This window comes from Crinia signifera, chromosome 6 (assembly GCF_055691185.1).
Source record: "Crinia signifera chromosome 6, ASM5569118v1, whole genome shotgun sequence".
Classification (NCBI taxonomy): domain Eukaryota; kingdom Metazoa; phylum Chordata; class Amphibia; order Anura; family Myobatrachidae; genus Crinia; species Crinia signifera.
In genome coordinates this window covers 43,866,646-43,990,487 of record NC_139222.1, presented here as the reverse complement: position 1 = coordinate 43,990,487, position 123,842 = coordinate 43,866,646, and the positions used below count along the sequence as shown (strand labels likewise).

Genomic DNA, 123,842 nt, shown 5'->3' with positions numbered 1-123,842 from the left:
ATGTGCAGACCCCCTGTGCAGACGACTTTGGGGAATATCACACTCGCCAAAGCATTTGCAGTGGCAGGGTTGCGGCATCAGGGAAACGCCTCGTTTTTTTATGGGGGTCCCCATAAAATACTGGGTGATACCCTGGGAGCACAGGAGTGGCTCACCTTGGCACCAGCACCCGCCCCGTATTCGGCAATCAGCGGCGGAAGTAAAAGGCAGTTTAGACCGATTTTTATTTCCAAAGGGGAGAAAAATTATTTGATGGTCAGTGAACATCGATTGATTTCTCTTGCCTTTGGCCAAATGCGAGGGGATGTGTTCTCGGTGGGGCGGTGCTGGTCTGAATCAGTCCCTTAGGGTGGAATGTAACAGCCTGCACAATGGCAATCGTTTTGTCACTTTAAAACACTGGCTAAATTGGATCGATTTATAGGGAAATGTTCTACAGACTATTTTATAGAGGACATCTCTCCTCCAAGCCTTGTCACCTTGTGGGCTTTAGCAAAATCCTCAGCATGTCCAAAACGTGATTCATTTTAGATCATTAGATTATTGTTTGTGAGATTTCAATGTTATCAAGCAATTTTGGATTGAGGTTTAAGTGCATTGCAGTAGATGAACTACTATAGCCTACCTCCCAACTTTTCAGACAAGGGAAGAAGGGCAGCCGAGTTTGTTAAAGGGGGCTTGGCAGAAGTTGAGTGGAGGAAGAGGAAAATAAGTCTAGCTGCACAGTTGAGAACAGATGGGAACATGGGGGACCAGTGAAGAGAATGCGATGGCCAGTAAGTAGATTATTATTATCCTTTATTATGTGGTGCCAGAAGGGATCCGCATCACCCAATTTTAGAGTACATAAACAAATAGGCAAAATAAAGTGTTACAGTACAAGACAATAGGACAGGTACGGGGTATCAGCTACATAAGCATATTACACTAAAATAAGTTTCAGGGAGGCAGAAAACCAAAGGATTAAATGTCTTCAAAGGGAGTATGAAATAGAAGATAGTTTAAGTAAGAGTTGGTAAAGCACATGAGGAAAGAGGGCCCTGCTCACTAGAGTGGATAATTAGTTTAGATGCACTCTGGAAGAGAAACTGCCAGATGAAAGCAATGTTGCGTAGCCGGAACCATCAGAATTGAGTCACCGAAGTGAAAGGCAAAGGAGTGGTAGGAGTCAAGAGTGACAACCAAGCAGAGTAGTTGGCGAACAGTGGAGATGATAGTGTTGGTGGGTGTGTGTGTGTGGGGGGGGGGGGTGGAGATTATAGATGGTGGAAAATAATGAGTTCAAGTTTTGTCCATGTTGAGCTTGAGGGAGCACTCAGACATCCAGGGGGAGATGGTAGAGAGTCAGCTGGATACCTAAGAGAGGACAGAGGGAAGAGGAGAGGTATAGCTGTGTGTCTTCAAAATAGAGTTAGTATTAAATGTCAAAGACACTGATGAGGGCAGCAAGGGAAGAGGTGTACAGGGAGAAGAGAAGAAGCTCTAGGACAAAACAAGCAGTTAGTGAGGTAAGATGTGAGCCAGGGTAGAACAGTGCTAGAGAGGCCAATGATCTGAAGGTGTGGAAGAGTAGAATAGGATGATCCAGATTGTCAGATTTTGGCCAGGGCAGTTCCAGTGGAGTGGAGTGGAGTGGGTGAAAGCCAGATTGAAGAGGATAAAGAATTTAGTTGTCAGAGAGGTTTATACAAGTTGCTCAAGTAGTTTTTAGGCAAAAGGGAGAAGAAAGATGAGGCAGTAGCTAGGGGGTGAGGAAGGGTCAGGGCTCATTTAAAAAAAAAAAGCTGACACAAGAGCATATTTGAATGGCAAGGGAAAGATGCTGCAAAGTAGTGAAAGGTTGAAGAGCTGAGCAAGGTTCTCGAAAGCAGGCAGAGGGAGTGGAGCAGGTGGGATGGAAAGGGGTCCAGGTGGAGGGGGGAGGAGAAGATGAGGGAGTAAACTTCCTTGTCTGTGGAGGGGTGGAAGAAGCACAAGGTGTGAAGGCTGGAGGGAGGCGGGAGACATTTTCGTGTAAAATTGCCTCAATTTTGTAGGAGAAGAAATAGGCAAAGTCAGTGTCAATGAGAATGGATGGAAAGGGAATTGGGAGGGTGGCGAAGGAGAGTGTTGACAGTATCAAAGAAGCAGAGGAGACTGGAGGACTGATAAGAGATGAGTGATTGGAAAAAGTATAGCTTTGCACAGGAGAGAGCAGAGCTGTAGGGAAAGAAAATAAACTTGAAATGTTCTGCCAGAAAGCTAGATTTCCTTTAGAGGAGCTCAGTTATAAGTAAGCGTTTTTGCAGGAACTTTGACAGTTTTGAAGTTTTGGAGTTTAGAACCAGGGTTGATACAGAACGAGAGCAGGGGTGAGGGTGAAATGAGGCCATCTGGCCAGGGCCGCCAATAGGAGGCTGCTGTGCTGTGGGTACAGCTCTCCCAGGCCCCAGCCTCTGGAAGGGCCCGGGCAGCTCATTTAGCCCACTGCAACCCCCTGACTGCCATGGCTGCGCTCAGTGCATTGAACAAAGCAGGTCCCAGAGAGCAGGCTTATTTAACCAAGGATGCTGGTGGGCAATTAAAATGCTGCACCGGCTTTTGAGCCAATCAGAGCTCGCGTACTGGCAGCCAATCCAAGCGGGTGCCGGTACGTGAGCTCTGATTGGTTCACCAGCTGGTGCTGCATTTTAATTGGCCACCAGCATCCTGAGTTGAAGTACCTTTGCTGTGGGACCTCAGTGCAAGAGGAGATGGGGAGCAGGAGCTGAGTTACGGTAAATCAAGTGAGGAGGGGGGGACCTGTGGTCCAGACTGGAAATGAGTCCCGGGCCCCAAAATTCCTGATGCCAGCCCTGCATCTGGTTGGGGCAGCCAATGGCGGATAAAGGAAAAAGGAGAGTATCAAGTGAGGATAGGAAAGTAGGGTCAAGAGACATGAGATTGCATCAGGTGAGGACAAGTCTTAGTGTGGGGAGGAGAGGAGGAGAATGAAAGAATGAAAGAGAGTAGATGGTGAACAGAGAGGACGAAGGGAGAAGTTGTCGGAGTAAGATTTATCATACCGGTGGTTGAAGACAAGTTCAAGGGAGTGGCTGAGACATTCAATAGAGATAGATGTCCATTAAGAAAGGCCAATGGAGGAGAAGGTGAGAAGATTAATGGAAGCTGGGTTTGTGATGTCAATAAGGATAGGGTTAAAGTCATCAAGGATGTTAGAGGGGAGGTCAGAGGCAAGGAAGTGGGGAAACCAGGCAGCGCAGTTGTCAAGGAATGTGGAGGAACGGCTGGAGGGGGGAACAAAATCAGGGGCGCACTAGTATACAAGGGAAAGCCTGAAAGTAGTATTTGAATATCACTGCAACATAACTAGATGTTAGAGCAGACACAGCAGTGCTCACCTCTGAATCAGACCCTGTAAGTATATGTGCACCTGAAATCCAGGCCATCCTTACTCTATGCTTCTGACTTGGCCAGTGTCTGTGTGCTGAAATGATGAAACCATGGCATTTTATCGATGTATCTCACCCCTGAACAGTATCTGCTCTTGTTGTCTCTGTAAACAGATGCACCACAGCCCAAATATCCTGTCACTTGTCTGCTCTCGGGCGTGGTGTCAAGACGAAAAAACCCACAGGAAGTATATTAAAAAATATGAGCGTAGGAAGTATCTCACAGAGAAGAAACGAGAGAGCTGGAGGGATATTAGCCATTCTATGTGACTGGTCAGTACCTTGCCCTCTTCCTTATATGGTCTCTATCACATTGCTGTCTTATATCTGACCTCCTGTAGCAGTCGGCTTCTCTGAGCATTGTGCTATTACAGTACTTTATCTCTTCTTTTTACTATGCTATCTGTTCATCTCTTATGCAGATTCCAGTGTGTTCTGAAAGGGATCACATGCAAGGGTGTAACTACCATAGGTGCAGGGGATGCAGCTGCTATGGGGCCCAGAGCTGTGAGGGGCCCACTTTACCTGTCAAAGTATCATGTGCTGTATACATTTTTCAGCATTAGGTGATAAATAGGGGCCCTTACAAACTTTTGCTATGGGGCCCACATGTATTTAGTTGCGCCACGGATCACATGGCAATCTGGGTCACTGGTCTGTTTGTGTGCAAGCATTGTGTATGTATGCAACAGACTATTTGATGTGCTTTCATAATGGTATGAAGTATGTACAGTATATGTGGATGTGGAATACCGGGCAGAGGTGCAAATGTCTCTGCCATGTGTACCCTTAGATATCAGTTAGTGGGTATTCATGCCACTCATGTGACATATCTATGGGCATCTATGGAAGTGTTGCGGTGTTGCTAGGCATGTATATTGGTAACTAGGTAGCTTTCTAGATTAATCATGTTATGGTCGACCAACCTTAGTCGAACCTCGCACGGATCGCTGCAAAATGTGTAATGTCCACGATCGCAAAGCCGGATCCTTGTTTTTCGGCACTGTTGGGTACATGGCCAGTTCTGTGTGAGCTGCTGGCCATGCCCCCATTCCCTCTGTCTCCCTGAATAGACACTTTGCGCACAGCATCTTTTCCCCGCTGTTCTGCTGACAGGGGGGCTCCCAACTGCCCCCCACCATGGGACACTGCCGGCCACGGACCCCCCCCCCCCCCCCCCCCCCCCCCAAAAAAAAAAAATAGGGACAGATGGGAGGTATGCATTTATCATGTATATTGTGCCGGGTGAGAATAAAAGAAATATCACAGTCAGAGCCAGATTTCCCACAAGAAAACCAGCCCCAGGCTCAAGGGCCAGGGCTGGTTCCCAAAATACGGGGGACAAAATGAGTAGGGGTCCCCCCCATTTTAAGAACCTGCCCCAGGCACAACCAGCCAGCAGGGTAATGCCACAGCCGGGGGACACTTATTATATAAGGTCCCGCGGCCAAAGCATTAACCCTACCGACCAGTCAGCCTGGCCAGGGGTCCTGGGGGAATGGGGACCCCCCCAATAAAGGGGTCCCCCCCTCCAGGACTTACCTGACCAGGCTGAAGCCTGGTGCTGTCCCTGGTGGCCCTGTGCGGTGGCCACCGGGTTGATCTTGGTGTAAAAAAATAGATGAAAAAACTATTTTTTTAAACTGTGGAACTATGAGTCCCAGCAAGCCTCCCCCGCAAGCTGGGACTTGGAGAACCACAAGTCCCAGCCTGCGGGGCATTAAAGGGCCCGCTGGGTCTTTTAGTTCCACAGTAAAAAAATTGTTAAACAAACACACTGACAAGCCAGAAAAATAAAAGTTTAATACATACATTACACAAACACACTGATACTTACCTATCTTAATCCCGTAGGTAGTTCCCAGGGTCCGGTCCGGTGGCTTGGTTCCGGGGCCTTGGTCAGGGCCGTAACTAGGGGGGGCTGGGGGGGCACGTGCACCGGGCGCTGGAGGGGGGGGGGGCGCTGGGGACTGATGTAGCACTCACTACACTGCCTGCTTGAGGTGTTGAACTTGTGACAGGGCCGCCGTCTGCCGCTGCCCGTGCGCTTGCTGATCACAGGCGAGTCAGCGCGGGCGCGGCCATGACACTGTGTCTGTCAGTGTCATAAAAAAAAAAACATTGTCCAATGGGAGGGAGGGAATGCGAGCGGGCTGTCCAATGGGACGGCGGGTGGGGGCGTGGCCTCGGATGAACGTGTCAGAGGAGGCAGGGGAAGTAGGGTTACCACCCGTCCGGGATTACTCCGGACAGTCCGGTAATACAGACCGGCGTCCGGAGTCCGGAAGGGTGGCTGTCCCGGACTATAGTTTGTCCGGTAATTGATCCCCCCGCGGCTGCCTGCCGGTGCCCGGTGACAAGTTGACAGTCAGCTACATACCCGGCAGCGGGGCAGCCCGTAACCCACGTGAGGAATCCGGGGGAGGGAGAGAGTAGGACCGTCCTCCTACTCCTCCTCCTTCAGTGTCACTGTCTCTGTTGTTGCTGAGTGACACACACTCCGCTGCGGCGCTGCGCTGGCTGGCTGGGAGAAGAAGGGAGGAGGCGGGACACAGAGTCAGAGTGACAGTATGAGTGTCACTCGTCCGGCTCCTCCTGCAGGCTACGGCGATGTGACCTGTGACCTGTGAGACACACAGGTGACGCGAGTACTCACTCAGCATCTCTGGTAGGCGCACGGTGCAGTGTGAGTTTGTGGTGTAATTGTCCAGTGGTACACACAGCCTACCTAGCTACCTACAGCAGCAGCGCAGCCAATCACCAGGGCAGCCAGGGTTGTAACTTGCCAGGCAGTCCCCCTTCTGCACACCCAGCCCAGGTCACCTGCTGGGCAATGTGCCTGGCCCAGCCCAGGCCCCAGCCAACCTCCCCAGGCCCAGCCAGCCCAGCACCTTTAAAATAAATATCAGCTAACTTAAGCTTTATTAATATTCTAAATATACTGGGGTATATTATAATCTATGCTGGGGGCAAGCTCAGCTGTCTGGATTCAATGGACCGACGAACCCCTCCCCCCCCTGCATATGCCGATTCCCTAGGGTTACCACCCATCCGGGATTACTCCGGACGCGGACAGTCCGGTAATTAAACCCGGAGTCCGGATGGGTGGTGTTCCAGTCCAGCGGGTGTGGGGGGGGGGGGATTAGCCACGCCACCACTGCTGCTCCTGATTGGTTGCCCGGATGCGAGCTCCTATTGGCGGGGGGCGCAAAATTTGAAATGCCAGGACTGACAAGCAGGTCTTGCGCCACGGCTATCTCTCCTGGACAGTGAAGTTACCCCTGTTCGGCGCCCTCCAATGCTCTCACTTGCCTGCCCTACTCCAGAACATGCATGCAGAGGAGCATGCATGGAGCACCTGGTAAGGATAGAGGGTCTGTATTGTTGCTGTCACCTGGGTGGGGGTGTGGAGGTTCGGGTTCTCTGCAGGCTGCGACATGCTAGGGAGTTTTTGTAAGCTTTGCCCCTCTGTCACGCAGTATATATATGTGAACCTATCCCTCTCTCTTACTACTGTCCCTTTATCTGTCACCCTGTGTGTGCCCCCTATCACCCTGTGTGTGCCCCCTATCACCCTGTGTGTGCCCCCGTCACCCTGTGTATGCAGCTCTGTCACCCCATGTGTGTGTGGGCATCACAGTGTGTCGCATAATGTGTAATGGGCATTACAGTATGTGTGATGTAATGGGCATCATGTGAGGCGTAACATGTAATGGGCATCACGGTGTGTGGTGTAATGTGCAATGGGCATTACGGTGTTTGGAATAACGTGTAATGGGCATTATGGTGTTTAATATAATGTGTAATTGGCATTACGGTGTTTGGTATAACATATAATGGCATTACGGTGTTTGGTATAATGTGTAATGGGCATTATGGTGTTTGGTATAACATTTAATAGGCATTACGATGTGTGGCATAACATGTAATTGACATTATGGCATTTGGTATACTATGTAATGGGTGTGTGATGTGTAATCGGCGTTACAGTGTCCATGTTGTCCCTATTTTACTGGCATAACAAGTAATAAGCATAATATGTAATGGGCATCATGGTGTGGCATAACATGTAATGGGCATTATGACATGTGGTATACTATGGCATTTTGTATACTATGTAATGGGTGTGTGACATGTAATCGGCATTATGTTGAAAATTTTTGCACTGTCCATACTATTCCTCCTTTACAAAAAAACGTTTTGAGTCCTGGCATAACATATAATGGGCATTGTGGTGAATGGCGTAACATGTAATGGGCATCACGGTGTGTGGCATAACGTGTAATGGGCATTACTGTGTGTGATGTAACATGTAACTGGCATTATGGTAGGCAAAATCAAGAATGAAAGTGAAGCAAAGGGTAAAAAAAAAAATCAACAAAAGGCGGGTCAAAGGGCGGGGCTGGGGGCGGGGCAGTGGGTGTGTCAAGGGGCGGGCCAATGTCCGGGAATCTCTCAACAAAAAGGTGGTAACCCTAAGGGGAAGGAAGCAGCAATGTCTACTCTACAGGTACAAGCCAGGCACAAGCCAGGCACAAGCCAGGCACAGTCTCCAAGTTTAGTGTGCCAGATATATCATATACTGTAAGCAGTGCTCCTTTGCCTTCTGACTGCTCCTGTGCTCCCCAGTCCAGCTACTTGTTAGGACTCACAAGGCAGGCACGGCAGCTCAGCAAAGAGGTATTTTTCTTTTGGAGGGAGAGGGAATGCACACCCCTGGTCTATAATATATGCGTGTGCCCATGCAATGTGTTTGTCAATGTGCCCATGCAATATGTGTCTGTATGCCCCTGCAGTGTATGTTTGTGTGTGTCAGTATGCCCATGCAATGTGTGTGTGTCCGTGTGCCCATGCAATGTATGTGTGTGTCAGTGTGCCCATGCAATGTTTGTGTGTGTCAGTGTGCCCCTGGTGCCCATGCAATGTGTGTGTTTGTGTGTGTCAGTATGCCAATGCAATGTGTGTGTGTCAGTATGCTCCTGGTGCCTATACAATGTGTGTGTGTGCCCCTGGTGCCCATGCAATGTGTGTGTCTCTGTGTCCCTGGTGCCCATGCAATGTGTGGGTCAGTGTGCCCCTGGTGCGTATACAATGTGTGTTTGTGTGTCAGTGTGGCCCCTGGTGACTAACTGCAGTGCCATGATGCATGCAGTGAAGTGCTATGGGGACCATAAAGCTCCAGGTGTGGGGCATATGTATAATGGAGCATCACGGTGCGGATCATATTTATAATGGGCATCACAGTATGCGGCATAGGTATAATGGGCATCACGGACTGCACTTTTGGGGTCATGTGTATCTGGAACTGCACTATTGGGGGCACCCCATGTGGCTACAGCTCTTAGAGAGCTGACCATGCCCTCATAGTGGAAAAAATGGGGGATGTAGCCTCGCAGGAGTTCCACGGTAGTAGGTGAACCCTCTAATTTTTGGCGCGTGCCGAAGGCACGCGCAGATGTCTCCTCTCCTCTGCCTCCAGTGTTGGGATGTATGTTTGTGGCATATTGTGTATCATTCAGGGACAGTGTTCTATCCAGTGGCAGCAGCAATTAACCATTGCTTATAATGTGTACTGGGGGGCATAACGGTGTGTGCTATAATGTGTACTGGGCATTACGGTTTGTGGTGTAATGTGCTCTGGGCTTTACGGTGTGTGCTGGAATGTGTACTGGGCATAACGGTGTGTGCTGTAATGTGTACTGGGCATTACGGTGTGTGCTATAATGTGAATTGATACTACTATGTGACCACACCACTTCTCCTCCCCCCCCCCCCCCCCCCCAAAAAAAAAACATGCCCTAAATTTTTACTGCGCGCCTTTGACGCGCACTATCCCTGTTTTGCGGTTCATATAGTTTCTAGTATATATGTATTTTTATGCAAGTGGACCAGTTGAGGGATAATTTATAAATATATATTTCATTTCAGAAAACAGTGTATATATAATAATATATTATATATTGTCTTGTTTGTTGGTTTAATATAACCCTTCTGTTGTCTGTAAGCACATAAATATATATATATATAATTATTTTTTTTTGGGGGGGGGGGGGCACTAAATGAATGTCTTGCCCCGGGCACCAGAAACCCTAGTTTCGGCCCTGCCTTGGTTCCGGGGCTGGTTCGAGTTCGGGGCTCCAGGGCTGAAGAGTCCGGGGTCCTGGATCCGTAGTAATCCAAAGGGTTACCTGGGGAAGGAAATCCTACTCACCTGTCCTCTGGCGTCCACCCCGGCATCTTCACTTCAAGTCGCGCTGCTCCCGGCTGCTGGCACCCGCTCCGCTGGACACTGGAGAGACGCAGAGATCCTTCATCCTCGGCGTCTCTACTCAGAATGAATTCATTCTGAGTAGAGACGCCGAGGATGAAGGATCTCTGCGTCTCTAGTGTACAGCGGAGCGGGTACCACTGCAGCCGGGAGCAGCGAGACTTGAAGTGAAGATGCCGGGGTGGACGCCAGAGGACAGGTGAGTAGGATTTCTCTCCCCAGGTAACCCTTTGGATTACTACGGATCCAGGACCCCAGACTCTTCAGCCCTGGAGCCCCGGACCAGCCCCGGAACCAAGCCACCGGACCCTGGGACCTACCTACGGGATCAAGATAGGTAAGTATCAGTGTGTTTGTGTAATGTATGTATTAAACTTTTATTCTTCTAGCTTGTCAGTGTGTTTATTTAACTATTTTTTTTACTGTGTAACTACTAGACCCAGCGGGCCCTTTAATGCCCCGCAGGCTGGGGCTTGTGGTTCTTCAAGTCCCAGCTTGTGGGGGAGGCTTGCTGGGACTCATAGTTCCACAGTTTAAAACAATAGTTTTTTCATCAATTTTTTTACACAAAGATCAGCTCGATGCCCACCGCCCAGGGGCATCGAGGACAGCACCAGGCTTCAGCCCGGTCAGGTAAGTCCTGGAGGGGGGGACCCCTTAATTGGGGGGGTCCCCACTCCCCCAGGACCCCTGGCCAGGCTGACTGGTCGGTAGGGTTAATGCTTTGGCCGCGGGACCTTATATAATAAGTGTCCCCGGGCTGTGGCATTACCCTGCTGGCTGGTTGTGCCTGGGGCTGGTTCTTAAAATACGGGGGACCCCTACTCATTTTGTCCCCCGTATTTTGGGAACCAGCCCTGGCCCTTGAGTCTGGGGCTGGTCTTAAAAAATCAGCGAAGCCCTATTTGCCGGGTTTCCTGATTTTTTTTATATCAGCCCCGGCTCTTTCAGCTTGGTGCTGGTTATGGCAGTGGGGGGGACCCCACGCCGATTTTTTTATTTTTACTAAATACCGTTTCAGAGGCATTCCCACTGCCTTAAAAACGGTATTTAAACGTGTAGGACTCTGCTTTTAAAACGGGTTGAAATACCGGTTAACTTTAACCGGTATTTCAACTCTGGCGCTTTCCCACTGCAGCCTTAAACGGTAAATTGTGGGGAAAAAACAGCAATATACCGTTTAAGAGCTGCAGTGGCAAAGGGGCATAAACTTCCCAAAATATATTGCTACTAATGTTTATATTGACATTTCGTACAACAACAAGCTTTTAAGCATAGACTCACCATATGCGAGTCGCATCATACTGTTATCCCCCTGATTCTTGTTTTCAGAAGTACTCTAGTTTGATTTTATTTGGTTCCCCTTTTCCTCACTGCTGGTTGCCGCAGATGTGGCCATAGGCAGACCATATCACCGCTCCTAGCAATATGCTAGGAGAAGAGATGTGGTCTGCCAATGGTTCCCTCCACTGAGTTCTTATTTTCATTGTGAATCGTCAGCAAATATGACGCTTTCCGATGCTGATACATGGGGGGGATGTGGCTGCTGGCGGAGTGTTGGCCATAGGTGTGGTTGGCTGTGTGTGTTTGTGTGTGTGTGTGTTTAGTTATGCTGTGCCATCAATAAAGTGAAACCAGACAGTTTATCACTTCACTGAGCTTAATAAATCTACGAATCAGCTTTATTGGCCATGTATACTTTTGTATACTAGGAATTGTTTTCCGGTTACAACGCAACTGCCAGGAGACAACACAACAAGGGGAGGTATACAGTATACATAGATAGCATATTGCATGGATTAATTAATTATCACTTGTCAAGTTGAATCATTTGTTAATCAGGTCATCGCCCTTTGTAGGGAGGGTGGGGATACATTGTATTTATATTTATATATAAGCTTGCGAAAAAAAAAGAAAAAAGGAAAACAGACACCACTACTAAGGATGTCTTGGTTTTTGTGGAGTTTTGCACACTTAATAAAGAACCAACGGAAATAAGTTTGGCGCTAGTAATAATTAATACAATTTTTTTTAAATATATGTATGGATTAATATGTACAGCTGCAGTTGACTAATGTGTTGTGCACATTTGTCAAAATAATTTTTCACAGTACTGTGTTCTATAGTATAATCTGTGGTAACTGTATGATGACAAGAGAGTTGGTCCCGTAACACTTATTGAAGAGTTGCAGAAGATGGGTCAGAACAATTGTTATAGGAATTATACAACTATAAAGTGTTACTCAGATGTACAAATAGAATTAATTGAAAATCAGATAGTGTACAGAGATTGGTGTGCAACGGTGTTGTCACTAAGTATATATTTGCAACAAAATTATTGTGTGTCGTTCATGTGTCACTTTACTTCTGTAACTGGCAACAAAAATATCTTATTTGAGAGCCAGGGTAATAGTTGCAGCAGATTTTGTAAACAGTCTAATAAGTTCTTTGTATAGGTAATGACACTATTCTAGTGGCATTCTAATACCCCTTTCAGACAGAAAAAGACCCAGGAATTACCGTGGTCCAGAAGGGTAGACCCGGGTTTTTTTTTCTGTCTGAAAGGTTGAACCTGGGTCTGAATTCCAATAACCCAGGTCAACAGCTGTCTGAAAGGGTGCGACCCAGGTTTTGGGGATTATTACACATTGTTAGGCACTGATTGGCTCTCCTGGTGGGTTGCTGGCTGATTGGTTGTGAGGATGGGCCTCTCTGATTGGCTGGGAGGGCATGGCATTGGGGCTGGCCTCTGAGAGGGAGCTGAAGAAAGGACAGCATGGCCCACTGGAAGAAGCAAGAGGTGAGAGCTGCTGGCAGTGAGAGGAGAGGAGATCGGCAAACAAATTACTGGGACAGTCAAAGATGCCACAGTGTACTCAAACATTACAAATATACTGACAACCATGTGAGGTAACATGTACCTTCCAGTATATAAAAACAATAAAACTTGTTTACAACTTATCCTTGTGTCATGCCATGGTTAATGCAATGCAGTGAGCAGTCACCACCCACTTTTCATGACTTCATCTCGGCGTGCCTTTAAAACTGTCCTTTTCTAATGACACACAGTATATTGCAAAAAAAAAATCACGCTTCTGTGTGAAAGGGGTCGGCAGGGGAAATACCTGCGTTTTTTGTGCTGTGTGAAAGTGGGTCAGAGCTTTTAGCTTAGTCTTATACCACTTTCTCATTGCCGCCCCTGCAAAATCCCGTGTTTTGGCGGGGCACAGAGCATCTCAGCTTTACAGACCCCATTCATACTGCACCTTAGACCCGGGAAATTCCCGTGTCTGCCCCGTTCACACTGCTTCCCCTGGTATGCCTGCCATCAAGTGTGTGGCATCTAAGAGCTTCTTTGATTGGCTGTTTAAAAAGCAGCTTCGAGCAATGCAATGAACTTGCTTTTTTTGCATTTTGTGAGAAAAACCCGGTTCTAACCTGTTCAAACTGCCACACACCCGTGTATTACCCAGGATAAAACCTGCAAAAAAACCTGTGTGTAATTCCCGGGGCATAACACCCGGGAATTTCACAAAAGACCCTTTCACACAGAGACGCGACACAGGAAATTTCCGCTTTCCCCGGAAAATACCCGGGTTTTTGCGGCAATGAGAACGGGGTATCTCTCGGGTTAAAGTATCCAGGAAATACCTGGGTTTTTAAGATTTTTCTGTCTGAAAGGGGTATTAGGGGGTCATTCTAAGTGACTTGGTAAGCTGCGAAGCTCGGAGCATACTGAGTCCCTGTGACGCCCCCGCAGTATCTGCCTGCAACCATGCGAGGGGATGTGTTACAAAGACACACCCCCTCACATGTCGGTGACCAGCCAATGATTTCTCCTGCCTTCACAAATATAAGTCAGTGGAGACTGACTTATATTTGCGGCACATCTGGGATGAAGACAGCGCTGGCAGCTGACATCATGTGACATCAGCCGCCTGCCCCCAGCAGTCATCGGTCTGCCCACATACCCATGGGAATGCCCAGCATTTTAATGGGGGACGACCATGAAACGCTGGGCGTTCCCATGTCCCAGCACCGCCACTGCCCCTGTCCACTCCCTCCCCGCCGCGAACAGTTCGGGGACACTGTAAATCACCAAGGCCATTCTCAGTCTGGGTTTGCACGTGTTCGCTACCGTAACCATCGAGGCAGGGGCCGAATTCAGATCGCTGCGAGTGATCCTGAATTGGCCTCTTATTTTGCTTTTACCTCCCAACATTGTTGGTAGTGGAGGAGGGACATTTGCATGAGCTGAAGGTGCGTGCCCGCCCCGTCTTCGTCCCGGCACTCATTTGAGACTGGCTTTTATTTGCGAAGGCAGGACAAATCAATCAATTCTCCTGCTAGCAGCTCATGCGAGGAGGTGTGTTCCATACTCTTGCATGTTTCCAAAGGGGAGTCGTCTGTGGGGGCGGATCTTCGGCTGGGCGGTGTCTCACTTGCTCGGTAAGCTGCAATGTTCTGAGCAAACCTGAATCAGGGCCTATCTGCATTGCATGTGACTCAGAATCAGGCCCTAGCTGTGCATTAATTCTCTATCTGGAAACATTGGTCCCCTCATGTAAATATTCAGAAACAGGATGTGGTTAGCTAGTCATAGATAAGGGGAACATATCAAACTAACATGCGTATAGAAAATGTTCAAAATAAATGTGTTCACACGTATGGACTCCACAAAACAGATCTCCTTATATATTCACAACTTTATACATAAAACATTGTACAAGTGGATCTAATTTTACAGACCCCCTGAAACAGTTGCTCTATCCGTCCATAAGAGTCCAGGGTTGTTCTGTCCATGTTGTGTCCATACAGGGGTTGCCACGTCCTCCGGGGGTTCTCTGACCCTCCATAAGGGGGTTGCTGTTTTATCCAGGGGTGCTCTGTCCCAGTTTAAACACAATAAAAGCTAAATATGTGATTTTAAAAATCCGAACAATTTCTGCACCACTGGGGGTCAGACATGTATTGTAACACTGGGGGTCAGACATGTATTGTAACACTGGGGGTCAGACATGTATTGTAACACTGGGGGTCAGACATGTATTGTAACACTGGGGGTCAGACATGTATTGTAACACTGCTGGTCAGACATGTATTGTAACACTGCTGGTCAGACATGTATTGTAACACTGCTGGTCAGACATGTATTGTAACACTGCGGGTCAGACATGTATTGTAACACTGGGGGTCAGACATGTATTGTAACACTGGGGGACAGACATGTATTGTAACACTGGGGGTCAGACATGTATTGTAACACTGGGGGTCAGACATGTATTGTAACACTGGGGGTCAGACATGTATTGTAACACTGCTGGTCAGACATGTATTGTAACACTGGGGGTCAGACATGTATTGTAACACTGGGGGTCAGACATGTATTGAAACACTGCTGGTCAGACATGTATTGTAACACTGGGGGGTCAGACATGTATTGTAACACTGCTGGTCAGACATGTATTGTAACACTGCTGGTCAGACATGTATTGTAACACTGGGGGTCAGACATGTATTGTAACACTGTGCTGGTCAGACATGTATTGTAACACTGGGGGTCAGACATGTATTGTAACACTGCTGGTCAGACATGTATTGTAACACTGCTGGTCAGACATGTATTGTAACACTGGGGGTCAGACATGTATTGTAACACTAGGGGTCAGACATGTATTGTAACACTGGGGGTCAGACATGTATTGTAACACTGGGGGTCAGACATGTATTGTAACACTGGGGGTCAGACATGTATTGTAACACTGGGGGTCAGACATGTATTGTAACACTGGGGGTCAGACATGTATTGTGACACTGGGGGTCAGACATGTATTGTAACACTGCTGGTCAGACATGTATTGTAACACTGCTGGTCAGACATGTATTGTAACACTGGGGGTCAGACATGTATTGTAACACTGGGGGTCAGACATGTATTGTAACACTGGGGGTCAGACATGTATTGTAACACTGGGGGTCAGACATGTATTGTAACACTGGGGGTCAGACATGTATTATAACACTGCTGGTCAGACATGTATTGTAACACTGCTGGTCAGACATGTATTGTAACACTGCTGGTCAGACATGTATTGTAACACTGGGGGTCAGACATGTATTGTAACAGTCAGACATGTATTGTAACACTGCTGGTCAGACATGTATTGTAACAGTCAGACATGTATTGTAACACTGCTGGTCAGATATGTATTGTAACACTGCTGGTCAGACATGTATTGTAACACTGGGGGTCAGACATGTATTGTAACACTGCTGGTCAGACATGTATTGTAACACTGCTGGTCAGACATGTATTGTAACACTGGGGGTCAGACATGTATTGTAACACTAGGGGTCAGACATGTATTGTAACACTGGGGGTCAGACATGTATTGTAACACTGGGGGTCAGACATGTATTGTAACACTGGGGGTCAGACATGTATTGTAACACTGCTGGTCAGACATGTATTGTAATACTGCTGGTCAGACATGTATTGTAATACTGGGGGTCAGACATGTATTGTAATACTGCTGGTCAGACATGTATTGTAACACTGGGGGTCAGACATCTATTGTAATACTGCTGGTCAGACATGTATTGTAACACTGGGGGGTCAGACATGTATTGTAACACTGGGGGTCAGACATGTATTGTAACACTGCTGGTCAGACATGTATTGTAACACTGCTGGTCAGACATGTATTGTAACACTGGGGGTCAGACATGTATTGTAACACTGGGGGTCAGACATGTATTGTAACACTGCGGGTCAGACATGTATTGTAACACTGGGGGTCAGACATGTATTGTAACACTGGGGGACAGACATGTATTGTAACACTGGGGGTCAGACATGTATTGTAACACTGGGGGTCAGACATGTATTGTAACACTGGGGGTCAGACATGTATTGTAACACTGGGGGTCAGACATGTATTGTAACACTGCTGGTCAGACATGTATTGTAACACTGGGGGTCAGACATGTATTGTAACACTGGGGGTCAGACATGTATTGAAACACTGCTGGTCAGACATGTATTGTAACACTGGGGGGTCAGACATGTATTGTAACACTGCTGGTCAGACATGTATTGTAACACTGGGGGTCAGACATGTATTGTAACAGTCAGACATGTATTGTAACACTGCTGGTCAGACATGTATTGTAACAGTCAGACATGTATTGTAACACTGCTGGTCAGATATGTATTGTAACACTGCTGGTCAGACATGTATTGTAACACTGGGGGTCAGACATGTATTGTAACACTGTGCTGGTCAGACATGTATTGTAACACTGGGGGTCAGACATGTATTGTAACACTGCTGGTCAGACATGTATTGTAACACTGCTGGTCAGACATGTATTGTAACACTGGGGGTCAGACATGTATTGTAACACTGCTGGTCAGACATGTATTGTAACACTGGGGGTCAGACATGTATTGTAACACTGGGGGTCAGACATGTATTGTAACACTGGGGGTCAGACATGTATTGTAACACTGGGGATCAGACATGTATTGTAACACTGGGGGTCAGACATGTATTGTAACACTGGGGGTCAGACATGTATTGTAACACTGCTGGTCAGACATGTATTGTAACACTGCTGGTCAGACATATATTGTAACACTGGGGGTCAGACATGTATTGTAACACTGGGGGTCAGACATGTATTGTAACACTGGGGGTCAGACATGTATTGTAACACTGGGGGTCAGACATGTATTGTAACACTGGGGGTCAGACATGTATTATAACACTGGGGGTCAGACATGTATTGTAACACTGCTGGTCAGACATGTATTGTAACACTGCTGGTCAGACATGTATTGTAACACTGGGGGTCAGACATGTATTGTAACAGTCAGACATTTATTGTAACACTGCTGGTCAGACATGTATTGTAACAGTCAGACATGTATTGTAACACTGCTGGTCAGATATGTATTGTAACACTGCTGGTCAGACATGTATTGTAACACTGGGGGTCAGACATGTATTGTAACACTGCTGGTCAGACATGTATTGTAACACTGCTGGTCAGACATGTATTGTAACACTGGGGGTCAGACATGTATTGTAACACTAGGGGTCAGACATGTATTGTAACACTGGGGGTCAGACATGTATTGTAACACTGGGGGTCAGACATGTATTGTAACACTGGGGGTCAGACATGTATTGTAACACTGCTGGTCAGACATGTATTGTAATACTGCTGGTCAGACATGTATTGTAATACTGGGGGTCAGACATGTATTGTAATACTGCTGGTCAGACATGTATTGTAACACTGGGGGTCAGACATCTATTGTAATACTGCTGGTCAGACATGTATTGTAACACTGGGGGGTCAGACATGTATTGTAACACTGGGGGTCAGACATGTATTGTAACACTGCTGGTCAGACATGTATTGTAACACTGCTGGTCAGACATGTATTGTAACACTGGGGGTCAGACATGTATTGTAACACTGGGGGTCAGACATGTATTGTAACACTGGGGGTCAGACATGTATTGTAACACTGGGGGTCTGACATGTATTGTAACACTGGGGGTCAGACATGTATTGTAACACTGGGGGTCAGACATGTATTGTAACACTGCTGGTCAGACATGTATTGTAACACTGCTGGTCAGACATGTATTGTAACACTGGGGGTCAGACATGTATTGTAACACTGGGGGTCAGACATGTATTGTAACACTGGGGGTCAGACATGTATTGTAACACTGGGGGTCAGACATGTATTGTAACACTGGGGGTCAGACATGTATTGTAACACTGGGGGTCAGACATATATTGTAACACTGCGGGTCAGACATGTATTGTAACACTGCTGATCAGACATGTATTGTAACACTGGGGGTCAGACATGTATTGTAACACTGCTGGTCAGATATGTATTGTAACACTGGGGGTCAGACATGTATTGTAACACTGGGGGTCAGACATGTATTGTAACACTGGGGGTCAGACATGTATTGTAACACTGCTGGTCAGACATGTATTGTAACACTGGGGGTCAGACATGTATTGTAACACTGGGGTTCAGACATGTATTGTAACACTGCTGGTCAGACACGAATTGTAACACTGGGGGTCAGACACGTATTGTAACACTGGGGTTCAGACATGTATTGTAACACTGGGGGTCAGACATGTATTGTAACACTGCTGGTCAGACATGTATTGTAACACTGCTGGTCAGACATGTATTGTAACACTGGGGGTCAGACATGTATTGTAACACTGCTGGTCAGACATGTATTGTAACACTGCTGGTCAGACATGTATTGTAACATTGGGGGTCAGACATGTATTGTAACACTGCTGGTCAGACATGTATTGTAACACTACTGGTCAGACATGTATTGTAACACTGGGGGTCAGACATGTATTGTAACACTGGGGGTCAGACATGTATTGTAACACTGGGGGTCAGACATGTATTGTAACACTGCTGGTCAGACATGTATTGTAACACTGCTGGTCAGACATGTATTGTAACACTGGGGGTCAGACATGTATTGTAACACTGGGGGTCAGACATGTATTGTAACACTGGGGGTCAGACATGTATTGTAACACTGGGGGTCAGACATGTATTGTAACACTGCTGGTCAGACATGTATTGTAACACTGGGGGTCAGACATGTATTGTAACACTGGGGTTCAGACATGTATTGTTACACTGCTGGTCAGACATGTATTGTTACACTGCTGGTCAGACATGTATTGTAACACTGGGGGTCAGACATGTATTGTAACACTGGGGTTCAGACATGTATTGTAACACTGCTGGTCAGACATGTATTGTAACACTGGGGGTCAGACATGTATTGTAACACTGCTGGTCAGACATGTATTGTAACACTGGGGGTCAGACATGTATTGTAACACTGGGGGTCAGACATGTATTGTAACACTGCGGGTCAGACATGTATTGTAACACTGCTGGTCAGACATGTATTGTAACACTGCGGGTCAGACAAGTATTGTAACACTGCTGGTCAGACATGTATTGTAACACTGCTGGTCAGACATGTATTGTAACACTGGGGGTCAGACATGTATTGTAACACTGCGGGTCAGACATGTATTGTAACACTGCTGGTCAGACATGTATTGTAACACTGCTGGTCAGACATGTATTGTAACACTGTGGGTCAGACATGTATTGTAACACTGGGGGTCAGACATGTATTGTAACACTGGGGGTCAGACATGTATTGTAACACTGGGGGTCAGACATGTATTGTAACACTGGGGGTCAGACATGTATTGTAACACTGCTGGTCAGACATGTATTGTAACACTGGGGGTCAGACATGTACTGTAACACTGCTGGTCAGACATGTATTGTAACACTGGGGGTCAGACATGTATTGTAACACTGTGGGTCAGACATGTATTTTAACACTGCTGGTCAGACATGTATTGTAACACTGGGGGTCAGGGGCGAATTTAGGGGTCAGGCCGCCCCTAGGCACAACATTTTTGGCCGCCCCCCCCCCTATTTTATATATATATATATATATATATATATATATATATATATATATATATATATATATATATATATATATACACACACACACACATAAACATATGTATATAAATATATATATATATATAATATATACACATGTATATGTGTATATATATATATATATATATTTATATATACACAAACATTATATATATATATATATATATATATATATATATATATATATATATATATATATATATATATATACTTCATTCAAATGTAACTGTAGCCCACCTCATAACGTGGAGTATTAACTGTATGTGCTATGACTGTCTCAGTCAGTCTCTCACTCAGACACTGACTGAGAGCAGCGCAAGATGAGCTCAGCTCAGCTGCTTTCCACGCCCATTGGATACACAGCAGCCAATAGACTGTGTGTATACAGTAGCCAATGGGCGCTGGAGGCAGTGAGCCTGAGCAAATCAGCTCAATCGACGAAGACGCAGCCTGGGGGGAACCATGGATACACATACACAGCCTGGCAGTGACAGCAGCGAGCCGCCGCCGGTGATGTACATACTACTGTGTGCATGGCAGAGCGGGAGGGTAGCGGCGGGTAACGAGCGTCGCTGCCGCTGACATATGATGATGAATCATGTCAGCGGCGGCGCCGCTTGTCACTTGCCGCTTCCCACCCGCTCTGCCATGCTGCTATTTAAAAGCATGGCAGTCCGCAAGTGCCGCCCTAGATTAGTGCCGCCCTGAGGCCCGTGCCTCACGGGCCTAGGCACAAATCCGCCTCTGCTGGGGGTCAGACATGTATTGTAACACTGCTGGTCAGACATGTATTGTAACACTGCTGGTCAGACATGTATTGTAACACTGCTGGTCAGACATGTATTGTAACACTGCTGGTCAGACATGTATTGTAACACTGGGGGTCAGACATGTATTGTAACACTGGGGGTCAGACATGTATTGTAACACTGGGGGTCAGACATGTATTGTAACACTGGGGGTCAGACATGTATTGTAACACTGCGGGTCAGACATGTATTGTAACACTGCTGGTCAGACATGTATTGTAACACTGGGGGTCAGACATGTATTGTAACACTGGGGGTCAGACATGTATTGTAACACTGGGGGTCAGACATGTATTGTAACACTGGGGGTCAGACATGTATTGTAACACTGGGGGTCAGACATGTATTGTAACACTGGGGGTCAGACATGTATTGTAACACTGGGGGTCAGACATGTATTGTAACACTGCGGGTCAGACATGTATTGTAACACTGCTGGTCAGACATGTATTGTAACACTGGGGGTCAGACATGTATTGTAACACTGCGGGTCAGACATGTATTGTAACACTGGGGGTCAGACATGTATTGTAACACTGGGGGCCAGACATGTATTGTAACACTGGGGGTCAGACATGTATTGTAACACTGGGGGTCAGACATGTATTGTAACACTGGGGGTCAGACATGTATTGTAACAGTGGGGGCCAGACATGTATTGTAACACTGCTGGTCAGACATGTATTGTAACACTGGGGGTCAGACATGTATTGTAACACTACGGGTCAGACATGTATTGTAACACTGGGGTTCAGACATGTATTGTAACACTGGGGGTCAGACAAGTATTGTAACACTTGGGGTCAGACTTGTATTGTAACACTGGGGGTCAGACATGTATTTTAACACTGCGGGTCAGACATGTATTGTAACACTGCGGGTCAGACATGTATTGTAACACTGGGGGTCAGACATGTATTGTAACACTGCGGGTCAGACATGTATTGTAACACTGCGGGTCAGACATGTATTGTAACACTGCGGGTCAGACATGTATTGTAACACTGGGGGTCAGACATGTATTGTAACAGTGGGGGCCAGACATGTATTTTAACACTGCGGGTCAGACATGTATTGTAACACTGCGGGTCAGACATGTATTGTAACACTGGGGGTCAGACATGTATTTTAACACTGCGGGTCAGACATGTATTGTAACACTGCTGGTCAGACATGTATTGTAACACTGGGGGTCAGACATGTATTGTAACATTGCTGGTCAGACATGTATTGTAACACTGCTGGTCAAACATGTATTGTAACACTGGGGGTCAGACATGTATTGTAACACTGCGGGTCAGACATGTATTGTAACACTGGGGGTCAGACATGTATTGTAACACTGGGGGTGGTCTATCCCCAGGCTCTGAAGCTGGATTCCAGCGGGGATGAATTAATAGTGTGTGAAGAGGATGTAACTCACTGATGGGGTGAGGAATTGGATGATGATGATGACATCTTGTCTATGTAGACCCAGTTTGTGCATATGGGTAGGAGGTTTATAAAAATGCCACCCTGTCTGTCACTACAGTGCCATTCTTTTAACTAGATGTGATGTGCCATGTTGGATAATTACGTGCCACATATTTTTGCTACTCACTGCTGTCGCTTACCTTATACCCCATTCACACCAGCCTTTTTTTCCCGGGATGGGACCGGGAACAACCCTGGTGTAGTGCTGGTGTGAATGGGTCCCGGGCCAAAATCTCGGGAGCCATGCCCCGGCATTTCAACCCTGGTAGCTACCAGGGTTGCTCCTGGGATCTTCCCGAGGTATGGCGCAGTGTGAACAAGTAACTCAGGTCGAGCAACCCGGGTCCCATTCAAAGTATGGAGGAGACAGCGCTGTCAGCTCCAAGCGCTGCCTCCTCCCGGCCCCTCGACTATGCACCGGCGCCCTGCCCCGCTCCCATGTGACGTCAACGCAATAAGTTTGGCGCTTCTGGAATGGACCCATGTCCTTGTCCCAGGAGTGACCCCGGCATTTGCGGTATGAATTGGGTATTAGACACCCAGCTACCTCGGTGCAACCTTTTGGCCTAAACTGGATGAAAACAATATTGTTGTGAGGTGGTCAAAAGTGAAATGAGTGGAAATGAATGTTATTGAGGTTAATAATACTGTAGGAACAAAAAAAGGCCACCATTTTAGCCTTTAAAAAAAAAAAAAAAGAACCAAAACCAAAACCCACAAGGGAGGTTTTGGCAAAACCAAATACAGATGCAAAACACAAAGGAGACCTAGAACCCATGACGCAGGCCGGCGTACATCTGTAGTAAAAATAAATAAAAATCTTCAAAGGCTTTGGGTCGGGTGCCGGACGGCTCCCCGACAGTCGGGATTCCGACAGTCAATACTCCGACGTCGAAATCCCGACTGCTCCCTCGTGGGGGTCCACGACCCCCATAGAGGGAGAATAAGATAGGAGGCGAGCGCAGCTCGCCACCATGCCCGCAGCGGGGCAAGAGCAGCGAGCCCGCAAGGGGCTTCATTGCGCTCCCCCCGCTGTGCAGTCGGGATTCCGACGTCTGAGTAATGACTGGCGGAATCCCGACTGTCGGGTAATTATACCACACCCTTTGGGTCTGGGTACATTTTGTACAACCAATCCTCTCTTCGATTATTACAGTTCAGAGGCACGCTGTTTCCTAAATCCTATAGGACGATATACTTATTAGATAGATGGCTATCGGTGCAGATGCCATCAATGGCAGTTCTGCCTTCAGCCATCTATAGTGGTAAACTATTTGTTGCCTTTCCATCGATAGTTTTAGCTATTGATGGTGATCCATTATATTTAACTGAATGTCCTGTGAGCCAATCAGAACTTGGGGGTGGGACTTCTGGGTGTTGGTAGGCGGAGCTATGCTCCATGTCCCGGCACCTTGAAAAAAAAAAAAGAAGGAAACATTGGTTCTCCTTTGCCATCCATGCCTTCCATGTAGGGAAACCATCTGATTCTCCTACATGGATGGTAAAAGTATTCGACATTGGCCATAAACCATCGATGATTTCAAATCATCGATGGTCGATGGCCATCCCTAATTAGATGTATACTACAAATGTTCATGAAAAATGATGTTGCCCTCTATTATTGCTCCTGACCAAACTAGTTTTATTTGGGGTCACCATTCCACTCTGTAAATATACATAAGGTGCTCCAGGTTTTACAGTCGCCTGTTTTATTTTCTAACAGGCTATTATTTCCATGGATGCCAAGAAGGCATGGGACCATCTTTACCACAATTTAGTACAATTTGGCTTTCCAGCTAAATCTATTTCCTTTTTGTCTACTCTAACATGTCAAAGTTGGAGATGACTGCAAGTACATAGCAGCCTCTCAAACAGAAAGAGAAAATGACCTGTGCAAATCTGCAAGTGAATTGCGAAAATAGATCACTATCATACATTTTCAATTTCAGAACCATCAAAAGGATATTCTAGTCTGTGTAAATGTAAGACTGACCAATCCACAACTCTGCAACAGAGTCAGGTTGATCAAGGCCGGAGCTGACGTCACAGCCCCTCCCTTCAAACACCTGGGCACACCTGCATTTTTTTCTGACCCTCCCAGATAACGGCCGGTTACCAACCTCAAACAATAGCTTCCTGTCTGTCACATTGGAACCCCTGGCAGCTACCCTCCTGGTCTCAGCTGATTATAAAGGCATTATTATTGGAGCTGTTGAACTTAAGTGATCCCTATTTGCAGGTCTCTGACCTCAAACCATCAGTTCTAGCCATAATGACTAGGTTTAGCTCCTTTGCGGGATATAAAATCAATCTACACAAGTCGGAGCTGGTCGTTGTTGTTCCTGTTATTCACCACGGATTTTGGTCCCTTTCGTGTGAATACTAGTCATTTGAAATATTTAGGTGTGAATATTTCTGTAACATTAACGTCTCTGTTGTCTTCATTTTTGCCAGGTATTTCTCAGATGACCAAAGTGCTGGATGCCTGGATACTGCTTTGGTCACTTTACTACGTTAAAGTCAATTGTGTTTTTTTGGTACTTTGGTTTTAAGAGCTGCACTGTACAATTGTAATATTGCGTCGCATCGCATGCCATTGTAAGCGCTCGCCATCGCTGCGCTCGCCACGCTTCGTGCTCGGTGGCTCGCTGCGCTCGCCACACTATATAAAATCGACTCCACGCCGGGTTGGCATTGATAGTGGGGGTGGCGTGGAGTTGCATTTAACATTGCAAGCACCCATTAGGGTGGCTGTACAATTAAAAATCGGGTCTGGGGGTGCATTTAACATATTAATCACCCATCAGGGTGGCTGTACAATAAAAAATCTAGAGAGAGCTGTCTGGCTGGCTTTAAGAGATAGAGCTGTATGGCCAAGTCAGTGGCTTCCCACACGTTGCTCACTGGTTACAATACTGTTGTCTGATGGGCATGGATGCCTGTTCAATATGCAATGCAGGGTTATGAAGGAAGGGTATTTGCCCTGCTAGGGGGATGGGGGTATGTGCCAGGCTGAGGCTGGGTGTGTGCAATCCTGGGGGGTGAAAGGAGGCTGGTGGTATTATGTGCCATTATGGGGCTTGGGTATGTGCCAATTTGGGGGAAGGAGGCTGGGTATGTGCCATGCTGGGGGTTGGGGGAAGTAGGCTGGCATAACGTTCTTAGCTATTCACTAAACAGGAAATCCAATATACAGTATATGCTGATTTGGGGGCATCTTCCAGATGCCAGTGAGCACCCAGGCTTACAGCTTTTGCCATTAGCAATCATCTGCATGAGTGCCAGCCAACACTGTACACTCTAATATAATTCCCTATATTAAGGTTGCATTGATGTCCAGTAGGTGGTGACAGACACTCCCAGTAGGCGGTGATAGATACGCCCAGTAGGTGGTGACAGACACGCCCCTACAATGATGCACCCCCTAATAAAATGGGCTGCGCACACCTATGCATATATATATATATATTTGTGTGTGTGTGTGCTGTGTATATGTGCAATGTTTAAGTGTGTGTTTTTGCATATCTATGCAACGTTTAAGTGTGTGTGTACTGTGTGTTTGTGTGTGTAGTACTGTTTTTGGGTGTGTGTTGTAGTGTATGTGGGTGTGTGTTGTACTGCATGTGGTGTGTTATGTGTGTTGTGTGTATCTGTCCACTGTGTAAGTGTGTGAGGTGCACTATGTATATATGTGTGTAGTGTGCGTCTGCGGTGTACTGTGTGTGATGTGTGGTATATGTACAGTTGTGCTCAGAGACATCAAATGATTTTTCTCCGCTACGGCTGCATGAGGGGGATGTGTTCTTGAACACATGCCCTGGCATGGAACCAAGGGGATTCAACAGGGGAAAAGTCGAACTTATTAGCGAGCCTTACTGAATCAGGCCCTTTATTAAGATAGACAAGTAATTTCCCAGCCAATGAGACTGGGGTTGCTTCCTTTTACAGGAAGTGGGGCGCCTACATTGAGTCACTTGAGCCAAAAATCTTACTACTTATATTGGTCTCTGACATGAGTTCTTAAAACTCTCGCCTGGTACCGGTCGTTTTTATTATTTCATGGAAAATAGGATGTTAGTCCTACTCTAGGTCTTGATTTTACCACAACCTGCATGTTTTTCACCAATACTATGACCTAATAGCACTGCAGTGCTCCTATTGGATGCCCACTAGCCCCCTTTGATTGCTCTTCAGCATTATACATCCCTGTTGTGGGTTAGTGTTTAGAATGGTACTTTATGTTGTTGCTCCCCAATGTTGTATTTTATGATATATTTGATCGTTTTTATGCTCCATTTTTTTGGACATTCTCTCTTTTATGCTTGTAATTTATTCTGTATGGAATTCTTACTGAATTGTATATTTATTATTTCTGTATTTATTGTTTGTTGTCATTGATGCTGTAACCTATATCTGCCCTAATTGATATATTAAAATATATATTTTTAAAGTATATATACATATATATATATATATATATATATATATATATAGAGATATATATATATATAGATATATATATATATATATATAGACTAGGTGATTCATCGCGCCCTACGGGCGCTCTTCACACCGTCGTAAGGGGCTGCGCCCCCTTAATTTGTGAACGTTTGTATATGAGAAATATGGTTAGAATTGTATGAAAGATGCCCTGTATTGCAACTTAGGTGTCCGCGAATTGCGGGAGGGGGGGTCGCGGAGGGTGCCGCGAATTGCAGGAGGGGGGGTCGCGGGGGGTGCCGCGAATTGCAGGAGGGGGGGTTGTGGGGGGGTGGATGCTGCGAATCGCGGGAGGGGAGGGATTGCAGAGAATCGCGGGAGGGGGGTCGCGGGGTGGGTTGCCGCAAATCGCGGGAGGGGGGTTACGGGGGCGGGGGTTGCGGCGAATCATGGTAGGGGGGGTCGCGGGGGGTGTGCCGTGAATCACGGGAGGGGGGGTCACGGGGTGGGGTGCCGAGAATCGCGGGGGGGTGTGTGTGTGCCGTGAATCGCGGGAGTGGGGGTTGCGGGGGGGGTGGGGGGGGTGTGACGCGAATCACCACAAGAAAAAATCCACACAGAAAGGTCAACACATGTAAATGTTGACATAAGTGTGGCACTTCATTGGTGTCCATGTCGACACATGAGAATGAATATGAAAACATTCAAAAAATGAAAAAAAAAAACTTCAAAAACTCATGTCAACCTTTTTCATTGTCGACCATAGCCATGTCAGTGTTTTCCATGTGCAATTTAATTCTGGAGCTGCCGCGAATCGCGGGGGGGTGCCGCGAATTGCGGGAGGGGGGGTCGCGGGGGTGGGTGCCGCGAATCGCGGGAGGGGGGGTTACGGGGCGGGGGTTGCGGCGAATCATGGGAGGGGGGGTCGCGGGGGTGTGCCGTGAATCACGGGAGGGGGGGTCACGGGGTGGGGTGCCGAGAATCGCGGGGGAGGTTGTGTGTGTGTGCCGTGAATCGCGGGAGTGGGGGTTGTGGGAGGGGGGGTTACGGGGGGTTTGTGACGCAAATCGCCACAAGAAAAAATCAACACAGAAAGGTCAACATATGTAAATGTTGACATAAGTGTGGCACTTCATTGGTGTCCATGTCGACACATGAGAATGAATATGAAAATATTCAAAAAATGAAAAAACAAACTTCAAAAACTCATGTCAACCTTTTTCATTGTCGACCATAGCCATGTCAGTGTTTTCCATGTGCAATTTAATTCTGGAGCTGCCGCTAATCACGGGGGGTGCCGCGAATTGCGGGAGGGGGGGTTTGCGGGGTTGGGTGCCGCGAATCGCGGGAGGGCGGGGTTCACAGGGGTTCCGGTGGGGGGTTGCCGCGAATTGCGGGAGGTGGGGGGTCACGGGGGGGTGCCGGGAATCGCCGGAGGGGGGGTTGCGGGGGGTGTGACGCGAATCGCCACAAGAAAAAAATCAACACAGAAAGGTCAACACATGTAAATGTTGACATAAGTGTGGCACTTCATTGGTGTTCATGTCGACACATGAGAATGAATATGAAAATATTCAAAAAATGACAAAAAAACTTCAAAAACTCATGTCAACCTTTTTCATTGTCGACCATAGCCATGTCAGTGTTTTCCATGTGCAATTTAATTCTGGAGCTGCAGCGAATCACGGGGGGGTGCCGCGAATTGCGGGAGGGAGGGTCGCGGGGGTGGGTGCCGCGAATCGCGGGAGGACGGGGTTCACAGGGGTTCCGGTGGGGGGTTGCCGCGAATTGCGGGAGGTGGGGGGTCACGGGGGGTGCCGCGAATCGCGGGAGGGGGGGTTGCGGGGGGTGTGACGCGAATCGCCACAAGAAAAAATCAACACAGAAAGGTCAACACATGTAAATGTTAACATAAGTGTGCCACTTCATTGGTGTCCATGTCGACACATGACAATGAATATGAAAAAATTAAAAAAATTAAAAATAAATCTTCAAAAAACTCATGTCAACCTTTTTCATTGTCGACCATAGCCATTTCAGTGTTTTGCATGTGCCATTTAATCCTGGGGCTGCTGCGAATTGCGGGGGGGGGTGCCGCGAATCGCGGGAGGGGGGTCGCAGGGTGGTGCCGCCAATCGTGCAAGGGGGGGTCGCGGGGGGGTTCTTTTTGCCGCGAATCGCGGGAGGGAGGTCGCGGGGAGGGGGGTTTTTCCGCGAATCGGGGGGGGGGGGTCACGGGGGAGGGTTTGCCGCGGGAGGGGGGGTCGCGGGGTGGTGGTTATGCCGCGAATTGCGGGAGGGGTCGTGGGGGGGGTTCTTTTTGCAGCGAATCGCGGGAGGGGGGGTCGCGGGGGAGCGGGTGTTTTTGCCGCGAATCGCGGGAGGGGGGGGCGCGCGGGGGGGGGGGGGTTTGCCGCAAATCGCGGGAGGGGGGCGCTCACCTGGTGGCTGTGGAGTAGCAGTGCTGGGCAACATGGGAAGGCAGTGGGTGTCTGGCACTGTCTGTGGGCTCACTGGGCTGGTTCTCTGTCACATACCTCCCAACATGACCCTCTCCAGGAGGGACACAATGCTCTGTTTCTAGACTTCCCCTTAAAGTATGATTGCCATCACCTGTTTTAAACAGGTTAATTTCTCAGAAAGGTGTTCAGCACAGATGAAGGCAATCACACATTAAGAGGAAAGTCCAGGAACAGAGCGTTATAGACACAGACACCCACTTTGAGTGACAGATGTAGCCAAATATATAGGAGATAATTACATATAATATAATATCTATATCGATATATATATATATATATATATATATATATATGTATCTATACTGTATATAATATCTATCTATCTATCTATCTATCTATCTAGAAAATGAAAAAGGAAATACTATATGGTGCCCATAAAACTATACTAGGATACGGCAGCACTCGAATAAATAACAAACACCAGTGGTGATTGTACAAGCACTTCGCTGTTATGTTACATCTTTGTCATTTGTAAAATATATATTTTTTTTTTATGTGTAATTTACAGCCTCTATCGCATACTCCTAATGCTGCCATTGTACACTGTAACCATGTAAATTGCTTCAATCTGTATAAACAGGAAACAATAAAGAAAACGGATCCGGCAAGGTGCACAGTACATCCAGGAATATGGTAAGGCACGCTGCAATAATAGTGTGATTGTGTGCATTAAACTAAGGGGTAATTCAGATCTGGTCGCACGGCCACAAATTCACCAGCTTTTTTCTTAGCGCTCCCACTTAAAGGCCGGTTTCCACCACCAGACTTCCTGTCATCACCTTGGGAATGGTGTGCGAATAGAAAAAGTAGCTGGACTTACTCACAGGGCGGCCTTGCGTATGTGTCATATGGGCCATATGCATGTGTAGTTTATCGATAATCGGCCACAGTGCGAATTTGCAGCCGCACGATCAGGTCTGATTTACGGGCTAAATCTCTTCTCAGCGGAGAGATTCACAGATTTCTCGTACGAATGTAATGTGATATGTTTTCTTGCAATGTGTTTAAATATGTATAAGTAAGGTACACGATGTATAACACCGTAAGGTACATTTCTTATAATATTTTATATTATATTTAACGTTACTCTTTACCTAGAAGGGCGGGCATCGCATGTACCAAAAAATTGCATGCGATGCGACCGACGCGATTACCGCGATTTCCCATAGGGAACAATGTTAAATGTCCCAATTGACCCGATTTTCCATAGGGAACAATGTTAAAAGGCCCACAGAGGCCAAATAGGCACCCTGAAGTGTGAAATGGCCCCCCCAATTGTTAACGCCACCCCACGATCAACGTGAACCCGAAGCGTTGCGAGCGCAGCGAGCCCGCAAGGGGCGGCGGTACGCGTCCTACGACCTTTTCATACCCCCACTATCCACGTCGGCGTGGAGTTGAGAATAGAAAGTGTGGCGAGCGCAGCTTGCCACCGAGCCCGAAGCGTGGCGAGCGCAGCGAGCCCCGCGGACACCTGTGAAGCCCGCGAGGGGACGCGTATACCTGTGAAGGTGTTCGCCTGTGCTCGCCACGCTTCGGGCTCGGTGGCTCGCTGCACTCACCACACTTTCTATTCTCAACTCCACGCCGACATGGATAGTGGGGGTATGAAAAGGTTGTGGGACGCGTACCGCCGCCCCTCGCGGGCTCACGTTGACCGTGGGGTGGCGTTAACAATTGGGGGGGCCATTTCACACTTCAGGGTGCCTATTTGGCCCCTGTGGGCCATTTAACATTGTTCCCTATGGAAAATTGGGTCAATTGGGACATTTAACATCGTTCCCTATGGGAAATCGTGGTAATCGCGCCGGTCACATCGCATGCGATTTTTTGGTCGCATGCGATGCGACCGACGCGATTTTTTTACCTTACGATGCCCAAGATCAAAAACGTGGGCGCCCTTCTAGGTAAAGAGTACCTATTTAACTTTTATTTGGTTTTAATAAAAATTTAGTTCCTTCCTTTATTGGGGCAAAAGGGGGAACGTCGTAGGGGTGAAATATAAGAGGTTACAATTACAGACAATACAACATAAGTTGTGCTCAAAAAGAATGACAGTGTTTATAGTGTTTCAAAATCACTGAGATTTGAGCCTGCCTGTGCCACTGATCATGTATCGTTTTATTTGGAGGAGAATAGACGCTGGTATCTCTGCAGGCTTGCTGAATTGCAACTTATTATTTCATTTAAGGATCTTTGGCATTTTGCCCAGATGACTTTCTGCAAGGAATTGTGTTATTTGTTTCAATTGTTTCCTTTCTTGAAGAACAAGAGTGATACAATATTGAAACAGTATTTTCAAAAACTTATTCTCATGATAGATACATTTGAAGGGGGAAGACTTGCAGTTTTAGCTGAACATGAGCAAGAGAATTGGTGGTGGGGGACAGTGACCATTTCTGTATTAGCCTAGGGTGGCTGGAACCCTTAATCATAGCAACCAATCAAATTGTAGCTATCATTTCTCTATTTGAACCCTAGAAAATGGCAGACAGAATCTGATTGGTTGCGATGGGCAACATCCCTATTTTTTAAAGCCTTATTAAACTTACCCCTTAGTGTCTGTCATTACTGTGAAAAACCACTCTGATTGGTTAGTAGTAACTACTTACCACAGGGTTCAACCACAAGGTTCAACACTTAACACAGGGTTGCCAACCCTCCTGGCTTTCCCCCCCCCCCCCCCCCCGGAAAGGTGGGCAAAACTACGGTGTATACCAGCAGCCCTCCCCTGCGGCAGCATTATTTTCCCACGGTTCACAACTTTTCGGGAGGGAGGGGTGGGGCTAAAGATGCAAATTGCATCATTTAGCCCCACTCTCTGTTTGAAGACCTGCGGATTGCGGGATTTGTGCATTCGGGCTTGATGGTGTCTACATCAGGCCACATCCCCCAAAGTCCTGCTGACAGTAGCTTCTATCGGAGAGGGGACTTTAAATGTAGGCAACCCTGCACTAACATTGAACAATTCCCGTGTAAGTATAGCCATGGCTGTCAAACTTAATGGTGGTAGCCCACACTTTTGTGAGGGGTAACCCACATTTTTTGCAATACCCCCACTAGAAGTGGTTGTTCTATATAAAGAATATTGTTGATCAGATCCCGGGGGTGCATCTCTCTGCTTCAACACAAGTTGCATGCAATCACAGATGTGCATCCAGTTAGGAAACATTTTGCTACCTAGGCAGAGTTGGTTGCAACTTGGGTAGTTGTGTAGTTTCACGGTGCCCGATATATCGGATGCGATATAGGCCGATATATCGATGCAATCCTATGCGATTTTTTATCTGTTCACAACCCCACTATCCACTACGCATGGAGTTGATTTTATATAGTGTGGCGAGCCCGAAGCGTGGCGAGCCCCGCGAGGGGACACAGATTACTGCGCTTGCCACACTATATAAAATCAACTCCATGCGTAGTGGATAGTGGGGTTATGAACAGGTAAAAAATTGGGTGCTTGTTTCCTAGAACGGCCACACCGATCATGATCGTGGGCATCGTTAGTAAAAATCGCGGGCATCGTATGCACTAAAAAAATCGGGTGCGATGGTACCGACGCGATGCCCGCGATTTCCCATAGGGAACAATGTTAAATGCCTCAATTTACTCAAATCATCATAGGGAACAATGGTAAATGGTCCAGAACCCCCCAAAAACACCCCTGAACAGTGAAATGGCCCCCCCAAAATTAGTTTACGCCACCCCACGATCAACGTGAACCCGAAGCGTGGCGAGCGCAGCGAGCCCGCGAGGGGCGGCGGTACGCGTCCTCCGACCTTTTCATACCCCCACTATCCACGTCGGCGTGGAGTTGAGAATAGAATAGTGTGGCGAACGCAGCGAGCCACCGAGCCCCGCGAGGGGACGCGGATACCTGTGAAGCCCGCGAAGGGACGCGTTTACCTGTGAAGGTATCCGCATCCCCTCGCCACGCTTCGGGCTCGGTGGCTCGCTGCGCTCGCCACACTATTCTATTCTCAACTCCACGCCGACGTGGATAGTGGGGGTATGAAAAGGTCGGAGGACGCGTACCGCCGCCCCTCGCGGGCTCGCTGCGCTCGCCACGCTTCGGGTTCACGTTGATCGTGGGGTGGCGTAAACTAATTTTTGGGGGGCCATTTCACTGTTCAGGGGTGTTTTGGAGGGTTTCTGGCCCATTTACCATTGTTCCCTTTGATGATTTGGGTAAATTGAGGCATTTAACATTGTTCCCTATGGGAAATCGGGGGCATTTAAGCCTATGGGAAATCGGGGGCATCGCGTCTGGACCATTTAAGCCTTTTTTAGCTGCCTGCGATGCGACCGACCCGATTTTGACTTTTTTCAATGCATTTCAATGGGAAATCGGGGGCATCGCGTCGGTCGCGTCGCAGACCACTAAAAATTACACCCGATGCCCGCGATTGTGGCCGTGCTAGGAAACAAGTACCAAAAATTGCATAGGATTGCATCGATATATCGGCCAATATCGCATCCGATATATCGGCCGATATCACATGCGATATATCGGGCGCCGTGAAACTACACAAGTACCGCATCTTGTGTAGTCAACTTCACTGAAGCTGCAGAATTAATTTTTTTTGGGGGGGGGGGGGGGGGGGGGTGGTGGAATGCATTTTACATTAGAATTAACCACAATTTTTTGCCCGACTATGCAAAAGGCCCAGTGTCAGAAAAAGTCTGATTTCCAAACTGTTCCAAACTGTTCTAAAACTATTCTCATCAATCTAATGGCTGAAAGGACAGATGGTGCACACACAACCTGACGCTTGGATTACTAAATGAGCTTAAGAACTGGCAATAGTGGGAAGTAAATTCTCAATCCCAATCGAGTGTCACCCAAGTGCATTGTGGGCTGGCATGTTCTGGGCCTTGGCCTTTGGTCATTACAAAATCCCAGAATAGATGCACAAGTCACAACACATTTATCAGCAGTAGTCTGGCAGGATCTCCACATACAGTACTCACATTGGACTCATGTATTACTAAATTCATTTCACTCTGAAGTCATGACTCCGACCCGTGTCAGACCCGGGATAGTAAATATGAGTCTGAGCAAGAAGTTCAGCTGTACTTACCGCTTTCACACTGCCACCTGGACCTGGGTCATAGCCACTCACAATAGGATGTTTGGAGATGACATAATCTCCAAGAACTCCTGAGCCAACCCTTTGGCAAGCCTTTTAGACATGACCTGAATCCTAAATAATTCAGGTTCACCTTTCACACTGCAGCTGACGCAGGTCGGACCCGGGAATAACCTTGGTGCCTGACCTAAGATGCAAGAACCGTGTCGACCCTTTCACACAGAGTCTTGACCTGGGTTGCATCGGTTCGGCCAAACAGTAACCCGGGCTCTAGGCTCTGTGTGAAGGGGCATGACATGAACCCAACTCTGAAAGGCTAGATTTAAACAAGTTATTCTCGGGAACGTTCTCTCCCAATACTAACCCACAAGACTACCGTGATCTATTGTGATTCCCAAATTTCATTAGGTATCGCGGTTTTATGGTACGCCCTGATAACAAAATACTTTTTTGTATAAGAAATCAAATAAAATTATTAAAATTCTCATTCAACTTGTATTCTAGGCTTAATAACTCATTCACTCCCAGCTGTACTGAAGAACCATCAGTAGTGGATTTAGTAGAGTTGTGGCGGTTGCTGTGATTACTCTTATCCGGTCTCTTTCTCCTCAGATGCCCCCATTTGTGAGATCTTCTTCTATCCTGCTGCTGTTCCTTCAGGCCACACTCGCCTCATCCAATAGTAAGGAGAGCAGTGACAGCACCCTGACGGTTGTCTTTCTTGTACTGCTGCTGGTTGTACTCTGTGTTACCCTCATCTTGGCATGGAAAAGACTCATCCACATTGACGGCGGTGAAGACTACCACCCACAGAAGCTGTGGGGAAGGGCACAGGAAATGTCACAGAATGTAAAGAACCGATGGTACAACGAGGAAGAACAAGAGGAAGAGGAGGGAAGCATAGCAGGCTATAGGGAAAATGAAGCAGCTGAGTCAGTGCCGCATGAGGAGGAACCGGATATCACAGCTTTATAGCATGGCGGAGTGGACAAGAAGCTTACAGCATTGTGGGAGGAGCCTTAGATTGTGTCTACATGCAGATAGAAAATCAGAATATAATGAAATTAGCATGGAATTACTCTGGTAGTTTTGAATTGTTCAAGTATATTTTTCAGTTTCTATTTAAAATATATATATATATTTTTAAAGTTTGTTAGTCTATTAGATTCAAAATAACAGTTTTAGCTGTAAAAATGCCACACCTGCTTCTAATAGTTATAGCCAATGTATTTCCTATACCTTGTGTTCTTCTGAAGTAGGCATACTCTTAATTCAATCTTAAAAAAAAAAAGCCTGAAGTGAATGTTTTAAGATGTCAGATTTTCTTTTGTTTTGATATTTTGACACATAAAAGTGAAACCCCAATCTACCCCATACAGTGGAGCAATGGTGCGATCCCCAAGTCAGTCATGCCGGGGAATCAGATATTAAACATGGTTAAAAATCACGATCCCAACCGTTTTCTGCTTGAATCGTGGAATCACAAATTTTCTAAAATCCCCAATTGATCACCGATCATTGATGCCTCAGGTCAACTTGTCTGGCCAGCATATCGTCCTTTAGGGGAACCGGACTTAAAAGTGCCCATATATCAGGCAGAAGACCTGGGTAGAAGAATGTGAGGAATTAGTTGGCAGAGGGAATTGAGTTCCTCCACCTCTCCAGGACCACTTTAAGCCCTGGTGCCATTGCAACGGTGGCAGGCTGTGTGTCGTGATTTCTTCCTCTAAACAACGCTGTGCGGGCACAATTAAGAGTATTATCCAATTAGTGCCATTGGAGGATAGTTTGCTGTCCAACCTGTCTGCATGGACATCAGCAAGAGAGGTAAATTAGGCACATATTTAGCATAAAGGGCAAATAGAGGTGTGTGAGAACACCCTTAGAGTTGTGGAGGAGTGTGATGGTACAGCAAGGGCAGGTGGAGATATAAAGGAATGAATGTAAGATCTTCTTGAGAACTGGAAAACTTTGCTAAAGTCCTGCCAGGATGAAATGCATTCAAGTCCCTGCATCTGACTGTGGACCTTATTCTGGTCCATTCGCACGGGTACACAATGTTTTACAAGTGCGCATGGGCATTTTTGCACATGTGCATGCGCTGTGTGCAAGTGGCCTTGGCAAACAGAATGTTCGCCGGGCGCTTGCACACAACACTGTGGGGGGGGGGGGGGGGGGAGCATGGGAGGCATGCCAGCGTTTCATGGGCATTCCCATGGTAATAATCCCGTGACACAGGTGCAGGCAGCTGACATCACCGGATGTCAGCTGCTCCGCCATGTTCCCCTGCAAAACACACGCAAACCAACAACACCTGAGAGTGTCTAAAGGTGCCCATACACGTTACAATTATTGTATACAATATCGCATCTCATTGCATATCGGTTTTGCGATGAGATCTAGTTCAAAAAGTATGTGCAGCACACACTTTTTGTACTAGATCTCAGCTCATCGCAAAACCGAGATGCGATGAGATGCGATATTGTATACTATAATTGTAACGTGTATGGGCACCTTTAGTTTTGCATGTACCTTCCACATTATTTGATGGGCATGACCATCAAGTGATGTGGGTTTGGCCCTGTAGGCTGAGAATGAAAGTTTATGCAAAACATCCATTCGGGGATACCTACATGTGAGGGGGGGGGGGGGTGTGGAGGGGGGCGGCACAGAATTTCTGCTAGCAGGATTTAAAAGACATGCAGCGCTGCGTGTCAACCAGAACCACCCCCTGTGTTTCCATGCTCTACCACAAGTCCTGGCCTACCTTGGAATGTCTGCAAGGCTTTAGGAAAAACATCTACCAGTTTCCAGCATTGCTCAGATAAGCCTATTTTATTATTGCCTATATGAGGCACATCTTTTTATGAAATAAATCTTTTGTTGTATTATAACAACATGTACTACAGTATCTATTAGTTGGAGGTAAAAATATTAGGTAGGTTATTGCTTGCGAGTCCAACTAGACTCCCATGAAAGTGTTAATCAGATAAACAAAGACAGAATATGATGGTCTTTGTGGTGCACCAAGAGGGAATACAATAAAAATTAACTTTTATTCAAAATTAGTTAAAAAGAGTGACATATAAAACCAATAACATATAGGGGTGAAAACATCTCTTAATACTGTCCTGCAATGGGACTATATATTCAATAGGTTAGATCTAAGATAGCCTGCTTAAGCTGTCTTAGAGGTACAACCTGTGTGAAAACTATCAACCATGTTTTGTGCATGGATTTTGTGTCCATTCTCAATAACTGGTTGCGCCAAATATTGGGGCAAATTCCACTATTCCTATGTGGTAAACAAGGGTTTTAAATTAATGCAGCAGATAATTTGACTTGCTGTCCACTTATAGAGTACAAGGGAAAACTAGAAGTCATGGAATAAAGTGAAAAGCCCTAAGTATTTATTCAGCAATGTGGGTGCTTCAACATGAGAGATGAGAGTACTACCTTCCTGTATAATGGAAGGTTATAGCACCAATCAAAGATTCAATTCTGCGTGTCTACCTGCACGGGGTTAATATCAAATTGTGGCTGTACAATGACAGTGGTAAGCGGCTGAAGACATGCTCCCGGCAGGTCCACAAAGAGACAATGTTTTTCTGTCTTTGTTTACTACTTGCCTATTGTCTAGTGGTAGCACACGTCCATGATACAATTATACCACAGAATATAAATCTGTTTCTAAGGGGGTTATAAAAATAAAAAAACAACATTACCCATCCAGTGCGACCAGCAAAACCTTGTTTTGTCTTAATGAAATAAGATATTTTTGTAAAAAAAGGACTGGAGTTTATCAAGTATAACTTTTCATGAACAAAGCTTACATTTACCTTGAAGCAATGTAGAGGTTGAGTGGTGCAGACGGAGGTCTCACCAGGTGTTCAACAATTTCCGATGGCAGCCCTGCCTGGACCGTATATGGTCACTAGGTCAACCAAAGGAAGGTTGACATACCTTATGTGGTACTTGTGTAGTTTCACGGCCACAGCTTACACTATGTTTGAAGCTACGTTATTAGCGTAGCCCAACGGTTGCATTGACTTGTGTAGTTCACGGCGGCAGCCTTATTAGCGTAGCCCAACGGCTGCCTAGCGTAGTCAGCATAGTACCTCCACGGCAACCATGCGTATTCAGCGTAGTGCCCCGTGAGGCAGCTACTCACCGCACTGTTGACGGGAACTGCATCTCTGTTCCCGGTGTCACTGGCAAGCCTAGTGAGCGTCTCACAGCGCCAGCGCCCGCATGATCCCCTCTCCGGCATTTTTTCTTCATCTATCTCATGCAGGGGAAGAAAAACATCTCAGATGACAGTCCGCATCGGGGACAAGTAAAGAGCCCAAGGGGTGGGTGCAATTAGCTGCAGTGAATTAAACACCCCCCCCCCCTTCTAGCTTACATTCAAATACAGCATCTAGAAACAAAATGTGGTACTTATCACGGCGCCCACGATGTTCCTCGTACTGCATCGCATGCAATATAGCGGCATGCAATGCAATTTTTAATTGTACAAGCACCCTGATGGGTGCTTACAATGTTAAATGCACCCCCATTGTCAACGCCACCCCCACTATCAACGCCAACCCGAAGCATGGCGGCGGTACGCATCCTCTGACCATTTCATACCCCCACTATCCACGTCCGCGTGGAGTTGATTTTAGATAGTGTGGTGAGCGCAGCGAGCAACCCATAAGGGTGCTTGTACAATTAAAAAAATCACATTGCATGCCATATTTAATTGTACATTCCGGGTCCATACCATCGCATTCCTTATTTACTGGTATGCGATGGGCGCCGTGATAATACACAAGTACCCAAAATGTTCCAAAAGCAGCAATATAGGGAAGCGGATCTACAACTACAGCCATTGTCAGCAACGGAGAAGCAGGAAATGGGTATATGGCGCATACAAATCCTAAACATAGAAAACAAACCAAACAAAAAACAGGATATTATAACAACAACAACAACAACAACAAAAATACACACAGTAGACATGTTCTGCTACAGAATATTTTATTAGAGATCTTAGCAATTCACATTGAGCTGTATTATTTCCTGGCTGTATACACGACAAATCTTCATGTTAGCTCCTAGCAATAATGAACCTGCAACACGGTTATATGTTCATGACAAATCTCATATATATGTGACTTATTGGCATACAATTGTAGTAGGTTTAGATTTTTTGGTGTTCAGTCCCACTAAAGTTAGTTGTCTTTAATACTTACAGCGTTGCAATAAAGGACTTGTACTGCTCCCATGGGATTGTGGGAGTAGAACTTTGTAGGTAGGATTAAAGCTGTTGCTTTAAAAACTTATCCTGAGAAGTGGTTTATAGGCAAACCCCAAGAACCTAGGGATAGGACTATGGTTTTAGAATACTGGAAAATAGGCAATATAAACTCTCAAATAAATATTTCATGCAAAATAGAAATGTTTTCCCAACCAAGGGCCAGATTCAGCAAAGGAAAAAAAAAAAGCACACAACTGGGCAAAAGAAATCCGCAGCGGTGTGCGTCTTTTTGCTTCACTAACCAAGGGCCTGATTCAGACCTGCGTGTGTCCGTAGACTAGAGAACAGGTAAACTGCCTGTCCCAACTCTTGTCTTCCCCCACGCCGCACGAATCCCCTCTCCAACACGCAATGTGAGGTGTTTGGCAACACATTCCCTCGCATGTGGGCGAATGGGAGAGAAATAATTTGATGGTCGCAACATCAAATGATTTTTCTCCCCTTCAGTAATAACCGTCAGTCTAGAGAGACTTATTTCGGCTGCTGTCGGGGTGGGCACTGGCGTCATGTGATGTCAGCCGCCCCCACACCAAGCAGGTATTGCCACGCCTGCGTTCCTAGGTGGAGCGCCAAGAGTTTTTATGGGGACGTCCATAAAACACTGGGCGTTCCCTTGCTGCCGCCCCCCGGCCCTCCCATTCGCTCCCAAAGTTTGTACATGAGCATAATCGTGCATGCGCAAACCCAGAACAAAATCGGGGACGAATTCGGACTCAAATCCCCTAAGCTGAGTCAGTCAATGTTTTTCTACATGTCCGCTCATTCATTACACTCCTGCCATGTTATATGGCTCATACAGCACCTTTTATGAAATTGGAGTATTATATAGGGGACAGGTCGACTTAATGGTCAACAGTCATTAGGTCCACCATTGGGTCGACATACAGCAAGGTCGACAGGTGTCTAGGTTGACATGGCTCAAGGTAGACAGGGGTCTAGGTCGACATGCGTTAGGTCGACAGTCAAAAAGTTGACATGGGATTTTTCACTGTTTTTGAGCCGACGTGCCGACAGGCGGTATTTTTTGCCCTACCATCCACTAGGGCATGGTGGGAGAATAAAATAGTGTGCCAATCGTTGCAAGGCACCGTGCCTGAAGCATGGCTCGCTGCGCTCGCCATGGGAGTGGACACGGTGCACTCAAAATGGCGCCCATGTCGACTGTTGAGTTAAAAAAAACGGTGAAAAACCCCATGTCGATAGTTTGACAGTGGAACTAACCCATGTTTTGACCTAGACACGTGTCAACCTACATACCTGTCAACCTTGCCATATGTCGACCCAACGGTGTCGACCATCATTTGGTCGGCCCAATGATCTCAACGCTTATATAGTGGAAAGGGCAAGGTGACTTTAGAGGTTAAATCTATGGTGCTTTTCCCCATACACATGCCATAGTAAAAAGCTACCCAATAACATAACACTTTCTGAATAAGTAGATCTGTGCAAATGGCCAAGGCTTTTTCATATCCAATAAAATTGCAAGAAACATGCACTGGGCAATACAGATAATCATGGTGCATAGTTCTACTAAAATACATTTCCCATTTATTTAAATAACCCATTCCCCACTATAATCTAGGGATCAGATCGGCCTCGTTATTACTTCCTGTCGCACACCTGTGCAAAAAAAAAAAAGGTTACAAAATAAAATTGGAATGGAAATAAATACATTTATATCGCCTCCCGCTCCATCTGAAATGACTGTACAGTGACCAGACCCCTAGTGACAGAGGGAGATGCTGGTGACAGGTTCGTGCCACCTGAGAGAGTTTACTACTGCACGTACATTCGTGTGACACATACCACATAATTCTGTGACACAGAAATATGTCCCAATACTTGACATGTATTTCCATTATTTAAATAGAGAAATAAAAAATATATATATATAGTTCCATTTTAGAAATAGGTTGTAATGTCGATCAGGACATTGATCAATGTTCGACATTTCTCTGGCCTTTAGTAATCTGTATAAAGAGACCCAGCCTGTGAGTTCATCAATATAGTTTCTTTGTTACTTTATATACATCCTCATTATCTGCAGTAAAAGATTCTTCAGCTTCATGTAGAAAAGAAACATAGCTCACGTCTTAAACAGGAGGAGGCTTGTCCATCCTGGTTCGTCCACCTCTCCTCTTTGTCCCCATGTAGCAAGTTGATGAGAGTCTGGTCCTAGTACACCCCGCCCACTATCCCAGGAGGACTGACGAGGTTTCCAAACGCTGGCACGATCACAATTTCATGGACACCCATGCCCCAACCGTAGATGTTAGAACCTGCTGCTGTATAAATTTGTCCAAGGTAGAACTTCAAAAAGTAGTATGACAAAAGTCAGACGTTCATAGCTACATTTTCATGAGAGAATCTGGAGATCTTCTATATCTTCCTTTAATAGCACACTGGATTGGGCAGTGACTGAGAGATGCCCAGAAGTCCCTTACTTTTACCAAAGTAGGACTTGATTGGTTAATTCAGAAACTTACATAGAAGCACTCAAAAGCAATATGGCATCGTTGCAGAAGATTTCCACACAAGGCTCAGGCCTACTTAAGTAAACACATACCAGCTGAGTGAACGCCATGTCCCAAATACTGGGGCAGTAACTTGGCACAGTTTCTCCTTTCCCGTGGGCTCAGCACAACGTGGCAGTAATGTGTTCTGCTGCTGTTAGTTCCAACGTCAAGGTGTCCATCTTGTTAAGGCATAGAGCACTATACATTTCTATACTCAAGCAAGTTGTAGGGAGAACGCATGGTTGAGTGAAAACGAGGTAAATACATTACTCTGCTGAAGAGGTTTGTGAATATAGAGCAGGCCACTTCCCATAATGCATTTCATTAGAGTATTAATATTTTGTAGTGAAGCAGATTTCCCTGAGTGCGCTCACTGAAAGCTTGGAGCCACCTCAGGCGGCATGTATATAGACAGTCATCTTACTGGTCGCCGACTGATTTCAGTGTCTTGTGAATGATCTTGTAGCAGTCCGTTTCTCTCACACTCCCCGCTTTCCCTTCTTTTTCTTGCTTTTTGCTGTTATTGTGAGCGGTTCAGAGGCTTTCTGGGTCTTTATTTCATCCGACGGGACATGAGAAACGCTTCCAGGACTAACAAAAATAAAAGAGGGAATTTTAATGTCACACATTTGTTTGAGGCAGAAAACAAGTGGCAATAAGTTTGGTCAGTGGTGGAACTTCACCAAAATTTCTATCTTATATTGCTTGACATTCCAAAAGTCAGGGCAAATACATAAAGACCTCTGTGTTTCGGTGTATAATGTATATTTTAGTCTTAATACCTGAAAATATCCTTTGCAGGGATCCCAAAATCACCGTCATTCCTGCATAGCCCCATCCTTTATACGTTTCTATAGGGGAATGCAATGCTGAAAAATTTACCAACTGAAGTTGTAACCTATGGCCTACACATGTGGATATAGTTCCGGAGGATTCCCCCAGAACCCTTGGCACTGTGCATTAGTGTTCATTCTAGCACCCGCCAGCTTTGAAAACCCATGCAGTTCCTGTTCCCTGCCTGGGGTGTCGCTGTCTGCTGTGGTGTTTCTAGCACAGGTCTGTGCTGATATACAGACCACACTGTTCTAGAAACACTACAGCAGACAGTGACACCCCAGGCAGGGAACAGGAACTGCATGGGGTTTCAGTCGGCAAGTGCTAGAATAAACACTAGTGCATGTGAGGTCAGTTGGGCTGCTGATGTGGAGAAGCACTGGCAGCCCTTACAGCACACTGCAGGGATGAGCACCCTGTTCCTGCAGGTTATTACATTTGTAGTTGCATAATGCGATGCGATCCTGGGCGCTAATAATCACACCCAGATCCCTTTGAATATGCGATGATAAATGGGTCTCAATCCTTCAATCAAATTTTTCCACAACCTCGAGCCCCCACAGTGTGGCTTCAGCCTCACGTCCTAGTGCAGGCAGTGCTGATTCAGTGTGTGGGTGTTGGGGCTGCACTCTATGTAGGTCTGTCTATACTGAGAGCTTAGAGGGAACTTCCCCTCATCTCTACTGCACAGCTGTGGTGACGGCATGAGCAAATTGCTCTAAATGCTTTGATGATCCAATGATAAAGGTCGTTCCTTAAAGACCACAAATTTATAGATCATTTATAGATAATCCAAAGGTCATCGGTAGGGGCTAAGCGGGACGACCCTGGTGGATTAGACACCTGTACCACCGTTTGCAGGCCAATCATACTGCAACCAGGACGACATATTTGCCCTCGATCACAAGGCTAGGAACATGAAGCAGTTGCGCTGTGAAGTATTGCTCTCTACACTGTATCTGAAGATTTGCATTGGGATGGTGAGACTCTTCGGGTATGGGTCATTGGGTAGACCGCAACTAGGTCGACATGGGGTTTGTTCTCTTTTTTGGTCCAGAATGTCGACATAGACACTGAAACGTAGCGCCGCTGCGCTCACCATGCGTCGGGCACACTATTTTATTCTCCCACCGCGCCTTAGTGGATGGTAGGGCATGAAATACCGCCTGTCGACCAACCGACCGTATCCCATTTCAGCCACCCTAATGCATTTACTCTGGAACGGGGAAAATCACAGAGTACATTTACCACAGAGCATAAAGTTAGGATTTCAGTAGCTGCAGGAGCAATGTATAATAAAACAAGTGAGATCTACAAATCACTAAAAACAACTGACATTTGACTTTGCTTAGCAAAACCACAGAGCAGGAAGTAATGCAGCCAACCACAGGAACAGGTAGAGAACAAGACCGTGCAGGAAGCCAGATCTTTACCACATGCACAGGTTCCAGCAGCTACCAGCATTGTGCAGCGAACCGGCTGGGTCATAAAGAGGGGTTTGCAAATGCACCCAGGAGATAAAATAGATTATTTTTGCTGTAAAGAAGAGATCAGCCGACTGACAGAAATGTAATATATATTCCACTCTCCCCAGCAATAGATTACCCTTCTTTTTCACCACCACTTCCCTGGCGTCTCCCACTAATTTTGCCCTTACAGCACCCTGACACACAGGGCTTATTAAATGTTTATACGCAATGGCCAATTTTCACACAACAGTGAGTATCGGCAAACTGGGCACGTGCTACAATTACGGCATTTCCTGAGCGTGGCCGGGCCAAGAACTGCGCTGCTGGACAGTTTCCTTGGCCTCACAAGCCAGACTGCGACAGGCAGCCTGAGTAAGGTTAGATTTACTGAGGATGCAGTCACAGAGGGACACCACAAGCCATGAATGCAATGTTCGATGTGATCACAAATGCAGACAGAGGGTGGTATGCACCTACTCCTGCATTTGCATTGCTTAATGGGAAGGTCGACAGTAAAAAGGTCGACACTAGTAATTCCCCTTTTTTTGAGCCGACAGGCGGTAGTTCATGCCCAACCATCCACTACGGCGTGGCGGGAGAGTAAAATAGTGTGCCGCGAAGCATGGCGAGCGCAGTGAGCGATGCGAGGAGATTTGGTATACATTAGACCCTGTCCATGTTGACTATGTTGTCATTTGGGACAAAAAATAAAACGTAAAAACTCACGTCGACCTAAATGCATGTCAACTTAAATTGGGTCGACCAAAACCAGGTTCTCTTAATTCTTATATATTTGAATGAGTGAAAAGCACTGACCTTGGTGGCTGGAAGTTAGTCTGATGCCAAGACTGGAAGCTGAAGACCTTGCGCAGACCTTCCAATACTGAAGGCGCTATGTAAGTGAAGCCCTAAAACAACAGTAATAAGATGAGAATGAGAATTTCTGGTAACAGCTGATGTTCGATAGAGAACCACTAATTATAGGCCACGGACATTAGTCGCCACTTACCAAAAATGCCTGGTTTGCGCTCTCACTGATTGCATTATCAGGACTGTCTATAGGTGCCTGCCGGGTGAAGTGGACACCAAAGTGGCTCGTATCGTCTTCCGAGATCTAAGAGTCCATAGGAAGAACATCAAAGACCGAAAGGTTTCAAATTAGTAGTGTCTGCATAAAGCTGTGTACACACGGGGCGATTTCAGCACATATCTCTGGCAATATGGTGGCTGAGCGACCATAGTGCCAGTGACTTCATGTGCTGAGGGAGATAAATCACCAGGAGCGCGCTCCAGCTGCCAGCCCTGCATAATCGCTGGTCGCAGGAGCATGCTCCTCAGATTATGGCTAAAAATCGCTGGAGATTTCTAGTCAAAATGAGGTAGAGACAGAACAGCTTGCAATTTTCAGCCAAAATCGCTGGTCGCTGATGAAAACGGTACACGGAGCAATATATTGCAGAGCGATTTTAAGCCAAAATCGCACAGCGACCAAATCGCACAGTATGTGTACACAGCTTAAGTCCATCTACAAATTCCATCTATAGGATTTCTAATAATGACAGATATTGCCTTTGGGTGCCAGATGAAATCCCGACAGTCGGGATTCTGACTGTCAGTACACAGACATTGGAATCCCGACTGTAAAATGCTTGTCAGTCGGGATCCCACAACCCCCACAAGGGAGACTAGAACCTGTGGCGAGCCAGTGAGCCCGCAAGGGGCTTCTCTGCACTCGCCCCCTGTCAGAGTACCGGCGGTCGGATTCAGACATCGGTATAACGACTGTCGGAGCCACACACATTGCCTTTATAAGCTATACTCTTTACACTCTATTTTTTTTTTTTATTAACTGCAAACCCCAGCAACCCCCACTGGGCCCTAAAACTAGCTGGTCAGGAAGTAGTATTCTTTTTTATTGCGATGGACTTTTGCCCTCAGTGTTTAGTTCCCCCGTTGAGCTGAAGTCAGCTCCAGGAAGTCCTAGGCCAGATCCTGGTGGCATAAACCAGCAGACCGCACTCCGCTTTACAGATTGCCATGTACATAGAACTAGCTTACTTACGTTACATTTCTGTTGCCACTTCGTAGTGGTGCACTTTACACATTTGTTTCAGAAAACACATTTGACAATATGCGGTAAATTGACTACAGTGTGAGGTTTTTCTGAGTGAGAGATATTGCTGACAGCAACCAGATTTTAGCGATTATCCTTAAGAACCGTGGTTCCCAACCCCTGGGGGTACTCTGCAGACCAGTTGGAGGTTACTGAAAATAATATTGGTAATGGCAGAAGAGGAAGAAGTCTCCCATTGCAATGAAGATGAACCATGTGGAGTCCCTTCCGGTTCCGTCTGCAGCACAATCAGCATCTGCTCGTGCTGTTTTGCAGCCAGCAATTCACTGGAGCAAGGTGCGCTGCCCTCAGACGTAAGCGAGTCGACATGGGTTGCGGAAGCAGCAGAATTAATCTTACAAGCGTTAGCGGGAACCCTGTAGACAGCACACATCCAGACAGAGGGACCCGATTCCTGACTGCACACTACTCCGCTACACCTTTATATAAGGACACCCATCCCACTCCACTCATAAGCACTGCGGATATTTCAAATTGGGTGGAAGAGGTACTCACAAATGAAAAGCCTAATCAAGGGGTACGGGGGAGTGAAAAGGTTTGGAACCGCTGCTCTAGGTGCTACTAATTTTCTTAACGGTCAAAGAACTACAGTACTAATCTACAAGTCCACCTCCTCTAATCACTGCCCTATTCATGAACTTACCAAGTTGGGTTTGTATGGCGGCTCTATCTTACACTGCAGAAGATCCTCCCAGTGGATTTGTCTGAAGAACGGGTGTTTCTGTGCATTAATGAGAAAAGAAAGTGAGGGTCGACCGGAAAATAAACTACAAGATATGTAATGTCTCTGAGGGCAGAGATCATGCTACAATGAATGCACAGGAAGCATGACAAACCATGCAGAAATACAAGGCAGTAAACCACAACTAACTACAATAAGACGGTTTAAAAAAAAAAAAAAAACACCAAACACACACAAAATACTACAACTAAACAGGTTGAGATGAAAAATGTAATGGAACCTGTAAATCTGCCACATCAGCCTCTCCGGACCCCAGCCTCTGAGCTGGGTTTTTCTTCAACAGCTGAAGGAGGTAAAATGAAGAATTAATTGCATAAGAAACAAAAACAAAATGGCTGCTCACATGTAATGCACTTCAGTCAGTTACCTTTTTCAGAAGGTCACAGGCATCCGGTGTTAGATATGGCGGGAAAGATGGTTTTCCTTTTAGAATCCTGTCAGTTACTTTCTTCCTGTTGTTTCCCGTGAAGGGAGGCTGATTATGTATATAGAGGATAATGACAAGAGATGATGGAGAGAAGATAGAAAAAAAAAAAAAGTGAATACACCTAATATGCATACATAGTCTACCAAGAACATATTCGTCTTCTAATCACATAATCCAGAATACACAGATTTTGATTGGACTATAAATTTGTGGAACTGGACCAGCAAGCAGTAGCAGTATATCATTGTAAATTATGACTAAGTCCTAAATATAGGGGGTCATTCAGACTTGATTACTTTTGTGGTGATTTGCACAGCATCCGATTCTAAAATGACTGCACATGCGTACGGACCACAATTAGCATGTGTGACACCAGATAGCAACAAGAAAACAGCAATTTTTTTTAAACCACAAGCCGGCCGCTGTTTGACTGACAGGAAGCCGGCGTTTGTGTGTGGTAACCGTCCATCATTCCTGAGTGTCAGGGAAAACGTTGGTGTGCCGATACCTTTTCAGTGAGGGTGTGTGACATCAGCTCCGGCCTGTCAGCCTGTTTCGATCGCGCAGGCGGAGTTGGTTCTGGGTCACGCACACACTGCGTTATTATTCTGGTTGATTTGCTCAGATGTGAATTCGCATCTTTGTGAGTTAAACAGATCCCGCCTTGAGAATGGCGATACGCCGGCCCACCATTTGCACGGGCGATTCACTCACAGGGCCTGCAAATGGATGTTACACAGTACATCCAGTCGCAGTCTTGTGGGATCACCCCACATCATTCGATGGTCGACGACCAACGAATGACGGCGAAGGCGCACGCATATAAAAGTGCCTCTGAAGTAACTTATATATGCGTGGAAGATTTGGGGGGGGGGGGGGGGGGGGGAGTGGGCGGGCAGCTGACATCTGGTGATGCCACCCTCAGCATAGAACGCCCATGAAACACTAGGCATTCCCATATGCTAATGGACCGGCCCACCACCCCTTTCCGTCCCCCAAACATCCTGTTCACCGTGGATGCACGCACCCATGTGCAGAAATTACCTGCGCCGAACATTGGACCCCTTGCAAACGAAGGGGTTCGAGCAAACAGACCTGAATAAGGTCCTAAGTGTACACACTTTACAAAAAAGTACAAGATACAACACAGAAGGGCCCTTCTGAGACAGATCTTTTACTTTCTCATCTAGGGCCAGATTCTCTAAGCTTAAAAAGTGATAAAATGGAGAGTGATAAACAGCAAGCCAATCAGCTCCTACCTATCATGTCACAGACTGTGTTTGAAAAATGTCACACATGAGCTGATTGGCTGGCTGTTTATCACTCTCCATTTTATCCCTTTTGAAGCTTAGAGAATATGGCCTATTGTGTGTATGAGGCTTAAGCTCTCACAATTTCACTTGTTCTATTCTCTCAACTAGTCAATCATGGCCGCTCATGTTCTGAAGTACATGATTCCCTTCTCTCTCTCACACTCGCGACTTTGGCAGGTATGGTCATTTTGATTCTTGGCCAATTGCGGCATCATGGAAAGCAAATGACGGGGCTACCGGGGGGACTCCTCAGTTCTCCCCTGCTTGTGTATGCTGGTAGATCTAATGCCTGTTTCCAGATTAAAATAATCTACCAATGATGGAGCTAGGGCAGACCAAAAACAGGACTTCTAGTCGGAGGCAAAAAAACTTATGATAGGATTTAGTTTTAGGGCCTAAAACCATATGGTGCAGAGAAGCCTTACACCGGCCCTGTTTGCTGGAATTCTCACCAGACTCAGACAAAACAGCCCTCACACAGATGTACAAGTGTTGCATAGCAAAATAATCAGTGCAGTCTTGTCATGCATTTTTGTCACATCAGTTTTACAACTAAAAATGCACATCCAAGCAGAGTTGCATGGGACCTAGATTTTTATATACATTGCATTTTATACTTTTTATGGTACAAAGTAAATGTATGAACTCTCACTACCAAATAAAAATCCCTCTAGAACCGACATATAGCCAAAAAAGGAAATTCAATGGTGTCTGGTTACAACGGTATACGATTCAAAGTCTATTGTTTAAGTAAGCCTAGATTTAAGGGGGTATTCATTATGGGATTCTGACAGTCTAAATCCCGGGCCGTTTTCTTTTCTTCCAACAGTAACTCAGTCAGAATTCAATGTTGCGGTGGTCGAGTGTTGGAAACCCTGTGGATCGGTGAAAACAGCCACAGATTAACCTCTTCCAGGGGAGCAGGGGCTGCTGGAGAAGACCAGCGGCTGCACCTTGAATGGAGAGATTTTCTGGGGCAGGACAAACCCACCACTCATGGAGTTAATGAAAAAACAGACGTGAATTCGACAATCAGCGGCCATTTCCTACAAAAGCAAATCCGCCTTTAAAAAAAAAAAAAAAGTTGGACACCCTTCAATGTTGGTCGTTAACGGCAGCATTGAATAGCCATAGCTCCTATAAGATTGCTTTGTGGATGGAATAATAATGCAAGGTGTATGGTATAAAAGTGTTGTTTAAAACTAATAAACAGAAGCATCCCTTTATACAGCTCCTGCTATAAGTAGCATGAGACGCAGTCACCACAGTACACACCGAGCCAGTAAGCATGTCATATAGCAGAATCCCCAAACTCCACCAGTCCACTGCTCGGTTGTGGCCTTTGTGCAACAGAACTTCAGGAGCCCTAAGACAAGAGAACAATTATTAGCATACAGTTTATTTAACAGACATACCCGTAACCAGACTGATGGTCCGAGGGAAGGTGGCCGCTCCTACACCCATTCGGTCTGCTGTCAGCAATGTTCTAACTCAGTGGTTCCCAACCCTGGTCCTCAAGTACCCCCCAACAGTGCACGTTTTCCAGGTCACCCGGCAGGTGCACTCATTATTCAGGCACATTTAAAAAAAAAAAAATCACAGGTGGAGCTAATTATGTCACCTGTGATTCTGTGTGGAGACCTGCAAAACATGCACTGTTGGGGGTACTTGAGGACCAGCGTTGGGAACCACTGTTCTAACTAAATAAAAGTCCATACGGTTTTATAAATCGAACAATCACATATCTACTTAATCTGTGAATGCTAACTGCTGACATCATTAATCAAAGAAAAAAAGAGAATATTTCCTGTACAGAATGTTTTTTTTTTTTAAACCAATGGCCCTCCAGCTGTTGTGAAACTACAAGTCCCATCATGCCTTGACACAGTTTTGCTATTAGGGAATGCTAAAATTATGGCAAAGCATGCTGGGATGTGTAGTCCCACAACAGCTGGAGGGCCACAGTTTGGACATGCCTGGCCTAACCTAAAGCTAGGTCCACACTATTCTTGGACTGATTAGCTAATAGATCATTGGTCACCGCAGCTTATCGTTTAGTGTGTATGAAGGATTGAGGTTTTGCTGATAAACCCAAGAAAACATGTCCACAATAGGCACGCCTTCATTTATTCCTCAGCCAAGATGTCAAATCTTTTCCTCAATCTCCTGATATCATGCAACAGGTGGGCTCTCAATGATCAGAGCTCGGGGGAGGACGGCTGACATCACATGACATCAGCACCCACCCAATCTCCGAAATAAGTCACTTCTGACAGACATTACCAAAGGGGAGGTGTTCTCGTGCACATCCCCTCGCATGCTAGTGAGGTGATGCAGGCGACAGGGCGAGTGTACGCAGCCTAGCAAACAGGTCTGAACTAGTCCTTTTATTGCGGGCATAATTTGATGGACAAAGTACTCCTAATCTGGCGCAGATGTCAAGTGCTAATTAAATAGCAAGCAGCTGGTTTGATTCAGGGGACCATCCACTTCCCCAACTCAGGAACCGTAAGACAAGAAAAAAATGTGTGAATGAAACCAGCGCTGTGATGAGCTTCAATGGGAGTATTCTGTGGAAATGGCAAACCGCATGAATCCTACTTTAAGAACGTCCCAATGATGTTTATGCAGGTACAGTAACTTGTAAAGCAGTTGGGATCAGGAATGTCCCCTATCGGCAGACACTTACTTTCAAGTTCTAACCCGCATACACGTAACAGTATCTTTGTATCTTCTATAAATCCCCACGTCTGTACATAAGCAAATGGAATTGAGCTTACTAATTGTTTCTGTCACGAGTGCACATAACAGGTTCTTTAAGCCAAACACCCCACTCCTCTGAGGGTAAAAACGATTTATTCTCCAGACACACGGTAAGACAGGGGAAATGTACACGGGAACAAGTTGAATGAATAGAAGGACGCGGCGAGGCGAATGTCAAGTGAGCCGGTCAGCAGCGCTGCAGACGCTGTGGTTTCCGTCTGATCTGCGCCCCTGTCCTTCTTTCAGTAATTTCGGCATCAACGCGTTTCGGAAGATGTTTTCCTTTGTCAAGATATGCCGCTTTCCTTCCAAGGGAGGCTTGTTGGTCATGTGATGTTTGCCTACCAATAAGCGATACCTAGCCCGGCTTGTATTGTTAAACATATCTACCTACTTTTTAACACACTTGGTACGATTTATATAGGCAGGTTATATTAATACAATGATAAAAAGATGTCTAAAAACATTATTTTAATACATGTTATAAAAAAAAATCCTAAAAACATACTAAAAACAAAGTGTCAGATAAAACTTCATTACATCTCGCCTAATTCTCTACAAGCCGGTGTTTGCATAAAATTGCCGGGCATTGGAGATAGAGAAGACAAAGACAGAAAAAGGGGGACATAGTTAGTATAAAGCTATAAAATAGACATTCCAAAAACCATTTACATTCAAAGTCTAAATTAAGACCGCTAGGGGAGAGTGTTCTGAGATCAAAAATAGTTCTCATCTCCAATCTTGCCAGATCGCTCTCCGCGTTGCGTGTCCTCCAATTTTTGTTGCACAGTTTTATACCGCAGAAAGAATTGAGATGTTTTATATCACAAGCGTGTTTCTCCTTGAAATGCAGCGACACGCTGTGAAGATCATACCCTTTTTTTATATCACGGGTATGCTCTGCTAGTCTCTCCTTTAACATGCGGCCAGTGCGACCTACATATTGTAGCCCGCATACACACTCCAGAAGGTAGACTACATTTTTAGACCCACAAGTAATGAAATCTTTGATCTCATATTCCATATCAGTAACCCTGGATTTGTACCTGGTTATTTTACTTTCGGTTTTGCAGGCTTTGCAGATATTGCATTGCCCGCATCGGTAAAATCCCTTGGAGGTGATGCGGGAGGGCCTTTTGTCTATGGGTATTGCACTTTTGACAAGTAGGCTTTTTAAATTGTCTGCTCTTTTGTATACAAATCTTGGTTTTTCACCCAAAAAATCTTTTAGGACAGGGTCTCTAATGAGAATTCCCCAATGTTTCTTAATAATTTTTTATACTGTGTGATGTTGAGACGAGCATTTTGTAATAAATAGGATTTCCTCATTTACTTTTTTGTTAGTGGGTTCTTTGTTCTTTAGTGTCTCTGCTCTATCTAATTTGGTACATTTTTCCAAAGACCTATTGACAGCATGAAGATCATAGCCCTTCTCTATGAAATCCTTTTTCATTTCCAGCGCTTGTGCTTCAAAGATGTCTAAGTCACTGCAGTTCCTCCTTAGCCTCTGGAACTGGCTATTAGGGATACTGCGGATCCAATTGGAGTGGTGATTGCTCTCAAACCCTATGTAAGCATTACAATCACCACTCCAATTGGATCCGCAGTATCCCTAATAGCCAGTTCCAGAGGCTAAGGAGGAACTGCAGTGACTTAGACATCTTTGAAGCACAAGCGCTGGAAATAAAAAAAAGGATTTCATAGAGAAGGGCTATGATCTTCATGCTGTCAATAGGTCTTTGGAAAAATGTACCAAATTAGATAGAGCAGAGACACTAAAGAACAAAGAACCCACTAACAAAAAAGTAAATGAGGAAATCCTATTTATTACAAAATGCTCGTCTCAACATCACACAGTATAAAAAATTATTAAGAAACATTGGGGAATTCTCATTAGAGACCCTGTCCTAAAAGATTTTTTGGGTGAAAAACCAAGATTTGTATACAAAAGAGCAGACAATTTAAAAAGCCTACTTGTCAAAAGTGCAATACCCATAGACAAAAGGCCCTCCCGCATCACCTCCAAGGGATTTTACCGATGCGGGCAATGCAATATCTGCAAAGCCTGCAAAACCGAAAGTAAAATAACCAGGTACAAATCCAGGGTTACTGATATGGAATATGAGATCAAAGATTTCATTACTTGTGGGTCTAAAAATGTAGTCTACCTTCTGGAGTGTGTATGCGGGCTACAATATGTAGGTCGCACTGGCCGCATGTTAAAGGAGAGACTAGCAGAGCATACCCGTGATATAAAAAAAGGGTATGATCTTCACAGCGTGTCGCTGCATTTCAAGGAGAAACACGCTTGTGATATAAAACATCTCAATTCTTTCTGCGGTATAAAACTGTGCAACAAAAATTGGAGGACACGCAACGCGGAGAGCGATCTGGCAAGATTGGAGATGAGAACTATTTTTGATCTCAGAACACTCTCCCCTAGCGGTCTTAATTTAGACTTTGAATGTAAATGGTTTTTGGAATGTCTATTTTATAGCTTTATACTAACTATGTCCCCCTTTTTCTGTCTTTGTCTTCTCTATCTCCAATGCCCGGCAATTTTATGCAAACACCGGCTTGTAGAGAGTTAGGCGAGATGTAATGAAGTTTTATCTGATACTTTGTTTTTAGTATGTTTTAGGATTTTTTTTTATAACATGTATTAAAATAATGTTTTTAGACATCTTTTTATCATTGTATTAATATCACCTGCCTATATAAATCGTACCAAGTGTGTTAAAAAGTAGGTAGATATGTTTAACAATACAAGCCGGGCTAGGTATCGCTTATTGGTAGGCAAACATCACATGACCAACAAGCCTCCCTTTAAAAGAAGCCCGGGAAGGAAGGAAAGCGGCATATCTTGACAAAGGAAAACATCTTCCGAAACGCGTTAATGCCGACATTACTGAAAGAAGGACAGGGGCGCAGATCAGAAGACGGAAACCACAGCGTCTGCAGCGCTGCTGACCGGCTCACTTGACATTCGCCTCGCCGCGTCCTTCTATTCATTCAACTTGTTCCCGTGTACATTTCCCCTGTCTTACCGTGTGTCTGGAGAATAAATCGTTTTTACCCTCAGAGGAGTGGGGCGTTTGGCTTAAAGAACCTGTTACGTGCACTCGTGACAGAAACAATTAGTAAGCTCAATTCCATTTGCTTATGTACAGACGTGGGGATTTATAGAAGATACAAAGATACTGTTACGTGTATGCGGGTCAGAACTTGAAAGTAAGTGTCTGCCGATAGGGGACATTCCTAATCCCAACTGCTTTACAAGTTACTGTACCTGCATAAACATCATTGGGACGTTCTTAAAGTAGGATTCATGCTGTTTGCCATTTCCACAGAATACTCCCATTGAAGCTTATCACAGCGCTGGTTTCATTCACACATTTTTTTCTTGTCTTAAAATTTGATGGAATTGGTCGTCTCACACAAATGTAATGGTGTTTTTACAGACCCTATAGGAGATAAAAGGTAAAAGATACAACTGATAAAGGGGCGCGCCGCTATAATACTTCCTGCTTCACTTCATAAACGAGGGGGAAGCAGGAGGGGAGACCGACAAGATGTACTATCATCTTGCCCGCCGAAGCGGGGGAGCGTAAACTCACCCCTCCGGCGATGTCCCCCTCCTGGAAACAGTTCACACTGATGCGCGGTCTCTGCCTGCCCGGGCGGCTCACTGCACATACGCGAGATCTCGCCATAGCCTGGCCCCAGCAGCAGAGCTAGCGTTGTCCCTGCAGTGGGGATTGGACAACGTTAGCCCTGGGCTGGCGAAGCGGCAGGGGCAATTTAAAACCTTGAAGGCTGTTAATACATCATCCTGCCCGCTACCTGCTGGGGGATTGCAGGGGACAGCCCCGCTGAGCTTTACTTATAATACATATAAAAAACATAACCCCCCCCCAGTTAACTAGCGTTAAGTGCAGATATGCACTAGTTCATACATATGCCCCCTAGTCACTGATATAAAAAGGTTTTGAATATACAATTTATTTTCTTAAAAATCCTACTGGTGGGTAGGAAGGAATAGTGGCCGCACAATTTTGGATGTTAATATACAGGTTCTAGCAATGTACATACATGTACTCCACAGTTCCGCAGAAGGTGTGTGTCACGCTATCTCCGTGAATGGACTCCTTGCACATTCCAAAGTCTGTGAGCTTAATGTGACCTAAAGAGACACAAGAATGGACAGCTGGTACACGCTAATGAGGGATTAGCAAGCTAAAGGATAGCTAAAAATAAAATACAAGTGGATCTAATATATAAAAAAGGCATTTTCTAGTGTTCATGGTTCCAGCTCTCAGTTCCTGACAGAGCGATGCTTACCCCTAAAAGTAGGTTTCCATCAGGTTTAAAGTCTTCAGCATACCAGGCAGCCCATGAGAGATAGGCAGCACAGAGAAAAGAGAAAAAAGGGGGGGAACCCTGACAAGATTTACGTGTGATAGATAAAGAAAAGGACACAGAAAAGCTGCTTACACAGTTATATAAAAGGGTCTGCGTGCTACCTTAACGTCTGAGCAGGTCGTCCAGGAAGGGAACCGGGCGGTAGCGCAACAATGTCTAGTTCAATAGGTCATCCTGCATGACAGAGCACCCCCCTTTGGTTTTCTTTCTTTTTCTTATCAACCTTTAGCTTGTGTCGACTTAATGCATGCTGACCTGTTTGACTGTCAACCTAGACAATGCCAACCTAACAACCCATACCCTAACTGGAGGGCCACATGCTCCGGTGTCGCCATTGGCACCAAAATAAGTGAAAAACTCCCGTCAACCTAATATATCACACCCATCCAGGAGCACAAGTGTTCTAGAAACTATCAAAAGGGCTCCAAACACCACTATAGAATGACGCTTCTATTGTGGGCTTGTGAGGGAGTAGAGAGGCCGTCAGGTGACACTCATGGCTCATCCCAGAACAAGGGCACTGGTTTTTGAATGGATTGAACATAAGGTCCGATTCATAGATGTAAGCAATGCCGATATTTATGGAGTTGAACGTTTATCGGCCATCTGCGCATGTGTCACATACGCACGAGCCAAGGATTTATATGCAGAGGGAGAGACAATGAGGGAGAGTTTGTGGGAGGTAACCATAGCAACAACGCAGGCATGCTACAATCCTGTCTCAGCCTACAACTATGATCACATATGCCCAAAACATGGTGCCAGCATCTCAATTCCCACACCCATTGTGCACGATCATAGGGATACTTGGGTAGTCAATTATCCGGGTGCAGGACGGGATCCGGACGTCAGGATCCCGACTGTTAAAACACAGACAGACAGGTTCCCGACGGCCACCGGCCATTCTCCCTCATGGGGGTCCACGACCCCCATAGAGAGACTACAATAGGTGGTGAGCTCAGCGAGTCACCGTGCCCGCACATGGCGAGCGCAGCGAGCCCCGCAAGGGGCTTTGTTGCGCTCGCCATGCTGTCTGAGTCTGCCCAGTCGGGATCCCAACATCGGGCTAATGACTGTTGGGATCCCCACTGTTGGAACCCTATACCACACCCAATTATCCAAGGATCCGCAATGCTGCCTCAATATATTTTTGGGTGGCTACAGCATTAGCAGCTGCAAAGGAATTGCATGGCTGGGAATTCCCATGGGGGGCGATTATCAAACCCTGGGCATGCATTCGGTTCGCAGAACACATGTGCAAGGCCATGCTGCAATGAAATCCTACTAACATTTCTAGTTGTACGCAGATTGCAAGGTTACAGACAGGAAGTAGGCGCCTGGGGGTGGAAACCAGCCATTTAGTGGGATTGCTAAAAACACTGCTGGGAGTGTCTGAGAAATGGCTAGGTGTGCCTGAGCAGTTTAAGGGAGCGACGTCAGCTCCAGCCTGGATATGCCTTTTTTCATTGCACCGCTAAGTAAGATTCTGGCTACTCTGAGCCTGCGATGACTGGTGCCCAGTGTAAAAATCATTCTATGGTAAGCCGGTTAGATTGGGTTTAGGACATATTTACAAGGCTGTGAAAGGATGTGTATGCGGGATTCCACTGTAGCGGGATGGCGTCTTAACTGAGCACTGGCTGTGCGATCAGGTCTGAACCTGGGCCACACTTCATACCACAGGAGGAAAAGCACCACACCCCAAGACCGAACACATTCCTCGGTACTTATGTATTATCTGGGCGCCCGATTTTCTCATCGCATCACATGCAATATAGTGGCATACAATTCATGCGATGCGATTTTTCATTGTAAAGACCCGATTTTTAATTGTATAGTCACCCATGGGTGATTTCATACCCCCACTATCCAACTACGCATGGAGTTGATTTTATATAGTGAGGCGAGCGCAGCGAGCCCGAAGCGTGGCGAGCGCAGCAGCCCTGCGAGGGGACGCAGAATACATGTAAAGTAATCCGCTGCGCTCACCACGCTTCGGGCTCGGTGGCTCGCTGCACTCGCCACACTATATAAAATCAACTCCATGTGTAGTTGGATAGTGGGGGTATGAAATCACCCATGGTTGACTACTACACAATTAAAAATCGGGTCTTTACAATGAAAAATAAAAATCGCATCGCATGCCTTAAGTAGTGGCATGCAATGAAAAAATCGGGCGCCCAGATAATACATAAGTACCCATTCCTCTAATCTACCATATACCAATGGACAGTACTTAACCAACTTCAACCACCTGGAGACTTAGGGCCGGATGTAATGCTGCCAGAGTTTGGCAGTCATGCGGGATACCAGGCTGAACGCTGACTTTTTTTTTTTTTAAAGGGGCAATCCCTTATAAGACATGGTTCTGCCTTGTAAGTGATTGCCCCTTTCGATAACATGTCCGAGTTCCGCTGGTATCCTGCAGGACCGCTGATCTCTGGCGGCATTACATCCTGCCCATGGTAATAGAAAACGTTATAAAGAAGCCCGTGGCAATGAGGCTATAGCTGCTCTGCATTAAACAAGACATGCATTGCTGCTCACATGTATATTTACTATGGCCATCTCTTTAGTTCACAGGTTCTCAAACTCGGTCCTAAGGACCCCACACAGTGAGGGTTTTGCAGGTCTCCTCTCAGAATCACAAGTGAAATAATTAGCTCCACCTGTGGATCTTTTAGAATGCGGGTCAATGATTAATGAGGGCACCTGTCAGGTGACCTTGAAAACGTGAACTATTGGGGGTCCTGAGGACAGAGTTTGAGAACCCCTGCTCTAGTTAAAGTGTTCTCACTCCAGCTCACTGAATTCAAGTAGTGTTATGTTATGTGATGTAAACCCACAACAGCCAAGTACAGTGTGCCCGGATTTCCCCCTCTGAGCCCAATATACACTGTACAAGAAATAGTACAGTATTTACGACCTTCTATGGCAGTGGTTCCGTACCTTGCCCCCAACAGTTCAAGTTTTCCAGGTCACTCGGCAGGTGCACTCATTAGTCACTGACACATTTTAAAAGAAATCAACAGGTGGAGCTAATGACTTCACTTGTAATTTTGTGTGCAGACATGGAAAACAAACCGTTGGGGGTACTTGTGGACCGAGGTTGGGAACCACTGTTCTATGGCATAAGGTCGATTGACAGTTCTTAACCCTTTGAGTACCAACTTTGCAGCGAGACGTGAAAAGCATCTGCTGAAGATGCCAGCCTTGCTCATATCGACTGTTAAATAATTCAATTAATTGACTGCGGATCATGTGCCGGCAATAACAAAAGTGATCCACATTCCTCGACTTTGACTCTGGCCTTTTTGGCACATCTCACAGCATCGTTGGCACTGAAAGGGTTAAACATACATGAGGTGCGACCTTAGAGCATTTTAAACCATTTATTGGCTAATGGACCTGCATACGCACCTACAGTATATCACCACGAACCTGTTCACCAGATATAGGACGATCAGGCCATGGATTGTAGAAGTATGTACCCAGCTTAAGTCTTGTCTGCTAACCATATCCGTTTCTTTGTGCTTAATATTTACAGTACCATACCCCTTCCAACCACACAGCAGCCCTGATCAGCCAACACACACAGGAAGAGTTCTAGAATACCCCTTTTACTTCACACAAATAACCTGGGTCAGACCCAGGTTGGTAATGTGTCAACCAACGGGTCGAGGTGCACATGCCAAAAACTGGGTCGACCAACCCGGCATTTCAACCAGGGTTATAACCTTCTTCATAACGGGCAAGCAGTGTTTAATGTGAATATGCCGGACCCGGGATTGCAATCTGAAAAGGGGTGTAACCCAATAACCCATGGGGACAGCCAAAGTGCATCTGTGTAATATTTTAAAAGCAGTTTCTGGCTATAATTCTCCGATGATGTAACCAGAAAGAAATCCTTCTCCCAGTACCGTAATACATCGTATTCCGGGTGACACTAGAACATTTAATACCAAACAAGTATCAATCATTGCTTACATTGGAACATTATCATGTATGTTACGTTGTAACAGGCATGACCAGGTAAGAAGCATGTGCTATATAATGTAGGATAGGAATCATGCAGGTTAACACTATGTAAAACTGGAAAATACAGAGGATACCGATGCGGAAATTAGAGACAAAATAGTGTATGGGAGCCTGATGTATAATGTATATAACTGGAAGTGTTGGTTCTAGATCATTTATTTCTATTCAAAATGGCGTCAGGTTCCATTTTTATCATTAATACGGCAAATGAACCATACACGGTGTCACAATAATAAGTTACCAGGAAAGTGAGATCATCATTAGTTCTGATCTATGCAAATAAACAGGTGTTCACCTACCGAGGGCGCTCAGCATCACGTTCTCCGGTTTCAGGTCCCTGTATATGATCCCCAGGGAGTGCAGGTGTCCCAGAGCAAGTGTGATCTCAGCCAAGTAGAAACTAGGTGACAAACAAAACACTGTCACTCTGTAAGACAAACCCCGACCCAACAACTCACAGGCACGGCGGCCACGGGAAGTTCTACCCACCAGGCTGTGTCCTCCATGAAGATCCCTTCACGTTCCAAGTGCAAGAACAGCTCCCCGCCTGTAGCAAATGCATATATGTTATATAATGGGGGAATCTGCCATCACTTCTGCAGGTTACGATGGACATGACTAATGCATATGTACTCATGAGGTGAAGTACCGCCACTGACAACTAGAGGCCACTAGACAGACCAAATTACTTCTTTGTGTGCTAAAAGAGGTCATAACAGAAAGTGAAAGCAATTTTTGCAGGGACATGGGTCGGTTTCAAACTTACTGGATATGGAGAGAGAGGGAGCGGAGAAAACAGACGATAGGGACTGGGGGAGGGGTGGAGAGTTGGTGGGCTTAAAACGGTCATAGCTCAAAGTGAAAGTATATTGCAGAAGCCAACATTCTCAAAGGAAGTTAACTGACAATTTTAGCTTCTGGACAACATTCTGGGCCTAATTCAGCTTTATTTGTACATTAACAAAAAGTGCTATTTTTTTTTTTGCATGCCATTTGACGTTCCACGACGCGATAAAGAAGGAGGGCCTGTACCTGGCTTCAGAGCCAGAAGGCTACAACTGCCATGACATCACCTCTTCATTCTGTAGCAAAGTGCTCGCATAATAGCGATGCAGTTGTAAAATTTTACCAGCTAACGAGGTTGACCACAAAGTCAATCAGGTTTAACCACAATCTTGACTTTGCGGCCAGACTCATTTGCCGGTTCCCACCATAAACTGCCATGTTAAATCGTTAAAATTGCACCCTATGGTGAGAACCGCTCATAGACACCCATGTTAGAAAGTCATAACATGTGCGTCTATGGAGTTGCCAATCAGGTGCGGAGCTCTCGCCTGATTGAGAAATTCCCCATGACTGAAGTCACAAGGACTTCCCTCTGTCTCATGGAGGGGCTGCTTGTGTAAACAAACAGCCCCTCAATGTCTGCTGGATTCAAGTAACTTTGCATTTTTTTTTTTTTTACCTGTGGATTGTTTACATGGACAGAAAAGGACGCGATCTATGCCGGAGGGGTGGTGAGTATGGTTTATTTTCATAGGTACCCTATTGATTCTGCATGGAGAAGAGGATGGCTCTACGGTGGACCCTATAGGTGAATGTGTGTATGGGGTATGTAATAAAGTTATACTAGATTACGGTAGGTTTGTGTTTTATTTAGGTATTGGTACTGTTGTGGAACTACAAGAACCAGTGGGCCCAAGAATGCCCCGCATGCTGGTTCTCAAAGTCCCTGCATGAGGAGGTGGCTTGCTGGGACTTTGTTCCACAACAGAACCCAATACTTTATTCTATTTTTTACACAGCCCTTGGCCTTCAGGCCAGGGTTGCCCTGGAGGAGGGGAAACCCCTCTCCTACAGGGCTGACCGGCCACAAGTTGATGCTTTGGTGGGGGGGGAGCTTGTGTAAAAAGTCTCCCCCAGCTGTGGAATTAGCCTGCTGGCAGTTTGAGCCCGGTGCTGGCTGCCGAAATACTGGGGGACCTCTAGTCCCCTGTATTTTGGGAACTAGGGCTGGGCCATGCGCCCGGTGATGGTTTAAGAAATACAGAGGGACCCAAGCTTTTTTGCCCCCTGTATGTCTGTAACCGGGATCGATCGGCTCTAAGAGGCCGGGGCTGGTTATAGCCGGCAGGGGGACCACTCATTTTTTTTTTAAACTTCCTATCTCGAGGAAGTCTCGAGGGATCCGATGGATCGCTGCAGGCTTCAGCAATATGCATCGTATTTTCCATGTGTATTTTGAGCTGCATTCTTAGCCATTCAGCATACGAATGGATAGTGAGTTTGCCAATCACACATATGGCCGAGTTCTATTGATGGTGTATTCATGTTAACAGCCAGATCCTTATAAGCAAATCATACGAATTAGGCTGATAGTAAATTTGCCAATGGGTATTTTACATCGAATGGGTACAAATGGCTGCATTTGTACCCAGTCGATCTTAGTTAAATTTCCCCCTTCAGGTCCTGTAATAAGCATTTGAATCCTGTTGCACCTTCCTACAAACATCACATGAATGCAGAACATGCAAGTAGAATAAGCTTTGGGAGACAAAATGAATGGAAGAATAGTTACCGCTGAGACACTCCAGGATTAGGTACAGTTTCCCATACGTTTGGAAGGCATACACTAAATCCACAATGAAGGGATGTCTCACAGATTCCAGGACACTACGCTCTGCTGTTGCATGTTCCGTGTCTTTAGCATGAATAATCAGCCGTGCCTGAGTAAATAATAATACATGTAACTGTAGACAACATTCTATGTTCTCTGTACCTATTCACACTTACAGCATAGAGCAGTCCTGGCCAACCTGAAGCTTTCCAGCTGTTGTGAAACTATCAGCCAATAAAGCATGCTGTTTTAGTTCAACAGCTGAATAGCCACAGGTATAGCGGGACAATGATTGGTTGATTAATCATACAGCTAACATAACTAATAATGTTATTTCCCTTATTGTATTTACTTCTATCTTCTCAGCTAGAACGTTACTGAAAGAATTACCTTACAAGAACATGGGGGGGTCAATATAATGAGGTGTAAGTTGCAGAATGTGAGGTGCAATCCAGTTAGAAACTCGTACTGAAGCAGTCACAGTAAACTCACACTTGTCTGTTTGCACCTCACTGGGGGGGTAGATGTATGAAGCAGTGATAAGGGAGAAGAAGTGAGCCAGAGGGGAAGTGGACCATAGCAACCAACCAGCACTGAAGTAACATCTATAATTTGGACATTATAAAAAAATTATACAAAGCAGCTGATTGGTTGCCATGGGCCACGTCTCCATACATCTACAACACGGAGGCAGACGGCAGAGAAATTCCTTATATTACCAGTTAATGTCAGAACACCAGGCAGAACTCCTTGGACACTCACCCCTCCCCCTAATGGCTACTCAGGGGGTGTTAAAAAAAAAAAAAAAAAAAAACTGTCTCAATTGACCGCAAAAATAAACTGCAGTGTTTCTTCATGCACCCCAAATTTTTTATTTTTCTGAAAAATTGTTTTGTTTTTTTTCTTTTTACATTTTTATTTAATTTTTTTTTAAATGCACAATCAGCAATTAAACAGTTTAAAAACTCTAATACTTTACTTATGGATGGGTTAGGTAGAATTCTACAAAAGAAAATGGTGGTAAGGAAATTTCCTCAACTTTTTATAGATTAATTTAGTTTCTTATATAGCGCAGCATGTTCCATTGCGCTATACAATTGGAACAACAGTCATTAAAAAAAGTGGGTAGTAACAGACCGATGGGAAGCAGGGCACTGCTCGCAAGCTTACAATTTTTCTTGCACTTCTCACATTGCATTTTGCAGAAAATTTGCAAAACCTGGCCGCGGGTACCATGAAAAGGCATTTTTAATTGGATTGGAGAATTCTTGAAATGACTCGCAACTCACTGGATTGACCACATGGATGAGATAATTGGAGTAAAGTAAGCATTCCAGATTCTAGAGTAGGACATAACAGGCTTACCTTTTGCAGCACCTTCATAGCAAAAATTCTGCCAGAATTGGAACCGGTCACCTTCCGCACCTGAAACACCTAAGAGGGTGTTGGTGGAGCATTAGAATAGGTAAACTCGCACGGAATTATAATTAACTCACAAGGGGGCGATGTAGCAAATCTTTGAGAGTGACAAAGTGAAGAAGTAGCTGATCAGCTTTTATACATTATGTATCTAGCATAAAGGCCCCTGTACACTACGCGATTTTGGCCTGACTTCACTGGATTCCAACAGATCGGTCTCAAATCGCATGTGTACGACATCCCATCGGGTCCGATGTGCATCGGACCGGAGTTCGGACCTGCTGCCCATCCATCTCGGACCCCCTCCCGGCAGTGGGGTTGCATGTGAAAGGACTTCAAGGGGGATGGGATGGCCATATACTGCTGTGAGACATTGCATTAGTATATGGCCACCTTAAGTCTATAAAAGGATAGCTGATTGGTTGCCATGGGCAACCTCTACACTTAGTCTTTCCCAAAATATTGATACATTTCCCCCATAGTCACTGAAATCTAAAAGCAGGATATTGACAGCACTCAGAATTTTAAAATTGCTATTTTTTTATTGTATACTAAAAAGGTGTATTTCCACAGAGATTGTATTCTTAAAAAAGTTGGGATGGTATAAACTGGTGCGAGTACTGGCTTATCAGGGATTTTGTGTCACTTACATCAGGCAGGCAAAGCAAAATCCCTGAAGGATGCCCCGGTTTCCAGTGAAAACACACAGGTTTCACCGAATCTGTGGGTTTCAGGAGGAAATTAATTGAGGGGTGACCAAAAAGAAATTCATTTATAATCTGGCACTCTGGATAATTTACTGAATCACCGGAGTGCATTTCTCGTAAAGATGCTGATACACATTTCTTAGGCTGGACTCAGATTTCAAAAAGTATAGTGTATGACTCACACAGTGACTAAACAGCCATACATGAGATGTCATCAATGTTTCAAGGCCGCAGCCTTTTTATCAGTAAGGATGGCAAAAACAATTCTAATGGAAAATACGTTGCACTTTATTGCCAATGTGTGTGTGTAATATATTATACACACGCATGCATTTACACACATAAGGTTAAAAAAAAAAAAACATTATTCGCCACCAATAATCCATTATGATATTTGTCACACATTTTGACACTGCAGAATATCCCGTTTTATCTGCCTGCACTGTGAAACATACAAAACCATTGTGCGAGTACAGTACACCACCCTATATTTTATAGATAAAAGGTGGAGGATGTAATCACTGGTGCAGAGTATTTGACACTCCCTGCACATTAAGGGAGGACACCATCCATTCTGAAAACGTATTACACCATTGTCTAATGTGTGTTTATTTTATGTATCGGGAGAACCATTGCAGAAGACGGCTATAGAGAGGACACATCTTCATCTACCTTCTCACAAGGAATAAAGAACATTGACTTTTATGAACTACTGGTTAAAAGCCCGTCAAAATGATGGCTTAGTCCCCATCTTCTCCTTCCTCCACTCTGTTTTCACAGTTCCCTCTCTCCATATCCAGGACGTTTGTTTACTTGCTACTAGTGTATAGAGCAAGGCATTAGAAGATATTTACCTTTCCATAGCTTCCATTACCAAGCACACGTAGGATGTGAAAGCACTGAGGAGAGAGGGTCTCCTGGCTGGGACAGATGCTGCTGTCTGATAGATCATACTCCGTACAAGGTGTGTCTGACCTAGAGGGAAAACACCAGGTCAAGTAAGCATTTAGTGAACGGTTCAGAAACTCTTTAATAGCAGGTTTTAAAGAACCAAGTAACAATTTCACTTCATACAGATTATTTGGAACTTATATGTTAGTTGGGCGCCCACTATAGTTACTACGCTCATACCCCCACTATCCATGTCGGCATGGAGTTGATTTTATATAGTGTGGCGAGCGTAGCGAGCCACCGAGCCCGAAGCGTGGCAAGCCCCACGAGGGGATGTGGAAAACTAAGCAAATAGCTTAGTGGGCGCCCAACTAACATATAAGTACCAATTAATTTTAAAACAATAGTTAGAACAAAATCGTACTTACACATCACAAAATCCTATTAGGTCCGAGTCATCATCCTGGAACAAAAGGAAAAATATTTAGAGAGAATACCCTATGTTACATAAAGGGGAATACAGAGTCATATTGCTGCAGCTGTTACAGGCAATGGGAGCAGCACAGCCAATCGGTGAACACCGCAGAATATGGCCGACCAGTAGCAATAAAGGGAAATGATTGAGCAGGAAGTACTAATGGGGTTATATATATTATACCAGTTCTGCGTAGCCCTTGAAACACAACAGGTGGCACGGTCGCACCGATAAAATGTTTGACTTAGAACTACCACAGCGTAGGGTGCCCAGAGTTAGAGAACATCTCAGAGTTAATATGACAAAGCATTAGTAGTGGACCTCCGCCAAACCAGCTACAACATCCCCACGTCATAACGCCACTACCTCCATGCTTGATATGGTCACTAGGGGCCTTATTTTGGTTCATTCTTTCTGACAAAATCCTTCTTAGATGGGCAAAACCATGTGCACTGCAGGTGGGGCAGATGTAACATGTGCAAAGAGAATTAGATTTGGGTGGGGTTTTACTTTAAAGTGAGATCTATATTGCAGTGTAAAAATAAAGCAGTCAGTATTTTCCCTGCACAGAAACAAAATTACACACCCAAATCTAATGCTCTCTGCACATGTTACATCTGCCCCCCCTGCAGTGCACATGGTTTTGTCCATCTAAGAAGGATTTTGTCAGAAAGAATGAACCAAAATAAGGCCCTAGGTCTAGAGCAACTAGGTCGACAAGCATTGGGTTGACACCACTAGGTCGACAGGCAACAAGGTCGACATGTGTCTAGGTCGACACAAGCATTAGGTCGACATGGGGTTTTCCACTGTTTTTTGAGCCGAAAGGCAGCATTTCATGCCCTACCATCCACTAGGGCATGGTGGGAGAATAAAACGCACCGTGTCCGAAGCATTGCGAGCGATGCGGTGCACTTCAAACTGTGTCCATGTTGACTGTGTTGACAATCGGGTCCAAAAACTGAAAAACCCCATGTCCACCTTTTGATTGTACTTCAACTTAGTACAAGTACAATTATTGGGGAGTCCAGTTGAAGTGGCAAAACATTTTACAAGGACTCATCTCATATAGTGGGGTTACAGCGCCTATGATCACCTGTTGTTTTTTCTTACACTGATCAGTAAATTTGGGTGAAATCCAGATTTACCTTACAGATGGTTATCCATCAATCGTACCATCGATGGTTAATCCAGCGATGTCCATCCCTAAGTAAACGTTATTCTTGCAAATTAAAATATACTCGCAGCCTAGCCAACAGATCCGCGCCGCCCTGTCCCCTCCCCAGCTCATTAGTGATGGGAAATCTAGTTCGTTTTGGTGACTAGTTCATTATGATCTAGTTCACCCAAAAGATTAGATCAGAAGATTAGTTCATCTAGTTCATTTAGTTCATTATTCCAGCACTGACTCAGAGACTGAGAGGAGTGCATGGAGCTAGATGAACTAGACTAGATTATGACACACAGAGCAGGCATTGTAATACTAGCTCATTGTAGGAGTTTAGTCTTGTTAGAGTGATCATATACTGTATGTTTAATAAATCAGATTATTTTCTAGTTTAGAAAAGCAATAAATTATGCAGCACCTTCTAGTGACATGCTTATTGTTTAGCTCTGCAATATTAATCCCATTGTGGTTATTATTTTACATTCCATAATATGCAAGTAAAATACCCAAATTCAGAGTAATTTAATAAGTCAATTTTTTTCTGCTTTTAAAATACAGTAATTAGAAAAAAAACATGTCTCATTGCCCCAATGTAACTGACCTTAGAGAGATAAAGTAGAGACTTTGCAAAGTAACCAGTTGCTGATTGGTTGCTAGGGGCAACTGCTCCACTGTATGCATCATGAAGGTTCATACATATCCATCTCTGACTGTAATGTGGAGTAAACAGAGCTACTACAGTATACTGTATAACATGCAGCAGCCAGCACTGTGTCTGTGGCTGCATACACACAATACCTGTGCCTAAGCACAGCAGTGCCACACATGGTAGCTCACAGGTACTGTACAGTCTCATTATGGTGTATAGTCAGAGATTAGTTCAGGGATCTGTATGATCCGTGAACTAATTGAACTACTGAACTATTTGCAGGACTCATGAGTCATCAGGACAATGTAGTTCATTTGGATCCGCAGAGTCCAGACCATGTCTGAGCTCAGCACTGCCATCTTTGGCAGCTACCATGTACTGCCTCCTGTGTATTGCATGAGAGCTGATAACATGGCTGCTGCAGAAGCTCCTACACAGATCCCAGCAGAAGATTTAGCACAGCAGTATGCTCAGGACCCAGTACCAGAAGCAGCACCAAGTGTTTGGACATCTGAACTAATCATATAATGATAGCATCACATAAAGGTGAGCAGCATGAGCACACATTCTCACTCAGACACACCACACAACTTTGTCTAGGCAGTTCATATTTATATTTTATTAGATCTGTATTTGCTGGGCTTTGTTGTACTTTTAACTTTAGATTCAGGAAGTAAAGATCCAGTAAATGAGCCTTATGGAGCTGCTGGGCTCTGTCTGTCTGTGTTACACCTCCCACTTGCTTTACTTCCTGGTGAACTAAATGAACTAATCTTTGCCAGAGCAGTGATCTGAACGATTTAGTTCACTTTGAAGATTAGTTCATTTTGATCTAATCATTCACGAACTACCCATCACTACAGCTCATCCCCTTGGTAAAAAGCGAGGGGATGTGTACGAGAACACATCCCTTCGCATGCAGCCGGAGTGAAATCATTCAATGGTCGCCGACTGATGTCAGTTACCATCGCATCGAAAGATTCAATGGCGGAAGCCCAGCCATCATTTGATGGTGCTCTTCCGATGTTCATCCTTAGGACTTACACCATGTTAGGTGTAAAAAATCCGTCACACGTAGGTTTAAAAAATAAAATCAAGAAAAATTCAAGTCAACCTTTTCAAAGGTCAAACTTTGCCATGTCAACCTTTTGTTTGTGTCAATATTTTGTCAATGGTGACCTATTGCATGTCGACCTTTTTTCATGTGTCAATAGTGGATGACCGAGACACTGTCGACCCATCAATCGGAACCAGTTCAATTGCGTGGACACCTCCCAGGTGCTGGTCAGAAATGTAAAATTTACAGATACTGTGTTCCATTGACTAACGGAAAAATTTGCAGTCGCTCGTCCGTATTGTGACTCATGCACGCTAGACAACACCATTTGCAAGTATCATCAATGATTTCCTTTGAACTACCAGGTGAATGTTACAGTGAATGATATTATTTAGTGATGTCACCCAGTCCCCGCTCCGTACATGCAGTTGTTGACTAGTCAAAACGCAGCTGTATGTACAGACGAAGGTGGACATCGTGAACGATATTGATCGCACACACTAATCAATATTACAAAACGATATTGCTCAGGAGGCCCAAAAATAAGTGATATAGTTTGTAATAGTGCTTCAGCTGGCCATAAACCAGAGCGATATTGTGTACAAATGCACAATTTTGACAGGTCATGCCATCGATTGTGTGCACATTGTGAAGTATAATATAGGTATGACGCACAGTCCCGCGGGTCGAGAGGTCGCACTTCAGATCATACGCACTGCATGTATGATCTGTCTTCTCTTTGCTTGCGCAAGTAAGCAGATTGTACTTTTTAAGCATGTATCCTAAGGATAAGATGAAATACAGACTAGGTTTACATCAATGATTGCTTTGCATATTTAGATTGCGGGCCTGGTTATTTGTTTTATTCCAAGGTAACCTACTGTAGCTCTCGTTTAGCTTCCTGTGTGGCATACTGTCTGCATTATCCCTCCCTCTGCCCCACTATGGTCACTGTGTTTGGTGAATTCACTAAGGACAGAAGTTATACTGAGCCCAGGGCCCCAGGAAGTCTACACACAACACAATACCCCCTCATACCAGCCAGCTCACAGCACCCATTTACTAAGCTCCACCCACTTTAGGCTCCACCCACATTCTCGGGGTACAGTGAGTCCCTCCCCCATTCTCCCCAGCAACTCTCACGGGGTCATTGTCTTCGCTCTTCTCCTCCGTCTCCAGGTCCAGATCAAAGACAGCTGCCATTGCTGCCTTATACCGGAACAAAAGGAGCGCGCTATTTCCGGGTCCATGTTCTTATAGTTACTGCGCCAGCCGTAATGAGTGACAAATGCATGCTAATGACTTCCTGTCTCCAGTCTTACGTAGACTTAACATATGATTGGGCTTCGGCAAAATGGCCGCCAACGTTGCCAACGTGCATCAGCAGTGCAGACACTTTCAGAATTTAACTACTCGGGTTTAGTGACGGGGCAAAAGATAACCGCTCCTGTTGTCTTCGTTTGATATTGCATCATATGAGCGAGGTCTCCGGAATCATGTCCTCTTGCATCCATTCTTCAGCACTGCAGTTGGTGCTCCGAGTGTCAATGCGCGACCTAGCTGTGGTCAGGCAAACCTTTTAGATTACTGCCATCTACTGGATGTAGGGAGAACTGCATGTTTCATTACAGTGATTCAGATGACCTGCAGAGCATTTATCATTTCATTTGAGGCAAATTCCCCAAAAACAAGCCACAAATATTAATTATTCCCCGAATTTAAGAATCTCTGATCCCTGCTGCGATCCGTCCTATGCCTAGGGTTCAGGGCCGGCGCCACCACTAGGCAGCTCTAGACATTTGCCTAGGGCGCCGGCACCTGGAGGGCGGCAGTTCGCCCCTCACCCCCAGTATGGAGGGTTAGCGAACTGTGTAAAAAACTTGCGGTGCCGGCGTCCCTGCAGTGCTGGAGCGGGCAGGGGTGTCCGTGCCGCGGGGGTACCTGCGGCGCTGTCATTGTGTACAAAGCTGGCGGCGGCCGGCGGGGTCCCTGCAGTGGATAGAAAATAACTAGAGACACCCGCTCTGGGAGAGAGAAGACTCAGTTGCATCTCTCCCCCGCTCAGAATACGGCACTTATCAGCGTGTGCTGAGCTGAGGAGAGAGTCTGTGCTGCAGCAGCAGCCTGTCCTCTACTCCCACTGCCTGGCTTCCTGTAGCGGTGGAGGGGGGCGCAGGTCCCGGGGCCCCTCCATCAGACCTCTCCATCAGACCCAGGCACTTGATGTGCCAAGTTTTGCAAATGATACATCGCATGCGATGTATCATTTGCAACTCCCGGGGAGCTGCAATGTGGAGCGAGCAGGGGGGCCGGGGACATCGAGGTGGCGGGCGGGGGATGCTGCAAGGCGGCTGGGGGGACAGACGCAAGCTGCTAGTAGTGGGGGACACAGGCGGCAGTAACATAGAGCCGGGCGGGGGGAGCGCTCTCTCAGCCAATTGCTGACAGGCTGAGAGAGCGCTCAGCCAATCACAGGCTGCCCATTCATTGTATGGGTTTTTTTTTTTTCAGTGCTGACAGCTCCCGGCTCCCCCCGCCCGGCTCTATGTCACTGCCGCCTGTGTCCCCCGCAGCGTCCGCACTCCTAGCACCGTGTCCCCCCGCCCCTACCCGGACGGAGCATGACAGCTCCCTGCTACGGCTCCCCCTGCCGCCCCCCCTCCCTCGCCGGCGTCTCCCGCCCCCCTCCCTCGCCGGCGTCCTCAGAGTCCCCACGGCTGCACATAAGATTTATCTTATGTGCAGCCGGTCCGACGTCCCGACTCTGACCCGATGCGCACGGGACCGCGCATCGGGTCGGACCGGGTGTCAAAACCTGCGATTTGGTCCGATTTCACTGCCCGATCCATCTGGATCGGGTGAAATCGGGGCCAAATCGCATAGTGTATGGCGGCCTTAACGCTGTGTACACACGGTGAGATTCCCTTGCTATTCGACTTTAAGATTCGAGTGCTATGCAATCTTTGCTAACTGTACTATTTACATACAAAATCATACAATCCGCATTCGATTTGCACTATATAGTTATTGCTGCCCTGTCTATCGGGGTTTCGATTTGTGCTGTCACGCGATGGCAAGGTAAAAAAAACCTGTGCGATCTGCATATGATCTGCATGCGATATTGACTATATAGTCAAAATCTAATGTCAAATCTCACCGTGTGTACACAGCATAAGACTCTCTACCTTGTACTCTGCTACCTTGTATGGGAAGAGGGCGCCCCCGGCACCCAGGGCCGGTGCTAGGCACCGGAGCGCCCCAGGCAGGGAGGGGGGGCGCCCCGGTGCTCAATCACTTACCCGTGCGATGCTGGCCGCCGCGGCGACACTCCCCAGGGAGGGGGGGGGCTTGCCGGGTTCAGCGATGCGGCGAGTGGCGCCGTGACATTCCGGGGGGGGGGCGCTTGCTGTGCAATTCGGCGCTAGCCGCCACAACGCTGCCCAGGGAGGGGAGGGGAGGGGAGGGGGGCTTGCTGGGTCCGGTCCGGTGCTGTGACTTTCCAGGTGGGGGGGGGAGCTTGCCGGGTGATACAGGTCGCCATGCCATGACGCTCCCCGGGGATGGGACTGCTTGCTGGGTGATGGGGATGGGGGGGGGGCAGCTCCAAACTGCCGCCCTCCAGCGGCCGGCGCCCTAGGCAAATGCCTAAGGCTGCCTAGTGGTGGCGCCGGCCCTGCCGGCACCCACGTCATCGCTGAATTACCATGGGTATGGGAAGGCGAATAACCAATTCGCCGTGCCCACTTGCACCAAGCATCTCCACATGCACAGAAATGCGCAGAAGCTAAACATCCCCCCTGTACCAACGCACGGGGGAGCAATCAAATTAGAATGACCACCATGGTGTAGACACATGTACATACCAGCAGATGGCAGCACATAATGTAATATGCTGTTTACTTGTGGTTAAAAATGTGGCTAATAACAAGTGCTATGGTAACTAAATAGGAAGTTTCAGAGAATTATATAAATTAACATTTATTCCAGCCCCAATTGCAGATTTTTTTTTTTACATTATTTAGTCAGATACAAAAACATTAAGCTGCACGGGGCACTGCCCCTGCCACCACGTGGCACAACTTGTCTGCCAGCTCCCCCATGACCCACTGTAGAAGCCAGAGCGCCATGTCATCACAGCGGAGGAAGGCGCTCGCCTCCGCTGGCTATTCTCTGCCCCCCACTTGCTCCTGGCAGCGGGGAGCTCCTGGCAGCTGCGATCCTCGGCTAGTTTTATTGATCCTAGCCAATAACCTCCTGGGCAATTAAATCCCCAGTGGCAATGAGCATGTAATCACCCTATGGCAACAAGCAGGAAATCCCCTGTGGCAACAAGCATGTAATCACGGACAAACAGAAATGATTCCCGCTCCAGGTTTCTAGTATTATACTAGTAATCAGACTCTCTTTTCTCCTCTAATACAAATATTTACAGGGAATAGTATCCCACAGATTGGGAAATAGGAGGTGCTACCTACTACTTAATTATAGACATATATCAGGAACAAGAAAAGGTAAGTATAATGTAGGTGCACTGAAAATCTAATAATAACTCATAAAATATAGCTTTTAATGTTTTTCAATAAAATCGGTGAAATATTCAAATTTAATAGAATGGAAAATATAGAATAGAAAATATTAGATTTAAAACAAAAATGACCACAGCTCAACTATGTCCTGAATTTGCCGGGATAAATTATCCCTGTATGTTTTCAATGGTGTTGCAGTAAGATGCTTGCTTTCTGAATATTGTATCACAAAAAATAAATGTTACTTTTCTTGCATTTTTTGTTACAAGAAAAGAAGGTAATAGTATCCTTTTATTCAAGATCACTATCACTTGGGCTGGATGGCACTTAAATGCTTTTAATATGTACTAAATAGATCGGAGCTTATCTTGCTTGATACATATATTTTGTGGGGAAACGGTCATTGTGAGCGAAGCGAGCGATGCGAGGGGCTGCGGTGCGACTCCAACTGTGTCCATGTCGACTGTGTCGACATTCGGGTCAAAAAAACAGTGAAAAACTCATGTCAACCTAATGACTGTCGACCTAAAACCATGTCGACCTTAAGTCATGTCGACCTTGAGCCATGTCGACCTTTAACCCTGTCGACCTTGGGGACAGTCGACCTTCCGGGGTCGACCTAATGACTGTAGACCTAAGTTTGTTCTGACAGATGTACCGCTTCCCCATGAATAGGTTCACAGATACGCTCATATATATTCACTAGTTCTTGATTCCAGCAGTAATAGTGTTTTTTTTTATAAACAGTGGTAAATTGGTGATAATCAGGAAAAAACTCTCACTGTATCAGCATATTGATTCCACAGCATGTGTTATCTCTGGTTGCCGAACGGGGTACCGACAGTCCGGATCCCGACAGGCATTTACCCGACGTCGGGATCCCGACTGTCAAAACACCGACAGCCGGGTTCCCGACGACCACCGGCTATTTTCCCTCATGGGGGTCCACGACCCCCATAGAGTGAGAACAGAATAGGTGGCTCACGTAGCGAGCCACTGTGCCCGCAAGGGGCTTAGTTGCACTCACCATGCTGTCTGGGTCCTGCCAGTCAGGATCCGGACATGGGCTAATGATTGTCGGACCCCTGTACCACACCTGTTATCTCTATACCCCACTGACCTAATGCAGTAACAGGCAGTTATACTGCAGAGTGTCTCTGACAGTAAATGGTTACTGAGCTGTGTAAAGTAACAAGGTTTAATCTGTGCAGTTCTTATAGCAGCCTGTAAATGCAAGTGTCACTGATATAGTTTCGTTTATCCTCATATAATACATATTTTTTGCAGCTGCCGTATGCCGCTATAAGATCTCGGCAGTGTAACTGCCACTTGCCGGGTGCTTAGCTTACTGCCCGTGTATCACGGACTAATCGCGGCTCATATGAGCCGCTCTATCTGCTGCTTAGGCGGCTCTATGAGATTCGGGTGTCGAATCGGGTGTTTGAATGTAACGCCCGTGTACCACAGGCGTAGTCCGGTTGTGAGTCGGCTAAGATTAAGCTCACGTCGTCACTCTGCTTGCTGCCTGTCTGCAACTATTAACTCTAGGAATTAGTTAACACATCTAAGCTCTTAACATATATTCACACACATTTTTAAAACTTAAGCTGTGTACACACGGGGGCGATAGGGGCTGAAATCGCTGGGAATATGGTCGCTGGCGACCATATTGCCAGTGATGGGAGCGTGCCCTGGCGATAAATCGCCGGGTGCGCACTCCCGTTTTCAGCCCCATTCTAATTGCTGGTCCCAGGAGCTTGCTCCTTCGACCAGCTGTTTACCTCTGTGGCACCACCCGGCAGAGGTTCCTTCTCATCAGCGACCATCTCTGGTCACTGATGAAAAGGAGAAATTGAGCAATATATTACTGAGCAATATATCTCCCCTGTGTGTACGGGGCTATAGACATAGGAGCTTCCTCAGGGCATTAATCATCCCATGGCAACAAGCAGAAAATCCCTCTTAGCAACGAGCATGTAGTCACTCCATGGCCACAAGCAGGAAATCCCCCATGGCAAGGAGCATGTAACTCCTGGCAACCACCATGTAGGTAAGTGGCACTTATGTGACATAATGTATAATGGCCATTATGGCGTGGGGCATATTGTGTAATGAGTATTACGCTGTGAGGCATAATGTGTAATCGGCATAATGCTGTGGGGCATAATATGTAATGGGCATCACCATGTGGGGCATAATATGTAATTGGCATCACGTGTCAGGCGTCATGTGCAATTGGCATCACCTGTGGGGTGTATTGTGTAATTGGCATTACGCTGTGGGGCATAATGTGTAATGGGAATTACGCTGTGGGGCATAATGTGTATTGGGCATTATTTTGTGGGCATAATGTGTAATAAGCAATATGGTGTGGGGCATATTGTGTAATGGGCATCATGGTGTGGGGCATAATTATGGTGTGGGCATAATGTGTAATGGGCATCATGGTGTGGGGTGTAATTCGCATTATGGATAAACAGTGTATAATGATTTAAGTAGCCTGGCATTGTTAAGGCTTGATTTGTGATGCGTGCTAGGGGCAGGATGTAATATCACTAAAATGCAGTAAAAACCCTGTTGTACCGCATTTTGGTATGCAGGAAAACCAGCACACTGTGTTAATGCTGCAGGAGGTACCGCCAATGAGCTTTGAAGTGCATCCTCCACCGCCCTGCACGGATCCCCACAGCTCCCCCCCTCACCTGTGTCCGGACAGCCTTCTGGTGTGCTGCCCGGACCAGTGACCTTTTTCTCCCTAGTCCCGTACATTCCCCATTCTGGGTGAAGGGAGTAGGAGGAGAGTCGCATTAGAAGCCAGGCAGGAGAAGGGAGAAGAGCTGCCGGGGCCCTGCTCACCCCCTGCAGGCTGCTTCGCAAAAAAAAAAATTGGTACTTGTTTCCTAGAACGGCGCCCACTAATCAATTTGCTTAGTGGTCTATTCTGTGTAGGGAAATCGCATCGCATTGCATCGCATGGGCCATTTTAGGGCCATGCGATGCGCGATGCAATTTTCCTATGTAATTTATTCACTGCTCTCTCAGACCCCAGCCATCGCATCGCATCTGCCACAAAACGCATGCGATCGCATGCGATTTTATAGGGTGTGCGATGCCATGACATTAGGTATACAATCATATGATTGTATGTCCCAAAAATAGGTTTAACGCACCCCCCACTATCCACGCCACCCCGAAGAGTGGCGAGCGCAGCTTGCTGCAGGGCTTGCTCATTACCCCACTATCCACTATCCATTTATTTAAAAGTGACATGGTTCATAGAATATGCCTAATATATTATATATACAGCGCAAAGCGCAGACAAAAAGTCAGTATCCATCTTATATGGAATGGTAAAAAATGATGTGCAGCCAAATACTGAGACCGGCATTACATCTGTCCTGACAAGAGACAGCCCCAGTATAGTAAACCATACACTGAACCATATCAGCAGCCATTGCCATTAAAACAGGTTTTTGGGTTAATGATGAACACCAGTTTTCAACATTGCATCAAGCTATCAGTCCAAATGTACTAAGCTTTGAAAAGTGATAAAATGGAGAGTGTTAAATGACCAACCAATCAGCTCACAACTGTCATTTTTGAAAATACAGCATGTGAAATGGCAGTTAGGAGCTGACTGGCTGGCACTTTATCTCTCTCCACTTTATCACTTTTCAAGGCTTAAGGGGTTATTCAGAGTTGATCGCCGAGGTGAGAATGCACAATCCTTGTGATTATCAATGGCATAGCGATTGTTGCATGCATAGTACTGACAGAAACAGTGAATAGATCTAATCGCGGTGGTGACCGCCCATTTTCTGAGCAGAGGATATTAGTTGCAGTCATCTGCAACTTTGCAGAGGACATATATATTGGCAGATGCTCAATTAGTTTAGTGATAAGGTGCTCGCAAGGGAGGGGTAATGCTGAGTAAGGAAGACACAGTTTGTGTTCCCCCAGCACCCTGAATGATACCAGTAACAAGATATAAATCCTATATGGTAACAGAATTCAGAGATCTTGGTTAAATATATTTTAATATATTTAAATATATGTGCAAATTTATTTGTAAGCCCCCAAGCCGTCGTCAAGGCTTCTCTGTGTATTAGGGGTCCCTAGTGCTATATCTAGGTGCAGGGTGCGGCAACCCAAAAAACAGCATAAGCCAGAAAGCCCAGGGTAGCGCATCAGTGATAATACTATAGTGTTAATATATATTAGTGTCATGCTGTGTACACACGGTACAATCCAGCATGAGATTTTGACTATATAGTCAAAATCGCATGCAGATCGTATGCAGATCGCACAGGTTTTTTATCCTTGCGATCCCGATGCGCGCTCCTGAGACAGCACAAATCGAAGCCAGATAGACAGGGCAGCAATGACTATATAGTGCAGATTGTATGAATTGTATGTAAAAAGATTGTATAGCACTCGGGAATCTCACCGTGTGTACACACCATTAGGAAGCCGAAGCCATATTCAGAAAGTGATAATAAGTGTTAAGTGTTAATAGAATGTAATGTTCTGCCACACTAAAGCCATCCAGGCCAACCACACCCCACACCTCCCGTGACTATCCCATTTCGGCGGATAGCGGGTATCTGAAAGGTAAATATAGGCTAGAGAAATCAATCCTTGATATGTGTTAGTCTTTCACATTACTTCACTGTCTTGAGTGTGACTTATAAAAGTAGCCAGGGGCGCCACTAGAAATGTTGGGGCCTGGGACTGACCTACAGTCCGGGACCCCAGCGGCACAGCGCCAAAACTCCAGCCGCCCCCCCCCCCCCCGCGCGCGTGCATTCCCCATTACGATTACTTACAATCACCCGCATTGCAGCATCTTCCTCCGCCTCCTTCAGCCTCCACGGTCAGGTCCGGAGCGCACACTGAACAGTGCAGCCTGCAGAGCGCCGAGCCCCTCTGTGTCCTAAGCCTCGGGTGGGGGAGGCGGTGCGTGGGGGGCTGTGGGGCTCCAGAGGCCGGGGCCCGGGACAGCTGTACCCAGGGCACCCCCCTATCGGCGGCCCTGAAAGTAGCATTATTCTGGCACCAGTTTGGGTAGGAGGTGCTACCATTCTGAATGAGCCACGGGCAATCTAAGCTAGTAACTTGCTTACTGTATAAGGAACCAATTATGACAGTTGGAAAAAAAACACATTATATACAACCTAGGGCCTGATTCAGAGTTGATCGCAAATGTGAAATCTTTCTCAAATGAGCAAAACCATGCTGCACTGCAGATGGAGCAGATGTAACATGTGCAGAGAGTTAGATTTGGGTGGATGTGTTCAAACTGAAATCTAAATTGCTGTGTAAAGCATCCAATATTTACCCTCCACAGAACAAAATAACTCACCGAAATCTAACTCTCTCTGCGCCTGTTACATCTGCCCCACCTGCAGTGGTTTTGTCCATTTGAGAAATATTTAACATTTGAGATCAACTCTGAATCAGGCTGTTATACCTAGAGCATGAGTAATAAAAGTTTCAGTTGGTGGATGAGGGTAGGGCTGGACCCTCGCAGTGTCTGAACTTACTTTTTTTTTCTCCAGTGTGTTATAGTACAGTGACGTCTCCCTCTCCCTATCTAATGGCTTGTTCTGTAGGTCTTGATGGGTTGCCATGGATACTCCAGTGGTATATAGAGCCCGATTCTGAATCGGACGCAGTTGCATCTGACATATTATGGTAATGCTGCTGCAAACCCCAGAGGCGGATTTAGAGGGCTATTCAATCTCAGCCGCTATATACGCCAAGGGAAATAGCGGCCCTCGTCTATTCAATGCTGACATTTTTCCGGCAGAATTGAAAGCAGTTTCCGACAAAACAGTTCCAACTTTAAAACAAGTTGGATCTGTTTTGTCGGAAACGGCCATGGATTGCTCCAATCCGCTCCCATTTTCGCTGATCCACTGAGTTTCCGACACTCGACAGCTGGAATATTGAATTTCAGCTGTCGAGTTACAATCAAACAAAACCACCCAGGATTCCATCTGTCGGGATGTTCCCCTCTTAGACCTCATGGGGCCCTAGGCAAAGATATTGGCCCTCCTTGCTCAAACAATCCATAGCACTACAGATGTAGCCTTTTTCAACTAGCCTTCTCTGGAGAGCAATGGCGAGCCAAGGTTTATTATCATCTATTGTTATCAGCTGCAATACAACACATAGAACAATACAGTAGGGGATTAGCAGAGCATTAAGTCAGACGGCTCACTTAATCCTATTAAAGGGATAGATGAGAGTGGCTCATCTGTGTATTGTTGCTGCTGATTGTAGTCAACATCGATAGAGTACCCTGGCACATTCACAAGCTACCGATAAATGGTCAAGGGCCAGATTCTCTAAGCTTCAAAAGTGATAAAATGGAGAGTGATAAACAGCCAGCAAATCAAATCCTGCCTGACATTTTTCAAACCCAGTCTGTGACACGGCAGGTGGGAGCTGATTGGCTGGCTGTTTATCACTCTCCATTTCATCACTTTTGAAGCTTAGAGAATCCGGCCCAATATGTGTAAACATCGGCATTTCCTGCAAATCTGAATTAGGATCTAGGTCAGGCTTGACCAACCTGTGGCTCTCCAGCTGCTGTGAAACTACACATCCCAGCATGCATTGCCACCGTTTAAGCACTCTCTAATTTGGAGCATGCCCAGGTCTGATTGATGCCATGACATCATGCAGTAGTAGTTCTAAGCTCCTCTGGGAAAGTTTTGGGTAGCCAGGATATCTTTAAGGGGCCCTTTTTGACCTGCTGGCCCTTAGGCAGGCACCTATGTTGGCTTGTGGAAAGTCCTCCTCTTCTCTGGTGTACATTCACACATCTGTCAGATGCTGTATTACAGTCTGGTGCTTTAGACGCACCATCAAATTCAGTATGGATCATTAATCCGGATGCTGTGTAACACGCGATCTCCAGCATGAATGCGCTAATGAAAGCATGGACCAAAATATATATGTTTGTTTGTATATACTGTGGCAGGGACAACATACCTCCACATGAAGGTAATGTAGAGGACCTGGTCCAGGTTTTAAAGCAGCAGCAGTAAAATGATGCGATCAGAGTTGGGCTGATTAGCAGCACCTGTGCTTTCCTGATATAAGTGTTTCCAGGGCAGAGGGTCAATGTTCCTGATGGTGGAACAGCTGCCCAGGTGATAGGCCTGGGCTGTGGGCTATGGTAGGGACCACTGGAACATACTGAAGAGTTTGTACTATGCTGTGACACCTGTATGCTGCAATGCTGTAACCATACTTGCCTAAGCTGTTTACCTGGTATGCTGTTTACCTGCTATAAAATAAAGACCAAGACTTTCCATCTTATCCAGTTCATGCGATTCCTTGTTACAATACATAAATGTATGTGTATATGTGTGTGTGTGTATGTATGTATGTATGTATGTATGCACTGTGTATATATGCAGCTTCTATTTCAAAGCTCCTCTTATACCCCTTTCAGACATACGCGAAAATCCCGGGTTTTTTCACATGAACGTGCCCAAACCCGGGACTAGCTTATGTCTGAAAAGGTATACCCGGGATTTCACTCCCGGATACTGAGCACCTGCAATTGACCAGGGTTTTTCCCGGTATTTAACTCCCGGGTATAGTACCCGGCTTATGTCTGAATGGGTTTACCCGGGTTTTTCAGTTTTAAACATGTGATGTTGCTTTTTTTTGCTGCTGGGGCGTCTCCCATTTTAATGACGAAACACTGAAATGCTTGAAAGCCTGGCTTATGTGTGAAAGGGGTATACCCGGGTATTTCCCAGATTTGAGGTGTAGTGTGAAAGGGGGTCTGTTACTAAAATCCTGGGAGTGACCTGGGTTGAAAATCCCGGGTAAACCTGGCCAAAATCCCGGGTAGTATGTCTAAAAGGGGTATAAAGGCCCCCATACACTAGCCGATTTTGGTCAGATTTCAGCCAGATCAGTCGGATCTGGCCGAAATCGGACCAAAATCGGCTAGTTTTGATGTCCCCTCAGATCCGATGCGCGGTCGCGTGCGCATCGGATCTGCGTCGGGTGGTCGGACCTGCTGCACGTCCGACCACCCGACTTGGGACCTAGTGGGGCGGGGCGGCGCGGCGGTGGAGGGAGCAGGGGGGGCTGGGGACGCTGCGGGGGACACAGGCGGCATAGAGCCGGGCAGGGGGAGCCGGCCGGGAGCTGTCAGTAATGAATAAAAAAAAAAAAAGCCCATACAATGAATGGGCGGCCTGTGATTGGCTGAGCGCTCTCTCAGCCAGTCAGCAATTGGCTAAGAGAGCGCTCAGCAGCCAATCACAGGCTGCCCATTCATTGTATGGGCTTTTTTTTTTTTATTCATTACTGACAGCTCCCGGCCGGCTCCCCCTGCCCGGCTCTTTGCCGCCTGTGTCCCCCGCAGCGTCCCCAGCCCCCCTGCTCCCTCTACCGCCTCGCACAGACGCTGTCCCCCGCAGCGTCCCCAGCAGCGGGGGACACAGACGTGTCCCCCGCAGCGTCCCCAGCCCCCCCTGCTGCCTCTACCGCCTCGCACCGACGCTGTCCCCAGCAGCGGGGGACACAGACGTGTCCCCCGCCCCCCTGCTCCCACCAGCTCCCACCTCTGTAGCCCCCCCCGCTGCTCCCCGGGTTTTTTACATGTGATAAATCGAGACGATTTATCACATGTAAAAAATGGCACATCAAGTGCCAATCTAATCAAGCTCCCCCGGGGAGCAGCCGGGGAAGCTCAGGGGGAAGTCGGGGCGACTTGTCCTAAGGACAAGTCGCCCTAGTGTATGGGGGCCTTTACTTTGAGAAGCATCATCACGGATGATGTGGGAAAACCATTTATCACGCTCACATGCATAGACAGAGATTTATGAAAAGTTATTTTATTTCATGGATTTAAAAAGTAGGGATCACTGATTACAGAAGTATACAGCATCATTTTGAATGAAATCACAAAAATGGACACAGCTGTTGTGTACTTTCTATACGTGCTGGGCTGTATTCAAGGTTAGCATTAAGTGCATGTGCCCTACATTAGTAACTCTGCGTCCCACCGGGTAATTTGCACTGGGTATACCGGACAGAGGGATAACCAGTACAAAGTAATAAAAGAAACAGATGCAGTGACATAGAAAATTCAGTGTTAAATACAGTATAAATTAAACATAAAACAATCTCTATGTTGCCCTATAACCTGTGCTGGGTTGGATATATATATATATATATATATATATATATATATATATATATATATATATATATGGTAAATACGGCCTTAAGTCATATTTCCCAGCATGCATTTTTGTGTTTGCAAGCTGCAGCAATGGCGAAGATCAGCAATATATAAGTGTGTATCAATTGCCCCTGGTGAAGTGTTCCGGTGCGGCTAGCATTCATTCAATTGGAATTAAAGGATTACAATCCTAGACCCACATTGCCCCAAGCTTTAAACATATACATCTGCAAAGCTGACAACGAGAGCTCACTATACATTACTTATTACGCTAGGAACATAATGGCGTACGGCATACCGATTTCGAACACATTTAGTCCATAATGCATACAAATGCATGTAGTAGATGGGTGAGATCATCTTTGATTTGATACCCCCTCAAAAATGGTCAACTCATTTCAGTGGGGTCAGCAGTGATAAGCTCTAATGTAGTAATCATGCACAGGTTAAGAGACTTTCACACAGATTCTATACAATTAGACTTTATTAAAATGACTACCCCCCCCCCCCCCCCCCCCCCCTCCCAATCAGTCAGGGCACTAGGTCGCACATTCAGTGTACTGCAATAATAAGTGTCAGTGAGGTTAGTGGGGTATTGAGGTGTTGGCATTTTCTAATTTGTTCATTCCCCTCATATTATTTACCCCACATCTCTCTCACATCTTAATCACCTCCACCTCCAACACGCTTCCCTGAGTCTTTCCCTCACTGGAACTCTCCAGTCAGATAATGAACCGGATATGCCTCTAAATCGAGACCAAGCACAGAGCACACTCCCAGAAGCCTTTCCCTGGCCTCCTTCTGGCTCTGTCCCTGACAGGCCACATTTCCATACGGTTCCTGATCTGGACCATGTACTGCACTGCCCTCCAGGCGGTTAAATCTAATGTGTCCCGCATTGTGCAACTCTGCCAATCTCTGCGGCTTTGCTGTGCTATTTAGGGCCTCCTCGTGAGACTCTCCAGTGCACATGACCCCGACTAGCACAGCACCTTCCTGGGCACCTCTTCCTGGCAATGCTGGCTCCAGCCCGCAAGAGAGTGCCAAAGCCACAAGCACCAGGTCAGTGCCATAGATATGGCGGATCCAGTCACGCAGATAAAATCCACCCATCCGAGGATTGATCTCCAGCAACCTTGGGCCAGATTCAATCAGTTTGAGCTCCACATTAAAGACTCCGGGATAGAGGCCTAGGGCTTTACAACTGCGACTGGCGGCCTGAACTAACTGGCAGCGGCGTTCTGGGCTAAGACGGGACGGGAGGGCAGCTGCGGTTTCCGTAAACCCAGGGAGTAACGTTGGCCCATTATCTGACACATATGCCGCTAAAAGGCGACCTCTGGGACCCAACACCAGATCCACGTCATGCTCAGTGCCGGTGATGTACTCTGCTAGAAGTGACCGGGGTGGCGTCGGAGATACGCCTCTTATTGTGTCATCACTTTCTCCGTTCTCTAATACTATCTCGGCCACTGCTGGTTCACAATTCATCCCATTTATTAGTTTACAATCGTTTTCTGTACAGCAGATTCCACCCACATCTGACGCGGATGGTCTATCACTACTTGGTTTACCAGCTTCTGGCTCCAACCCCATATTTTTAACTAATCTTCTACACTCTTCGGCGTTCTGGACTAGCCTCACTCCAACTGCTCCTGCTCCAGACTCTGGTTTAATAACCAGTGGGTAGGAGAGAATGGACTCTGCTTCCGCCACACCTCCTGTTCCCGGACCTAATGGATAGCAGGGCACAGCAAATGCTCCAGCATAGGGAAATGGTGGAGTTGGAGATGTCATGTTGAGGAGACTCAGTTGTGTTTGTGTCTTGCGCTTGGCCAACCTCACAGCACTGGGGGGTGGGCCGGGAAGCCCTAGTAAGCGACTCAATATAGCAGCGAGTATAGTGCACTCATCCCAGAATGCCATACAGCCAGAAAACTGTAGCCCTTTACCCCTGACTATGGCTAAGATCTTCTGAGCGTGTTCTTCATCATCACAAGACCGATCCTCATAATCATAGTGGATGAATGAAGTCACAAGAGAGGAAGCAAAGTGTCCAGGATTCGACTCCACCATATGTATCTAAGGGAAAGATAGGTCCAATATTAGGTAAAAAAAAGGAAAAGGTGACCCTAGGGTCGCACAGGAGCGCAAGTGTATCTACACAATTTCAAATTCCCTTACATATGTATTTACCAAACTGTTAATTAAAAAAAAATATATATATTATTATTCCCTTTGGGTATAACTGCAGCCCCCTGTCAGAGGTATTGTGTTCCTCTGCTGAAAGAACAATATTGGGAGTGATAGAAAACTATCACAAGGTGGCGCTGTTTTACCACAAAGTACAGTTACACATTATTTGTGATTTTCACTTATTTAATAAAAAAGACATATTAAAATACAATTCATGAACACTCAAATATACATACAAGACAAGCAACATATAACACATAAGGCATATATTAACTATGCAAAGCGAGGTAATATTTCAATTAGAGGCTTATATGATATTCAAATGTATTCCTGAGGCTTTTAGACAATAGTTACCAGTCCCTTAATGATGTTCCTTATAATTGCGGTGATTTTTTGGAGGTTGTGTCCACTTTTTCCTATATCCGAGCAATTCACATGGGTCCTAATGTTATTGGACCGGCTCCAGGTTTAAGTGTCCAGAAAATACTCTCCTTTAGGCTTTGTGGCCAATTGTGCTCACCAGATGTCAGTGATGGATTTGCTGATAATTGCAGCGTAACAGGGTACTGGTACCGGGCTTCCAAGACGCGTTTCTCCGCCTTAGTAACGCTCGGCGGCTTCCTCAGCTGAGAAAGCCGCCGAGCGTTACTAAGGCGGAGAAACGATATCAGCCTTCCAGCAGCTGGTTACTGCTCCAGCTCCACACACCTGGTATGTAGTTTTATATTCTCGTTGGCAGATTGCTCTGCCTCCTGAAATTTGATCCCCTAGTCCCCAATACCATTTGGTAGGTGGGATTCTCTAGTTTTTAATTCCATTAAAATCTAAGAAATTTATTTCCGGGAACTGGAGATATCTGCAGTCAAGCAAGCTGTCCTCCCACCAGAAAATTATGAATAATAAGCCCACTCCACTATACACCCCTCCTCTGCGTATTAAACATCCTCTACCACCCTGGAAGTTATGTATCAGGGCCCCTTCATTCAGCCCAATGCCCCCTTCTCCCACCCCATCTCCCACCATCTGTGCAGTAAAGTGGTAATTAGTGGAAATGACTGATCCAGGCCCTACATGCTGAGCGGTTGATATAATACCCCCTACTACCCGCGGGACATCAAAGCTTTCCCCACCCCTACCGCTGGAGGATCGGTAGGGGCCCCAATACAATGCTATGCCCAGGGGTCTACACTGCTGTTGACGCCCCTGTATGTATGTATGTATATATATATATATATATATATATATATATATGTATGTATGTGTATATATATATATATATATATATATTTTTTTTTTATTATTATTATTATTATTATTTATGTACATTTGATCTATCTATAATACTTTAACTGACCCGGCATATACTGGGTCACCTAAGTGTCCATTTCCATGCTTTGCTCCTCCCCTCTGGAAACCCCCTTCTGAAAATCCTGAGTTTGCCACTGGGGGCTGCAGTGCTATAGTTACACCCCGCCGCCCCGCCGGCATCCCCTGCAGTCTTTACCTGTCTTCAGTACGCGGCGCTGGTCCCGGCTCCCTTCTTCTGCTATGAGGACCAGCACAAAATGTCCGCCCCCATTTAGCGGACAGTTCTCTGAAACTGTCTGCTGTACGGGGGCGGACATTTTGTGGTAGTCCTAGCAGAAGAAGGGAGCCGGGACCAGCGCCGCGTACTGAACGTAGGTAAGACTGCGGGGGATGGCGGGGTTGATGCGGCGGGGTTGATGCGGCGGGGTGAGCGGGCGCCCTCCCTTTAACGGCGGGGGGGCGGCCAAAATGTAGTTACGCCCCTGCCTGCAGATGTGTTTCCTCCTATATATCGGAGACTGTGTAGATGAAACTGTTTTGATGATAAAAGACCCTACACATCAGTGACAGATTAAGCCTTCGGGGGGCCCCACTTTAGACAGGAGGGCCCCCTTGTACTTGTCATTACTGGCCGCAAACTGCATGGGAGAATATTACACTGTCAAAACACAAGTAAAGGCAGTATAAACTTGGTCAATGGTAACTGCAGGGGGGATATACATACATACATACATACATACATACATACATACATACCACATGAAAAGCCTGTGTTTGTCCCTCTGTACCTTACTCTGTAGGACTGTAGGAGACCTCACGGGCTCAGTGCTGCCTCTGATTAAAAACCCTCTCATGACTGGGCTGCTGCTGCTGTTCTCCATGGGCTTGAGAAACATGTAATGAACTCCACCAATCAGAGCTCAGCACAAACCTCTCAGCCTCTGCCCTCTTGTGCAAAGTGTCATGGGACTTAGTCAACTCCCAGTAATGCACTTGAGCAGTCAGTGTGCCTTGGCACCCGATGCTCAGCACCATCAGTCATTGTCACATTGGCAGATACAGTACGTGAAGCTGCAGCACTACCCCACTCCCATGCACAAACCCTTTTTGCAAAAAAAATAAAAAATACATGCCAACCACAGGGGGCCCCTAGCTAAAGAGGGGCCCAGGGGTACTGACCCCCTTTGCCGCCCCTTTAATCCGGCCTTGCTACACATATTATACCAGATACCACTGGGTAGTATATAGCTGAGCCACTACTACCATGAGTACTGTCCTGTGCCAAATGTTCCTGCCCGCCTCTTGTACTGTACATACCTGCTGTTTATACCTGTATTAACCCTTGTGTTACCTGCATCCTGTTCCTGATGGTCAGTAAATGTCAACCCTGGTTAAATTGTTCAATTTGTGAATTAGTCTACATCACACCCCACTGACAACTACAGTAATATCCATGGGTTCTTTCTAAACTCTTGACAGTAAATTGTTGATTGTGTAAGATCTGTGTAATCTAATATGACCTCACTAGGCTGATATAATCTAATGACTCCTGATATGGGGGAGATTAAATCTGGTCAAAGATTATATGGAAAGAGACAAAGGGAAATATTGATCAAAGCTTGGAGAGAGAGAGAGAAAAAGTGGGTAACAGAGAGTAGCTGCTGGCAACCAGTACATGTACAAGCCATAAAAGGCATCAAAAGATAATCATTATACATTACAGGTGTAATACAGAGTTTACTATTGGTCAAACATATCAAACAATATCAAACCCCACCCATGTGCATCTTATTGGGAAAAACATTGATGCACCTGTCTGTATACCCTGTACTTGTCCTACATGGGCCCCTGTACCATATGATTGCATATGCAATGCGATGTGGGTGGGATCTACCGCTCATGATCGCATTGCAATATGTGAACCTACCGTCTGGATGTAATACTGGCCAGACGCAAGGACAGAGGTTCCAAAAGTAGCCAGTCCCTGCAAACTGCTCTGCCCGGGTGCACAGTTCTGACCTCCGGCTGACCCATGCTGAGCGCCGTGTGCGCTCTGTTGCCCATAGGCTTCAATAGATTACCGCCGTCTCAGAATGGGGGCAGCCCTGGCACCCCGTACGATGGGCAGCATCACATCACCCATAGAAACCTATGGAGGATGCAGTTGCGAGAGGAGAGGGCGGGATTGCAGCAGGGATGGGAGTTTCCTGATGCATTCCCTCCTACATATACCTAATATTTGTGGCTAATCATCAAAAACACCAACTATGAGCCACAAATATGCGTAAATGTGCCCCACGGTGTCTTGTACTGTAAGGCTATACTGTACTGTTTCTTGTTTTGCTTATTTGTTTATGTACTTTGTAACTGGGTGCTGCAGATCCATGTGGCACTATATAAATAAAGGATGATAATAATAATAATAGTAATAATAATAATAATAATAAAAATAACTACCTAGAATAACTGCACATGTCGCAACTGTCCTGATTTTCACCATAAGTATTGACCGTTGACCTAGACATTATCCATGCATCATCTAGATGGGTGCCGGATGGGATCCTGACAGTCGGGATCCCGACAGTCATTAACCCGACGTCGGGATCCCGACTGTTAAAACACAGACGGCCGGGTTCCCGACGGCCACCGGCTATTCTCCCTTGTGGGGATCCACGACTCCCATAAAGGGAGAATAGAATAGGTGGCTTTGTCACGCTGGCCATGCTGTCTGAGTATGGGCAGTCGGGATCCCAACATCGGGCTAATGACTGTCGGAACGGCATACCACACCCCCATACCTCCCAACTTTCTTGTCCCCGGACCCGGGACACTGCTGATGCGCGCCTAAGGCGCGCCGGAAATTTCGGGGGGCCTGGCTTAATTCCGGGGGCGTGGCCTATACTCGCGGCTCTCCCGTGAGGCCACGCCCCCATTTTGCCGCTATGGGGGCATGACCCAGAGGCTCTGTGAGCCTCTAGCCATGCCCCCAGCCCCCTGGCTGCGGGAATAGATGCTGTGCGCATGCGCACAGCGTTTATTCCCCGCTGCTTAGGAGCCGACAGGGGGGACTCCCAACAGCCCCCCCACACCGCGGGACACTGCCGCCCGCGGGAGGGACAGAGGGACAGGCCCTGATAATCGGGACTGTCCTGCTAAAATAGGGACTGTTGGGATGTATGCACCCCATCCAGATACCTGAGAAATGGGTGTATATAAGCTTTTGGTGTATATTATGACCTTAGTAAAGATCTGGGGAATAAATATGTTTGCTCCAGAAGGAAGCTTTCATCGTGTGCTGCGCAGATGAATAAGGTAGTGCTGAGCTGCAATCTATCTGTAGGTCTATAAATACACCTCTGGTATTTATTGCTGTCATCAGAATGAAAGAGGAGGAAGCCAGTAAAATTATACTTTCAAAAATGTTACAAGATAACTGGAGTTTATAATCCCTTTTATTGAGGTTGATCGGTATGCCGTCTGATCACAAGTAACACAACACAACATACTATTGTCCAGACAAATGCATACTACTGTATTGTTGTGCATTCCTAAAAAAATATGGATCCTGATTCAGACCTACTCGATTACCTGCGTTCTTTTGCTGCTTATCGAGCCGGTAAGCGTCGGCGTGCCAAAAGCCCGGACACATCGACACCATTAATTAATGGTCTGACATTCCTGCCTAATTATTCTACTTTTTTAAGGCAAGGGGTACAAGATGAACTGAAGGATTGGATGAGACTGAAGCAGGTTCAATAGCACGGCTCAAGGTGCGATTATGTGCCAGTCATTTTATGTGGTTAGCCTATGGTGATTAGATGTGGTTCTATGGTAAATTATTTACATGGTCTCATGTCAGGAAACCGATTTGGTGTTTTCGCACCTCCCCTACACCTTTGTTGTTCTTGTTGGTATTCTATAGTATCAATCATGTTGGCTATTTTGTGTACACAATGGTATCATTTTTGATGGGTAGCTGGCAGTGCCAACAACATCAATCTAACAAGTGGGTAGTCAAGCACCCGTGTAATGAATCTGGCAGGCACTGGGACCGGCTGCAGACCACTGGAGCCACACAGAGGCGGGCTGGGCTGGGAGCAGGATGCGATGTGCCCAACCGGCCAGTACATTTGTGCAGCACTAGGGCCGTGTGCAGGGCCTGATTCTAGGTGCCTTAGGATAATACACATGTAGCGCCCCATCACATGCTGCTAACACACATGTTGAGTGCTCAGGGACTTGCCAGCCATAATGCCCATGTGCACGTAATGGAGGTTATACAACTGGCATGTAGGATCTAATGCTTGCGGCGTGGTGAAAGAGGCTTTGGTTTTAGGCTGCCCAGTTTGTAATGCAGCCTAATCTACATAAAGTAATGGTTCCATCAGTTACACAACCATCTGGCAGTCACCTAACAAACTTTACCCTCCACAGTACATTGGGATGGGTGATATCTAACGAACATTGAATAAAGTATGCAATGATTTTATTCCTTGGGGTGCCACTTGCAAGGCGCCAAGCCAACCCCCCCACCAATCCTGGTGCCCCATCCTGCAGCCTTATCAGCCTATTGGTTAAACAGGCACTGGCCGCTTGTGCATAATAAACTCTATGTGTTTAGTAGAACAAAGCTTTCCTCACTTTGGGGTCAGATGCACTAAGCTTCTAACGTGATAAAATGGAGAGAGATAAACAGCCAGCCAATCAGCTCCTAGCTGCCATGTCACAGGCTGTGTTTGAAAAATGTCAGGCAGGAGCTGATTGGCTGGCTGTTTATCACTCTCCTTTTTATCACTTTTGAAGCTTAGTGCATCTGGCCCTGTGTCCTTAGTGCTGATCATTTATCATGAATATTTATATTATAAACATATATGGCCTTCATCATGGATCTACAATTGTCATGAGAGCCTGGTTTTAGCTGTAAAAGGTGAAGAACTACAGTACGTTCTATATAAGGAAGTGTCTTACACAGAACATTATGTGGTGCCTTAGGTATATATATAGGAATGTGCCTACCTTTATTCCGTAATCCCGGGCTGCCTGCCAGATGAATTTCTTACTGATGCCACCGGCACCGATCACAAGAACTTCTTTCCCTTCCATGACGTATGTCATAGAGCGTCTCAGCATTGTCTCAATAAGAGGTTCCGATGCCGAATCGACATTGATGGATTTTCCAGCTGCCAGGCTTCCAAGCATGCATTCGTGGACCCCACAATTCTCCAAACATAGGCCGGTGGTCAGTCCCAGAACGACTGGGGTCACCATGTAGTCGGCACTGGTAAGCAGTAAGTCAACTCCTAAGAATCAGAGGGAAAAAGAGCTTATGTAAAAAAAATGTCACTCCCATGTGCCTGGTCTAAGCCACCTTCTTATCACTGCCCAGGAATGCCCTATACATTTTCAACACATTTCCAAGACTGAGAGTCTCCTGTGAAAACAGTAGTCACAAGGGTGGTACAGGCAGCACCTGAGTGTAACCCTCAGAGGGGTAACAGTAGATTGCCAGCTCCTCCGCAGTAACAGGAGTCAGGTGCTTCAGTCTGACATTATCCTGCAGCAACTGGCTCCTGTTACTAAGAAGGAACTGGCATTGCAGGCACAAGTCTCTGGTGGCAGCTCAGCGTCTCTGGACCAATCCCCCTCCATGGTGGCAGCAGTTAACTCCCGCAAAGGCCAAGACCCTTTCTTGACCGCACCACACCAAAGGCATGCAAGGAGGTGCTGTTGGCTGCAACTGGTGTTAGCGACTCTGGTGCCACCACTGACTGGGGGCCTCAACTACAACTCAGCCTCTGCTTACAAGCTATCTGGACATGTTCCCTGTGCAACTAAGACTGAGGGGGAGATTCGCTAAACTAAAAATGCGGTAAAAACCCCGTTATCAGGGTTTTTACCACATTTTGGGATGCTCTAAGCATTCCCCGCTGGGTTACGGCGGCGGGGGGCATCGACCAGAAAAATCTGGTGATGCCCCATAGACGCCTATGGGCTTCTAACGCGACCCCCCGCTGCCCCGCACCGACCCCCCCTCACCTGTGTCCGAGCATGTGCTGCCCGGACCTGTGACCTCCTTCTCCCTGCACTGTGATCCTCTTCCGGGTGCAGGTAGGAGGAGAGCCAGCCCCCCCGCCGCCGCAGCACCAGCATTAGCCGGGTAAGGTAGGGAAGGGGAAGCCGCCGGGACCCAATGGGACCCGCTAACTCACCGCAAAGGACAGCTCTTAACGCAAGAGCTGTCCTTTGCCATAATAATCGCATATGTTACAGCATATGCGATAATTATGTATGCGATGGGCAGTGATGTGCGGCGGAGCTGGGGTGCAGATGAAAGAACATCCCGCCCTGAATATGTCACATTAAAAAAAAAAGGACTCCACTACATCCAACACTTACTGGACCTTAAACATTGAGGGTACAGGTTACATTTACAAAATACTTCTGCTAAACTATGCTATATTTACAAATATTAAGTTCTGTAGTTACCAGTATTAGAAAAAAATAGATGTAGACTTATTGGAGATCCAATCTGGATTTTTTAGGCAAGACACCAGAATTGTACACAAGTTAGACTCCATTGTATAAAAACTTGGGTCCAGTGTTAAACTATGATCTCAGATTTGTATGCAAACCCGATTTCTACGCAAATCCGAATGTCCTCTGGGCCCTTCCCATATAAATAGGGAGGTATGGTATATTTGTACACTGGCACATTCTTAATCAGAACCATGCACTTATTGAGTTTTTTTAGAATATGTGTGATTAATCCACCACAGACGCAAAACTTCCATTGGAGCAGCAAGTACAGGGCACCGGGACCCCTGATAAAAAAGGGGCCCACTGCCACCCACTGTTTTTCTTTGTCACACCCTTCCTCCCCCTGCCTCTCCCTGTCACTCACCGCCATGTTGCAAGTTGTGAGCTTTGGTTGAGGTGGAGGAAGGGGGCCCAAATTACATTTTTGCACCTGTGCCCACAACCCATACGTTCCGCCACTGATCCACCTCACATAGTTTAAATGAAAGTTTTTGGTCTCATTCTCTGTAATACCTTCCAATCTAAGTATAAGCAATTGGTAGAGAACAAGTGGATTTGTGGACAGCCAGAACCGCCACTTAGGAGAGGCTCTCCTCCAACACTATATGTCGTTTCTGGCAAGTCTACACATCCTTAAATTCTTCTATCAAATAATGTTTATTAGAGCTACAGTATGTTCTTGAAGCAAAGCAGATGTACAGGCTGACAGCTTAAAAGACAGGAATTAAGGGATTCGTCTTTCTGCACTTAAAGAAGGGGGTTTTGAAAGCCTGCAAGGTCTGCTTCTTTTACATTGTCACCTTGTATGTCTGTTTTGCTTCAAATAAATACCTCTAATAAAGCAAGAATTTATTGGCTTGTAGCCTTGATTGTTGCTGAATCTACCTTAATTCAGGGCCGGCGCTACCACTAGGCAGCATTAGGCAGCTGCATAGGGCGCCAGCTGCTGGAGGGCGCCCCATTTCAGCCCAACATTTAAATGAATTTTATTTCTTTGTGGCAGCAGGTCCCTTGAGCCCCCGCTACTTTTCCCTAGCATCACTGAAGCCGTTTCCAGGGGTGGGACAAGTGCCTCAGTAGTCAGAAAGCAGCCGCCCGGCCCTCACCAGTGATAGCGATGCCTGCGCTATGGAGCCGCCGGAAGCAGCAAGATCAGTAAGCAGCACTTCCCCACCATCAGTATAAGCGAGCAGCGGTTTCCAGCCACCAGTGGAGCTGGAGCTCTAGCCATCAATCAATCTGCATACTCACAGCCATTTACTATCTGGCTGCAGGCTGGGAAGCAGCAGCAAGAAGGAGAGTGCGGCCAGGGGAGGACGGAGAGAAGGACAGAGTGTGGCCAAGGGAGGACGAAGAGGAGGACAGTGGAGGTAATGATGGCCCCAGCGCAGAGCCCTCCTGCGGCCGGGAGACATGCGACAGATCGGCGGCCGCGGTCCCCAGCGGTGAGTCGCGGCTGCCCCAATCGCGGCGGGCCCCCATGAAGGACACACTGCTGCAACCTGTCCAGAGGCGGAGGAGATAAGCGCAGCCGGCCTGGAGCCCCCCAGGGAGGTGAGGGCACAAAAACTACAACAAACCACCAACTCCTGGCCCCGGCCTCACTGACTGACTCTACCCCCTTGCTCTCCCTACACACTGGCTCCCCCCCAGCCGCAGCTCCAGCCAGGGCCCTGACACCCTGCCCTCCCAACCCTACAGTCTATGTCAATCCTGTGGAGTGCTGTAGGGAGGTGGCCTCTTTGAGCCCTTCTACTGCTGCCTGCGAGCAGCATGATCAAGATGGCACCGCCAATGGCTGCCTAGGAACTGTGCACTCAGCCATATGCACTCCAATGTCTCCCCTGTCTCGTACACTGCATTATAGCAATCTATATCTGTACTGTCTGCTAATATTGTTACCTACCTGGCTGCTACAATGACCAGTGGCGCCGCCGATGGCTGCCTAGGTGCAGTGCAGCTTGGGGAGTATGTGTTCCCTGTGTGATAACTGTGCTGTCTCTGCTTAACTGTTACCTGCCTGGCTGTATTAGCGACCAGTGGCGCCGCTGATGGCTGCCTAGGCGCTGGGCTGCTCAGCAGGTACATGTTCCCTGTGTGATAACTGTACTGTCTTGTAGCTTGTATTGTTACCTACCTGGCTGCTACAATGACCAGTGGCGCCGCTGATGGCTGCCTAGGCACTTTGCTGCCCAGAAAATATATTTCCCTGGGCATCTATAACTCCCAGGGTACATCCAGCGTATACCTGTATGAGTTATGTATTTCTGTACTGTAACTGTTTAATTGTCACCTAACCGGCTGTTGCACAGCAATCCAAATCCAATTCCTAGTATATGCAAGAATACCTGGCTGATTCTGATTCTGATCTTGATGGTTCAACGTTTCAGTCGTTTAGAATTTTATCAAGAACAATTGCATACAAGCAAATAGTGTACATACACCGGTTAAATACAGAAGTGGAAATGAAGAAAGGTGCGACTGTCACATGGGGGAACGCCCCCAGCCGCTCACCCAATGACGCGCCCTTTGATGGCATTATCCACTCACCAACACCTTGAGACACCCCCAGACGCCACGTCCATCCAGCAGTGTGTCACCATGGAAGACAGCACGAACCCAGAACCCCTGGATGATGTTGCGCCGCACTGCCCAGCCACTCCGCCCACAGGTGACGTACTCCGGTGGCAGGTGTACTGATGTCAGATTGGTGGGGATGTTCTATCAGTAGTCGCGTCAGTGGGGTGTTTGGTCACTTGCCATGGCTCCCAGACGGCCGCACTGCTACAGTGGAAATAAAGTGAAAAACCTGCATATAATCATAATTATTATTCAAAAAGGGGACAAAACAACATTTTGAATAGTAATAAAAGATAATAATGAAGAAATTAATAGTGAAAAGAAAAAATGAATAAAAATTAAAAATAAATTAAAAACTGCCTAGATGTCCAACATGCAATTTTTAGAAAAATATGCAAAAAATATGAAAGGAATGTTTGTACTTATAACAACACTTTTTTTTCCCTATTGATCAGGTCACGCTTAGCCCCTGTTTACATAGTGTTGTTATAAGTACAAACATTTCTTTCATTTTTTTTTTCCATGTTTTCTAAAATCGCATGTTGGACATCTAGGCAGTTTTTTATTTATTTATTTATTTATTTTATATTATTCACTATTGATTTCTTCATTTTTTTTTCTTTTATCACCATTATAAATGTTGTTTTGTCCACTTTTTGAATAATAAATAGATGCAGGTTTTTCACTTTCCACTGTAGTAGTGCTGGCTTCTGAGAGCCATAGCAACTGACCAAACATCCCACGGACGCGACAACTGATAGCACATCCCCTCTTATCTGACATCGGTAGGCCAGCTCCCAGAGTACATCACCTGTGGCCGGGCAGTGCGGCGTGACATCATCCAATGACGCAGCGTTGCATCTCGAGGTCTGGGTGAGTGGATGACGTAATCAATGGGCGTTTCATCCGATGTGTGGCTGGGGGCTTACCCCCATGTGACAGGCGCACCTTTCTTCATTTCCACTTCTGTATTTAACCAGTGTATGTACACTATTTGGTTGTATGCAATTGTTTTTGATAAAAGTCTAAACGACTGAAACGTTGAACCATCGAGATCCACAGTCTGGTGTGAATTCATCCACAAGTAGTCCTGTGAGTGCCGCCATCTACATCCCATATATACTGTACACATAAATACATAATATCCATGCAGTGTATGGTGGCACTTAAGACAAAAAACACGGAGACTAGCCTTTCAGTCAAAAGGCTGGTCTCCGTGTCTTTTGTCTTGAGTGCCGCCGTACTCTGCCTGGATACATAGAGATGTTTCTTGATTTACCGCAGACGGCAACAAGCAGAGTTATATTGTATTAGTGAATGCCGGTACATACATTGTTATATATAATATATATATATATATATATATATATATAAATATGTTTTCATTTAATGCTTGAAGTTGTGACAATGCAAGAACAAAGCATACTTGCCTACACTGCCAGAATGGGCGGGAGGGTCCCGCAAATCGGGTCCCCCTCCCGCCCCCCTGGGAAGGTGGGCAAGTCTCCCGCATTGTAGCCACAGCCCCTGCTCCCCCCTTCTCCGCGATATAAATTTCCGAATTTTGCAGGTCCGCGGGGAGGGGGTGGGGCTAAATGACGCAAATTGGGCTTAGTGACATCAGCCTCGCCATGCCCCCAAAACTAAGCCTCCCCCACCCCCCTTTCACCCCCTCCCCCACCCCTTTCACCTCCTCCTCCCCCACCCCCTCCGCTCCGGCGATTGAACGCCGGAGCTCCCCTGCCGCCAGCCGCTATCAGTGACGTAGGCGGCAGGCTCAGGGATGGCCGGCGCGGCTCGGGGGGGGACTTGGGAGCGCTCAGGATTTCAGGCGCTTAAGTCCTCCCGAGCCGCCGCGAACATCCTCGAACCTGCCACCTACATCACTGCTGACTGTGACTGGCGTCTGGGGCAGCGGAGGCAGGGAAGCTCCGGCGTACAAACGCCGGAGCGGAGGTGAGGGGGGACCTTTCTGCATCCTGTGGGGGTTTTTCTGGCCCTGGTAGGTTTGTCCTGCCCCAGCAAAACCCACCACTCAAGGGGTTAAGTTTGTGAGGACCCCTGTTCCCACATCCATTCTACCTCTCCTGTTGGAAGTACAGATGCCATCAAAATGTTGTTTATAGTTTTCAGATAAGTGATACTCATGTCTTAAATTGCCAGGTGAACAAGAAATATGGAGACGGCATTTGTATCTGGCACTGGCCAGATTGGTAATGACAGTGGCTGTAGTAATCAGATAATGGCCTCAAGTTGAACCAATTGTAATAATGTTCAATGTTAAATTGAAAAGCATTTAGTTTGGCATTAGTAATATGAAGTGCAGCACTCACTCAGCAATCTCAGGTTACATGCAGTGGCGTAACTATAGCACCGCAGCCCCCGCCACTGCGCGAGGGGCGCTGTGCATATGGGGGCGCCGGGGGCAGCGGTGCTATAGATACACCTCCCCCCAATCCCCCGCAGGCTTTTCTATTTCGCTGGTCCCGGCGGCTCCGTTCTTCTGCTGAGGACCACCACAAAATGGCCGCCCCCATATAGCACACCGTTCTCTGAAACTGTCTGCTGTATGGGGGCGGCCATTTTGTGGTGGTCCTCAGCAGAAGAACAGAGCTGCCGGGACCAGCGCGAAAGGTAAGGCTGCGGGGGATTGGGGGGGGGTTTGAATGGGCGGCGGGGGGCGCCCAAAACGTAGCTACGCCGCTGGTTACATGGAGCCTTATAATGCAATGCACAATTAAACTGGAAATGCACCAACACAGAAAAGAAGTCTTTGGATTGGCAAGAGCAGTTGAGTAGTTGCTTAGCTGTACTTGTGAAGCAACGGCAACAGGTTGGAACATAGCAGGAATGACGCAATCAGAGATACTGAGGGGGTTTGGTACACTGAGCACAGAAAAGTCTGGTCCAAATCTCTTGTATTTGACATCCCATCCAACCCGATGCGCGGTCCAGTGAGCATCGGAGGTCGGACAGGCTGCACATAAGATTTGATAAATCAGTGGCTTCCCAATCACTTGTATGGATTTCTTTGGTATGCAGCTTGGCTCCTGGCGTCCCCTCCACCCAGCTCCTGCCCCCCCTGCCACCTCTCTTGCAGCCCGGCCCCCGGGTCTCGCCACCCCCCCCCCCAGCATTACACGTCAAGTGCCTAATCGGATATGGATCATTGGACAGCCACTAGGTCGACATGCATTAATGTCAACATGCAGGAAGGTCGACTTGACTGAAGGTTAACATGGGTTAGGTCAACAGGTCATTAGGTCGACACAAGCATTAGGTCGACTTGGTGAAGGTCGACAGGTTTTTTCACATTTTTTTTGTCCCAAATTTCAGCACAGTTGACATGGACACTGTCAACTGTGAAATGTAGCACTGCATCCTCTCGCATGGTTCGTGGCTTTGGGCACGGTGCCTCGCCATGCTTCGGGCACTATTTTGTTCTCCCACCATGCCCTAGCGGATGGTAGAGCATGAAATACTACCTGTTGGCACAAGTCGGCTCAAAAAAAAAGTGAAATTCTCCATGTTGACTTTTTGACTGTCAACCTTCCCCATGTCGAAATAATGGCCTGTTGACTTAACCCATGTCGACCTTCAGTCACGTCAACCGTTAGTCATTTTCTACCCGCCTAATCGTATATGACCTGTCCCGGGGAGTTGCCAGGGAAATTAGGTCTGCCTTGTCCAATGTATAGGGGCCTTAAGATTGGAAGAGGATCTGATACACTAAGCACAAGAAGAAAGCTCAACAGACAGCTATATAACCAGACAAACAAGCTAATATGAGTGTAGTCTGCAAGATATAAATAGCAGCCCTGTAGAGGGGCTACAGAAGATAACCCATTCCTGTCACCAGGCCCTACCTCAATGGGCGACCTCCAGATGCTACTCTTCCAGGCGTTGCTGATGATGTCTAAATCTGTTTATAAACATCCATGTGAGCGTCTGGTTCCAACAAATGTTCTTCAGTCCCAAAATGTCAACAAATGGGTGAGATACCATAGATGTACTCTTCAAAATCGAGGGTCCAAATTTTTGTCCACATTAAACTCTTCTTCACCTTCTATTATTACTGCAGTAAGTGGTTTTGGGAACCGATCCTGAAACGGTTCACAAGAAAATAGTTTTAGCAAAGAGATATGACACATGTGAAGTATCTTCAAAGTTTGTAGAGGTTGGCGGTGTGCAGTCACAGGCACCTACATTTTCCATGTGAAGGTCCTAAGAGTTTAGGTGCTAGCTTGATTGAAGGCATCCTTTGATTTTTTTTTCTTGCCAACCCGACCTCGTCCCTAACCCCCAAAAAAGGGCTCTGTTATGTGATACTTATTACCAAACACTTGATAAGAAACTGTAATGGATGTATCTCAAGTTTCACTGGATCTTCAGTCTTCAATATAATTAACTTGAGGGCTTTGAACCGGTAAACTTGCAAATAGTGGAATCTTTTGTGTTGCACTGCGTCGGTAAGTTTTCAGTACAAATTTGGCCTTACAAATTAAAAACAAAACAAAAACAATTACTCTGGAGACAATAAAGTTAACAAAAACATTGTACTTTGGGCAGGTTAGTTTGTGATGACTGTCCATGTGGTTGAGAATTTAAAGCGACTTGCAAGTTAGTTTTTGATTTGCACAGAAAACAAAGATCTTGGCCAGGGTGATGTTCCTAGGAAGGGTGATGTTCCTAGGAAGTCCATGAAAATGGAACATTTCTTCAGTTAATAAAATCAGATGTTTCTATGATCAGATGTTTCAGATCCTCTTCCATGACATGAACATGAGCCATCCTTGAGTAACAGGACCAATATGGCTGACTAACTAATAGAAGATGGTAATTCTGCACTGCGGTCCAAAGGAATTCATCCACATGGATAATAAAGTTCCCAAGACCAAAGGTATCCAGCAAAGTCTTACTAAAAACCCTTCACATGTATCTTCCATCCAGATTTCAAATTGACCTGAAGCTGCAGAGTCACAACGTACAAGGATATTTGGCTGAAGAATAGATAATACAAGGATGTAATGATGAACATTAATCTAATCGTTTTCCCATGATGCCAAGTCAGGAAGGTTGATTCAATTAGGAAACCCTACATCCTGGAGGAATGACTGTTGTAGAATATCAGATTGCATTGTAACGTAGCAGCAGGTTGGTCGTGGTAGTACGGATTCTGTAAACTTTAAACACCTTTTGTCTGGGTAGGGAATCAGCCTTACTTCTAAAACACTTGTAATGATGTTAGGTAACACAATTCAAGCTGGTACAAAAACATAAGCCCATTAATCATGGGCAACACGGACGGTGTAATGGTTAGCATTTTTGCCTCCCAGCACTAAGGTCATGGGTTCCATTCCCACCATGGCCCTAACTGTGCAGAGTTTGTATATTCTCACTGGGCTTGTTTGGGTTTCCTCCAGGTACTCCGGTTTCCTCCGGCAATCCAAAAATATACTGGAAGATTAATTGGTGCCCAACAAAATTAACCCTAGAGTGAATGTTTGTGCATGTACATGTGGTACAGAATATAGATTGTAAACTCCACTGGGGCAGGGACTTAGGTGAGTGTTCAAATGTTCTCTGTGTAGCGCTGCAGAATATGTGTGCGCTATATAAGAAACTGTTAATAAATAATATTGTGTCATGCTGTTACTCTTTTGGTATTCTTCAAAAACTGTACATTTTGATCTAGGTACAGGTGTTAGGATCCAGGGACCCATGTGTGCAGGAGGGATGCATGCCCGGCAACCGCAGGGGTCCCCAGGCATCCTATTTCTGTGGGCAGTGGCAGGCGCAAGTCTCTGGCGGCCACAGCCGAAACGAACGGGAAGATGCGCCGGGTCCTGGTGGTTGCTAGACAACAAGCCGGTGTGTCGCTTCTGCCACCAGGCTTCCTGTCAGGCCAGTTGCCTAGCAACCAGAGGAGGTTGGATGGCAAAGGTTGAGTCCTGGCTGTTACTAAGCAGCTGTTTGCACACCTAGCAGCAGGTGTTTAGTTAGGGCTTGAAGGCTGGTCTGCTGAGCCTCTGCTGCTTGCCATTTTCTGCTGCTGCCTCCAGTCATTTGCCTTACGGCACCGTTTTGTGGACCACTGCTTCTTACCACTTTCTGGCGACTTCAGACACTGACTTGGGTATCGCCAGTCAGTGAGTTTCCTGTATTCTGTGGGATTGTCACAGATTTATTGTGTGGTATATTATTATTATACTTTGGCGTGGTGTATTATAATTGTGTATTTGCGTGGTGTATTTATCTCTGTGTATTTTGGGATTACTGTATATTCTCTTAAGATTGTGTGAGGCACATTCAAATGTTCGCAACAACGTCAATGTTTGTTTGATGTTTGTGATGAGGTCGCTGGTTGCTTAGTTGTTTGCAACTAGGTTGCAGTATCCTTTTAGTTGTTACAATCCTTAGGTAGTCCTTTAGTTAGTTCTCCTTTTGCCTTCCACTAGGGATTTCTAGGTTCTTGTTTCTCGTAAGACCTGGTGGCATCGGAGTTGGGGCAGACCTAATTTGCCCTTTCTAATGAGGCTATTATAGGTGAAGCCTAGCACCGCAGGGTCTAGTTGTCCCTATGGAGATGCAACAGAGTAAGAGTAGGGGCTCGTTGTGACCGTCCTAAACAGCGGTCACAGCTTTGGTGTTTGCACCATGGATCATAACAACTGGTATATCTAGAAGTATCTTATTACCAGTGTGATGCAGCTGTCATATTTGTTCTGAAAAAAAAAAAACACCACTAAGCTGAACAAAGATTTTATAGGGTTCTTTGTGAGCTAATACCACCCCCGTCAGCTGGATCAGATGCATCCTCTTCTGCAATAAATGACGGATCAGTGTCAGGATACAAGACAATTTAACCTACTGCTAATTCTTCATAACATGTTAGAAGACGTGTTGCTATCCATGACAAAGGTCATGTCTTACTAGTTGGGAGCAATCATTTACAGCCAAAGGGGGAGATGTACTAAGCCTTAAAAAAAGTGATAAAATGGAGAGTGATAAACCACCAACCAATCAGCTCTCAGCTGTCATTTATCAAACACAGCAGGTAGCATGAAAGTTAGGAGCTGATTGGCTGGTGGTTTATCGCCCTCTATTTTATCACTTTTGTAGCTTAGTACATCTGGCCTTTACTGTTTCCATTGTCAATCAAGAAAGAGAGACACATATAAGCCACAAGTTCTAAGATGGTCACGTACTCTCATCAAGAAAATCCTAGACATTTGGCAGTAGCTGTGCACAGCCCAATGTTATAATAACAGTACCATACAGTCCATAACAGGTGCGGAATACCTTGTTCCATGTTGCTCAGACAACTTCATACACATGAATGAAACAAGATACGCTACTCAATGCTCTAATTTACATGTTCATTCTCTACACAATTCACAGATTAAGGAATGAGCACAATGGATAACAATTCTTGATGGTATTGGTGTTTCTTTATGATCGATCCAAAGCTGTGAAGTGATTTCTTTCTTATATAAAAAGATATTGGGCAACCCATTGGTGAAGAGCAAATGAATCCTTGCTTTAATTCAGCCTTAATGGTATGAATCCTTAGGAATCCTATGGAAATTTACCATGAAACATCCTAGTACAGGTTGGGCAATAAGCGTCCATCAAACGGTTGTAGGGTTACACATCCCAGCATGCCCTGCTACTGTTTTCCTATAGTTCAACAACAATTGGCGGACCTTGTATTGTTATACCATACTTTCCAAAAATAGGAGTAATTGGAATATTCATGTTTGAATAAAGAAACTCTGGCAAGGATGGTGATGAGGTAAACACAGGTATTTTTCCTTTGTCACAACATAAGCTAGTAACATCTCCAAGCTTGCCACAGTAAAGCCAGTGGCAATACTTCTTCTTTTTGGAAAGAGCGCCAACTGTATAGGCCATGTTCTAAAACCCAAGTCGTGAAAGTGTAAGGACCACAGCTCCTGCTCTTCTGTGTTTTTATAAACATAACTTGATATTTACAGCTACTGCCATCTGCAGGGTACTTCCGTATAGTACACAAACGGGTGGCTTATTTCCTTGGCCTACATTTTTTTAAGGCCCATCTCTGATGTGGAGATCCCTTGGAGTCATTTCATTCAAATCTTCAACAAGTGGACATCCAGGTTCCATTAGTGTAGAAGCCCATGGAAAAGACTCTTTCAGTAAAGAAAACTTCAGTTTTAAAGTTGCATTATTATAAATAAAATAATAATTAAAATCAACGATTTGGATATCCAGGCATACTGTAGCAGCTGTTTCTTAGACTCTTTAGGGTACGATTGTCCTTTTAGGGAATCAAATTAGAGGTATCTAAGGTATCTTGAGTACTCATATGAAGATGCAGACCTTGGCTGGATAACGACTCATTCCTTGCTTTTTCTATGAATGAAGTCATGCATTGTATCCATAAGGTGTGGAATTGCATTCACAAAACAGACAAGTTGACCGTTGTGCTTAGTACAGCAATCAACAGCCTTGGGGTATACAATGTCTTCTGATGCTGAAGTTGCAGGAAATGTGACAGCAGGTCTCCAGCGGGCAGTAATCTGAAGTGCATCGGTCAATAGATTCAGGCAGTGCAGAGTTAGGCTATAAATGTAACAACTCCCATAACGTCACTGGATTTGCAATAACAGGTGATTATTTACGTAGCTCCAGTTCCAAATCAGGATACAGCAACACAGCAGAAACAAGTAGTCAGGGGATTTCTGAGGTCCTGGTTCAGGACAGCCTGTGCAGTGTATGGTTTGTAGAGGACATGATGCATTGAGCATGGTACTTCTCACACAGAAACAAGTCAGCCAGAGGTAATAGAACAGATACTTATCAGGTAATTGCAGGGTTTACATATCAGCTCAATAGAATGCACTGTCTGTTAGTGTTCCCATACAAGAGTCATTTTGTCCCTATTAAGCTGTCGATAGTCTGTATCCATTGTGGCCTTGACATTAGAAGACATTCTCTGCAGCCAAATGCTCAGGTGGATCAGATTACTAATGATCACATGTGGAGCACTCATTCAACTCATGGGATTTGAAACCTTTGTCCAAGTCAACTTGTTCAGCGCTTGCTGCTTTTGCAAGCAAGATATCAACCCAAGACAGTGACAACCAAGTCTTTGCTTGCTGAAGGGAACCGTTTGGCTGAATGTCTACAATGCCTCTTTCAGAATATAAAGTGTGTCTTAATGAGTCACTTCGTCGACTCGTAAGTAACCTCTGCAATTTGAAAAGACATTTCAGGTCCTCTTTTACATCATCCATGTTTGAAGCAGTATTAATTCCTCTAACTTCCTCTTATCTTAATCAGTAGGAGAAATATATATACCAGGTTCTCCAGTTGTTAATTACAATGAGTGAAGGTTCGATAGCTTGTACATCCAGATAAATCAAGCCCAGGAAAAATATGCCAACTAATAAGTGGTGTTTGTTCTACAGGCAAAATATGTTTATTTTATTTTTTTCAGGAAATTGGAAATAATAATTTAAGGGCCAGGTTAGGTATATTCACGATTAACGTAAAAAAAATTCAACAAATAACCAAAAGGAGACGGAACGCTAGAGAAACCAACCAACCAGACCAGGCACACCATTATACAAGAGTACAGCAATAGAGGTAGCAGACAAGCTCCGCTGGCACACATATAATACACCTGTAGCGCTGCACATGTACAAAACGCTAAGCAAGTAAATGCTCCTGCATCGGGCTCGCTGAGGGAACACTACCGCAACGCACAGAAGTTCTCTACGTGGAATAAATATAGTTATACTAACAGAAGAACCCTTCTGTCACTAACAAATGGGTACGGGAGTGTAAAGACAAAAGGTAACCAATATACCAGTCACATAACCTGAGCGACATGCTAAGAATGACGGAACTAGGTAGCGCTCAACTAGGAGTTGACCAAAATCCTTCTGAAAAAGCAAGAGCCAGTAGCAGGCAACCTAGCAGCCTGAATCCTGTAGGATCCCCCTAACATATTGATCATCAGCTAGCAGGGTAAAGCAGAATGGAACTGTTCATCTGGCTGAAGAGTGATTTCTGCCCTACTGAAAAGATCTGATCATCTTGGGATCAAGGGCATAACTACCATTGGTCCAGGAAGTGCAGCCGCTCTGGGGACTACAGCTGAGAGGGGCCACATTTCCAGTCAGTGATATGTGCTATATACATTTTTCCCCATTGGATATATAGGTGCCCATATCAACTTTTGCTATGGGGCCTATCTAGTTAGGCCACTGCCGGGGATCACAGATATTGAGCTGCATTAGGAAAGTAGTAGAGACAAAGATCTAGTTTATTTTTTTACCAATATTTTTCTTTACATTTCCATTACTCACCAAGTATATCTGTCTGTGCCTTGCTCCCTCCTCGTTCTTTTGAGGTGAGTGTTTTCTCTTCTTCCATTATTGCCCTCATGACGTTTTCTGAAGTTTCTTTGAGTTGAGTCCAAATATTGTTTTTCTGTCTCTCATCGCTCACTCCCCACAACTCTAGTGTGGTGTCCAGGGACTGGGGTAGTGCAGATCGATGGCAGAGAGGCTTCTCTGCCCGGCCCACTGCACAAACCACCTGGAAGAGAAGTATAATACACCACATGAGTGACAGAAATCAGAATACAAACAACAAAACATGATACAACAATCACATTCCTTGGTTAACCAAAATTCTCTATCTTTTCATGAAACATCTGGGATAGTGGTGATCCATTATGAAAATATCTAGAGAACTCTTCTCTTCAGGGGCTCAGGATAAGGATTTGTAGTTTAGGGTACAAGCCCCAGGAGAATGGGGGCAGCCCCGTTACCTTGCTTAGGAATGGTTGGTCTCCGCGAGATCGGCAGACAACGGCACAGAGACGGATCGTCAGCTCTGGGGGGCGCACGGAGCAGCCTGGGGGGTGGGGCAGAGACAGTAATACAGGAAGAGAGAGGGGGAGAAGGAGCGAGGCAGAAGTCGTAGAAAGTGTAGAATGAAAGAAGCAAAGATGGAAAGGAAGAAAGACAGAAAGCAAGAAAAAGGAAAGAAAGAAAGTACTGACCCTCCTTCAATACAGATGCAATTAAATCTCACAATATTGTATATTTGGGATGGGAAGAGAGAAGCCTCTTCTCAAAACTCTGTGAAGCTGCTTTCCAATGCTGGGAAAAATAAGAGTATCCCATTGATGAAAAGACATAGGAAATCTTCCCCAGCAATGGAAACAGATGAAATTATTGAGTAAGGGCCGTGTGATATAGAGGAGGCAAAAAGGACAAGTTTGACAGGTATGCAATAAAAGAGGAACATGTTTAATACAGAACAAAATGCAGACTGAATATGAAGCAAGAATATGTGGAGAGATGGAAACTGTAATGTAACGTGTATAGATGAGAGACTAATAAAAAAAAGAGTGGTGAGACAGAAAAAATATAAATGGGAAAGAGGGGACAGAAGGAATACAGTGACGGGAGAGGATCCTACAGAGTGTCAATCTCTCTTGGCTCCTCTCATGAAGAAGCTTATATAACGTCTCTCCCACTATATCCCCTTACTTACGTGGTATGCAGGCAGGAAGCTGTGGTGGCTTGATTCTGCGTGGGGGCATAGTGTTTATAAACCCCTCAAGCAGCACGGCTTGATCATGTGGGTGTTCAGAAAAAAGCCCAATGGCCACATCTGACACACGATCTGGGTCATGAGATGGATAAAAGGTTGTGCTAGGAGAGTTTTGTGGCTGGACACAGAAAATCTTCATGACAACCTAAAGGCAAATGAAATGGTGATCAGGAGCCACCCAAGAAATCTATAGATCTGTGAAATGAAAAAGGTGGAGCTACAGTGCATTACCTTGTGATGACCCTTCATCCTCAATGATGCCAGAAATGCAGAGACCTCCTGTCGTACTCGGTCTTCCCTTCCTTCTTTTTGATACAGCCCTACAACTCTTGTGGCTCTAGTCTCCACATTATGAGGCCCCCAAGGGCCCAACTGGTAAGAGGTGAGAAGCAGCCCAGGAGCAAGAGGAAGTTCTTTACGATCCAACAGGAGTCGCACCCCCAAGGTATCAGCAAGTAGGTGGGAAAGCTGTGGAGATCCTCCCATTGGGCAATCCCACTGCTCCTCCAACAACAATTGTTGTCCTCCCAACCAGGAGAGGTAGGTAACCCGTCGTGGTGGAGAGAAGGTGTCCAAGAAAGTGCGACCCCCAAGATCAAAAGTCACCGCCTGCCTAATGAAGAGAGGAGGTGAGCATGCTGGGTTAGGAGGCCGTGGACAGAGCCAGGAAGAGGAGAGGCAGAGTAGTATTTTGCCTGAAACAAAAAAAAAGAAAAAAAAAGAAATGCATGAAAAGTTTTATAGCTGACCTGGAAAGTGTTTAGGAAAGGTAAAATACATACACACATAAACACAACGGGGACAATTCTAAAATTAACAGTTGCGGGGGGAGATTTAGGGAGATATTGGCCTCCACGTCTCCCACCTCTTTCCACTTCAATATGTCGTCAATACTGCTGCTTTCCTCTTCTACAAGCACTACACTGGCTCTCCTACAAGCACTACACTGGCTCTCCTACAAGCACTACACTGGCTCTCCTACAAGCACTACAAAGCTCTTACTCAATCCTCTCCCATTGACATATCTGAACTTTTCACCTTTCACACTACCACCTGCCCACTTCTCTCCCACCTACAAGACATTGCCTGTGCTGCTCATTATCTCTGGACTGTTCTCTCAGACTCTTCTCCTCTCTACAAAATATTAAATGGGCTCTCAATACCCACTTCTTCATGAAACCGAGCCATCTCTCATCTGCTCGATTCCATGCTCACTGTCTACTACATCTGCATCAACCATGTGTCTCTGCCCATCAGAATCTAAGCTCTCATAAGCAGGGTCCTCTAACTTCTTCTGCTTTTGCTTCCCTTATTTATACTATTATCTACTCCAGTGTTTTTCAACCTTTTTCAGCTCGCGGAAAACCAAGCAAGATTTAAAAATAGCCAAGGCACACCATCAGACCCCCACAGAGAAAAATACATTGGCCTCCATAGAAAAATAAACAAACCCATTGGCCCACCATATAAAAAAACAATCACACTGATCCCCACAGGTAACAAAAATAAATTACATTTGCCCTCACTTGATTACAAATATAACATTGGCCCCCACATAAAAAAAATCTATTGCACTATCCGCCGTAGAACACAAAAAGAAAACACACTGACCCCCCCGATAAATGGCGTACTGTACAGTATGTGCCAGGCTCATCTACATGCAGAACGCAGGAGATACCTTATGCCAATGCCAATGGTTTTCAGTGTGTAGTGCCCCATGGGGTAGAGTTACAAATGCCCTCATGTGAATACCATAGGAGTGACTGTCTAGCTGCCATTATACTCTCCAATGGACTTAGTGGGGACAGTATAACAGCAGGTCACCCAAGCAGTTCTTCACCTAGCTCCCTATAACTACTCTTCTCTAAATACGATGCATGTCCTATACAATTTTCAAGCAGCTGCTTAAGCAACGAGCCCTTGAACCGGTACAGAGGGCTGACACTAACATCAATGAGGGAGAAACACCAACCAATGATGATTAGCAGATGACAAGAGGAGGAGGGGCCAACAGCCAGATCTGGAACAAGGACAAGGAATAAGAGTTCATCTGCCCAGGATACAGAGACATGACAGGACTGGAGCAGGGAGAGACCAGTGAATAACAATTGAACTGGTGGTGACTGTAAAGTGGTGTGCATAGGCGTAAAAATGGCACTGCAGCCCAAGCTGTAACTTGGGGGAGCTGGTACTGTGGGACGCATGGCCTCTGCAGATTCTAGTGGGTCTGGCAGTCCAAATGGAATAGCTCAAATTGTCCCTTCAAAAATGGCCACCCCCTTTGAGGAGACAGATGCTAGAGGTCCTACTGGGTAGCATATATCGCTACCCAGAAGTTGTGTGTGTAAGGACTGTGCCACCCAGGCCACAGAAATTCTTCATGCTTTTTGCAGTATACATGCTTCCACTTGGTGACATAATCAGACGTCACGGCCTGGTCTACCACTGCTATGCAGATGATACCCAACTGTACCTGTCCTTTGCTCCAGGCACCGATAACAGCTCTGGTATGTGTGCTCAATGATCTTCTAAATGCAAGGGATAGAGGAGACTGTTCAATCCTAATCCTTCTGGACCTCTCTGCAGCATTTGACACCATTGACCATGGGATTCTAATTGAGCGCCTGAAGAATTTCTGTGGCCTGGGTGGCACAGTCCTTAGCTGGTTCAAATCATTTCTCGCTGGCAGGTCACAGAGAGTGGCATCGGGAGTATACTCTTCACCACCAGTGCCGTTGTCTTGTGGTGTCCCACAGGGCTCTATACTATCTCCCATGCTTTTTGCAGTATACATGCTTCCACTTGGTGACATAATCAGACGTCACGGCCTGGTCTACCACTGCTATGCAGATGATACCCAACTGTACCTGTCCTTTGCTCCAGGCACCGATAACACAATAACAACCTTAAATGGCTGCCTAGCTGAGCTCCAGGAGTGGATGAGTGCCAGTTGGCTGAGACTGAACCCAGATAAAACAGAAGTCCTGATGATAAATCACAGGACAAGACGGCAGCATAGCCAACTGACAGGTCTTAAGCTGGGGGGCACAGCACTAAAAAACTCTGATCATGTGCGGAATCTTGGTGTTGTCCTGGATAATGGCCTGACACTTAAACATCAGGTGTCAGCCACAATCAAATCCTCATTCTTTCATCTGAGAAACATAGCCAGAATCAAGCATTTAATTCCCTCAGAAGACCTTCCTAAAGTCATACATGCATTTATATCATCACGACTAGACTACTGCAATGCTCTCTACCTGGGTCTTCCAGCAAAAGAATTGCACCGCTTGCAGCTGGTACAAAATGCAGCCGCCAGACTATTAACTAACCAGCCCCGCTCCTGCCACATAACTCCCATTCTCTACGCCCTTCACTGGCTACCTGTAAAATGGCGAATCGTTTTCAAGATTGGCTTACTCACTTTCAAGGCCCTACATGACCAGGGCCCAAGGTACCTGCAACAGCTGCTGATCCCTTACTGTCCTACTCGATTACTACGTTCCACTGAAGAAGGACTACTAACAGTACCCAGAATCTCCCTGAATTCATCTGGGGGTCGAGCTTTCAACTTTGCTGCCCCAACTCTGTGGAACTCTCTTCCTCGCACAGTGCGAGAAGCGCCCACTATAGAATCCTTTAAAAATAGACTAAAGACATACTTATTTACTCAAGCATTTCACTGACATCTACTGTTAAGTTTGTTTTGTATTTCGAGCTGTAAAGACATTGGGGGAAATTTACTAAAGGAAATTTGTAAAAAATAGGTGTATTTGTATCCAGAAATACACTTATTTTTGACATTTACTATCCCGAAAATACGGAAATTCGTATTCGTATTGATGTGCTATCAATACGAATACGAATTGCTGTATTTTCGGGATTGTAAATGCCAAAAATAAGTGTATTTCTGGTTACAAATACACCTATTTTTTTACAAATTTCCTTTAGTAAATTTCCCCCAATGTGTGAAGCACTTTGAGTCCTATTGGGAGAAAAGTGCTATATAAATATCATTATTATTATTATTATATAGCCCCTTAAGAGTTATATATATCTTTTGCTGGAGAATATACAAACAATACACATGGGGGTTTATTCTGGTTGATTCGTTCAGATGCAAATTTTATCCATGCGAGTCAACTAGAACCCACCCTGTGTATAGTGGTCGGCCGGCCCACCATTCGCAAGGCGTGTATGCTTGCATGGCATGCGAATAGATGATTTATATATACATCCATTCACATGCCAGTGGGAACCTCCCACATCTTTCGATGGTCGCCAACCATCGAAAGATGTGGTGCACACACACACATATATCTATCACATATATATCACTTTTATATGCGTGTACATTCTTAGTGAAAGGAGCGGGCAGCTGACATCCAGTGATGTCAGCTGCCCGCCCCCGGCACCCACGTGCCGGGGGCGAGAGTTCGATTTGGGTGATTACCATGGGGACGGCCAGCGCTTTCATGGGAATGCCCATGAAATGCTGGGCGTTTCCATGGGAGAGTAGTCCTGCCCGCCGACCCACACTCCCCCCCCCCCCCCGCCCACCGGCCAAAAGGTTGGGTGTGTGCACCCAGCGAAGTTTGTTCGCACTCACCCAGCATCTAAATATGCGCACAAATCATCGGCCCCATACAAACGAAGGGGCCGATGCAAATGGACCAGTATAAGGTCCATGGTGGGAATCAAACCTCTGACTTCAATGCTGTAAGGCAGTAAGCCTAACCATTACACCATCCTATTCTCAACTGAGTAGCATAAACTAAACCTCCCTATCCCATGCCTCCCTACTTGTTTGTGAAGGCAAGCGGAGACACTGACCCCCGAAATTTTGGGGTGTGGCCTATACTTGTGGCGCCCTGTGAGGTCATGCCCCCATTTCCATCGCTGTGGGGGCACAGACAGTGTCTATTTACCGCATTGCAGTGCCGGGCAGGGGGGACTCCCAACTGCCCCCCCACTCCCTACCACGGGACACTACAAGCCCCAAGTGGGACATGGGACCATCCCCAAAAAATAGGACGGTCCTGTGAAAATCAGACAGTTGGGAGTAGGGATGCCAATCCCGGGGCATTTTTTCAATCCCGGGTTTCGGGATAGAAAAATGCTCAATCCCGGGATTGGCCTCCCTAATAAAAAAAACATGACCCCGCTTCCAAATGTCACTGTAAATGCCACAGCCACCCCGGCTGCCTGCCCGCCAATCTTCCCCATCCCCCCTGCCCTGCACTGTCACTTACAAAGGTAGTGGTGACAGGCACCAGCAGGACAACCATCCATCTCCAGCGGCGGGGTGGTGGGTGATAGCAGCACAGCGGGCATGTGGCTAGGCGTCCGGGTCGATCCCGATCCCGGGATTGGCCTGCCCTAGTTGGGAGGTATGCTATACATCCACCGTAAAAGCAGATTATACACTAAGTTACATCAATACTCCTATTCATTTTTGGTGTCCTCCTTACACAGTTGTTACCTTAACCCTTGACCTCCCGGAACAGTGACCCTTCCTCTAATAGACACACAAATATTTGACACATTGCTGTGCATGAATTAATCTTCCACATCATGGCCTCCTTCCCTGCCCCAGCAGGCTCTCATTAATTGTATATTCTCCCCGTGCTTGCGTGGGTTTACTCCAGGTGCTCCGGTTTCTATACTGGTAGGTTAATTGGCTTCCAACAAAATGAACCCTAGAATGAATGTGTGTGTGTGTGTGTGGGTGTGTGTGTGTGTGTGTGTGTGTGTGTGTGTGTGTTAGGGAATATAGATTGTAAGATCCACTGGAGGAGGGACTGATGTCCAGCACTGTGCTTTATACATAAATGGTAATTAATAATAATAAATAAATAAGTCAGCCTCTTACCAGGACACTGTCTTGCACCCTCCAGAAGGATGGATATGGAAAGGCTGGGAGCTCCAAGGATACAAATTGTGGTGGTATCATTGGTATGATCTAGTGAGAGTAGAGAGCAGAAAAATAATGTGTTTTGCATTGGCTGGTATGAACAAAACAGTGGTTACTTTGGGTCTAATTCAGACCTGATCGCATGACAAATTTTTACTCAAAATAGACAAAAGCATGCTGCACTGCAGGTGGGGCAGATGTAACATGAGCAGAGAGTTAGATTTGGGTGAGATATTTTGTTTCTGTGCAGGGTCTGCTTTATTTTTACATTGCAATTTAGATTTCAGTTTCAACACCCACCACCCACATCTACAATTTAGCCCCACCTGCAGTGCACATGATTTTGGCCATTTTGAGAACAAATTTGTTGCCTACCCTCTTGGAATGGCCGGGAGGCCTCCTAAAAATCAGGTCCACCTCCCAGGCTCCCAAAAAGGGGCGCAAGTCCCCCTCCTTGCCGACGGTTTCCCATGATCCCCCACCCTTTGCAGGGGGTTCGTGGGGATCAAATGATGCAAATCACGTCTTCGTATCCCCACCCCTAGCTGTGCAATGCCTGTATTCCCAGCATTGCACAGGGGGGCGGGCCACAAGAACGCAATTGCGCTGGCCACACTCCCAAATAGCAGGTTCCCATCATAGCTCCACCCCCTTTTTGTCCTGCTAGTGCCCCCTTTCCCCTTCCTCACAGAGCTGGCTGCCCTCTCCCAGAGAGTGGGTTAGGGTTTGACTACGGGCGGAGGGTTAGGTTTAGGTGGCGGGGTGCAGGGGTTAAGTTTAGGCACTAACGGGGAGGATGAGGGGAGTAGGGGAGAGGGTTAGGGTACATAAAGAGTCCCTGTCAGGATTCTCTATATTGGGATGCCGTCGTCAGTTGTGCCTGTACCCTGACCGCCGGGATAGCGTATGCATCCTGTAAGTATACCTAGAAAGTATGTTGTAAATTGTATTGAGGGCTACCTCTAAGCATCAACATCGCTCAACAGACAAGACGTGGCTGTACCACCTTTTACCGACATTTAGCAAAATCGGCCAAAAGAATAAACATGTTGCCCCAGATAATCTTTTGAGCAGTATGTCTGTCCCATACCTGTGCGAGGCTCATTTCTCCTGTCTTCTGTCTCAGGAAGTCCCGCATTAATCAGAATTTTCTGCAGGTCCTCGTAGCCCTCAGTGACATATGGGTGGTGCTGCCATTCATCACCACCGTTCTTCATCACTTGTGATATCTCCGTGCATGGACCTCTTCCCCATGGAGGACCATTAGGGGCAATGCCAGGGACGCACACCTCATGTTTGTCTCCATCTTTGGAGTACATAGGATGATCCAAGATGAACTGGTCAAGGGACAGCTGGAGGAGAACAAGGGGAAGGCGATACGCAAAAATGTAATCAAAGAAACAGAGCACATGGAAGGACCAGATAAGCAGGACCACAACTTTACATAGTATAGGCCCTCGTGATATCTTTCTATGCACTTATGTTTAGGCTAATGACATAGAAACACTAGCAGCTAATCAGCTTAAGAGACAGACAAGAGACAAACACAAACTGACAAGTGTGAAAAAGAAATGGGCAAAGCAAGACAGCCATAGGGTGATTAAGCAATCGTATTCTACTTACCATCGCTCTTCTTCACCTGAAATGCAAACAAACGTTGGCAGTTACTGACGCGTCAATCAGTTACCATACAAATAATGTCCCACTGTGACTACAGTATACTGCAGGTCAGATTCTGTGCCGGATGGAAGGGGCAATGCGGATGGATCTTGTGGTTCCCAGCACATGAGCATGGTCAGGAATATGCACATGAGATCACTAGTGAGTACGGACCAAAAATTCCATGAAATGGGCAGTAACTGGGAATGTCATTGGAGTGTTGTGGGCGAATATGCCGGCTTCGGTAATGAAGTAGACAGGAGGCCATATGGACTAGTGTCAGGAGATGCTCCGACTCAGAATCAGAGCCCGTACAGTGTACTCTAGTCACACATATACATAGCTAATGTTAAAGAAATATTATACCAAAAAATGAACAAAATAATTCTGGAGACCAACCATAGGCACTAGTGCCACAAAGTGACAGCTGGGAATCTTTTGAAAATGACCTGCAAGGTCTCCACATACCTTTAATACTAAGCCTACTGTGCTACTGCTCCATCTCGCTGCCCCCACAGAGGAGACCTTTCTGGTGCACTAAAGCTTCTCCCACCCTGGAATCATAGTCGGACCACTGGTGAATGAACTATATACCCCATACCTCCATACTCGGACCACTGGTGTATGAACTATATCCCCATTAGACCTGTCCACACTCGAAAGTCTGAACCATATCTAGGTGTATGACTACAGATGACCAACCTACCATGAGCATAGAAGCTTTCAAAAACATAGGAAAGGAAATCCGCTAATATTTTAGTACAGTGCCTATTGTTTTTGTAACATCTGTCACCCAAAGACAAAAACATTGACTACTCCTAGCTGTAGAGCACAGCAATCATTTTGATATTAGCCAAAGGATTATCTTTCTCTCCTTATAGTAAATGTTAGGAGAATTGAGGATATCATTCACGGTGCCTCATTTCAAAGTAGCAAATGCAACAGTACAATACTCAAAAAAGCATAGGCTAAAATAAGGAAACATTGAACTCCTGCAATTTTGCAAAAAATTAGATAATTCAAAATTGAAGTCCATATCATACCTCCTAACCTTTGTAGCAGCTGGTGCGGGACAAGAAAGCACATGAGGAAGAGGTGTGACCATGCATCACTGGGACCTAATCAACTGTCACAGTAGTGTGCCCAGCCCTACCATCGTGACACATTGTCCCTTACTCTGAAATTCCCATAAATGTTATGGACTCCATGTCAAATGTGGCTGTACGCATTCACTACTGCTTAGGGACGGCCATTAATCCTCAATGGTTCTGCATATGAGTGTCAGCGCTCCTTGTTCATCTGCACATGCGTAGACCTGAACCAATGGTGATTTCAACCAGTGATAGTTTACTACCAATGATTCAAAAATGTTGACCATGATTATTGACCTGTTGATGGTCACTCCACCGCTGCTCTTTTTGGAAAAGAGGACAAGACAGATATGGTCATCACAATGCATGACAGTGGCTTGCCCATCTGTTGTGACATGTACTGTAGGACCACACCCATAGGAGTAAATTTACTAAGATGGGAGTTCTATTGAAGATGGGGTGTTGCCCATGGCAACCAGTCAGATTATACTTATTTAGCATCTTCTAGAAGATAACAGATAGAATCCGATTGGTTACTATGGGCAACATCCCATCTTCAATAGAACACCTATGTTAGTAAATATGCCCCATTCTGTTCCCTTCTCTGAAAAGATATCTTGATAGGTCCCAGTGAAAAGGACGTATCTTCCAACCTCAAGGCCAGTCCAGGACAAAGCAGGACAGTTCGGGAAGGAGTTACATACCCTCAAACTAGGACTGTTCTGTTCTGTAGGCACAGATGTCATATACCATCCTTACTCTCCAGTGACACAAGTTTGTCCCAGTTGCCCAGAGGCAAGATAAATATATTAGTACCCTTCCCAAATAGCTCAATCAGTAAGGTGTCTTTCTCCAGTAAGACAGGTCATGGGTTCTAATACAGGATGTGACACTTGCTAAAATGATGTTAGGAAGGGGTGTCAGTAACAGAAGCGATATCAATGGCTTTAAATGAGCTGATTCAAACTTGCAGGGGAAAAGAGGTGCCCCCTTAAGAGCAGGAGCCTGGTGTTAGATGACTCCATTGCCTCCCAGATTTACGCCTCTGTTCCACTCTGAAAAAGAGTTCAGTCGCTGCAGTACAACACCTTGTATACTGCATTTACAAGAACAGTGTTTATAAATACACTCTATGACTTCCTATAATATAACTTTGAGGACTTTCACTAAGTCACTTTGAAACAGCAATCTTCACCACATGACCTCACACACAGTCCCGTGATCATAGCTTTCCATATATCAGGGTTACTTCCCTAGCTACGTGGTCTGGAAACAAACCAATGGTAAAGATATACAATAGGGAATTGATTTTCTGTTATTCATACTGTATAAAGAGGTTACAGCGAATCCATAAACAGAATTCAACACTTTGAATAAATTGCTAACTTGGAAACTCGTTTACCTATTTAATATTTAACTTTCTAACTGGATAAGCAATACTGAAGCACCTCCACTACACCTTGCTTTAGCTGTGTACAGTATGTAATTAGTTATTGTAGGTGCCAATGTCCCCCTTGGAAGTGTTGTATGTACTGCCAGTGCGGTGTAACACCAAGGTTCGTGCACATACTTCTTGGTGTAATGTATAATGCGTGAAACCACCAAAGGATGTGGGCGATGCACATTTACACATACTTGCCTACCCTCGTGCATTCTGCAGGAGACTCCCTGATACAGCAGCAATCTCCCTCTCATTAGTCTAGCAATCTCCCTCATTTCACCTAGTCCACATTACACTGTTACAATTTGGGGGGAAAAAAGGAATGAGAGATAGATACATTTACATTGAATCATCCGCACCATTTCCCAGCACATTACCAAGTATAGCAGCTCTTACTAACTGCTTTGGGGATCATCTACATTTGGATATAACTCATTTTACAAGATTCCCCTCAAATGTAGCAGTTCACACCCACGCTTCTAGGTGCCACTTTCACAATCTGTTTTCACAATCTCTCCATGTATGGAAGTAGACACGCCTTTTGGGAGGAGCATGACACGCCCCCTCAATGGGGAGCTTTGCAAAATTCTACTAACAACTATAATCTCCCTGAAACTGTTTTTCAAAGGTAGGCAAGTATGCTTTTACAAATCACTGTTTTGCAGAGAGGCCTTGGGGTTTATTGAGAAAGTTGGGAGTTCTGTTGAAGATGGGATGCTTCCCATGGCAACCAATCAGATGCTTAGTAAATAAACCCCCTTGTGTATGTATAATCATGCATGGGTGAATATCTGTTTTCAGACAGATCTCGTGGACCAAGGAGAAGGCTGGTGCACCCAAATGCACACTGATAAGGGTGACTGCTATGAAAGTAAGCATATGAATAGGCACAGTGGGGCAGATGCATTAAGCCTGGGAAAGAGATAAACTGGAGATAAAGTGGAAGGAGATAACGCACCAGCCAATCAGATCCCAACTGTCATATTTCAAACACAGCTGATTGGCTGGTGTGTTAACTCTTCCAAGTTATCTCCACTTTATCTCCAGTTTATCTCTCCTCCAGGCTTAATACATCTGCCCCACTATGTGCAGATTCAAATATCCCCAACTGCCTGGAGCAAAAAACGGGTATGGGTAAAAACCGGACCCGGACAAGACTCTGCATTTCGGAGCTTGTAGTGTCTGGTCCGGTTGGTGTCCTGTCCAGGGGCGTCCTGTCCGGACATGTTCCATGTTCCTGGCGAAAGCTATCACAGGCATCCCCCAAAACAAGACACACACACACACCCCTGGATGGAACACCCCAAGGTCCGGAATGCACATTTTGATGTCCGGTCCGGTGGTCCAGTGTCTTGTTCGGGTCCGGTTTTTACATAGTCCCGCAGAAAACGACTGCAGCACTATGGCTGTATCCATAAACATGTACTATATACCCACAATAGGTAAATGGTGGACAACCATCGTTGTTTCTTTGCATATTAAGTGTTCTTTCTTTCCCACACATTTTAACCACATACTGTAGGCAGGGTCCTGTAACATTTGTTTCTTGTCATTGTATTTATTGTTTACATCACGTAACCGTGACTATACAGCACTGAGTATGTACGTTGGCAATTTATAAATAAAAATATTAATAATAATATATATTTGGTCACTAAAATCATTCAATTATAATATTGATTATTACGTTATTGGACTTTAAATTAACAAAATGAACGGGAACAGCCCCTTATATTGTATTGGTTTCTTTTATTTGTTTCTGATGTTGAACAATTTGATATTCATAAACTGTTTGGAATTCTGGGACAATTCAGCCTGTTATCTATATAGCACCAACATATTATGCAGAATCAGAGTGCATGTATTTATTCACATTAGCACCTGCTCAAGTGGAGTTTACAATTTAATCTCCTTTCAACAGGCATACAATCTTGGGCCAGTTCCATCCGTAGCCTGGTTACCTACTTGGAAGTTCTATTTGAACAGTAAATCCACACGAAACTCAAAGATAATATGCAATATTGTGCCTATTTACACACCTAGAACCTTAACTGATTTCAACCCAAGAACCGTACCCAGTAAGTTCACAGTGGCACAGTGAATAGAATTGGTGGATGGCAATGCTGTGAATTATGGGATTGATTCCTACCAACGCTGTGTGATAGGAATATGGGTTGTAAACTCGATTGGGACAGCGATTTAGTGTGTATGTGAATAATGAAATATTCTCTTTATAGAGCTGTATATATATATATATATATATATATATATATATATATATATATATATATGTGTGTGTGTGTGTGTGTGTGTGTGTGTGTGTGTGTGTGTGTGTGTGTGCAATATAAATAATGTGCATAATGTTATTTTCCTCAGCTGTCAGGTAGCTGGGGATGCCTGTAGACATGTGTGCAGTACTGTGTAGCATCTTAAAATGATTAAAGGTGATAGGATCATTGATACACTTACAAACACATACCAACTACAACGTACCAATTACTCTCTGCACTGCGGTCACACACATCACTCCCTTGGATATGAGGTTATGGTGGGAATGCACCTGCCTATACCCATTTCTTCTGTATGACCTTCTGCCACACAAGGGCTGATCACGAGCAGGGCTGCTTTATCCCCTGTGGTCCTAGTAGTACACATTTGTCTGCACTTCTCTAACTATTCCCCAAATCCACACAGATACACGGCCGCAGTCTCTCCCTTTCCCTTATATGGCCCCTACTGTAACTGAATACTGGATGCCAAATTTACAGTAGCTGCGATCCAGATCTTTAAATACAATGAAAAAGTGCAACGATGCTGCAACCAACAAGTTCGCTCTCCTACTGTATATGTATACAAAATCAGCAAAGAAGAAATAAACACATCATACTGTCTGTACAGTATGTAAAGAGAGGCAACAACAAAAAAAAGTAAAAAATAGAGGAAAGCACCTGCACACCCATTCATTCTGCAGGCATTCCCTCAGGAAGGATTAGGGCGCCTTGTTACTGTGTATCTACAATAAGGTAAGTTCTCACCTCTAAGTGTCCTCACACAGGAACAGCAACAGGTACAAGGGAGACCTCAGCAGACAGACAGGCACAGGGAAAGAGCTCCAGGGGATTAGAACGTCTCTTTAAATCCTGCTCCCCCGCCTGCCCCCTCCTTGTTAGGCTTTACTTGAGCTGCTCCCAGCTGTCACTCAGCCAGGGCCATATCAGCGGGTCAGAGGCACAGCAGTGCCCATCAATCATAGTACTGCTGCTGTGATATTGGGAACTTATTCCATTACACACAGAGCTCCATCCTCTGCTATTCCTGTACTGAGCACACACCCGCCTCAGCTGCTAGTATACTGAACAAGTCACCATTCATGTACTCACACTCACTTACTGGTGCAGGGTTATTATTCGCTGTTAGTTCCTCTGTGTCTCTTTATTCCTCACACAATCTCTCTGTACTTTTTTTTATCCTTTCTCTCATGATTTTCTTTTCCCTCATTTTCAGTGCCAGATTATCCACGGGGCGACAGGGGCGGTCGCCCCCAGGGCCCCCACGCTTCAGCGGGGTCCCTGAGACGGATGGGCAGTCAGTGGCGGGGTCCCTGCAGCAGATGGGAAGTCAGTGGCAGAGGTCCCTGCGGCAGAAGGGAACTGGTAGCGCTACTAGTTCCCAACTGCCTCAGGGACCCTGTGGATCCCACCTGCCCAAGTACCGGGGGTGGGAGACCTACCTCCGTCCGGGGGAAGATACCTGCCTCCATCGGGGTGTGTTGGGGGTTACCGCAATTTTGTTGTCCAGGGCCCCCCTGGCCTTTATCTGACCCTGCCCATTTTTACTTTTTAGATTATTTCTACCTATTCCAAGGGTGGATTAGGAGGCCTGTGTGCAGTATGGTGTCATGATCCACCCTCTGGGCACCCCCACCTGGATCATGAGGGGGTAGGCACCCCAAGATTCCTAAATATAGCCCAGAGACCCAGACACTCTCTTACCTGAATTAACAACATTTTTCCAATACAATTCCCTGCCTGCCATCTCATGGGAGCCGTGCCTCTCACACTAATAGAGCCTTCCACAGGACTGTGTGTTCTATAGTACTAGGACAGGACTTTATTACATACCAGATGTCTGCCTGCGATGGGAAATAGTACCGCGTGTTTATAAGTATTGCGCCCATCAGGGCATATACTCCTGAGCCTGATATGTCTCTATCACAGTAATGTATGGTTTATTGCATGTGTGTAATATCTTGTTGGCTAATGCGGACAGCCGACACCCCCCTATCTCATCCCCCTCACAGGAAGCATCAGCAAGCTGAATAGGCTGAGACTTCACAACCAACAACAGGGTCTGTTTTGACTTCACACCTGGGCCGCCCCCTTATCAGCAATGGTTCCTGGCCTTTTGTTCTCCCCGGGGACTTGTTATAGACTGGCCGGCACCAGACCAGCAGGGGGCCAGAGAGTCCCAGAGAACAGCAAGTTGGCAGGGCTACAGCAGCAGCCAATCCCTACACAGGACTCAGGGGCATTTACATCTCAGGCTTCAAGCAACAACCAATCCGGTCGCAGAACTCAAGGATAAAATGGGCTGAAACAACAGCTCTGGGTTCAACTTTCTGCATCCATCCAGGATCCCTGACCCGGCGAGGCAGGATCCCAGGGGAGGAAGCTGAGTTCCCTCCAGACCCCACCAGAACATCAGCAGTGGGCAGTCGGCCCTGGCGCAGTGGACCCCATACCACAGCCAGCGGTTGCATCCAGCGTGCCAGCACCCCGACTGCACCCACAGGCCAAGCGGCTGGGATTCATCACCTGCAGGACCAGCAGTGGGCAGTCGGCCCTGGCGCAGTGGACCCCATACCACAGCCAACGGTTGCATCCAGCGTGCCAGCACCCCGACGGCACCCACAGGCCAAGCGGCTGGGATTCATCACCTGCAGGACCGGCAGCGGGCATCGGCCCTGGCTCAGTGGAGCCCGTACCTCCGCTGGGGTTCTGCATTCCCCCCTCACCAAGGCCCCACCAGCCTCAGCTCAGAGACTGCCCAAGGTGACTATTGTCTGTGGAAGGGAAGGGGAGGTGTTCACCTTTGTGTGGTTCTGATATAGTTAGTGTGTGCTGTGTATATTGTAGGCTACCTGTATTGTGTAGTGTTAGTGGTGTGGTTATGGTTTTCATGTACTGTTAATATGAAATAAAGGTGCGTTTTGTACCTTGCTTTTGTGGCCTTACTGTGTGATCCGCGAACTGAAGTTCTCCCGGGACTGTGCAAATGCTGTAAACACTGCCTTTCTCAAGGCGGATACGAGCGCTAGGTCCCGACATGCACCCATGAGCCCGGGAGTCCTTACAATTGGTGGCAAGCAGTGGGGATCACACAGTCCTGTAGACCAAGCAGAACCAGGGGCCCGTATCGTTATACGGCCAGGTTCTGTTGGCGCAATAGCCCATAACCAGTAGTATAGAACCACACAGAGGTGAGCTCTTGTAACCCTAGCAGGGATGCCGGGGAGGAGAAAAAGGATAATTTGTGAGGGCATTAAGCGAGGGAAGAATTCCGCTTAAGTGCCGGCTTGTCCAGGGGACAATCCCTGCAAGCGAGGGAACGGCGGAGTGTGCCGTGGCCCAGAAACGGAAGCTGACGTAAGGGGGTCCAGCAAGTGACGCTGACCAAGCTCTACGAGTGCAGCCCGTGTGGAGAATGGCTCCAGGAAAAGGACAGAGACGTCCAAAGAGAGGCAAGAGGTGCCCACAGTCACCCAGAGCAGTGAGGCTCATAGATGAGGAATCGTCATGGAGTCGTCTGGCTGAGGAATGGGACTGGAGAAGCCCATCCACGCTGATGCAGCCCCTCTGGGAGGATTGGGAAGCAGCATATCGGTGGATTTATGTATGGACAGGAGCTACTACAGAGGAGAAAGCAGCTTACCTGACCGATGAATTTGAGCAGTATGTATCTGAGGCTGCTGCAGGAAACCTGCTGCATACGGTGGCGTGGAAGGCTTTTGTCACAGAAGTAAGTAACGCCACGCATCAGCTAATGCATAGAAGCCGGATCGCTGAGGCCAGCGTGCCAGCACCGGGTAACGTGGGTCCTGGGAAGGAGCCCGCAAAGAGAACTCAAAGGGAGGAGGAGTTGATGGTGCCACCAGGGTGGATGACCGAGGGGTCCACTACCGAGATCCCAGGGGGGGAGGCAGAGGAACTGTGGCCTG

The 123,842-nt window shown here is 46.1% G+C and overlaps 2 protein-coding genes and 1 long non-coding RNA gene across 4 annotated transcripts; 1 reads left to right on the top strand and 2 right to left on the bottom strand.

Annotated features, from left to right (window-relative positions):
• Positions 1-3,516: 3,516 nt before the first annotated feature.
• On the top strand, positions 3,517-36,047 carry LOC146007609 (uncharacterized). Its single transcript, XR_014444365.1, has 3 exons — positions 3,517-3,704; positions 30,091-30,143; positions 35,213-36,047. It is a non-coding gene; the product is annotated as an uncharacterized LOC146007609 (long non-coding RNA).
• Positions 36,048-39,603: 3,556 nt separating this feature from the next.
• RPS6KB2 (ribosomal protein S6 kinase B2) lies at positions 39,604-71,019 on the bottom strand. Of its 2 annotated transcripts, none has more exons than XM_083146082.1 (15): positions 70,681-71,019; positions 66,623-66,657; positions 66,158-66,278; positions 64,543-64,611; positions 63,139-63,286; positions 61,050-61,107; positions 60,860-60,960; positions 56,193-56,283; positions 50,613-50,703; positions 47,965-48,072; positions 47,818-47,880; positions 47,499-47,576; positions 45,731-45,835; positions 45,538-45,629; positions 39,604-43,009 (listed from the first exon to the last, which is right to left on the bottom strand). In XM_083146082.1, the coding sequence occupies exons 1-15, from the start codon at positions 70,744-70,746 to the stop codon at positions 42,898-42,900; spliced, it is 1,338 nt and encodes a 445-aa protein (XP_083002208.1). In that variant the 5' UTR covers positions 70,747-71,019; the 3' UTR covers positions 39,604-42,897. The 2 variants fall into 2 exon arrangements, with proteins under 2 accessions (XP_083002208.1, XP_083002209.1); XM_083146083.1 differs by having other exon boundaries at positions 70,687-71,014.
• An 11,897-nt stretch (positions 71,020-82,916) lies between these two features.
• On the bottom strand, positions 82,917-120,929 carry CARNS1 (carnosine synthase 1). The gene is made up of 10 exons (XM_083146081.1): positions 120,661-120,929; positions 115,058-115,073; positions 114,525-114,786; positions 113,393-113,482; positions 107,752-108,215; positions 107,461-107,665; positions 106,730-106,815; positions 106,263-106,494; positions 91,807-92,090; positions 82,917-85,368 (listed from the first exon to the last, which is right to left on the bottom strand). The coding sequence occupies exons 2-10, from the start codon at positions 115,058-115,060 to the stop codon at positions 83,992-83,994; spliced, it is 3,003 nt and encodes a 1,000-aa protein (XP_083002207.1). The 5' UTR covers positions 115,061-115,073; positions 120,661-120,929; the 3' UTR covers positions 82,917-83,991.
• Positions 120,930-123,842: the final 2,913 nt, after the last annotated feature.

Coding starts and splice junctions, on each gene's coding strand:
- RPS6KB2 (XM_083146082.1), bottom strand. CDS start 70,746: ATGGCAGCTGTCTTTGATCTGGACCTGGAGACGGAGGAGAAGAGCGAA. Junction 66,279..66,622: donor CTAATAGGATTTTGTGATGT/GTAAGTACGATT, acceptor TTTTCCCTCTAG/GTCAGACACACCTTGTACGG. Junction 48,073..50,612: donor ATGACATGCTTACTGGCTCG/GTGTGTACTGTG, acceptor ATACATAATCAG/CCTCCCTTCACGGGAAACAA.
- CARNS1 (XM_083146081.1), bottom strand. Junction 106,495..106,729: donor ACCAACCATTCCTAAGCAAG/GTAACGGGGCTG, acceptor CTTCTCTTCCAG/GTGGTTTGTGCAGTGGGCCG. Junction 85,369..91,806: donor CCCGGGATTACGGAATAAAG/GTAGGCACATTC, acceptor TCTTTCCCTTAG/ATACATATGGTGGAGTCGAA.